The sequence below is a fragment of the Calidris pugnax genome, unplaced genomic scaffold (genome assembly GCF_001431845.1).
Source record: "Calidris pugnax isolate Ruff unplaced genomic scaffold, ASM143184v1 scaffold44, whole genome shotgun sequence".
In the NCBI taxonomy this organism is placed as follows: Eukaryota; Metazoa; Chordata; class Aves; order Charadriiformes; family Scolopacidae; genus Calidris; species Calidris pugnax.
In genome coordinates, this window is record NW_015094506.1 from 45,192,875 (window position 1) to 45,337,053 (window position 144,179).

General features: G+C 40.5%; 1 protein-coding gene across 4 annotated transcripts; it reads left to right on the forward strand.

The window, feature by feature from the left end:
• Positions 1-38,335: 38,335 nt before the first annotated feature.
• Positions 38,336-112,446, forward strand: ORC5 (origin recognition complex subunit 5). 4 transcript variants are annotated; one of them, XM_014963233.1, is made up of 15 exons: positions 38,336-38,352; positions 41,704-41,887; positions 43,420-43,512; positions 46,959-47,159; positions 50,683-50,757; positions 53,984-54,095; positions 54,457-54,587; positions 57,218-57,266; positions 57,814-57,904; positions 60,164-60,216; positions 62,423-62,535; positions 66,550-66,597; positions 73,231-73,341; positions 108,073-108,185; positions 111,894-112,446. In XM_014963233.1, the coding sequence occupies exons 2-15, from the start codon at positions 41,777-41,779 to the stop codon at positions 111,937-111,939; spliced, it is 1,347 nt and encodes a 448-aa protein (XP_014818719.1). In that variant the 5' UTR covers positions 38,336-38,352; positions 41,704-41,776; the 3' UTR covers positions 111,940-112,446. The 4 variants fall into 4 exon arrangements, with proteins under 4 accessions (XP_014818719.1, XP_014818718.1, XP_014818722.1 ...); XM_014963232.1 differs by lacking the exon at positions 38,336-38,352 and adding an exon at positions 38,797-38,849; XM_014963236.1 differs by lacking the exon at positions 38,336-38,352 and adding an exon at positions 40,978-41,100.
• The last annotated feature ends 31,733 nt before the right edge of the window (positions 112,447-144,179 follow it).

Genomic DNA, 144,179 nt, shown 5'->3' on the forward strand with positions numbered 1-144,179 from the left:
TTTGACCCGGTGCTGGTGCCTTCTCCACACCCCTTTCCTCAAACAAATGAATTACTTTCCCCTGTGGCTAGAAAACAGTAAAAAGAGCAGAGGTTCAATTTATTTTTATAAGGCATCGTGCATACAAAACCTTAGGAAGCACAATAATTGCAGCAAGGGAAAATGTTGTAAAATGTAGCAGTATAAAATCAGAGGAGATATGGGGCCATAAACCAGGCAATGCTTTGGTAGGAGTAAGGCACAGTGTGGGGCACAGCCTGCAAGGCTGCAAGCAAAATAGACTGGAGCGCTTTGGAGCTGTAATTTTCAAAGAGATGATGTGTCAATAAGGGAGGTATATAATAGCCTGCAAAACAATCATCTTCATAGCTGGTGTGACAGCAGCAATGAGCCCTGTGATGGGAAAGAAGGTCCAAGGTTGCAGCTCAGGCTGGTCTGAGGTCTAAGGAGAGACATGACATGGATGTCTGTAGAACTAAGTATAGCAGTATGCACAGATACCATCTATTAGCCCCATTAAGGGACTTTGGGATAATTAGGGTGTTTCTGAGGCAGATAGAAAGCCAGGAGAGGTCTTATGAGAGAGGAACACGGACCTGAAACTACACCAATAGGGCTTGCAATAGTCCAGGCAGAAAGTGAGTGCACGTGCAGATGTGCAACCAGGAACCAGCAGAAGTGGTTTATTCACAGGCAGATTAATGGGGAATTGTGTAAAATGCAGAGATCAGGAAGGTAAAGGCCAGTTTCTGGACAAGGATGACTTCAGAACAGTAGATTTTTCTTAATATGTGGGAAGAGATGATTTAGAAAGGTGATGCATGAGACAAGAGTGTGACTGTGGGGATTTCTCTTGCCAAAAGTAATATTCCTTTCTGGGTGCTCAAGTCAGGGAAATGAACCTGCCCCAGCTCATAGTGAGGTTAGTGTGGGAGAAGGAATAGATTTATCTGAAGATTTCAAATTGGCTAGTGTCAGCAAGTGGTAATAAGAAGTGGAGGTGATAATAGATACTATGAGAAGCAATCTGTCCAGGTAGAAGGAGATGAGAAAAAGACTTTCAGGTACAGACTAAATTTTCTGATCTACCACAGCCAATTTGTACCATGCTAATGCAAATGAAATGGAGAGTTAAACCTCCACTGGATGAAGCAGTCACTTTCAGAGAAGACCAAAAAGACAGAAGCAGATTTGAGTATGGCACCAGACCATTTTACTGTATAAATGATGAAAAATGGTGCACTTGTATCTGGAGCATCACATAGTGCCAGGAATGCCTGTTTTCTGGTGGAAATGCCCTTTGACCAGCCTGAGAAAAGTCTCACAGTGAAGTTCTTGTACCCAGAATAGGATGCATCAGGATGCAGCGCTACATCAGGAGGGATGTAACACTTCCACTGCTGTCCCGCAGGTGCAGGACAATTTACTTAGGATGCGGTGGTAACTTGAACTCCCCAGTGTGGTGGCTTGCTTGGAGATCGTGTTTTCACAGATGACCTCTTGATGCTCTTCTGTGTTTGGCAGGTAAACTGGTCCCTCATGCTTTGATACAGCGGAGGCAGGGCACACAGGCAAACTACAGTGTGATCTGCTAAGTGTCAACATGCTTCTGCAGATAGAGCCCGTGCTCCCGCTGCGATGCCCCTATCAGCCGATACCACCTGCTCCCACAGCCAAAGACCTCCCAGTGCCAGAAATCTTCAGTAGCATTCACTGAGCTTAACCACGCAGTTAAGCTTTTCCATCCGCTGTTAGTTGAAGCCTTTTGCTCAACTTTGGCAATTCCATTCCATCTTTTGCTTCAGAGAAGACTGCAAGTGGCCAAACCAAAAACCCATTCCAACAGTGAAACAAGTGACTATACGCTGTGTTGGAGCTGCAGACGGCAGGCTTATGTGCTACGCACTGCAGCTAGAACTGCAGCAAGGAGCTCCCTCTGAGCTGCCAATACTCTATGAAGTCAGAACCCACTGCAAAATGGAGAGATCTGGGGTTGTGTTCTGCTTCTGTGGACCCTGATTTTTATTCTGCATGCACATGCCACTTTGTACACAACGTGCACATTTGCTCGAGAGGCAGGTGCCACGGCAATTTCAAAATCGGATTTTCTTCTGAATTAAGGAGACATATGTGCTCCAACTTATGTGAGTGAAAGCTGGCAGGAATTCAAAGATACAGTCATTCATCCCGGGGGATTCCCTGTAAACACTTGTCTTGGTGAGCCGGGCTGCTGCAGCCGTTATCCCGGGAAGCGGCACTCCGGATGGATTACCTCTGCGGACGTCAGCAGTACAATTGGATTAGGTAAGCTGTCTGCACACCTGCTCATTTCACCAACCTGCTCCTGGCATTAAATGACCCCGACGTGTCCTAAAATGCTTTCCTTTACTATTAGAGCCAGGTGCGGACTGGCGTTTCCAAGCGGAGAGGGCAGTGTGACCTGCAGCCCAGGGCGCAGTGGTCAGCAGGAGCACAGAGCAGAGAGGACATGGGGACAGGAGGACAGGGCTATGGGGTCAGGCACAATCCCCGGCATTCAAAAGCAACACGCGTAGATTCTAGGTCAAGAACGGCATCCGAAATACTTAACACCCCTTTTCACAAGGAGAAATTGTTCCTGTAAACAATTAATTGAAGGATTTCAGTTCTTCTTACTGAAGACAAATAGGCCGATTCTTCTCCTTTGCTTCTCTTCTGTAGCTTTTCCCCTTTCTTCCATATTGTTTCTAAAAATGTTTAGGTTATAGAAAATCTGCAGCTCTCCTTTAATAGCAACTACATCTCTAACACAGATGGTGCCCCTGGTTTCTGGATTGCTTTTTTCTGCCACAAATGCTTCTGCCCCCCCCGCTTCCCTTTTTGGTATCAGACTTTCTGCAAACTTTATTGTGCTCTCTCTTTGTTGGGGGCAGATCTTTCTTCCTCCAGAAGGAAGATGTAGCAGGGTCTCTAATTTATCTTTTGTTCCACCAAACACTCTCTACCCACTTTTGCTACTTTTTTTTTCTCTTCCTGACCTCCATTTCTCTGTTAATTCTTCCTTCAACACCTAACTTCAGCCCTCTTCCAAACCAGCAAATGGACTCTCTGTTTTTAATTCCTTACTGTCTTATTTCTTCTCCTTTGTTCTCTTTCCTTCATTTCCATCTCCCTTCATTATCCATTAAGGGTAGTACTGGAAACACAGCAAAGACCATTATGTCCTTTTTAAAGTGCAAAATTGTGCCCATATGTTCGTATTGAGGAGAGCCCCTGCAGTGTGTGAGGTAATCATGGTGCTAGGAGCAAAGAGATGCTGCTAAAAACATTGTTAGCAACATTGATAAATTAGTAATATTAGTAATAAAATGGAATGTTAAAAGTTGGAAGGACTAACCCACTTACATCCAGACAGAGTCTATCTGCCGGTTGTGGAAAGACACGGGAATTAACAGTGTTCAATGGGGATTTTTGGATCAAACAGGCAGACAGCAGAGGTGTTGGCACCTTCTCAGAACTACCTCCCTGACCAGCAAGAAGCCCATACAGATCTGGGAAAGGACTTTTTCCATAGAGACATTAGAAGAATGATCAAGCCAGAATGGTGAGAGGTCACAAATAAGAGGTGTTTGCACCTGGACAAAATTAAGCAGAAAGTTAGTAGAAAAGGGCAAAGGTGGAATCCACAAGGAAGCTCAAGTGATGCTTGAGCTGGCATGGGGTTTCAGGAATTGTGGGTAGGAGGTGGAAGATGAGTCCAGAGCCTATCACAGGTCCTTCTAGAATTATCACATATGTTTATGATATTTGTTCTGTACCATAAATTTGAAATCAATCAGACTGGGCTGCCACTGACATTACGGTAAATGCATACAGTTTTAAAACCAAATATAAAATTAGAATGAATTTTACACTGAAAGGAGTGCTAACTGCCATATGAGACAGCAAGTTGTGATCATGATAGGGTTACTTGATGGTTTCATGCCTGTGAGTTAGCGAAACAGCCCAGGTGATGTTCTGGGTGAGATTCAGAGTCTTCCAGCATCGGACACTTGAAGTCTGAATTCAGCAAACTTGGAAACAAATTCAGATTCTCTGAAACCAAACACCTGCTAGAGCTTCCCCATGGGCTGTCATCACACTGCAGATACAGCAGGTAGATGGCACTGTTTGTGATGCCCTACTGGGAATACAAATGGTGCTAGAAGAGGACTTGCTTTTCTTCATCTTCATAAGCTGTGCCCAAATCAGCATGACTGTCGCTGCTGGGTCTCCTGCCAAGGCAGCTCTCTGTGACCAAGGTTGTGTCTCAGAGCCTGGGCTCGAGGTAGTGCTGCTTGCTCAGGTGGATCTGAAGTTACCTGCCCCACTCAGGAAAGAGGGAAGGCACAGCCCCACACACATGAGGGCTCGGCAGGTTCTGGCTGTGTGTGAGTGCTTGTGGCAGAGCAACCTGCACCCACCTCGCTGGCCCCAGCACCGGGGCACTGGAGTGCCTACAGCTTCAAAATCCAAACAGCTAGTGACAGTCCCTGTGTTTCCTGCTTTCAAGTCTGTAGGTTCAACAGCTTAATGCATTTGTGAAGCCTTTGAGAGAAAGCCAAAGCACACTAAATACCTGTTCCCAGTGGTCTTAAAAGGAAAAAAAGTTATTTTTACCAATTTGAATGCTTTCTGCTGCTACCAAGAAGTACTGTATCATTGACATCAATTGTAGTCTTTTTGTAAAAACTTTCCCCATGTCCCTGTCAAGAACCATCTAAAAATTTCCTGGATCTTCCCTGTGGGAAGTAACACGATTAGAATCAGCTCTTACTGTCTCCCTACAGCTAATTATGTGAAAAATTACTTCAGCATAAACAAAACTAATCAACTGTCCAAGTACTACACCTCAAGATTAGACACGGATATGGATTACCATGAAAAAGAGCTCTGAGGTTGATATGAATATTCTCCATAGTGGATGTCAAAATGTTTTATAAACCAAACTTGAGTAGTGCATCCAGAGCCACAGTGTCCCAAAGCACCCTCATTTTCTGATTCCGACTCTCACAATTCTTCCCAGCCTCCTGGCTGCATTAGGTAGAGCATCACCAGCAGCTCGAGGAGGTGATCATTCTCTGCTCAGCACTGGTGAGACACAGCTGGAGTGCTGGGTCCAGTTCCAGGCTCCCCAGTACAAGAGTGACATCAACATCCAGAGGCAAGTCCAGTGAAGGGATACAAAGATGATGAAGGAACTGGGACATCTCTCCTATGAGGAAAGGCTGAGAGAACTGGGACTTTTCAGCCTGGGGAAGAGAAGGTTAAAGGGGTTGTCATCAATGGGGGAAAGCAAAGAAGATGGAGCCAGGCTCTTTTCAGTGGTACCCAGTGACAGGACAAGAGGCAACAGGCACAGGAAATTACACATCAATACTGGAAAAACCCAACATACATTTTATACCGTGAAGGTGACAGAGCACTTGCACAGGTTGCCCAGAGAGGTTGTGGTGTCTCCTTCCTTGGAAATACTCAAAACCTGACCAGACACAGCCCTGACAGCTCTAGGCTGCCCTGCTTTGAAGAGGAGGTTGGAGTGGATGGCCTCCAGGGGTCCTTGCCAATCTCAACTATTTGGTGATTTGGTGACTCTTAAGATTCTGCAGCTCACAGATTTTTTTCTGCATTTTTAATAGTCTTAGTTAGAAAAAGAAAGGTATTATGTAAATGGCAGAAAAATACTGCAAATCCCTGGCAAAGGACAAAACCATGGTATTTTTAGAGACAAAATCATTTTGCCAGCTGCATTTGGCATTAAAAAGGGCTATGTTAGCTGGACAGCATCATTTCATGGTTCTTTCTCAAATGAACAGAAGTAATTCCAATCCAAGCCTCCATCTGGGAACCCGAGTCTTTACCCTATCTGAGTCCTGAATTTAAACTAATTTTAAAAAAACAGAACTTCAAGATAGGAAGACTATAAAAGAAATTTTTCAAGGCCAATTGATAAAATAATAATACTTAGTCAAACCTCTACCTAAGTGGATTGCAGTTTGAGTCTACTTTGAACCCCCTGAAGATGGCTGTGAGCAGCTTCCCGCTGCCTCTCTGCATCTCCTCTCAAGCAGCTCCAGGTGACATCTTCCTGACTCACTCATGGTGACAGCAGTGACTTTCTGACCCTCTGCAAATCCAAACCAGCAGATGCAGGGAAATCAGTCACAACAGTCATGGAGTTTGACACGTCTGGCGAGTGGTTTGCTTAGTCATTGCTCTGCACGTGCTTTGCCATGAGCTTTATGCATGCAGCCAACATGATGAACTTCTTTAGTAGGTAAGTGCTAGACATCTTCATAGAGAGTGGAAGCCATCCAAAATGTGTTAAGTGGCATTGACTGACATTTATTCATGTTTTAGAGCAGTGCTTCTTAGCCTGTTAAATGACCACCAGCTGAAAAGAATCCACAAACCACCCTGTACAGCATTGCCGAAATTGTATTAATTTGCAATCAGTGAAAAGTTGGTTGCATTTTGAATGCCCAGCCGTTGCTTTTCTTCTACACCATTCTGCTTGCTTCCTCTTAGATACACCGATTTTGTTGTAGACAAGTGGCTTTGTAAGTCCATCTTGTGTTTTTACTAACAGATAAAGAAAAGTACACTCTGCTGCAAAGAAAGTTGTTCTTGGGCTGATGGTTTCAATGACCCCTGCAATCAGGGAGGGACATCTGCTTATTGCATGGGAGCTCAATGCCACCTGAGCTCTACTTCAGGGTGACAAATGAAAGAGTCAGGATTCAGATTTTCACTCATGATCTGAAGTCATTAGTCAAAACTCCAAAATCAAGAAATAGGCCTTGAAAGCCATGAGATTTATCAATGAAGATTGTTTGTTTGATATTTTAATTATTCTTTGGCCACACATGCTCTGTGTGAAGCAACCAGCTTTTCCCACTCTCCTGAAATTGTCCAGAAAACTAAACAGACCTTTTACTGCTGCAGAAATTCCTGTCATTACACACACTTGCTACATCTTCCACTTTGGTGTCAAAATCCTGTTTTCAGCAGAAGTCTGTCATTTTACCAGCAGCCTGCCAGTTTTCAGGTACCTGGCATTGCAGGCAGCCAGCCATCTGGAAATCCTGGGTGAATCAACACTGAGTATGGAAGCCACCCTCAAGCTATCCTCCTGGCTGTGAGCACCAAACAGCTTCCGTAGCAGCTCTCATTGCCAGCTGCTCTCACCTAAAAAATGGGCATTTCAGGCATGAAGGGGACTTCTCCCCAGATCCACAGTCAATGCTTGTGAGAGGGTTGGTAATTATTTTTTCAAAGCTACGCTGGTTTCAGCTCCCACTAAAATTCATAGGATACAAAAGGGATTGCAAGAATTGTTTTGTTGTTCTTAAAATGTAGCAAGTCCTTGACTGTTCTTCTTCTGGAAGTCATGCTTTCTCTGCACCATTCAACAAGCTCTGTACAGCAATTTAATATGTGCATAATTTATTTCTATATGTGCATAACACATTTTTATTTATTTCTTCCAAAAAACAAAGTACCACTTAAGCCATCTCTACAGTAGCCCCTACCAACCAATTCCATATTTCTCATTGTTCATGTTTTATTTTGTGCAACAGCCCGTGCCATCTTTTCGTGGGCTGTGGATGCCACAGGTACTGTCACCACTGTGATGGATGTGAGCTATCTGTAGGCAAAGTGTGAGCATCGATTTGTGTGCAGATGAATGAGCTGTGCGTGGGGCGGTTGTTGGCACAGTGTCTGTACGCAGTGGAGAGACCTTCCCGTGACAGGTCTCTGCGTGCAGGGCATATACAGTAGCGTAGATTCCACCTAGAGAAAACTGCTAGGCAGGCCTGGTTGCAGCCTTCCATCCCAGGGGTAGTGAGGCAGTACCTCTTCTTCTTTTCCTTTCTTTGCCTCTTCATATTCCCATATTTGGGTGAAACCAGCTAACCAATGTGCTACATCACATCAAGATCCCACATTCCCAACGTACAAAATTCTAAATACAGTGTCAACTCTACATGCACACACAAAACCCAAACTTTCCTACTCTTTCTGGACACACCCGTACTCAGGCTTCACATCCCTCCTAGGTTTTATGTAGGTTTTGCTCACCAAACCCTTTCATACCAGCTTCAGGCTGACTGAGCCAATCCCTAATTAATCTGTCACCCAAAGATGCAACTGTGCCCTGCAAGGACAACCTCCCCACAGTGAGGCTTTCATGGAAATGCATTTGCATGGCTGGTGTTTGTTAAGGACCATCAGATCTAGTGCACTCCAACATCCCATAGTAAGTCCTTTTAGCAACAGTCCCGTTTGGTTTGTGGCATAGCACTGCAGAGCAACATTCTTCTGTTGAAAGCCTTAGTGGGTTCTGCAACAGGGGCAATTGCTTAATCATTCACCTGTGATGGGTTTAGGAGGGGCTGATTCCCATGGGCTGGGCTGCCTGTGCTCCTCTGATCACCTTCTGGCTTTGGTGTGTATTTGTGTCAGCAGTTAACTGATATCCTCACAGTGCTACCCGGGACTCATCACCTAACAAAAGTCCAAGCTTCCTGACCATCCTTAAAACTCTAAACTGTTAGTTCCTACTCTAGCCCAGGGCTGAAGAACGCCAGGCTTCACTGGCAGGAATATTCTGATGTGAGGACCAAAGTGGCCTCAACTCAGATCTTGACCCTCTCAGTAGCATGCACATTACCAACACTTGAATGCCTGAAGCTGCTCTCCCCTCTGTGCTTTGAAGATCTCTTAGCAGGACTTTTGATCTTGCATCTCTTTCTATTCCCTAAGGCCAAGCTGTTCCGCTAAAAGACAACCTCTCATTTCTGAGAAACCTTTTAGTGCAGTAATCAATGTTGCATGTTCAAGAGACCCCTCAAGCTGTAAGACCAGAGTTTTGGTCAATATCAATAAGTTTGCAAAATTGTATAATTATGGAGTTAGCTAAGAAGAGAGGTCACCATACCCAGGCAGAACAGCCAGGCAGTGCATCAGCAGAGCAAGGAAGGTTTGTGCTGACTAGCCAAGAACATAGCACTGGTAGGTGGAATGTCTGAAGACCAACTCAACATACTTAATCCCATCGGGGGCTTCCAAGAGCATCAGAAAACCCTGCCTGTTCAAACACACTGTCTACATAAGCAGATATAGTGGGACTGATGCTGTTGCCTTCAGAAAGACCCCAGAAAACATTTTCTGAAAACCCGAAGGAGTGTATTTGAATTACTGATCCAGGAAATCACGTTTGTCTCCTGGAATGCTGTTGTATGTAATGGCCAGAATTTGCTGTTGTCACTGACTTTTCCTTGTTCTTTGTTGAAGGGACAGTCAGCTGGATTCATGTAGACTGCATCTACATCTCAGCAAATGACCCTAGAGTCCCTTTACAGTCAATAGAAAGCTAGTCAATGGTGGATATAATGATTCATCTCATCCTGAAGTAGCTTACTTCTGGTCAGATTAATTACCCCCCTACATTAATTGCCACTGACTACACTGACTGCACTGCCATTGGCCCTATTGGGACCATAGACAATCAGCCGTACGTGAACACACATAAATCCAATGAGATCTTCATATTTTCATCACAGGTTTTAATTTGCCACACTGTCAAAGATGGCAGGAGAAAACCTCTATTTCACCTGCTTGTAATGCACAGTCTTTTCCCTTTCCATGACTTTCAGACCATCTTTCCTTCACAGCAGTTTGGCCTTCTGCCTACAGGGCTGGGCAGTCTTGAACATGGCAAAGCCCACCGTGGTAGGGTAAGACAAGGTCTGTTGCAGTTTGTGAACCATACACTCTTTCTGCTGCTTTCCTCAGCTCCAGCTGAGCTTTTTGCTTCCTTTCCATACTTGCAACCTCCAGCCTGACCCGACTCCTGTCTGAAGCGTGCTGCAGCTCCTGAAGACATTTCTGACCCAGCTGCATCTCTCAGTGTGTCTGTGTGTCAATACCTATATGCACATCTGTTTTCCATAATGCAAATTCTATATCCTTGCATATATTTTGCCAGGTTGACGTAAGTGTGGGGTTCAACACTGCAGCTTCAGCAGGGCCACAACTGCAGCTGAGAAACACGCGTGCAGTGCAGCATTCCTCCTTGTGTACTTCAGGCACCTCACTCCTGAGGCTGAGGGGTCTGTGAGGAGACTTCAGCCCATACCACTGGTTCCCAGTCAGTCATCTGCAAGCAGCAAGGCCATCCAAAGCAATCTGTAGCTCCCCTGGCGTCATGTCTCATTTGCTGTGTTTACAGCCAAGAACTCTGTAAGGATTCAGGCTCTCTGAATCTTTGAGAGTTAACACAGCAGCCTACGTTACACTCTTTGGGTACTATTACTTTACATTTATGCTGTTGACAAATATAGACCCATATATTTGGCTATAATGTAGAACAGTAAGGAATCAAGCAGAGAGCTCATTTTTCTCTCCTGGCCCTTTCATACCCATTTCTATTGACCCATCTTCTTCCGCTCTCCAGCAGGCATTCTTTGTCTTCTGACCATATTTGATCACTCTTTTTTCAATGCAGTTTCCCGTTTGATTTCCTTTTACAGAAACATGTGTACTCTGACATCGTAGATAACTACTGCAATCCCAGCTGTCTGAGCACTGATTTTTCTGCCTCTGAACTTGTGAACCATATTAAAAATTCAGGATTTATTGCAGTTGTTTCAAGAATTCCTGACAGACAGATGAGCATGATTTCAGAGGAAATAACTCCTCTGTAGTCAGCCTGTCCTGTATTCCCCTTGGCACTCCCTGGGCTTGAGAATATTAAAAGTGAAAGAAAAATGGCTCACAGTTAAAGGGGATTAATGAGACTGCATGTCTTTTTAGCATGCATGCAAACCACATGCAATTGAATACCAGTACCTTCTCATTAGCGCCAAGCAAATCTATTTTGAGATTATTCCTCTCGGAGGAACTACGTGAATTCCTCCCGTAACACCACAGACAGCCTCCTAAACCCACGACGGTCCTTCACTGCTTATTGCCTGCTTTCACAGCACCAGTGGACAGCTTTGCAATTACTGGGGATTGCCTCTGGAGAGTGTGGCAGAGGGGTGTAGGCATGTACCTAATGGCAAACTGTTTGTGACTGCTGTATTGGGTTGCAGACAGCTCCTCAGCCCAGGAAGGTGGCTGGGACTTCACTGAACGACTGTCACTTAGGAGTCTTTCAGCTGGTAAAGAGAAGACCGTTCTTTCTCCTCTATTGGCCTAGTCCTATGGGACACCACTTCGCCCTGTCTCGTGGAGAGGATCACATGTGCATCTCAGGATGGAAGCAGCAGCATCCCATCCCCAAGCTTGTGCTCCCTTCTTGCCAGGTGATGTGGGAGAGATCAAGTCCAACCAGCAAACTGAAGAAGCCCACCTAAGTGCCCAGGAGATAGATCTTGGATGCTGACATGAGGTTTTGAACTGGTTCTTTGATAGAACCCCTGCAAGAGCTCCAAACACACAAGCACCGTATGTACAGCCCACAAACAACAGACTGAGCACTCCAGCCACATGTGCTTGTATTGCCTTGTGGCAATTTGCCGAGATTAGGGCTTTTCTCAGGGAACGAACACACATTTTTAGGGCAATCCCAAATGAACAGCTTTGTGCTGCTCTCTCCTCTTGATGACTGAGGAATAAGGAGCTCTTTTCCTCAAGTATTTTCTACTGATGAGCCTAAATTAGCCCTCTCCGAGCCCTCTGCGGCTGTTACAGGACTGACAGAGCTAGCTCCAAGACTGGATCAAGCTTGATTTGACTGAAAAAAGGAGGAGCCCAACTGCACACTTATGCTGTGCTATGTGATACCTCACCTGACTGTGTGCTGTGAAGGGCTGTCCCATTAACTGCACAATCCTCTCTATCCCCGCTACTGCCGAGTTAAGGGGAACATTTCTGTGCCATATAGTCACCTCTGTGGCTGCAGCAGAGGCATTCCCTAGGTCTGACTGTGCCCATGAGACGATATTCAAACGCAAGGTTGGGTGGGATCTCTGTGGTACTTGGCACAGGAATTGCCAAGGGAATGCTCTTCAGTTTTGTCAACAAAAAAATTGGAGTTTACTGAAATGAATTTATTTCATCAAATTTGAAACAGTCATAAATAACCATTTTGATCAGAAAAATTATCATCAATCAAAGCTATGTCTAATTTCTATGTGCGGTTTGCACCAAGTGCTTGAAAAATGATTGCTTTTTAGCTGGAAATTAATTTGAGGCATGTGATATATTTGAAACGTTGATTAGCGCAAAGGTAGCAGGTGCCTCTTTGCCCTTGCTGTACACTGCTCCGTTAACGGCAACGGCTCAGGCTTTCTGCTGTTCCTGCAGACACAATTAATGCTGACTTATGCCACAGAGGCAGGATTTTCTGAAGGAGGGAGTGTGGAGAGAAGAAGCCATCCTGTGTTGCTCACGGTGGGGGTGGACACAGGAGCCTGCGGGAGGTGGGAATATGGTCAGTGCTGGGCAGATCTGGGGCTTCAATTTTTCATGCAAAGAGAAGAGGGTGTTTTGATCTCTCCCTTGCTGTTCCCTGTCCCACTCCATGTTCTGCTGACAGGTACATGAGGGAAAACAGTAGTGAGTTTGAATCCTCACTTTTTGACTATATTGGCACCATTCAGTACTATCAGTTAAATCTGTTTTGCTTGATGATTACAGCTGTGGATGCCTTACCAGTTTCTGTTTAAATTTACTTTTAATTATAATGGATATCTAGTCTGACAGGGGCCCAGTGGCTGTGGGTGGCACATTCGAGCTTTCTGTGTTAAAAGTAACAAAGAACAGAAATGAACATCAGGGAGACAAACCCAGGACAGGGCAAGAGAGACGCCAGCACCTGTATTAGGCCAAGCTGTGAGGAGACATAAGAGAAGAAAATCAGTCCTTGGACACAGCAATCACTGTTGAGTTGAATAAGACTCATGGAGGAGATATTCGCTGAATGCAATTGCCATCCTGGTATTCACCTCATCTTGCACTTTTAAATCCATCTCCCAGAGTTAAGCTTTCGTATCGTTGTCAGACTGATCAACAGATATGTGTGCATTGTATTACCAGGCCATCTTTGTGCTGCCTATGAAATATCAGCAGGCTGCGTCCCTTCCTAAGAGGAGAGGATTTTGAATTGGTTTGACTTCTCAGGGCTGGCTTATTGCAATTCTTTGTTTGCAGGATTTACCAACCGTGTTATCTCCTGAATGCAGCTGATACCGGATGCAGCAGCTCACAGTCTTTTGGGCACTCGGTTGTTTCAACATAATGTTCTCATTTTAAAGTCTCTGTGCTGGCTCCTGGTGAAATTTTGTGTCAAGTTCAAAGTCCTGCTACTAATATAGAATATGTTGGGTGTTATACTGGTTCCCTTTGCTGTCTGGTAGCTCAGCAAGATCCTAATTATTGTTGTAAGGGTACGTAGAAGCAGAGAGCGTCTGCTTCCTGAAGGGTAAATGGTCAAGGATCTTCTCGATACAAAAGGGGATAGTAAGAAAAGGAGGAAGCGACAACCAGGAGAGCACAGAGCCCCAAATCTAACCAACAACCAGCACGGGAAGCTGTGATGGGAGTCAGTCACACTGGTTGATTAGGATATGTGGATATAATAATGTTTATTTTGGTAAGATTATCTGATCCCATCTGCCAAATGGGATGATAAGGAAAAGGGGGAAGTCATAAACTAAATAGAGACCCAAACCTGGAGGAAAAATGCAATGGAGAAAAAGACAAGAAACCAGCCTTGATGTGAGCAGCCAGGAAGGCAGCCTGGTTAGATGGGGAAAATTACCACACAGAAGAAATTGTCTGCTGAAAAAATACTGGCAGAGAAAGGCCTGCCAGCCTGGAGCTGCAAGCCTGGAAACTAGAAGCAGCCTTGAAAAGTGCCACTGGCTTCTTGGAAGTGCAGCTAGGTTACCTACAAACTGGAGACCTGGGAAGAGGCAGACAAAATCATGGTCCCTCCTCCTGTCTGTGTGCTCTCTTATGTCCCCTGCACACTGTATCCATTTCATATGCTTGGTACTGACCTGATATCTAAAATTGCAACAGCTGAAGTGCTGGGGGGGTACTCATCCATCGCTGTCCCAAAATACCTCAGGATGTCTCAGCTTGCCCTTACTTTCTGTCCTTCCTCTGCTTCTTTTGTTTTGTTATTCTTTTTCCACTTTAATGATATCAAATATTATCAAAAGGTAACTCTGGAAGACACATTTAGAAAGGAAAGGTCAAAATTACTCTCCTGTCTTCCCCATCTCTATCAGCAATTAATTCAGCTTCTACAGTGTGCTGCCTGGTTTTGCCATAGCTCCTTCATTTGTGCCCCTGGTACCCAATGTTTATGCGCAATGACACAAGCCTGTGACATTTAGCTGCTGAAATCAGCCCAAATTGAATGCATTTAGTCAAGTGCAGTGGAGGCTGAGACCCTATGGAGAGCTCAGAATGATGTGCTCAGTGCAGTCAGTCAGACTTTGCCGTGCTTGAAATACCTTTTTATCAGAGACCTCCACCCCCCTGCCCAAACCCTATGAAAATACTCTCAAATATTGAAGCAAAACAATCCTCCCTTGCCTTCAGTACCACATAACAGATGAAATGGAAACAGCCTTTTCTTTCTAAATTACACCATTTTTTTCTAAATTACTTCCTTCTCTTTGTGGAGGGAAATATCAGTCATTTTGCATATTTGCAAATATTTCTAAGTAACATGGGGCAAAGGCTCTTCAGAGTGCTGAGGCCTGAAAGCTTGAACTGTTGTTACTGGAGCAACAGCAAGAAAGCTTGAGAATATCTGAGGATACACTGGGGCTGTGTCTTAAAACATGGGCATAGTGTCTTGCTGATGAACAAGCTATTTAATACTTCAGAAAGATGTTCCCCTTTTGAGTTACTCAGTTCTTCAGATTACTGTAGAAACACAAATAATCTTTTCAGAGGCTTAAAAGAGGAGAGAGAGAAGGGAAAGGACATCGATGAAGACATTGGGAAGAAAGAAAGCTGAATGCTATATATTGCCTTGAAAACTGGGCTATAGTTTTATTGTGTTTCAGAGTTATCTTAAGATGATTCTTAATGCCTAGCAAATTACTCTCTCCCGCTCCTAGAGAGATAGTTACTGACTTCTCTGCTGAGGTTGTCTGAAATAGATTGATTATGGATGTTTATTATATTTAAAAGTCATTTGGCTCGATGTCCTAGCCAGAACAGAAACCAGTATTCTACGCTTGAATGTGTATTGCTTGTATAAGAGGTAATATTAGAAGCAAAAAGGTGAAAAATAATGTCAATAGCCTGAGACACAAGAGTAGCTTATACCCTTGAATGCACTAAAACCAAAACAAACAAGTGGTGGCACTGCTTTCCTTTTCTTTTGGTTTTTTTTTTTGAACTGCCTGCTAAAAACTAGAAATTTGGGGTTGGACTCCTAATCCCAATGGAAATTAAATTCCAACCCCGTGCTGTAGAGGTGGCATAGCTGAGCGGGGCAGGCACTCTTCCCCCATCCCTGCACCCGTTGGACAAAACCATTCAGCCTCTCCAGTCCAGTTGTCAATCTCAGTCTATTCTTTCCAGAATCCCTCTTCTAATTCGTGTTACCAGAGACCTGAATTTATTTTTCTGTGAATTATAAACTGTGAACCAGGGCTGAAGGCCCTGCTAGAAGATAGGGTTTTGTGAAAGACAGCTAAGTCCAATGCCAGTAAACTTCTTTGGGTCAATTCTAGAGGGTGCAAGACTAGACCATTCAGCAGTTTCCTCTGCCTCCTCTGGATTTTTTCTCTTTCCCCATGCATCCTCAAGTCTTTCTTTAAGTATCCTGACCCACTTGCTAGGTACCCTCTTTCTGTTCTCTGCTGTTGCTTTACTGTCTCCTGCTTTCTCCCCTGAGGATATAAGGAAGAATTAAAAAGAAAGACTTTGAACTGTTTTCATTTGAATTTTAGTTGTATATTTATGCTTTTGCTAGATACAGTGATTTAGCTCATAAATTAGTGTTCCCCTTTAAATTTAGGGGAATTGCACTGTACTTTATATGCCTTAGAGATAATTTGCCAAATAACTTAGATGACATAATTACAAACACACACTGTTACCCAATTCAGCCACCACTATAACCAAAGGAGAAACTGTTTCTCACTTTATGGACACTTGTTCCATAACCTCTGAATATGAGGGCTGGAGACAACGCAGAACTGCCCTTGGAGCAGTAACAGCCCTCTGTCAGGTACAGAAATCAGAACCAAAAGCAGAGAGCAATGGGAAGCCACAGTGACCTCTAAACTAAACTTGTATCTATTTCTTAGGTCTTGCCAAAACTGGAATTCACAAGATGTTATCCACACTCACTTAGGTACAGCAATATGATCCTCTTCATGCAGAGATAGTTTCAATATCATGGGGGAAATAGCAATTCTGGCAGAATAGGCACCCACATATCCAGAATATGCATCAGTAGTAGGTTTCTAGTGACAAAACTGCATCAGTTTAAAAGAAAATCACACTGGTCCAGTCCTAAGTCTTTCTGATGTAATTGCTTTGGGAACTGAAAGCAATGGAAGACAAACTATACTCTAAATATTTTCTGACAGGAAAGGTTTCTAATCATTCAGGAGAAGAGACAGGCATCACCATCTCAGATTATGCAGTTTCCGAGTAATCACAACAACCCACCGGGGAAGAGAAGTCATTTCCCTGAGAAAGGCACCTGAACATCTTTTCATCGTTTAGTATGTACTGCTACATTTCCAGATTTATATGGTGAAGAATGCTAATGAACTTCCTGGACTACTTGTACCCTACAACTCTGACAACACTGGTTTTTAAATATTAAGTAATGTGGGATATTAATTAATAATTTCTATAGGATCACCCCAAAGAAGATCAGAGTTTAACTGTAAGAGCTGTTACAATAAGACGCTGGATGCAAAAACTCCTGTTCCATTCTCCCTATAGCCTAAAATGACGATGCAGATATGTGAGAGGAGATCTGTAGGCACAGGCACCTCTGTGTGTGCACTTGTGCAGGTAGATACAAACTTATTTCGGCTCCGAGCCCGGAGTCAGCCCTGCACTGTGCTAGCATGGCACGGAACCACAGAGGGTGCAACTCTCTCTTAGTGAGATGTGTGTGTGTGGGGTGAGCCTTACCCCAACTCTGGCTCTGCCGCTTCTGCTTCGACACAGATCAGCACATCCAGGCAGCGCTACAGGCTGGGGGAAGAATGGCTGGAGAGCTGCCTGGCAGAGAAGGACCTGGGGGTGTTGGTCGACTGTCGGCTGAACATGAGCCAGCAGTGTGTCCAGGTGGCCAAGAAGGCCAACAGCATCCTGGCCTGTATCAAGAACAGTGTGGTGAGTAGGGCCCGAGAGGTGATTGTCCCCCTGTACTCGGCACTAGTGAGGCCCCACCTCGAGTACTGTGTCCAGTTTTGGGCCCCCTACCACAAGAAAGACATTGAGGTGCTGGAGCGGGTCCAGAGAAGGTAACGAAGCTTGTGAGGGGTCTGGAGCACAAGTCTTATGAGGAGAGGCTGAGGGAGCTGGGGTTGTTCAGTCTGGGGAAGACTTTAGAGTAGGGTAGATGGTTGGACTTGATGATCCCGAGGGTCTCTTCCAGCCTAGATGATTCTGTGATTCTGTGATTCTATGATCCTGCATAATTCACACTCTCCTCACATGGCAAAAGCGCTGAGCAGCAGGCAAGGAACAGAGCCCGATTTCCTGACCTGCAGTCCATCCTCCAGCTGATAAACCCCACTGCTTCTTCTATAAGGACTGTGGTCACACTGAGAAAAATAATAAAAATACCTGGGTTTTATTGCATTGGTTGTAGAAGGACAGTTTGCTTTCATTCTGGGGTACATTATCCTTTAAGTAGTAAATATCTATAAGGAGGCAACCTGAGAATGGAGAAATGTGTTACTTTTTAAAGCTTTCCGAGACAATCAGACTCAAGACAGTAAGAAGAGTTCTGAGAAGAAAATCAACTTACAAATTATAGCAATTCCACATCAGAACAAGCAGGGAGAGATGATATTTATTACCGATAGAGACAAGGCTTGTGTGGAGAAGTTACCCCTCCATTTAACTGCCTGATGCAGCTGGAAACAGAGAAAAGCTTCCAGGCATGAAAGCTCTTCAGGTAAGATGAAAACCACACCCCTTTCCACCAACTTTTTGCTGGTTTAATAAGATGTTACCACCCTCTCAAAGGCATACCTTGCTTATATTTTAAACCATCACAGATATGACTCCTATTTAAACAATCCTTTTCTTGAACATTTTACATCAAAGTCTACTGAACCCAAGAGAGGCTTTCTTAAGCCTCAGACAATGGAGTCTCAGCTTCTCAGCAGTCTCAGAAACAAGCGGATTCATTCAGTAGCAGGTCTGAGGAAAGACTGAACAGCATTTTTTTCTTCTTCAGACAGAGCAAACAGCAGCTGTCACTTCTGAGTATTCCAGCCTGAGTTGCAGGGAAACTTTCGTATTTCATATTCTGGCCTACAATCCAAGACAGAATAAAAAGGGCCAAAAGGTCCTACTACTTTGACATCAGGGATACAAGGATGTTTTTCCCTTCCCGGCTGCTGGCTGTGCTCTGTGAGTGTGAAGCAGAGCTCTATCTGAATTGGAGCCACCAAGAGCTGTGCAAAACATGGGTGTGATGACATTGACTAGGCTGAAAGTTCAGTAGGGTGAAATACAACACAGAAAGTACTGAGTTTCTTGTTATGTCCTTCAGGGGAAAATTAAGGTGAAGCTCAAAATACCTAATTCCAGATGTCCCTTTAAGGTGAAGCTCAAAATACCTAATTCCAGAGTTTCTGAATCAACAACTGTAGGTTAAAATGCTATTGCATCAGATGCACAAATGAACCTGACTGCTGCAGCCCCGCTCCCAGCCAGCTGCTGTACAGCTCTAAGGCTCCTAAGATGAACTTTGTTAAAGCCTTTGTGTATATGTTGAAGATTTTACCAGTCAACATGCCTTTCCATAGGGTTGCAGTTAGTATATCATATTAGGCATTCTGCATACTGTTATTGCTCTCTTCAGATTACAATGAAGTGAAGTCAGCCTTTTCCTCAAATTACTATCCTTGTTCAGAGGCATTTCAGCTGCCTTTGGTCCTAACCCAAGATGCAAAAAGAAAGATTTGCGTAGCTGAAGCATACTTGGAACTTACATTAAAAATATGAATTACTTATGATTTGAGTATTATTTTGTTCTGTATTCCTCTGAAGATGAAATACAAATCATCTGCATAAACACACATGCAAAACTAAATTTTTTGACTCACATATACAAAATTCATCTGCAAGGTAGGATTGCAGTTACCTCCCTGGCAAAAAAGTCTCCAATACACATTAATACAAAAAACCAATGACAAGTCCTTTAGAAATGTTCAAAACTCTTCACAGTTAAATAGCAAATGATGAATATTTCCTTGGAGCTGCAGTATGTGTTACAGCTTTAAATTATTAAATGCGTGGCAGCAGTGATTGAAGGCCTCCTCCATCAATAACATCTAATGGACTGCTCTTAGGAACAAGGGGCTGCTGTGTCCCTGGCCATGTAGGCAGCATGGACTTGGTGGGTCTGCTGCCTCCTTGATGTATCAGAAATACAATGCACAGAAATATGGAAGGCCCAACTGCACTCTCCCATCTCACGTCATGTAGTTGCAAAAGCTTAGGGGCAGAAAGCGTTCTGATGTCTTCCCTGCTACTAGTGGGGACCTTGAATTCCTTAAGTGTTGCTTGATGTTTTCTGAAGGTTTCTTCAGAGTTTTTAGACTTTTTAAAATCTAAGTATGTCGGGGGCCACCCAGCAGTATTTAATGATGTACAGATGTTTAAACTTGTAGCATGAAATCTTTGCAAATTCAAATACAGTGGACTTAAAGTATTAAGGACTTAAAATAACTGTTAAAATATCCTCATTATACTCACCTGTTTCAATTGCTGTTCATGTTCTTGGTGCTCTTTGCTCTGTGCTGCTAGCAATCTATTCAAAAGACCAGGTTATTGCTGATTTGTGCCTGTTGCAGAGATCAGTGACTTATATGCTGCTGAGCACTGCGGGGCTTTTGTGAGGGTTTTTTTTTCTAGGAATAGAGTGGGAAGTGGTCATGGTTTTTGTTACAATCTGGGTAAGACAGTCCCTGTAAAATAATGCTGAAGATATTTACCTTATCCTTGCGGTGACAAGAAAGCATATCTGCTGTCAGGTTCACTTGCTTTTTTGGGCACCCAGAGAGAGCTTCCTGCAATTGCAGAGACGCGTGGGTGAAGACAGTTTCATTTTGGCTAAGTTGCCATAGGGATTCTGCAGCTGGAGCTGCAGGAGAGCAGGTTGTCACTTGCCATTAGCTTTGTTTTGATGCTGGAGGCCAGAATACATCTCAGACACCGCCTGGTTAACTCCTTTGCTGCTGACATGGACAAGGATGGTGGCTGAGGAAGACAGCCTGAGAGCTGGAATAGGTGCACTCCATTCCCACCTCCGCTGGAGCTCACCTGGCCATTGAGCCTTATCGAAGGCTCAAAGTAAGAAATGCTAAAGCTGTAATAAGGATTAGTCAGTCAGTGCACTTCTGGCTAGAAAGCCTATCTAGGAAGTACAGGATACTTCAATTATTTTATTTCCATTTCCATCTGATAGCAGGTCTTAGCAAGACACCCTTACACCGCTGTTGACTTCACAAGCTTTATATGGGAGAAAGCTATAGGAGAAATCCTCCCTCCTTCATCTTAGCAGAGGCACCTTTCAAGGGAACTTCCTCCATTTGAGTGTATCAAACATTTGGGCAGTTATTTAGCAGACAAGTCATGCTGTTGTATGCAGAAGCTCAGCTGAATTGCTGCATGTTGGCTGTTAGAATGCAGGAATGGAGGAAGCTGCAGGAAATCAGGAATCTGTTTCAGCCAGGCTATGGTGTCCCATGGCCAGGACCCACTCTTGTTTAATGCTATGTGGTGCACTAGAATAGTGTGTTCTTAGCAAAGAGACAAGGGGATGCTTAAAGAACCGTACTTGGTGTCCACAGGTTGTAAGGACGCCAGTGCCTCTTCATATTATTTTAATAACTGCCCATTCTTAAGGTAGACTTGAGGCCTTCCAGCATGTGAAGGGGGCTTACAAGAAAGCTGGAAAGGGACTTTTCATGAGGGCATATAGTTATAGGATGAGGGGTAATGGCTTCAAACTGGAAAAGGGTAGATTTAGATTAGATATCAGGAAAAAATTCTTTCCTGTGAGGGTGGCGAGACACTGGAACAGGTTGCCCGGAGAAGCTGTGGATGCCCCATCCCTGGAAGTGTTCAAGACCAGGCTGGATGGGCCTTTGAGCAACTTGCTCTAGTGTGAGGTGTCCTTGCCCATGGCAGGGGGGTTGGAACTAGATGACCTTTAAGATCCCTTCCAACCTAAACCATTCTATGATTCTATGAAAAATTTTGCTTCCAGGTATGCTCCAAGATATGTTTCCCTCTTCCATGCCTGGTGAGCAGTATCCCCACATGATCTAGGAGACAGGCATACAAGCTGCTGAAAGAAACATGGCATGTAATTAAATGAGAATGGTTGGACTTGCCTTTTACCTTACTCATTTTAGCTCTTTTTAATTGTGTCTGACGCTCAGTGCTTTGTGTGTTTCTCCAGAGACTGGAATGCATGTGCTGGCCATACCACGGACAACAAAACCTGGAACCAAAGAAATGGCTGTGTGGCAGAGAAATCCCAAAGAAGAGGGATAAAACTGCAAGTATTTTGTCATCAAACTAATGCTTTGATAATTACTCTGCTTGGACTCTTCCCAGTCCAAGTCTATGTGGATACATGAGTAAATCCAGAAAATGGCATGGAATTTTGGCACGTAGTGTACTGTTCTAAATGATAAAAACAACACAATTTTCAAAAATCCTTCTTATATTAATGCTAAACTGATATCTTGTGAAATAGGCATTGCAAAAGGAGGCAAAACAGGCAGGAGCCCTGAGCAGCCTCCAACCCAAACACAGAAGGATACGAGGAACCCAGTGCAGCTCCTCTGCTGAATGGGAGGAGAAGGTGCTGATGCTAACCAATGTTTTTAGTCTCTTGCAGAGTACATACAAAAAACCAAGGAGGATAGTTAATTCTTTTTAAAGACAGTTTTAACACTTAATGGAAACAATAAAACAAGCTCTGGTGGATTCAATGATCCAAAAAGGCAGTGTGAAACAGCCTATTTGTTTCTCCGCCCCAGAACAGGCTGCCCCCCACCTGCTCTCATTTCAACTGTAATGAAGACCTGCATTTCTAAGGAAGATGGGCTGGAATCCAAATTTAAGGCTCCTATTTTTGCCATCATTAAGGAGCTGTATGATCTTCTTTCAGAGCCCTTGCCTTTGCAGGAATGGCTGATATTAGTTACCATCTAAGTGATACAGTAGAAGCGTGAACATTAGTCTTTCTCGTACTGCACGTCCTTCATGCTGGCTTCCTTCACACAAGGTTTAGCAACTGATACAGTACATTAAAAAATCAGATGTTTTTCCCTGAGGCTATCACCTGCAGTAATTAAATCAAACACGCATAAGAGTTACACAGGGGGTTTGACAATGCATTTGAAACCACTGTGCTTCAAATACAGAGTGATGCACATCAGTTCAGGCTGATCATTTTTTTCCGGTAGAGGAAACCACTGCAGGTTGCTCAATTCTACACAGATTTAGGCATCCTGGTGGCACTTCAGCATATGCTTTAAGTATGTGAATAGTTCTAGTTCATCTGAGTGTAATACTCATTTACTTAAAACAAAGCATATCTGCTCACTTGCTAGTCTGTAGCCAGCTTTCCTAGGACGAGCCCTAGGACAAGGGAAAAGGAACAAGAAAGAGCTTTTATGCCCCAAGAACAGGCTGAGCAGCATTCAAGATGGAGGCAGACTTTTACCCTCTGCACTCAGCTGGAGCTCTGGTCAACAGAATGGGGACACTGGAAGCCAACGTAGCTGCAGTTTGAAGAAAGAGGATGCAGAGCATCCCAGAACCTGGAACAATCTGGGCTGAATCTGTTTTCTTCCCTTCATTAGTGTGACCTTACATTGGCTGAGCTGAGTTAAATGCTTGGGAACTGAGCGTGAGCGGGGCTTTGGTCATCACTAAACAACATGGCACGTGGCTTCCTCTCCTGTCTGGGTTTGTTAATGGGGACTACAGTGCAGGCCTGCAAATGCCAAATAGTTGCTAGGTGGGCTATCGAGAACCTGGTTGCAATGTAAATGATACAATAAAAACATTGGAGAGGTTATTTCCTCCCCCTGCATAAATGCAACTCAAGTGAAATATTACCACTCTAAAAACTGGCTTGCAAATATCTTTCTTCTTCAATATAATTCTTTGGAGGTGAATCATAGCTTCGGGGTAACAGTGGGAGCACCCAAACGAATTTAATACCAAAGCAATACATCTGAATTTTGTTTTAGAGATGCATTAAAAAGCAAAAGTGCTTTCTTGAATGAAAGCCTAGTTATGTGAGTTATTCATCTTTATTTAGGAGAACACCCTAACAAAGGCTGAGCAAACTTCCTTCACTTTTTCTGCGCCAGAGATGTAGATACAGGTTCCTTGTATTAGGAGTTGGGCTTGACAGAGTGACTATCCCACGCAGCCTGGAAGTTGTGGATTGTTCTTAAGGAGAAGCGGAAAGGAGAGGTGACCCAAAACTGACCAACAGGGTATTCCATCCCATGAGCATCATGCTCAGTATAAAAGCTGAGGAATCAAAGAGTTAGCCTCTTTCTTTGATGGCCAGCATCTGAGGAGGACCTTGTCTGAACATCTGCCTGTGATCCCGATCCATGCGTTCCTGAATCCAGATCCGGAATCCAGTTCCCAACTGTCACTGAGTCCAGTCTGGGACTTTCCCAGTGCCTGCCAGTGACATCATCCTGGGAGCTTGATACAGTTTTGTATATATTGTATATACTTCATTATTTTCTTATAAACATTATCTTTCTCATTATTATTTTATTATTAATATTTCATTAAAGTAGTTCAGTTTCTTTCCAGTTCCTAAGTCCCTCTCTCTCTTATTCGTCTCTCACTTGGGAGAGTGGTTAAAGAGAGCATCTGTCATTCATTTAGGGGCCGCCCCAGCCCAAACCAGGACACCACCACAGGAGAGTGGGAAAACAAGTTACAAACATGAGGAAATTTTATTTTCCTGTTCTGTGAGTGGTCTTTCCTGGTGGCTGTGAGTAATGTGTGTCTGTGGACCCTGAAATGAAGCTTAGCTGGGGGTGCTGCACAGGGAGGACAGGGTGTTCTTTAAACCTGTTGTGAATAACCCCATTTCCAGTCTCCACTGACACATTTTTGGCAGCTTGTAGGCACTGCCAAGCCCTGCAAACCACTGAAGTAAGGGTCAGCAGCAGGGGACTTATCTTTACTTAGCCATATAGATTCCCTAATTATTTCTGCTTGCTCCCCCATGGCTTCCTCAATGCTGTGGAGTTTCAGAGTAGAACTACTACCAAGAAATGGACTCTACTCGGACCAGCCACTGGCTAACAATTTCACTCCTACCTCCTGATCCATACTAATGTGTATTTTGGCCAGCAGCAGCAGGCACAAAGTAGAGCCTCTTTTTCTTTTTAACCTTCTCCTATCTTCTGGGAATATGCAGCTATTTATAATCGTGCCAGATGTTCCAAGGAGGTTTTCTTGCAGCATGTGTTCATCCTCCATCAATAACTTCGCATGCAGAGTGTGGGATCATCCCTGCAATCTGTAACAAGTTTTCTTATTTCCTGATTTATCTCTTACTGTCCTGGAGTCAAGTGCGTTCTTTTAAGCCAGCGTTGTTCATGCAGTGACTGTGAAGGACAGGAAAAGGCTCAGGCTCCCCAGGCCAGTCTCCCATGGAGCCAGGAGTCTAAGCAGCTTCATTTTCACGGCTGCAGCACCAGTCCAGCTCTATGTGAGGCTGCAACACAAGTAGGAACTTCCCTTTCCCATTACAGCATCATGTTCTCAGGCAGGAAGGACAAAAAGAGGCAGTTTCTGGACTCATCAGCTACTTTTAATACATTTGTTGCACTGCAGATGATGAAGCCAGGTAGCATTACGTGGCTGCAAGCACCTAATCTGTGCAGGCTTATGAAATTTCTGTACTTACAGTCTACGTGCTCTTTGTATTTAACACGGATTTCTCAGTGCTGTGAGATAAAGCTTTGTTTCAAAATCAGCTTTTGAAGACAATGGACTGATTGGTGTATTACTAGAGGCATCTGCATCTTGGTGCTTCCCAGAACGTCTCCCCAGTTATCCATTGCTTGGTGGAATGCCTCTGCACACAGTTTTGTAGTTCAACTCATACATAAGGCAGTTCTTTTTAAAAGATAAGAAACAGAGAAGTGGCTTTACTGATAAGCAAAATGTGCCAGGCATGCCTTTCAACTATTTTTAAATGTTGGGTTAAGATCAGAAGAGGCCACAAAAGATCAAACCACAATTCACATTTTGCATATATGGTCCAGTGGTATGAGATGATAAATTTCAGGGCTCCCAACGTGAAACTTTTAAGGGACCTGGTGAGTATTAAGACAGTTCTCAGCATTCAGTTCTTCTGGCATGTCGCAGGAAAGTGCCACAAATCCATTTTAATTTTTTTTTAATTCAGTGCTGATTATTTGGTGATACCAAAGCACACAGTAATTTAGCACAACTGAGTTTGTTTCTCCCCTCAATCAATGTAATGCACCAACATCACTGACACAGAAGATTAGCAAATTGCCACAGCATTCTTCTGAATTGTATTTTCATTAAACAAATGTAAATCTTGTATAACAAGATCAAAATTTAAGTTCACTCCTGTGTAGACAGACCACATTCTCTGGCAGGATTATGACCATGACTGTAATGCCACAGCACTAGCCATGAAGAAGCAAAGATTTTGAAGGACTATCAACAGAGAGGGGGGAGCAAACCTGAAAATAAGTTGCATGATAGAAACTTTTAAAACTCCATTAATCAAGTTAATTTATGTATAGCAAATATATTTGTATCGGAAATTATTTGTTGCTGATTCACACAAGACCTAAAGGAAGTGGTTATGAAAATCCAAGGTTTCTTCCGTATTTTGCTTTATTGCTTTTTTAAGAAGCCAGTGCTTGAAATCAAAGGTGCTGTATAAATAAGTGTAATGAGATGCAGAAAAAGGAATATTGTAAATTCTAATACAACCAAAATCATATAATTGACCATGTGATCAAGTCTCACTGGAGGCTAGAAAAAGCAATCGTATATGATTTGGTTATCATTAAATTTGCAAATCTATTCTTATAAATGCTACCATATGCGAGTATGCATTAGTTATATCAAACTGTCAACACAATTCACTAAATGTTTGAAGACAGCTCTCAAACCCTAAAAGGATTAATCGAAAATATAAAGTAACATTTTATTAAGTTACAGCTTTTTAGTTTACTCCTTAGATGGATGAGCTGGACTTACTCAGAAATTGAATTGATACTTATTGTGATGTAAATTTGAAAAATTAAAGCTTTGGCAAAATAATTACTGTGTATTTCATGTCCTATTGGCCTGATGATGTAACAGCATGAAAATGGGAAGCCCAGAAAGTGAGCTTTCTCCTGTGGGATGATGTATAAATGCTTTGGTAGCCAGCTTCTGGGGTGAGGGTTGAAACCTTGCAGATTCTCAGACATGGTAGCGCTCACCAAGCTCCAGAGATGCAAGCACTGGGCACGGATAAGAACCTGGGACGATTCTCTGTACTACCCTTGGGCTGGGGACATCAAGTCACTGGCCACATCTGACACTGCAGGGCATAAAGGTGATACAGATAGCCATTGCCCTGCTGTTATCCCCTTTCAGAAAGATATTACAGCTTTCTTCTGTGAAAATGACTGAGATGTTGCTCGTCAAATCTGTCTGAATCACACTTGCACCTCGTTTGATTATTCCAGATTTAATATTTTCTAGGTCAAGGCTATTTCACTGCCACTATCTGAGCTGTCACCAAAATGAATTATATCTTCAATTACAGAAACACATGGGATATCACACCTTTTCTTCATACTTGCTGTGGAAATGTTGTCAAGATTCCATTCTTACATGTTTCATTTCACCCTGAACTCCAGAAGAAAAATAGCATACTTCATCATATAATAACAGCATTTTGCTGGATGGTTTGCCACTCCTTTGCTCTAGAACCAGCATCCCTGTTTCTGAGAGATATTTTTGTTAAAGAGTGTTACAAGCTGTTTTACTAGATGTCAGGGATATATCCATACCTATCACAGCACCTCCTGCACACTCTTATTTCTTACTTGATGCTTGCTCCTCCAGGACTCTCCATCACAGCCCCGTTTCACTGCGCTCTGCTCAGCATTCACACTCCGTGAGCGCTCACTTTCTGCCTCAGAATATTCCTGTCTGCTACTCCCAAAGTCCCTCTAGTCGCCGCCTCCATGGCCCACTGCTGCCATACATGCTGTTCATCTCTGCGCCGTTGTGCCTTTCCTAATTCAGTCAGTCATTTGCATATTAGAATACATGTAGCAGGCTTAGCAGACCGTAGGATGCCTGCCACTGCTATACACCAGGAGGAGGAAGCAGCAAAGATATCTCTAATTACTAACTTCCACTGGAAGTAACAGAAACACACTAAGCAAGTGTGTGAAATACATTAAGGCTTCTGAAGTATCTTGTGAATATGTGACAATCCTCCAGGGCATACGTGAGGTCTGCAGCACTGGGCACTTCTTCCACGCCTGGATTCAAAAATCATTGATGCAGCTGGGTTTTATTCGCCATGGCAGTCTTGGTAACTGAACAGCTTTGACATATCAGTTTCTGAATTATGCTGGGCTGGAGTAGAGGTCAGTATTCCCTTTTGAGCCATAGCTGTATTTCAATCAAGACACATTCAATATCGTGACTTGATTCATAAATAATTGATGCAGCTGTTACATCATTTTGCCTTTGATCTTTTCAGAATGAAACAGAATTCAACACATGCGGTGTCTTGAGACATGTAAGCAAATAAAACTGAGGTATCAGCAGAATCCATATTGACACAAAGGCAGGGTTTGGCAGCTTCACTAGTTTCACAGAGAAAACAGTTATTGTAATCTGGAAGTTTGAGCTCATCAGTTGAAATGTCCTCAAATTAAAACTGTTTTTACTCATAGTTGAGAGGATTCCTCATGATAGCATAACAGCAGACACATTTTTCTTATAAATCTTCTCATCTTCTCTTCTGAACACAAATTTGGCTCTTACTTCTATTTTAGCCCAGCAACACTAACTCTTTCTCTCTTCAAGTCAGTCCTCTTTTGTACGAAAGCAATAATCACAGCCTTTCTCTCTCACATCAGTCCTCGGAGACTGAAAGTCATGCTGAGCTGAAAAGGTTTAAACCTGAGGTAAACCACCTCACACGCTTATCTCCTCACTACGTAACAGGAAATGTTGCCTGCATCTCTGATCAGCTCATGGTGTCAACCAACATTGTCCTTCCAGTCAACACCACCTACACTTAAAAATGTTTTTATACACCTTCTTAAGTACCTGCAGAGCTATTTGTTTCCAATTCCTTCCCTAGCACTGCCTTTTGTTACGATATATGCTAAGGAAAAGAAAAAAAATGGCAATAATTAGGCTTCTGCTATGCTATGATTATGGCTCATTCTGGTGATCAACCCGATCTGTCTCCAGTTTGTCTGCCTCCAGTCTTTTGGACTGCAACCTCATACATACAAATAGAAACAGAATATATAGTCATAATAATGAAGTATGTGATCATACCTTGGAAAGGAATAATATTAAATGAAGATCCTGGGGGACAGTCATCAAGACCAATCTGTTGAGATTGGTCATCAAGACCAAAGCTGTGAGGACCAAAGAGCTGCTGGACCTGCAGATGGGGAATACCAAACAGAAGCTTGAAGGTGGAATATGAGGGTCAGTGTACGATATCAGTGAAATACTGCATGTAGTTTCAGAACTGATTTTTAAATACTCAGTTTTAACTATTAAACCAATAACAATCAAAAAAGCCTGTTTGTATTTCACAAGCACAGGGTATATCTGACTATGAGACCATACTAGTAAGTAAAAAATAAGAAAAAATATTTCTAAGCACAGAAATTCTCAAAGGCAGCACCGACTTTTCTTCAGATAAAAGCTGAGTATAGGTTGTGTAGGTTAAGTGCTAGAATGCTTTGAGAAAAACTAAAGTTGTTATAAATATTGACAAAGTAGCTGAAAGACATGAAGAAGAAAGAGGTCAGCCCTACATGGTCATTTAGTGCTACCCAAAGGGTACTGTAAGGAAAAAATCATGTATCTACCAAGGTTTGTACAGCTTTTCTCCTCAAATCATGTATTATTTATCGTAGTTGTAAGAAACCGCAACATACTAGTGATAAATGCAATGAAAGATCTACTACCTAAAACTACCTTGCCTTCCTTTGCTTATCACTTACCAAACAGACACCTTTTTATTGATACAGTGAACTAGAAATGGGATATTATTGCATTATCCCCGCTAGTGTTAGTAAATTATTTCAGCTCAGTACAAACAGAAAATCAATTTTTTGCTTACTGCCATTAGCACTAATCAATAATTAATTAGGATTATTAAAAATTGTTAGCACAGAATTTTTCTCCTCTGCACTTATTTAAATGCCAAATTTATTTTGCTGAGATGTTGGCGTAAGACTGAAACAGCTGCAGGGCCATCAAAAATAAGCTGAAGGAAACCTTCAAGCTGAGAAGTAGATAGGATTTCTTATTAGTCTCAGTAAGCAGTCTATCTGCCCAGGGAGAAATTTAGCTGCTTTTTTACTTTTATAGATTAAAATTCTGATATTAAAGTTTAGTCCACGAATGTGATGACTCAGTTGCTGCTTCCTCCTGCAGCCTCGATACTAGTTGATTTTCTATTTAAAGATTAAATTCATTTTCAATTCTACATTGACAAAAATGCGTTGGGATCTGTCTCTCATAATTTACTGGAAGCTAGCAAATAAACCCCACAGGAATGAAGTTGAGCACGATATTGCTGTGACTATGGAACAGCAACCGACTCAACTGCTTTTAAAATAATACCAAGCCCAGATGAAAGAGAACTGGCTCACAATGAATGTCTCAGCAGTTCTATGCCCACTTCAAGGAAAGAAAAACTCTCCCAACAGATTATGCTCCCTGGGAATGTGAATCCTGCATCACAGATGATGTCATGGGAGAAAAAAAACCAAACCCCACACTTTAAACTTTCTAGGACATGATGTCCCAGCACAGAAGACTTGGTAACCAGGGTAAAGCTGTAAGACAAGGCTGTCAGCAGGCTCTGTTTAGGGTTCCTCAGGGTATAGGCAAAAGATAAATGCAGTGTGAGTTACTTCTTGGCACTATGGGGAGTTTAATATTAGTGAAAACAACTTCAGGTTTACTGTAATTTACACTGGGATCTAGGAAGCCCCTATACAAGCCTACAATTGAGGAATGTGGTTGAAGCAGAATTAATGATGGAATTAATCAAGATGTTAAGGGGTCTCTAACAAAGTGTTTCTGTAAACTGCCCGTGGTGGCACCCCACTTCAGCCACCCGATTCAGTCAATGTGGCTGCGCAGCCCCGACGTCGCCCCAGCGCAGCCACGTGCAGCTGCATTCAGTAACAACCAGGTGCCACAGTTTTGGTTCAGATGACTCATGAGAAACTCAGATTATGGATTTTTGCACATCAAAAACGTATAGAGAGTAACATAATTCATTAGCTACTCTCCCAACACGGTTCTGCATGTTTAGTTTTGGTTAATGTCTTGTTAATCAAGGCGCATTACCCTGCTGTCAGTGCACTGAATGGCCGCATCTTTTTCCGTGTAACATCTTAGGAGTGAGAAATGTCAATTCCTTTTTGAAACAAAACATTTTTACCAAATGTGTTTTTTAGAAGTGCCAGTATCCCATTTTAATACTCTGCATTATCAAAACATTAATGGGGAGAACTAATCCTTTCTAACACACTCCTAACACATATACATGTGCATATAGACTCACATATGTGCATATACTCATATGCTCATAGTGTAAATACAAGTAGCATAATAATTGCCTTTGATTAACATCTAAGACAGTGCTACATTGGGTTGAATGACAGGGAAAATGAAAACACTGGCCTACAACTGAAAAATATGTTTTCACTGTTAAAGTGCACATTCCTCAGCCTTAGGCCAATTCTTTGGCTGGGCTCAGGACCCCACCAAACAGCTTACAACCTGTAACACCCTTTGTACATAACCCTGGCATTGCTCCTGTTCCAGAAACAGTGATGTGAGCTGAGTTGCACCACACTGACTGGTTGCATCATCCCCTTTTTATGGCTACATCAAGCATATCCTCACAAGATACTCAGATTCCATCTCTGTCATCTGGTTCAGCTTTCACACATTAAATTTCTAGCAACTTCAGACATTAAAACAATGGGGGAAGCTACGTTAATCAGTTGTAAATGGGTAATCTTCCTCTACAACGATGTGATACCTTGTCAATAATTCCACTACCAGATTAGTAGGAGAACACGCATGGAGACATCTTGACTGTGTTTACAGAAACCTGGAAAAATGCATTTCATGGCAGAAACTTTGGAAATCCCATCAGTGAGCTATATAGACCAGAAAGGCTTGGAGATGCTGGTTACCACTGTAACTTCTACAAAAGAAAAGCAAAAAGTATTGCAGAATCATGAGGGGAACTACCTCCAAACACAGCATTCAGTTCAGATACAGTTTTGCCTTGAGGTTTCTCCAGTGCATGACGGGGTACAAACCCAAAGTCGAATGTTTCTTTCAGCTAGGGCATTCCTGCTTATTTTCAATAAACTTCTACAGAGCTAGTACCGCAGACACAGAAATTCTCCTCTAGACGTATCTGAAATTGGCAAGTGAGTACAAAAATGAAGTTGGCAGGAGTGTCTGGAGTGATGGAGACACTCACGCATGAACGCAACACAAAGCAGGATCATAAGGCGAGCTGTATGAGGAAATTGTATTACCAGTCTGTGGCCCCAAACTGCTGAGCAATGTGTCTCCACCTCTCATTTCACTGATGGGCACATTGCTAAGTGCCCTAGCACAGATTTTGTTGCAGTGATTTTCCCTGGGCAGTTGCATACTATGATATTTTAGGAAGTAAGAAAAGTAAGGCACTGTAAAAATAATGTAATGAAATGGAACATCCCTTTAATTTATGACTGGTTAATATGCAGAAGTATGCTTAGTCATTTGAAACTTTGCAATCAAAAACTGTAACAAAATAGAATGGGGGAAATATGAAAACAAGAAGACCGACTTCCATCTTCACAGGCTAGCAGAGACAAATATTTCCTTTTTTAAACTACAGATACTATATTTAGGTAGCCACATCATTGCTTAGTGCAGACACAGAATAACAAAGGTCTTTTCAGCTAACAGCGACTGCATTTTTTTCAATGCTTTCCTTCTGAGCCTCTCACTGTCCTATGATAAACCAAATAGCATTATTTTAAAATTCCACCCAGTCCTGACCCTATCTAGGCTCCTGCAGGGACAAGAAACACAGGTACAAGTAATTTCATTTTCACTTCGATTCCGGCAGAAAATGGTTTCATACTGAAATATATAAATAAAAGCTTGATTATTCTGAGAATTATTATTAAGAATACAAGATTTTTCTAACAGATAACCAGAGAAATCTCTAGATGATTGCTGGTGATTCACTTAAATTTTGCATGCCATAAAATCTATGCTTTTTACTGAATTCTGAAAGAGGATTGCTAAGTCACTATCACATCAGATGTAGTCTCACAAACAAAAGTTCAATTTTCTGCAGCGCACATACAAATGCCAGTTACAGAAAAACATTAAGTCCAAACTCAGATGCCCAATTAATTCAGCCTATGTTCAGGCATCTAGGCAAGTAGACCAAGAATTTCCAGGTAGAACTTTTTGCTAGAAGTGGCATCACTTTAGTATGACTTTCACAATCTGAATACATAATGATAAATAAAAGATTTGGTTATGTATGGATAGTGACATCCATCTCCCTTGGTCCTCCTGATTTATAAAGACTATAGTGCAACTTATAAAACCTCAGCAGTTTTGTATGCAAAAATTGTATGTTCTTGGCAAAGTGTTCTCTAGGAGGTATATGTCCATTACTGCAATCTGCTACATATCTACTTAGAGAAATACATCTACTAATTAATACAGTGATTTAACTGAGGATGTTGGTGCTAGAAAAATAAATTGGAAAATAAACAGTGCCTAGAATGAGTAGAAATGTAACTGAAAATTAAACTATCCCCAGTATGAACTGACTTTGTTTACTGGCAGTTTGAGAAAAAAATATTTATTTTCGCTCTTTCACCTTTAACTGACTATTCCCCTTGAAGCCTAAATTCTAAAAGTAAGCTGTTGTGATAGTATGCAACAGTCTGAGGAACCAGCTGAAATTTTAGCAGTATTTGGCTATGGTGATGTATTTATCAAATCTCATTTGGAGATCTCAAACTCTGGATGGTTCGTCATATATTTCTGTCTGCAAAATCCTCCGCATTAGATACTATGGGAGCATTTCATCCACAGAATTACTGTTTTTCATATTAATGAGTTATAAATGAGAGCTTAATTACTACTAATTGCTTGAAAATCCACTGTCGGTGATTATAATCACTAACGATTAGATTGTTAAACATTCATCTTTGTCTATCTTTAGCAAACTTAATGAGAAATTATGGATCAGATCCTCAGTTCCTGATTCTACTGCTAAGTGCCCGGGGAAGAGAACCTCTGCTCGCCCCTGGCACTGACACAGGGGCTGAGTAGGAGACAGCAAAAGATGTGAAGGGAATACTTTGCACTCCTGCAATCCACAGCCTGCAGAGCTGTCTCCAGGGGCTATTTCTCCTGAGCCCTTTGGTCCAAATCTTCTATTCACAAAGCCTAACCACCCCTGATCCTCCTTGTTTCAACATCAGAATGAGGAGGTGAGCTGATATCCTTCAGACACCAAATGACTTCTCGCGGTTACAAGTGCAATGTGGGCTTGCACAGAGATTTATCTGTCTCTGTACAACTTCAGTTGACAGCAAGTAATTACCATCAGGCTCCCAGTGGGCATTTAAAATGTGTTCAAAGCACTTCATTATGCACTTGACCACCTTTCTACAGCTGGGGCACAGAGCTACGTCTCCCAGAACGGCCCGCAACAGGGTAGGTGTACTTCAGACAGACCAACGTTGTCTGGTCGAACGTATTTTTGTCCTTCAAATGTTCTTTTAGTAAGTATTTAGTTATGCATTTTTTTAAATAACACACTTGCAAAACAATACCAATTGGAATAGCAGGTTTCCATCTGGATAAACACTAGCGAGTTTGCTTTTATTAGTGCATTTTACTGCATTTCATGTTCCTCCATATTGCAATATTACACTTGAAATACTTATTTGCCCTGTTACAACACTGTCCTTTAGCTTAAGCAGCTCTTCACCTCTTCGGTGTCTATTCTTCAACAAGGCTCAAACCCCATCCTTATTTAGGATGTCAGATAGCCATTAGCATATAATGCTGAAACCAATTTAGAAGTTATTCCAGGTGTCTTTTCTCCTTCATTATTTAAGGTTAGTTCTTCTACCACAGGGTGCACAATGAACCACTTGAAATCTCTTCATCCACTTTGAAGAAAAATCACCCAGTTTATACTTTAAGTAATGTCTACCTGGGAATTTAAGTTAAACGGATGGCTGGTGTAGAGGTAGATGATGACACCATCCTTTCCACTGGCTCGGCTGAGAGAGCTGTATCATCCAACAAGGCAGGAACCATGGCTGCAGCAATTTCTTAAACCACCTCAATGATGCTTTCAAGGGAACATCTTTCCAGAGCAATAATTTCTTATCTTCCTGCTCTTTGTCAGAGCCCTTTTCTGCACCTCTCTCAGCTTGAATTGACTTTTGAATAGGAAGAGAGTGCTCAGTAATAATCCAGATGCAGGCTCAATAGCATCCTGCACAATAACATCTCTGGTAAAACGTATCTTGGAAAAACTGAGAGAAAGAAAAAATTAAACACTGCACATATTCTATACAAAAAAAATTCTCTCTCTCTAGTTCTACATACATACAGAACCTACATAGAATATGCATGTGTTCTATACACAGTTCTCTATATATGTATATATAGAATTACATATATAAATTACAGAATCTAATCCTGTAATTCACTTGGGCATTGCAGTGATTTGAATCAAATGAGTGCATATTCTGTACTTAAAAGATTGTTGCTGAACTGGAGCTATGGATAAGAAAACTTAAATGAAAATTAATCACTGCTTGTACTGAAAATCAATTTGCCAAAAAAAAAAAGCATTAATATAAAATATCTGACCATAAACACAATGAGAAAGGACTCTCTCCTGCTCTGTTATGTGCAAGTTTCAAACTTCAGATTACTGTTTGCTTTCTCATATTTGATATGTAGGCAACTCAGAATCATAATAAGATAAAAAGACATGTGACAGCTTAGTATAAATTAAGAAATCATTTAAAGCTGTGCAAGAATGCATATTCAAGTAACATCACCAATGAAAGCTGTGGTTGATGAAAGATGTAAACCAAAACAAAATTATTATGCCACATGTAACCAGCTGGATACTTAGGCACGAATCCCAACTCCAGCAACTGCTACTTAAGAGTTTTGACCTCTTGAATGAAAAATCAAAAGTCACACTTACTAAATTTAAGCAGTTTTACAGGAAAGTTGAGAGTTACTGTAGGAATATACGGACACCGATAAGCCTGAGAAATTGGACAGAATTGTTCAACAGTCTTCTGTAACAGTTTTTCATCTGCAGGTTTAGGAGTCCAGGATTCTGTATCACTCACTTTAGGTCAGTCCTACAAAAACACAGCATTATAGTCCCACCATTTCAATCACTCCAGATATTCTTAATAACTTTTAAGTTGTAAAAGCTATGCAGATGTGTTTTTCTGGTTTTTACCTCATAATAATGGTGTCGCTTTGGATTAATAAACAGAATTATTACTGGGCATTTTTTTGAATTCCAGATTAGGAGCTAAATGAGTGGTGGTCCCGCTCAGTTAATAAGCAGGCTTTTGGAAGCAAGGCTGCAATTACTGGAGTAGCTATTTTTTTGTTTGGTTTAATTTCAGCTGGACCGGTTCCCTGAGCTAGCTCTCTTTGTAACCACCCAAATCCTAGGACCAGAAAAAGAGTGGAAGTGGGGGTGGAACGGGGAGACTCCCCTCTTTGAGGCAAGACAGTTTTACATTGTGCTGAAGTGATCCCAGGAGGGACTGCAGCCTGAATCATCAACACTCCTACAGAATCACTAAAGTGAAAACTACTTCTTTAAAGACAGACCTCTTTTAGGACTCTTTCTCAACTCAAAGCCTAATTTCAGATTTGCTCAGTACTAATCCTCAGAAGACGCAGAATATATTACTAAGAACTGCTTCCAAAGTATTTAATTTCAGCTCTATAGACTATACAAATGTGGACTTTCTGAGACTCTTTGCCGTTATTGCATTTGTTTTTTCTGAAACATGGCCTATCTGCATGCAGAGGAATCTGCCCCAACAGATTCCATAGTTTCAAAAGCTAAAAAAAGTATTTCACTCTGTTGGAAGCATAGGCATTGACACAACGCCCTAAAACGTACCTATTATTTCAAATTAAGATTTTTTTAACAAGAAAAAAGAAGTGGACTGAATTAGTAATACTACAGTGTTTGCCCACATATATGGAAACCCAATAACATTAATTTTGTATTACTATTATTATGCTTTGGCAAAACTGTGATAAATAACAGACCATATTAAAAAGATGACTGTACACAAATTGGTATATATAACCATAAATCAGATTCAGTTGCATCTTTTTCTGCTTCTCTTTTCCTAATTCTGCTCAGGATGGTTTTGGTCCATTAATTTACAATTTATAATTATAGATCTGAAATTCTGTTCAGGCCTAGCTATGATGATTGTGAATGCACACATATATATACAAAAACCTGACTGTTAAAAAGAAATCATGCTTGAGTCACATAAGCTTTATTTATTTAACATTTCACCCAGCTCAGACTGTGGAGGAAGGGTATCACTTTAGCTTTCATAAGCCACTATGCAGTTGTCATACTTATCTCCCTAATACAATGTGTAACGTCTGTGCATAAGATAACTTTAACTGTAATTTGAACATATTGTTGTGCATTTTTAGGGTGCCAGCTGCAAAGTTTGACTGCCGCAGACTCCACAGCCATGCCTTTAAGCTGTGTTCTGTACTAACGTGTGTAAGTTATATGCACAATTGCATGTCAATTTTCTTTAAGCTCTTCTCTATATCTAACGTTTGTTTTCCAGGTGTGAAGAGAGGATGGACATGGATACCTGAAGGGTGCCTATAGAAGAGCTGGAGAAGGACTCTTTGCCAGGAAGGGTAATGACAAGGGGAAACGGTTTTAAATTGGAAGAAAAAAGATTCAGATTAGATCTCAGGAAGAAATTTTTTACTATGAGGGTGGTGAGACCCTGGAACAGGTTGCCCAGGGAAGTTGTGGATGCCCCATCCCTGGAGGTGTTCAAGGCCAGGCTGGATGGGGCTTTGAGCAACCTGCTCTAGTGGGAGGTGTCCCTGCCCATGGCAGGGGGGTTGGAACTCGATGATCTTTGAGGTCCCTTCCAACCCCAACCATTCTATGATTCTATGATACCTCCAGACCCCTCCTGTGCCCCGTGCCACTGCCCCCTCACAGGATGCACCTTGAAGCTGACACTCAAACCCGCATCTCCAGCTACCCACACACTGTCCGTGTGCCTTTCAGGGAAATAGCTGGAGTTAAACTAGCGGATACCACAGCAGCAGCCACAACTTCCTTCTGACTCAACGCCCCGGGTCTAGGCCTGACCCCTCAACACCAACGCCGCTCCCCCTACCCACCCACCGCCCTCCTCTCCCTGAGGGAACTGCTGCCTCTGAGGCCTCTAACACACAGCTCCACAAACGCCTGTGCCCAGGGACGTGCGCTCTGCACCGCTCTCCCTGGGGTATAAGACATCGCCTCACACCGGGGAGCCCCGGACCGTCCGCCCACCACACGGCGGCTGAGCCTCCCGCCTCCCCTCAGCGCCTTCCCGCCCTTTCCCGCGCCGCCAGGCGCAGCCCGGCCTCACTTCGCCAGGGCGCATGCGCGCGGGCTCCGCACCTGCGCAGTGCTCGCGGAGGGCGCGGCGGGGGGGCCGTCTGCGCGTGTGCGGAGGGCGGCCGCGGCAGCCGGTACGCGGGCGGCGGGGGCGTGGGGAGCCGGGGTGAGGCGGCCGGGCGGAGCGGGGTGGCGGGGCCGGGCGGTTTGGGGTGCTTGGTGGTGGTGGAGAGAGAGAGGAGGGGAGTGAGGGGACGGGATGGGCCTGCTCCTGCTGCGTCCCGGGTGGGAATCGCCGCGGGGTCCCGGCTGCCCGGGTGAGGGCTGCCCGGGTGAGGGCTGCCCCCGGGGACGAGCCCCGCTCTCAGTCTCACGGACGCGTGGCTGAGGGGGCCCTTAGCCCGGGTTTCGTGGAGCCGTGCCGCGCTGCCGGGGGACCGTCCGCCCACCACACGGCGGCTGAGCCTCCCGCCTCCCCTCAGCGCCTTCCCGCCCTTTCCCGCGCCGCCAGGCGCAGCCCGGCCTCACTTCGCCAGGGCGCATGCGCGCGGGCTCCGCACCTGCGCAGTGCTCGCGGAGGGCGCGGCGGGGGGGCCGTCTGCGCGTGTGCGGAGGGCGGCCGCGGCAGCCGGTACGCGGGCGGCGGGGGCGTGGGGAGCCGGGGTGAGGCGGCCGGGCGGAGCGGGGTGGCGGGGCCGGGCGGTTTGTGGTGCTTGGTGGTGGTGGAGAGAGAGAGGAGGGGAGTGAGGGGACGGGATGGGCCTGCTCCTGCTGCGTCCCGGGTGGGAATCGCCGCGGGGTCCCGGCTGCCCGGGTGAGGGCTGCCCGGGTGAGGGCTGCCCCCGGGGACGAGCCCCGCTCTCAGTCTCACGGACGCGTGGCTGAGGGGGCCCTTAGCCCGGGTTTCGTGGAGCCGGTCCGCGCTGCCGGGGGCCGGGGGATGGTCGTTCCCCTCGGGGTGCCCTTGCGGGGCGAGGGGCTGAGGCAGAACGGCGTGAGCCTCTTCGGTTCTGTCAACTTTCGTGCTAAAGTGTAGAAAGCCATACCGAGTGTAGGTGTTTTAGGACGAATGAGCTGAGAGAAGTCCTCCTAAATCATCAGATCCAGCCATGAAATACAACTTACTGTGCTTTTGCTGTCCTTTCCTGGAGTCGGCTGGAAAGAAAGTGCCTTAGGCCCCTCCTGACCTGGCTGGAGTCACTCATACAACTGCTCAGGAGTATCCCAAATTCAGGCTTAGGCTGATACTAATCCTTGTGTCAGCATTGCCATCTAATCTAAATTAATTGTTTTGCAAACATGTTGCTCTAGACATCCTTTCTCATATCAGCTCTAGGATGGGATCCCGTTGAAGATTAAGACACCTACATATAGTCAGTGGAGATGCAGATTTTCACCCAGGGGCTTAAATGTGTTTATTGTAAGTTGAGATGTGCCGGGGTGTTAGAGAAGCAAAGTGGGCTGGCAGGTATGGTGTGATCAACAGGTGATCCGTGCCCTTCTGGAGCGCAGCACCAGGTGGAGGTGGAGAAGCTGAAGCACCTTTAGATATGTTTAGGACACTTAGTCAAACCCTGTCCTCATTTTACTCCACCCTTCAGTGGAGAAAAAAAAGCTGTCCTTTTTCTTAATTCCATGCAAACTTTCCAGCCTTTTCTAAAACTCGTTCCCTCTTTGTTTGTCTTCTGTTTTGGAGGCTATTGTCTACGTTTTCTTCTTCTCTTCCTTGATAGTCCTAGCTCATTTTTAGAGAGCAAACTTTATCAAGCTACTCAAATTTTTGTATCCATTTTGAATAGATACCTGAATAGCAGAGTGGGCAGGTGGGCTGACCTGTTCAAAGCTGATCTTGCTGATCTGATAAAATGAGCCAAGGATATTTGCATGGTTGTCTGTATGAGAAATAATTTGCCCGATACATATGATTATGTTTGGTTTTTTGATAGCTTCATTACTTTGATTTCTCATACTTATTATACTTCTGATTTGTTTATTTTTCAGGTTGCTTTGGACTTACAGTTTCTTGATGTCTAGCTGTAGTCCTTGTTAAGTGTGATATGATTACTTAAAAATATGTGTAATTTGAAGTGTTGGAGTTCATTATACTGGCATTACTTCCGTTATTTGGGGAATCCTTTTTTTTTTTCCTTATTAATTCCACTTCTTTTTCTGTTGGTGATTTCACAAATCCAGTTTTTACTTCAGAAAACACTGAAGGCGAAATGTGAAAATAAAAGAAAAAATAGTTACTCAAATGTATTTTTGGAAATACTTAATAGAGATTGGTCCCAAAACGAACTCTATTAGTATTTCCATAAATACATTTGTATTTATGAACTTCCTTGTAGCCCGATAGCTCCCCTGTCAGTGCAACCCAGTATTGCTTTTTTGCTTCAGAACAGTTTGCTTTTCATTTCCCACGCTATTTCTGATCTCCTTCTGCTAACCTAATCTTTTCTCATCTGGCATTGTACTTATGCCCAGCATAACACATTTGGCTGTAAATACTTATATTTAAATGTTCGGAGTGCTTTGTTGATTATCTTTGTCTTGATAACTTACAGATGTTCTTATGTGTGGATGAGATAACTTTATTGCCCTGCCTTAATTATTGCCGTGCCTTAACTTTCATTTTTGGGTGTCAAGGTACATTACATTTCACAAAGTCAGAATCCAGCTCATGAGGTCACTTCAGTTCTCTCTCTGCATGTCATCCTTATCATTACAGATAAATTACCATCTTTCCAGCAGTTTTAGAAGCTGCAGACAAAGTAGCATCTTTGACTGAGATGTTCTTCCATGTTCTGTCACTAAAATCCAGCCTTCCCAGTGTTTGGACAGTCAAGACCTTCAGTCTTCCTTGACTAGTCCTTACCTAAAAGGTAGACTGTAATTATTATTACAGCTTTATCTCACAGGTTTGGTCTTCTACTAACTTTAAGGAGTATTTCCAGTCTTACCATCAGCTGGGTTTTCTTCATAGTCCTCTGCTGCTTTTAAGCTGGGGTAGGCGTTCCTGTTAACATGTGGAGTGCTATTATTTTGTCATCCTGATCTTTCCTTATGCTCTACCTCTTCTCTGTTACTTGTAAATCCTAGTTTATTGGTTGTCCGGGGAAGTGATGATCTGTGGCTAATGCACTTTCCTCATTTTATTCCCTTGCTACTTTTAAATTTATATAAAACCAGAACTAAATATGTATTTCTCCAGTTAACTAAACTATGACAAATCTTTGTTACATTCATTTGCTCATACCTTGTATGCTTTTCCCTTTTTATTTGATTTTTTGGATTCAGTCTGGTGTGAAAATGTCTGTATAATGCCTTACATAGTAATGTTCGATTTTGATGAAGTCTCTTAAGTCTATCATAATTATACCATTAATGTGAGCTGGAATGTCTCTTTAGATTTATGTCAATTCCTGTTCATTTTCTTCCTGTATGTATATGACAGCAAACGATAATTAAAACATTTTATTTTCCAGATCACTTTATTTCTTGTCTCTGCACCTCAAATGGGACATGCATGTTTAGGTGACTAACTACAGGAACATCAAAATGCCTAACCTCGAACATCCAGCGTACCCAGCAGCTACACTGCTTCAGTTGGAAAGTTTGGTGCCTTGTCGAGAATCCCAAGTGTCCATGTTGCTGTCAATATTTGGAGAGGTAGAGCTTTTATATTATACATTTGAATAGAACAAAGAAGTTCTGCTGTCTCGGAGGGGAAAGCAGCAATTTAAGGGAGCTTTTGTGGTGTCATTATGAGCATACTTTGGTTGTCCCCCTTTTCTTCTTTTTTTTTTTTTTTGTTGCCCATCTTTAATGTGAGTATTTGGCAGATAGATTCTAGTAAGTTTGAAGGTTGAAAGCTGTTTTGCAGCGGAGAGGACCCAAACAAAGTTACAGCTATTTGTGTCTTGCTGTCTCTGAAGCCAGGCTTCTCCATGACTGTTTCATCTTTGCCACTTAGTACAGGGAAGTACGTCTGTCTTCTTTCCTGGTTTAAAGTTCTGGGGTATTTTTTTTCAGTGTGAGTGTAGAAATTTTGTTTGGTTTTGACCTGTTAATCTAATGTCTGCATGCCTGAATTCTAAGTACATGGAGTTGATTGGATTCTTGGTTCTGTTGCTGGCCATAAGATTTGGAAATCACTGGCTTATTAATTGATTCTGTTACTGTTTGGTAAATCTATGGTAAAAAGTAATGGAGGTTTTTATCTGCAAACTTAAAAGCAGTTGATGCATCAATTTATATTCAGTTAACAAAATGGAAATTAGTATCTGTTTCTGGTTCTGCCTTTAATTATAGATAATAATTACATCAAATTACAGCATTTAAGTTTTATGAATTTATTACAAGCATAATGGCAACAAGTCTTCTTTAAAAAAATAGATACTTAAATTCTTGTTAAATATGCAGGTTAGAGTCTCTGCACATCTTGCACAAGATTGCCTTCATCTTGGATTAATTGAATATCGTCACTTTTCATGAAAAGTGTTTGTCGGATTTAATTTCGCATTCACTGTTTAAATCAAGATTCTTATAAATGAGAAAAAAACCAAAAATAAATGCCTATTCAGAATGAAATAAAAATAACAAGTTAATTATTTTCATTGCATCTTAAAAAAAATAAACCCATGAGATATAAAGCATCAGTACCATTAAGTAAGTAGAAGGATTATATAAAATATTGCCCTGCGAGAGAAGAGCAAGCTCCTTTACCATCTCCTCCACCAAACTATTTAATTCTTTTCTGTTTGGTGCTGTTGGAAAGAAAACCAGTGTGTAGTGTTTGCAGAAGTTAGGACAGTATAAAGCTTGTGATTTGTGCTTGCCAAGGTGTTGTTTCAGTTAGTTAACTAATTTGGATTAAGAGTCCACTACTTTTTTCTCTTGGTGTGTGGAATCTTTTTGTTTGTTTATTTTTCCCATGAAAAATGTGTACTCATGTTAAAGCAGTTTCCCTGCTAGCTTTATGTGATACTTGATTCTTGGGACTTACTCTCCCAGCATTTCAGTGAAGATGAAACATAAAACTTGATCACATTGATTCCATAAAAACTGGTGTATTTTTTTTTAATACCTCAATTTAAAAGGTAGCTATTCTTTAAGAGGGTAACTTCATTGGTAAATCTGTTATCTGTTGAATGAAAAAGAAGGAGAATTAAAACAGCAACAACTTCTGGTTTTTTTCCTAGCGCCAGCAGTTTAGTTTTCCATCTATCTTCATCTACGGGCATACATCTAGTGGAAAGACCTATGTGATGCAAACTCTTCTAAAAACCTTACAGGTAAGAATGTTCACAATGGATATTGAATTTAGAATTTATTTGTAACAGATGGTCCCTCCACTAGCTGCTGTTTTCTCAAAATGGATTGTTTCCTCAGCTGTTTGTGTTTTCTTGATTCTTCTCCTCCACTTAGTGTGTGTTGAACACATCATTCTTCTCACTAGTGCACTTAGGATAAAGTGAAGTCATACATTCTGGGATATAATATAAATTATATAACCTTTCTAAGAAAGTTTAAAAAGAATAAAAGGAGACAAATTTTGTTAGCTCTCTAAAACGGACTTAACTCCAGTGACAAGTAAGTACTCATATGATGATTCCAGTTCAATCTCAGAGTCACTTACAGTATACCTTTTTTGAATCTTCTTGAAATTCTCCTTTAATTTTACTTGCGTGTGAAGAGAGTGAGAGTGTATATGAAGAGCAGTGAGAAAAGTTTACAGTAGTGGAATTTTGTTTTACTTGTTTTGTGTTAATAAGCTCATTTTAATTATATTCAGTTGGATGGGTGTCATGTATTTAAACTTAAGAGCTAAACAGCCTAAGAGCTTAAACTTACTAAAGTTATTAAAAGAATTCAAAGCAAACTTACAAGCTGTACGTGTTTGCTGAAATGTCTGAAATGGTGAAAATCACTGGGTGAATACCAGGCAACTGCTACTCTTCCTGGTATCGATAATTGGTTTTGTAGACTCTGGGGGAATGTTGTATTTGTTACAGCAAATTTGGTTAGTTCTAATCGCCCTCTTATAGAAGGAGGAAAATCCATCTTTCACTTGGAAAAAAGAATTAACACGTGAGTTCTAATATGTTGGAGCTATGTTGCATAGGAACAGTTTGTTTAATTCCTGACGATTATTCTTTTGCTTAATGAGTCTGCTCTAAATGGGAAAAAGTGTATTGACAGCCCTTTTTAGTATTATATTTTCAGAACCTGTTTGAAAACATGAATTTTATGCACTTTAATTTATTCTAGATTCTCTAAACACAGCTCAGTATGCATCATAAGTTAAAAAACCCAAGGAACAGGATGCCATTCACAGTTTCTAATGTAATAGAATTAATTCCCCAGGTGTGCTTGCATTTACTAAGCTTGGCATTGCCAGGTCTTTTTGCTGGCAGGATGGATCTTACTCTATCATGCCAGTACTGTTGCTGTTTCCTCCTGTATGAGTATAACTTTCATGAATATCAGGATTGTATATTCTTTTTCAGCTTCACCATCCAAGATAAACTTCCTTTGGATTTTTGCTCTTAGAAAGCAGTGTAGGAGTAAGTTAGAAGTAGGTCAAGGAGGACTGATAAGACAGATGTTGGAATATGTGAAGTGGAAACTACTGAGAAGTCATTGTACAGTTTTGAATTTGGAGCCTTACATTCCTAGGAAGCCAGGACTACAAACTCTCTTTCCCTAAGCTGTTATGGAAAAAACCCCTACTTTAATGCTGTTCACTGGGACGTGATGTATCCTTGATGGTTAATACTGGAGTTGCTATATGTTACTAACCTTAACTAGGAACTTTGTCAGGAATAGACTTACTTCAGACCACAGGCAGAGAAACCTCTCCTTTAAATATTGTGTGAGAATCTAAATTACATAGAAGTAGTGGGTCATTGTGGCTCAACGCATGTTTCTTCCAAAATAGTCTTGAAGAATGATGTAGAGAGGTATGGCCGTAAGTCCATTGCAGTACCTGACTGGTCAGTGCTGGCAGGAGACTTTTAGATACTATGTTCTTGCTACTTTTGTGGCCTGTCTTTTTTCTGCTATCAAATGTGTTTATTCATGATAGTTTTATTCCTTATTCTATTTTTTCCCAAAACAGGTTTTAAAGTCCTTCTAAGTTGAAGGGTATTGTCACAGAAATTTCCATCTAAACCTATTAGTGCCTATGTTTTTGTCAGTCACATACTTCAGGGATTTAAATCCAATGACAGGTGCCTACTTCACACCTAAACCATACATTTCCGCTTGTGCGTTCTCTGATACTTTAGGCAAGTCCAGAGTGCATTTGTGACATACCTGCAGGACTGGGTTTTACACAAAACACAGTGATCTTGTGCCTTTCATTAAAAATTCTGCAGAGATAGAAAGGTGGAAGGCAGTGGTCATGATCCTCTTTCGTGGCTTTTGTGCAATGTCCCTAACGTTGTGCTGCTTGCTTGCAACATACCTAAAGATGTGGGCAGGGCCTGGAAAGGAACAGGATTTAAGCAGCATCTCTTTCTGCAGAACTTCCTATTGACAAGGATGGGTGTCTCTTCTCCTACATAATGTGGTGGTGTGAATTGCATCCGAGACACCCAGCTTCTGCTGTGGATGTGCAGCATTTTGAATAGGTGCTTTTGGAGATGTAACCCCTTTCTTTTAATAGTGTTCAGAATCATAAGAAAGCTTTTTGTTACCTGTTGTTTGAGTGGATTGCCAGCGCATACTCATGCTTTCCCACATCGCTGAATCATATGCCATATATTGTATTTTAAGTAGCAAGACTTTAATGATGTACTTACATATTTTTTTTTTGTTATTGTTGTTATACACACACATTCCTGTATGAGAAGTTTAACTTTGCAAGTAATGCTTCTGTGTCCCAGTGACTAATCTTAATGTTTTGCAGAGGGTTTAATGTTCAGTGTAAGGCATATGCCTTACCAGACACTATGGAGTGATGCAAATTATCTGTTTCTTAAAAAGGTAGTTGCTAGAAAATTACCTTTTTTGCCTAATGTAGGTTTGCATACTGGTACTACTTTGTAGTCTCTAGTGTCTGTTATTTATAGACAAATAACCTTAACTTTTCAATATTACTAAATTAGTACTTACGAGTACATTTTATGGATGGCCATAAAATGTATGTTGTGCTCTTTTTTTTCCCCTTTCTCTTTACTCTGAAAAGATCTAAAAGATAAAAATGTTCTGCACAGGCTGATTACATGTGTCTGCCATAGAAGCTTGCACTTTATTATTTGTATGCAGTGAATGCCACAAATATTCAAGTAATTTTAGGGATTGTACTCCCAGGTTACTTTCTTTGTAATTTCTTTGAGAAGTTCATGTGATCCAGACACTGTAATTTGAAATGGACCATTTTATGACTCTGTAATGTGTTAGAATTGTCTAGCTTTTCTTTGATCTAAATGCTATTTAGTTTTCTTTTTGTGTATTGTTCACTATTTTTAAACATAGTTAGAAGATGCACTGTATGTTTCCTATGAGAATTCATCAGATCTCTGCTCGCTTTGTGGTATATGATATTTTGACTAGGTACATAAGTAATCAATCTTTTTTGCCAAGTGGTTTTTTTTTTTTTTTTTTGATTTGTGCTCTATATTCTGTTGGCAGAGTGTGGTTTCTTTCATTGTCTTATCTGGAAGGGAAAACTGATTTTGGAGTATTTACACTGAAAAAGCCAAATAGAGATGTATCTTTTTTTTGTCCTCTTCAGCTTCCTCATGTGTTTGTGAACTGTGTGGAATACTTTACTTCACGACTTCTTTTAGAAGAAATTCTCATCCAGTTGCAAAGAGATGCAACTTCTGAGACAAAACAGACTTCTCATGTGTCTTGTGATAATTTCAATGACTTTGTACGTCTGTTTAAACAAGCTGTTGCCAGTCAAGAGCTTCAAGATCAAACATTATATATAGTAAGTAACTTAATTTATTGTTCTAGTTTCATTTTGGTTAAGAAGGTATGAATAATTATCAATAATTTTTATGTGAAATGTGTGCATTATAGATCAGCTTTCACAAAATTTCCCTCTGGACCTGATTCAGAATCTGTTGATACTGGTTAGATTTTCTCCATTGGTTTACTGGCTTTAGATGGCATCCTGTATTCCTGATTTTAGAACTTTTTACACACAAAAACTATATAGCAAAACTAATAATGAACATAGATTATACTGCATAGTTAAATTAGGTATATAATAATATTACACAATCTCTGAATATAGAGAGCCTGTATTTGTTTTATAATTAGTAAGTCATGCTTATCTGTTTCTTTGTGAAGATAGCTTCACAAATGAGAAAGCAAAGGTAGGAAGGAGGGTAGAAGTGAATTATGGAGCATGCAAATGACAAGAATTGGTTGGCTAGAATAGGTTCAAGTTAGAAGTTGTATTAAGGAACTAAAATGCATAATTTGCTCTGTAAAAGTGCTGTTGAGATCTTACATCTTCAAATATACTTGTAGCCCTCAGAGACAACAAATGTAGTTTTAAAATTAAGATGGTAAAAAGACTGCAAGGAAAAACGTGATTATGTACTCAAGTGGGATAAACAGGCAGACCACAGGAAAAATAATCAGAATTTAAATCACAGAATTTAGATTGAATCAAGGTAGTACTAGAACACTAGGTTTTGTTGATTTGTTTGGGGTTTTTTTCTGTGAGAATCTTAACTACATAAAGGACTCAAGATTTGCAGCCATCTGTAACAGCACTTACCACGCCAAGAGATGAAGATAGAAACAAATTTCAGGCATACAAGAGGTCTGAGGAAAGGGCATAGACTTCTCAAAGCTACTTTTTTTTTTTCTAGCTCTTACTTGGCTGAAGGAAATCTCTTATCCTAAAAATAGTGAATGCCGTAGTATTAGTGATGTTTTACTGTATATACGCATTGTGGATCTGCCAAAGATGTACACTGAAATGTCAGCCCAGCAGTAGGAATTAAGGTGGTTTTTTTTTTTTTAAAACTAGGTCAAATTTATTATTTAAAATACATGAAAGTGGTTCAAGGTTGAAAGCTTAATGACCCTGAGTAATCACTCTGCATGTTTCTTACAGCAGTCAATGGGTAGACTGCTCTGTTTTTCTGCAGTCAAACAAGAAGTTCATAATTACACTGAACATTCTTCATTCTGTTTCACAAGTTATAGTCAAGTTTTATTTCCATTTAAAAATACCGAATCACTAAGTTAAATAGCTTCATATTATGTTTAGTGGAAACAGCACTATCTCACAATTACCTACAGCTCATAAGGTTAATAAATTTGACATACCACTTAAAAATTGAATGAAGAGAAAAATGTACCAGTACTTAAAACAGATAAGAAGTTATACTTAGATAATTCGTTTTAATTTACTATCACAAAAGTGGTATTGGCATCCTTCAACAATTCCATAAGTACAAAATTTAGCACTAAAATAACCTTTAGCGAATTTTACAAAATACTTTATATAGTAAAATTTTACTTCCAGATTAATATTTGAATTAAAAAGCTGTTCTACATCAGTAAAGAATGCTTCATGTGTTAAAGTATTAAATTAGTATTTTGGTTCTGTTCTGCATGGAAACAGACAGGAATGGGGGAAATCAATTCATGTATATTAACCTGCGTCATCTGGATTTATTGTAGAGTGGTTTAAATTGAGACTGATGGAAGACCAGCGTGCTGGTAACACAAATTGTCAATGCTAATTTATTCTACTTCATTTTGGTAGTAAATAATGTAATATTTCAGCCCAATTAACTCAGCAAATTAAGATAAATGTTTACTTTCAAGCAAAGGATTCTAAATATTTCTCTTAACCCAAGCACGGGTGCTGAATGCTTGTGATTACTTGTGAAAAATGAATTTATTCATTCTAATTACCTGAAAAATTGGAACTGATATAACTTGTGGTCATTCATACATTTACAATATTTACCACTTTACAGAAGTACCAAGATGCTGTTTTTAATATAAGTCAGCAGACAGTTCTAAAATGTATAGTTTTTAAAAAAAGCTGAAAGGTGATGAATCCATATGAAAACTAAAGAATAACGTGGATTTATAGGCCTGTGGGTAGGCTGTTTCTGTGAATGACTTGACATATTCCACAAGCCAGGGGCACAGTATGTTTTCTCTGCTGTAAGTAGAAACTCTGGTTTGTTCTGATTTAACTAAAAAGTAAGATATACTTAGGTCAAGACCTAGAAGCTTTGTGTTTGGTGCCTGCATGTCACTGGGTCTAATAAGCAGTATTTTATTGGTAAAAATATGTAGCCTCTATTTGGTCAGTAATGTAATGCAGCCTTCATCTCTGAAGTCATTTATTATATAAACCAAATGCAGATGTCAATATAAAATCGTATGTCCTCTTGTAGTTTTAAATAAATTCCCAAGAAGGGTGAGCTGTTATTGCAGAGATGTTGCTCTTTCAGGCTTTTTTTTCCTGTATGGTGTGATTTTGAAATATGGTTTTCATAAAATGTTTATTGCTTGTCCACATAAAATTCTTTTTCTTACTGTGGGCAACAGAAATGATAGATGTCTTGATGTCTTGGTGTGGGGAAGAAATGTAAAAGGATAGAAAAAACACAATTTTCTAGGGACCTATAGCTTCTCTTTCAACAGCAGTAATTCAAAAGAAGTAATGAAATTCAGAATTTAGATTTATATTACTAGTAGTAAATAAAACACAAAATAAATGTGTTTCTATTCTCTTTTTTCATTCCTGTCAAGATTTTAAGTGTACTGGGAGTATGATTTTTTTTTTTTTTTGGCCAAAGGATAGCCGTGCATGTTTTCATGCTCCTATTTTTTTTCCCTAGCTTCCAAAATGTTAGTTATTTCCTGTTTAAGCTATACCTATGCTACATATTTGTTAGTGCTGTGCCAGGTTTGCATACAATACACTAAACCCTGTAAATTTCTAGGCTGCAAACTATGGCTGTTATTTTGCTAAAAATTCACTTGTGTGAATTCTTGATAATAGCTAACTCTTTGAAAATGCCAGCTCTTATGTCTGAAAAATAATTTCATAGTGGGAAAGATAGCTCTCCTGCAATAAGCATGTTGCTATAGTGCTGTCGTACTACACATAATTTTTTAATCTAAGAAGAATTTTTGACAAAAATTAACTGTCAGTGGTTGTTAATGATATCATGGCTTTGTCAGTGCTATTCTTTCCTGGTGTACTTATGTTTTAATTCTTACTGCCATAAGGCATGAGGTGTTGCTTGCCTGGGGATTGTATCTATTTTTCTGGGCTTCCTGTAAGCACATGTAAATCAATTATCTCTCTAATTTTGTTTGTTTAAGGGGTCTTGATACTTAAGTGGTTTCTGCCGTCTAAGAGCCATTGGTGAAATGAGTTTCCAGCAGCTAAAAATTAATTTTAAGGCCATGTGAGAATGGAAGGTCACATTGTCTATATAATAAGATCATTGCTTTCTTAAAAGGTACTGGATAGAGCAGAGCAGCTGAGGGAAATGGAAGCAAATGTCCTGCCAGCTTTTCTTAGACTTCAAGAGTTGGTAAGTGGAAAAAAACCCTTATGTTTCCTGCATAGTGGAAGTAACTGAACCCATATGGCGTCTGTCCATCTAAGCTCACAGATCAAGATGAGTGATTAAAGAATCATCTAAAGAGATGAGAAAAGTTACACAATTAATTCCCCCTCCCCTTCCCCCCCAATAATTAACTGACAGTGTTCAAAACTAGAAACCAAACCAGAATTTAAACATTGCCAAAATGTAAACATTTTTCTTACACTCTTAATTTTTTAAAAATTCTGTTTAATAGTATCTTGTTTTGTGATATCTGATCTGTTGTAGATTATTTTGAGGCTTGTGTCAGATACACAGCTGTCTTTTCTAGAGTATTTTTGTTTTTAAGAAGAATGTGAAATTTTCCTACTCTTCATTTAAAGTTTTGTAATAATTGCAGGAAACAAAATTTTGGTCAGACTATAATCTCTATGGAGAAGCTTCAATAAAGCTCCTATTGGCTTGGTACAAATAAATAAATAAAACCCCTTTTAGAGTTTGTCAGATGTTTGTGTGGGAATCCAAAGTTTGCTTCTGAGTCTGCTGCTGATTCAGAGAGCTCGACCATGTTGAGTGAATTCAGCATTGGAAGCATGAATTCGTGACTCGGGGAAACATTTGTTATTTTTCCTCAAGCTTCTCCCATGTGGAGCTTTACAACCTTGGGTGGTGACTGGCTTGAGGATGGTCAGAAGACCACCAGCTATTTGTTTGTGGCTGGAGCTGCACAGCTCAGCAGCTGCCAGTGTGCTTTGTGATGGCAGGGAGTTTTTTACACGTCTGCCGGAATTGTGCCACAGTATGTTTCTGATCAGAGTAAACCACTGTATCCCTCCCTCTCCCACTTCTTGAAGTATCAAAGCTTATGCCTTCAAATAAGGAAAAATGGTCCATTCTCTGAAAAGAAACTGAAGACAAAACCAGAAGATGGTGGTACTTTGAAATGTCTGAACATTTAAATAGCTTAAATTACGCTTGTTATCTCAGGACTTTTGTGTGGTGCTCTTAATCTTCCGGTGACAGTGATTTCTCTATTTACTGAATGAAGACTGATTCACAGCTGTGTTCTTAATCCTGGCAGCTGATGCATTTTCTGCCTCTTTATGTCTGTTTTGCCCATGTTGTGGATTTTGCTACCCCTGAAGCAAAAACGACCTGTCTGGGAAGAGAGAAAGGAAGAAAACTTGATCCTGTGATTGCTGTTCAGGGACCAAAACACCATAGGCTAAGACTTAAATATGCTAAAGAAACACCCTCAAATTACAAAGTAACCTCCAAACAAGTTTGTCAGTTTTCCTAAAAGCTGAGAGTTGCTTAAATTCTGGACTGAGGCTTTGTAAAACGGTTGTGCAGCTGATGTTCAGAGTAATGTTATAGGAGCAAATCTACTGCATCACTTCCTTTGCTGGAGTGAAAGGAGACATGAAACTTCATTAGTGGTGAAAGATATCATGGGACTGGGAGATAGTTGGTGAAAATGGGTTATGGGATGCTTGATTTCTGTGAGGATTGTGGTGAGAAGTACTTAAGTTTTGCATATTGGAAGGTCTGTCAGGAACTGAACTGGAAATACCTTAGTACTTTTCTCAACTGAAATACTAGGAAATCTGGGAGTGGAACACAATTGAAAGAAATCTATAGAAAAATGCTCTCTCTTGTTAAAAGAAAAAAAAAAGTTACATAAAAATAGAGAAAGAAGAAACAGGAAAGAATATAGGTGTGTGCCACTGGTCAGAAGTGGGAAGAGTAAGTAAAAGAAGACTCTCCCTGAATTTCAGGGAAGGGGAATAGCATTTAAACTTTTCTTTCAAGTCATCCACAACTCATATTAAGCATTGACAGTTCAATCAGGTTACTTCCTTTTATTTTCTTGAGGTGCCTTGATAGTTTTGAAATGTATTTCTTGAAGAGCCATATTTAAAAGCATCTTTGGTTATGTAGAATTTTTAGTATGGTTGTAAAAGCCTTGCAAGAAGGAAGAATTATATTTTCACAAATAGCTTCATATTAAAAAACTGATATATTGAAGCACAGCCTTTATTGGTAACTAGTTAAACAGTCGGTAGAGTACACAGTTAACACTGTTTTTGTTTTGAAATGCTTTTTGGTTTTTTTAAAGACCAGCTTACCTTCAAAAATAAAGTACTATATAGCTTGGTTTTGGAAAGCACTGAGCTTTCTTTTACTTTTTAACTCTTCCTGTTTGTTCTGAAACTCTTGGTTTCATAGAATCACAGAATGGTTAGAGTTGGAAGGGACCTTAAAGATCATCAAGTTTCAACCCCCATGCCATGAGCAGGGACACCTCCCACTAGAGCAGTTACTCAAAGCCCCATCCAGCCAGGCCTTGAACACTTCCAGGGATGGGGCATCCACAACTTCCCTGGGCAACCTGTTCCAGTGTCTCACCACCCTCACTGTAAAGAATTTCTTTCTGGTATCTAATCTAAATCTCCACTCTTCCAATTTAAAACCGTTACTCCTTGTCCTGTCACTGCACTTCCTGACAAAGAGTCCCTCTCCAGCTCTCCTGTAGGCTCCCTTCAGGTATTGAAGGGCCGCTATAAGGTCTCCCCGGAGCCTTCTCTTCTCCAGGCTGAACAACCCCAGCTCTCTCAGCCTGTCCTCATAGGGGAGGTGCTCCATCCCTCTGACCATCTTTGTGGCCCTCTGCTGGACCAGTTCCAGCAGATCCATGTCCTTCCTGTGTTGAGGACTCCAAAGCTGGACACAGTACTCCAGGTGGGGTCTCAAGAGCGTAGAGTAGAGGGGCAGAATCACCTCCCATGACCTGCTGGCCACACTGCACACTGCAGCCCAGGATGTAGTTGGCTTTCTGGCTTGCTAGTGCACATTGCCGGCTCATGTTGAGTAATTTGGTTTAATTACCAAAGTAAAATGCTGTCTTAATTTTTGCAGTAAAGGATGGAATCTACTTGATAATGTGTAGTACCAGAGCTCTATCACACCACAAAGCACATCAGTGAAATGGCAAGGGGTGCAGAGAAATCTCATGTAGTTATGGAAATCTGCAATTGATGAGCTTCTTGATTAGGCCAGCTGAAGCTTTATTAAGCTTGTAATTTGTGTTAAACTTTGATGATTTTATGGAACAATAATAATTTTTCTCATTGATATTGTAACATGCAGTGTTAATTTTTTTCTCTGTCACTCTGTTTTTTTTCTTTTTTTTTTCTTTTCCTTCCCTGTGTAGACTGACAGAAATGTGACAGTTGTCCTGCTCAGTGAAATAGTATGGGAACTGTTCCGCCCAAGTACTGGATGCTTTGAACCATGCACTTTGTATTTTCCTGATTACAGCATAGGTAAACTAATTCTTTAATCTGCATTTCGGGGGTTGAGTAGTACTTTGTCAAACAACATCCAGAAGTTTTTTCCATGTTTGTCTGTACGCTTTTACAGAACACATAATATGTAATAGCTACTGGAATGTAAAAACTCTATATTCACACGACCTCTAAAAGACTTGCCTTTTTCCACTTGCCAAAATGTCTCAAAGCAACATTTTGGTTCCATTCTGTTTGCTGGTTCTTTTAATCAGTGTAGGTTTCAGTGGATTTTGGTTATTTAGTGAAGATTATAGTTTGTTTTTCCATTTGACTTGTAAAATGTGGTCAGTTTATTAAGTTACCTTTAGATAAGCAAAACTTATTTTTGTTTAAACAGGACACCTGCAGAAGATCTTGTCTCAGAATCATCCCCCAGAATATTCTGCGGATTTCTATGCTGCATATATCAATATTCTACTTGGTGTCTTCTACATGGTCTGTAGGGACTTGAAAGAACTTCAGCATCTGGTGAGATGGGCTCCTTTAGAGTTGTTTTGTTTTGTGGTGGTTTTTTGCCAAATAAGCTCTGAAAGTCTAGATATATTGTTGAAGATGGTGTTAAACCACAACATATGGACAAAGAGAAAATCATAGAAAAGTTTGAGTTGGAAGGGACTTTTAAAGGTCATTTAGTCCAGCCCCTCCTGTAATGGGCAGAGACAGGTTGCTCAGAGCCCTGTCCAACTGACCTCGAATGTTTCTAGGGATAGGAAAACACTGTTCCAGTGTGTCACCATTGTTAGCATAAACATTTTCTTCCTTATATGTAGTGTAAATCTGCCATCTTAAGAATGTGTTAGCTGAAAATACAATTTCCATAAAAATCCATAATAAAGATTGCAATTCTTTTGGTGGCTGTAAAGTTTTCCATTGCTATGTAGTTGTCTGGTCAAAGGCAACAAAAGCTGCACTAATGAGATGCCAGTCCGTGTGTGGTTCACCCAGCCTAGACCTTCTGTTGGGGTTTTTGAGCTCAAGCTGTTCCTAGATATCAGAGTGTGACTGAGAAGACTGGGCTGCCTATTTTCACCTGTTGGGATAAGGAGATAAGTGTGATGAAACCTTTTAAGCCTACTGATAAGTATAGTGGAAGCAATTGCTGCACCCGCAGCAGTTTTTGAGGGGCAACTCCATTACAGATTTGGTTAATGATCTTTTTGTTGTTGGTTGCTTGCAGTTCAGTCTGAGGAAGTAATAGTTATGATTTCACTCTTCCAGGCAATGGTAGGCCTCACTGTGCTTGTTTTCTCTTCAGGTTCTTTTTTTGTGTGGTTATGTGACTTTGCTCTCAATGCTACCTTCTTGCTCTCATGGATTTCTGTAATCCCTAAAAATAGCCTTCTGTTGTGTTTGTTTCCTGGACTGTGCAGTGGAGTGCCAGACAGTTGCTTTCAACATATGAAGGAATTAACTTCAATTACATGGTCTCAGCATGTCCAGCCTCGAGTTCTGCTGTTTCCTATATTTATTAAATGTAACTTGCCACCCAACATTCTTTAAACTTCAACTTCATGGGAAATTTCACTTAAAATTTGAAACATTTTCCTGTATTATTTGAGTGTAAAATTTTCACTTGATTTGCCTCCTAAAGAGGATTTTAAGGTAATCAAGCAGCTACAAGCCAGATCCATTGCACAGTTTTACAGAAACATAGCATATTAATTTGGCTCAAAGGCCTAGAGAAGTAAGAGTTGACATAAATATTTTCTTTGTATTTCTTTTGGAATTAAGAATACAATATGTAAGTCAAAGTTCCTGCAATGTAGTCATGCCTGAGGGAACAAAAATGCATTAAAGATACTTGAAAAAGAAGAGTTTTAACCATATATCAGTTGAAGAATGTGATAGCAAACAAACTAACAGAAGAAAAATAAAAATTACTTGACTGTGATCTTCGCATAAGAAAACTGAACAACAGTAACCGTTATTGCTCATCATATTATTATTTAAATAGCTGTACTGTGTACAAGGAAATTTTACAAGTTTGAAGTGATCAGTGTTATGGTCAGTGAAGAAATCGGTGTTGGTGAGATGATCCGAACGTCCTGCCTGCACATCCATCAGGAAAACATCGCTAAACTTCAGCTTAACTGATCTGTTCTTATATTTAAATGATACTGCTGAAATCTGGTGAAGACACAAATAGGAACTGGGGTCACTTGTTCTTCTAGACACAAGCTTGAGATGTTCTGCTTATCAGAATAATTTCATCAGCTTTAGATGCACTGTTTGTGTGTGTGAATTACCAACATTGTGGAAATATTTGCATAACTGGACCCTAAATTCTTTTTGTGTTTGACAAGTCTCTTCTGTAGAAGGTAATGACAGACACATAAAAATGCCTGTAGGCTTCTGAACAGCTCCACAGTGTCTAATATAGACTTTTAATGTGTATGTTATTATGCATGATCACTAATAAGACATTCTGGAATTATATTAGTTTTATATGTGGAAGTTACTGCATTGAGTTCTGTATAGTAGCATAGAGATTTAATAAGGTGCAGTAGGACAAAAGGAGAATGAAATGTGTTATTTTACAAAATTCTGTGAGATATTGATTTAACAATTTTAGAAAAAAATCTAGATTACAACCTTGTCAAAAATCTCACAATCTTACCTTAGGCAAAAGGAGTTTGAATATGGAATGTGTTAGCAGGGTTTGGTGGTTATTTTTTGTTTGTTTGTTTTAAATATTTTCTGCTTGTGTAAGTACATGTGGCCTACTTGTAAACATGCTGGACTGCTCCTGAAATGGAAAGTTTTATCTGTAAAAAAAGTTGATGAATACATTTTTTATTGCATTTATAATGTTTAATTACTATGTTGCTTAAAAAAAAATAATTAAACCCCTGGGTATAGTAAACAGATTTTGCTGAGATCAAAACAGTAACTGTGATAGATTACTTCTGTTTGTATTTTAATCTACAGAAATGTTGTGACATTTTACAGTACAATGTTTGGAAGCAAGCGATGTAATTATTGACTGAAAAATAATTCAGTGGTTTTTCAAAGTAATGAATTACGCTGCATGTTACATGCTGTAGCTAGATCAAATATATGGTACCTTTCTAATATGTTGTACTTTTTATTTTCTGTAGGCAGCGCTCAATTTTTCTAAATACTGTGAACCCGTGGTCAACGGAGAAGGTAGGCTTCTGCCTTTCATTTGAGCAGGTGTATGAGAGTGCAGGTGCCCTCCTGTAGGTTTTGTGGAGGACTTTGCTTTGATCCTCATTGTGTTGTGACCATTTCTGTGGTCACAACAGCATTGCTTATTCCAGTTGCACCCAGTAGGTAGCATTTCCTGCAGCAGCAGTAGCTGACACTTGGTGATGGTTTTTTATGGGAATGAGATGGAAATACCATGAAGACTTACTTCCTTCCTATAAACATTTCTCCTCACACAACCACCAGTACTAAGTAATGGGATAAGTCGTTTCTCTGTCAAGGCTAGGAAGAGAAAATGAGAGCAGAGGTTCTGCCAAACTGACCCAGAGTATCTCAGAATAACTACAGAGAAACAGCCTTGTGTGGTACCACGTGCTTGCAAATTGTAGATGGTGCATCATTCTAATACTGCATTTCAGAGTCAGGGTGTTAGACTTACTGTGTCATGGCTGTGGCTGTCCGAGATAAGAGTTTTAGTGTTGTGAGAGTTAAATGTTTAACAAAGATGATTTTTGTCTTGGTGCAGCAAATGAACGTGACACCCGCAAGCTCTGGAAAAATATTGAACCTCATTTGAAGAAGGCAATGCAGACTGTTTATCTCCGGGAGATATCCAGGTAATTTGAGGGGCGAGGACCTGTTTGTTTTGTCGATGCTGCTGTTTTTAACAAGCTTGCTTTTGAAATATTTACTCTTCCAATTATGATTCATGGCTAGTGTTTCTGTTTTGCTAGCTAGAATCTTTTTTCTTTAATGTGCATTTCTTTCTTGCCGTATAAGTTTAGAAATAGAGTATCTCAGGATGGAATTTTTAAATAAAATTGTATTTGTAGTATATAAAATGTTTAATAAGTAAAGCACTGGCAGCAGGTTGTGTCCTCTTTCTCGCTGGTGGTCATGCAGATAGATCAATTTTCTGTCATGTATGTAATGGCTAAGCATTGGAATCCATCACCAGAATATACAGGTACAAGTGTGCATTAAACTGTAAAGTTGACTTGTCAGATCTTCACTGTACTAAGGATGCATGCAAGCCTCAAGATTCTGATGTGACGTGACAGATTTTGAACCTCTGTGTTCCTTAGCTTTGTTTAGTAGGTCTAGGTTTGCACGTTTGCTGTGCTTTCTGACCCCTTGTTTTCTTGTCCAATGGCAAGGTTTTCCTTATATGGAATTACCATTTTGGACAGCGTTAGAAGCTGGTGTCTTGCTAATGGGTTGAGTTTTTCTTGCTATGGTTTTAGATTCCTTGTTTCTTTCTTAAGCTGCCAGACTGCTAGAAAAAAGATGATGGTGGTGTTCATTTTTAGTGGTAGTAATCTGCTCAGATTAATGTCTTCTCTGTCTTTAAGATGAGTGATTCTGATGTTACATGATGTGAAGAGAGATAACTCAGTAGTGTTTGATTTCTTTATCTTGATAAAAGCATAATGATTTCTTTCCTTTGAATGTCATTGATGCTATAGGGTATTCCGGTAACTGAACCTGGGTGTATAGCAGAAATCTTTAAATCTTTTGGAGAAATGATTGTTCCTTCAAAAAGGGAATTGATTTTGTTCTATATAAACTAGACTTCACTATACAATGAGATATTATTCTGTTTGCCTCAAATATGTATTTATATTCAATATTGATCTTCATTACGCAGTCTACATATTGTGTAATTGCCTATTATAATTAGGGTGTAATATAAAATTATGATATAAAATGGCTTATGGATTGTTTACAAATAACTAGTTTTCCCTCTTTACGGTTTTCTTTGATTATAAATTTGAGCTTTACTGGGTTTTTTTGTAATAAATTTCAGCTTTCTGCATAATAGCTCCAGGATTTCCCTCTGTATACCAGTAAATGCTTGAGGAATTAAAATGACTATATCATTTTTTCTGGCCACAGGACTGTAATTACTCTGGGGTTTTCTTCAAGTTGTAAGTTAAAGCAGTAGAACTTCGGTATTGGCTGTTACACTGCCTGAACTGAGATGAAAATGAAACTTTTTTCTACTTGTAAAATAGACATTGGATAAAAAATTTGCTGATTCATAATTTGATTAATCATTCATTAAAATTTGAGTATTTTATCAGTTCTCATTGAATTGTTTTCATAAGTTTTATGGCTTATGGCTGATAAACCCTAATCCATGATAAGTAAATCTCTGTATTTTAGTTGAGGGACTGTTCATAGAGAACTTTAACAAAAGATAAAATCACTGGTGCTTTAACAAAGCTGTGTTTTTATCCCCTTATGGTATATAAAATGATAATCTAAAATCATGACATCTCTAACAATGTCATTCCGTAAGGGAAGTTTTGAAGTCAGATTTTTTGCTATTGTTTAGGAAAACACCAGATTACTTGCAGACATTTTTCACTGACAAAATGTTCCATGTTTATGTCTTCAAAGGTTTTCATTTGAGTGAATATTGCTTTGTTTTTTATGTAGACTTCACAATTACATTATGAAGTAATTATAGGATTGTGCTCACTAGCATAAACAGTTATTAAGCAGATAAAAAAAATAATCAAAACTATCGGTGTTTTTACTTTTTATCCAATTCCGCATTGTTCTTGAAACTTAGAACACTATTGATATTTGCTTTACTGGTGGTAGTTGGATGGTAAGAAATTGGTATTTTACAATTAGCTTATGCTCACTTTTATACCTTACTATGACTACTTCCTACAGTTTTTTCAAGTATGCATAGTCTGCACATGACTGAAACTTGTGTGCAAAGTAGTAAGACTTGGTACTTTTGATTACTCTCTTACTGTATCCTAGTCAGTGTCATGAAATTTGTATATATACCAAACAGGTAGTTTTCTCTAAAAAGCTAACCAATACTTCATCTTTATATAGTTGCATTATCTGTCTTTTAGCTCACAGTGGGAGCGGTTACAGCGTGAGGATGGAGAACCTGGGCAGCTGAAAGGTATTGGATACAGTAACTCTGTAGAGGCTTGTGATGTGAAATGTGTACTTTCCAGATTGGCTTGGTCGCTGTTATCTGATAATGTGTGAATGAAATTAACGTAGATGAGGCTACCTATTAGCATTCAGGTACAGTTCAGGCTAATCATGTTTTTTGAGGTATTCTACGAAGGACTTTAGCTATTTTTTTCCCTAGCACATATCCTAGGAGTAATCTTTCCAAAGATCCCTTGTGGGTAAAAGCAGGTTTCTTTAAATCAGTATTTCTTACGTAAGAGTGGAGGAGGAACAGGCTGAGCCCTGATGGTCAAACCTCTATGTGCCAACTGGTAGAATTGTCTGAGAGGGGAGAAGGGAGTGTTATACCTGTCGCACTGTATTAGCACATTCCTACACAAAACAGGTGTCCTATGTCCTTATTTCTTGGTGAAGACCAATGTCAGAATGGCAAGAATTCTTTCTGTTCTTACATTGGAGGACTACAGCTTTGTCTTTTTTTTTTTTTTTTTGACTTTCAGTCTCATCTAAAGTATAATCTCAGTATTACTAGTCAGCATTCTTTTGCAATTTAGGAAGGATTACAAAAACATTTTCCTGGTGCTGTCAGTCGGTCATGGTCTTTTGACCAGTTTTTAGTTTGGGGACACTTTTTCCGTATTATCCATCATGAAAAATATTTTCTTCTTTAGGTAGTAGGTAAAATAGCCACGTTTTAGAGCGGTCTTAAAGTAACCCGACTCATCATATGGTTTCCTATATTTGCTGTATTATCAGTAATTTTTTAAAACATTGTTGACCAAAGGAGTTTGATTCAATGTGTTCTTATTGAGCTCCCTCCTTCTGTGCCCAGAGGACTATGAAATACTTTTGTACCTGACAACCCCAAAAAGGGGAACTTTATTTAAAAACACATTTTCTAGAATTTTCAGGAGTCTGTGGTAGGAAAAATTGTCTTGTTGGTAAACAGCATTTGATAATAACATGCCTAAAAAGCAATTATAAATTTTTATACTGTGGATGCAATTAAGCAAATGCATTGATTATGATTAAGCAATTGCATGATGCAATATTGGCAGACCAGAAGAATGGGATAGGAACAGATATTTCTGTTTTAAACTAAATTGTGTATACGTAAGAGTTTGCTTGGTGGCATTTTGTAATGAACATGCATTATGAAAGAGTTTCTTGATTGTCACTGAAAGCTAAAACTGCTGTCCTTTTGTGCCTAGGCGAGAGGAAATTATTACTAACTATCAGCTGGGATGTTTCTCATCACACTGGGAGCTCTGAATCTTAACTTTTAAGCATGTTTAATTCCTTGATCTTTATTTGCTGATACTTGTGGATGACAGCATAAGGGTACAGATATTTCACAGAACAAGAAACGGTTAAAGTGAAAACCTGTAAGCAAAGAAGGCACAAGAGGTGACCCTTTAGTGGTCTCCATAGTTAGACAACTAATGGAGTCAGGGGGTTTAATCATCCTATTCATATGCATAAGCTGTCCAAAAGAAGCAGCTATGGTGACAAGAGCAGGAGAATGTAAAGGGGAAAAATACAAAGCAAAATTAAAACGTGGGAAGGAAAATACTCAGTAGACTGTAATTCTTGAGCGTTTTAATGTGTGAGACTTTAATCTTAATGATGTATACATGTAGCAGGCTAGGTCAACTGGATCGAGTTTAAAATTTTGAAAACATTTTCTCTAGGAATAAAAGCGTGACTGAAAATTGTGAGATGCTGAACTGTTTCTCAGAAGTGCAGCACTGCTGCTTTCTGCACTATGCCAGCCCTGTTCCTGGCTGAGCTGTTTGGTTGGGTCTGGGAGAAACGCTTTGTAATGGTTTTTAACTAAATCTCTTCATCTGCCCTGTTTGCTGGAAAAACTACTGTCAGTGAAATTAGCCTGAAATTTTATTTTTTTGAAGGAGATCACTTCTCAGTGATTTATGAATTTCTGATGCTTCAGATACAATTTCTGAGATGAGTCCTTAAAGAGTTCAGAATGCTAGTTTTGTTTAGCTTTGTGCCGTTCCTTAGCCTTTCAGATTTTGTATCTGTGATAGTGGTATTGAAAGGAGCTGCACTCATTTAGTTATGGAGTGGAACAGGAGAAAAGAAAAAGAAGAATGTGAACAAGTACTTTGAAGTCTGTGGATGTTCAGAGTGGTTTCTGGTGACTCATAAAGTCTTTGTTTACTTTGTAGGACTTTCTGCACATACACATGTGGAACTCCCTTATTACTCCAAATTTCTCCTAATAGCTGCTTACCTTGCCTCCTACAATCCTGTGAGGACAGATAAGAGGTTCTTTCTTAAGGTAATGAAATTTTTTTCTCTTGGTGCTGCTTACTGGATTCCTGCACATTGAATTTCCTAGTTTAAAACTCTTCAACTATTGGAGTTCTGTTTCTGCTTGTGGTTCATTTGATTTGATTAGAAGTTTTTCTGTGTATCACATATTGTGGTTGGTAATGATCACCTAGTTATTATTAGTGTCTAATAAACCCAACTTCATGTCAAAACATGCATAACACTGTTAGAGCACCAGGATTGTGCTATGTTTTTATTAGGTGTTACAGCTCCGTTTTGTAAAGATTTTAGTGGAATTTCTGCAGTGTCTAAAGGTAGAAGCCAGACTTAAATTTCCAGAGTAAGATTTACCACAACAGTATATTTGGCTAAGTTGTCCCTTAGTGAGGGAAAATGACATAGTGCACTTTTAACTTATTTGTACAATTTCAAGCTTCTGAAACAGAAATCTACAAACAGTTGCTTTTGCAGAAGATGTGGTTCCATTACCTGGCACCTGTTGCGTTGAGGAGATGGCAATGCATGTTTTAGGATGAATGGGCCAAACATAATTTTCTTTTAGTTCTTGCTGTGGACATTGGACACATTGAATTTTGGTTTTCTTTTTCTTTTTTTTTTTTTTTTTTTCCTTTGGGCTATGTTATGATTGTGCTGCAAATGCTGCAGTACTGTAGTTTTTAGTCTGTCTCTTTCTTACCCAGGATATTCATGCTCCTCCAGCCTACCTAATTGCATTGCTTTTGAGGCCTTAATTTGACAAAATGTAGGGAGGAAGACAGATATCAGAAAAATGATTGGGCAATTGTGCTTTCTAGGGATTTTACTGACTTCAGAGTTTTCTACATTAATGTGTGTGTAATAATATATGCATGTGTGTATAAATTTATGGTATTCATGGTAGACAGGTGTGAACAACTAAAAAAAAATGAAAGCAAGACAAATTTGTAAAAATATGCTTGTTTTCTTCTTTCCTCTTGTTTTGAGAAGTTACTGCAGTTCCTAGTGATGATTTACTAGTACATTATTAGCTTAAATATGGGTTTCATGTTTCTGGTATGATCTTACATTGAAAGCTGTAGGTATTTTACCCTTCTGACTTGTGCTTTCTTGAGAAGTGTGGAGGATTACTTGTAGTAAGTGCAAATTGACAAGTTTTGTTTATGGACAACCTTTGTTCTTTTTCGCTTGGCCAAAACAATATCTTTGCAAGAGATTTATTTGCTGAAGCAGTGTTTTTTCCCAGGTTTTTTCCTATCAGTCTTGGAACTCAAAGAACCAGGAAAGCTTACAAGAGTCAATTCAGTAAAGCGTGTTACCAAAAAGTGCCACATCATTCTTGTTTGCGTTGACTGAACTTTTTTTCCTTTCTCCTTTTTTGGTATCTCTGATGTTATTTTCGTCTCTTGCACATGAACCCTACTGAACTTTTTTACAATAAACGTGAGCTTCTAAGGTTTTTGAAGCAAGGACGGTGAAGGTATTTCAATCAGTGATATTTAGGATTTTTTCCAAGAATTGGTGAAGCAGGAGAAGTTACCATTCTTGCTGTGCATATCATCTGATAGCACCTGATGCAGGGATAATTGCTAAGGTGAATTGCAGAAATAGCTGCATGTCAAAGCCCAACAAAACCAACACTTCTGGGAGAGTGCTCAAGTTGAAAGTTTTTATGAGTCATGTGGACTGTGAAAATAGAATATGGTTTTGGTGGGTTTGTAGTCAGATTCAGAGTAGATTACTGAGAAATATCTTCTGGAGTGATTTAACTAAGGGCTGCTAGAAAGCAAAAGGGATGCAAACAAAGAGGTGGTCGTTGAGCCGCTAATCTGAGGGCTATACTGCAGCTAAAGATAAAGTCACAGTTTGTGGGGACCTAGAATGCTAACAGCCTGATAAAGCAGGGAATTAATAATTGGCTGTGCTGCTTTTAGTTATGTGAAATGTCAAGAGCTGAAGGACATGGACCTGATGGAGCGGGTCTAGAGGAGGGTCACGAGGATGATCAGGGGATTGGAGCACCTCTGCTACGAGGACACGCTGAGGGAGCTGGGGTTGTTCAGCCTGAAGAAGAGGAGGCTCCGGGGAGACCTAATAGTGACCTTCCAGTACCTGAGGGGGGCCTACAGGAAGGCTGGGGAGAGCCTGTTTACAAAGGCCTGCAGTGACAGGATGAGGGGCAATGGCTTTAAGTTGGGAAAGGGCAGATTTAGATTGGATATTGGGAAAAAGCTCTTTACTATGAGGGTGGTGAAGCACTGGAACAGGTTGCCCAGGGAGGTGGTTGAGGCCCCTTCCCTGGAAATATTCAAGGTGAGGCTTGACAAGGCCCTGGGCAGCCTGGTCTAGTTGGGGGTGTCCCTGCTGACTGCGGGGAGGTGGGACTGGATGACCTTTGGAGGTCCCTTCCGGCCTGGACCATTCTATGATTCTATGATTAAGTGAAAAATAGATGTTGTTTTTGAAAGGTAGTCTTTAAAACAAAAAAAAGAATAGCAATCTATATGAAGTGTTCAATTTATCACTTTAATAGAAAACAGGAATAAAAAATAATTGAAAACCAGCTCTGAATTTCATTTGTTTTTTTGTGCTTGCACAGAAATAGAGCACCTGCTCGCTTGCTTTGAAACACTTTTGATATAACTTAAATATACCATATGGAGATCCCAGCTTAACCTTTAACATGCATGAGTGCAGTTGGTTGTCATCCATCACTAGCATGCTATGTAACCTCAGGCTTGATCCCCTTCCCCTCCAACAGCTGTCCTCCCTTTGAGGCATGATAAAAAGATTACTTTGCTGTCTCTTAAGTATGTGATACGTGTTAATTGAACAAACTAATTTACTTTATTCTGGCAAATTATTTAAAGGAAACTTACAGCTCTTTAGAAGTCAGTCAGGAAACGCCACAGTTACTGACACTGAGGTCTTGATGTGGCTGAGTACTGAGGTCCACAAATACTGAGAATAAGACTTTAAACATTAAAATGAAGAAAAAAGAATCCCTTCACTAGAGATATTTTTTCACTGATTGATTGAGCATGCTTATATGGTATACTTATTAATAAAGTATACCTCTCAAGGCTGTGGAAAAACTGATCAGGTGATATTTTGAGAAATAGCACTTAACTATATTTAAAGCACTTAACTATGTTAACTATCCACATCTCCACAAATGTTACATCACTTATGCGTGTCATCCTTCATGTCTCGCTTTGTTGGTTTGTTTTTAGCTTTTTCTACTCATTCATTCTTGTTTACTATATTTGTGTCCTTGTCTTGCCCTCACATATTCAGTTGAGATCCAAGAACACTTGATATTTTCTTTGGAGAGCCCTTCCTTTCTTAAGGCTGCTTTAAAACTTTGAAATTATGTTCTTTTTTTTTTTTTATTACTATTCTTTTTCTTTCCTCCTTTTCTCTTTGTCCTGTAGCTCCTGCACCTTGAGCTGTCTTTGTATTGTATTGATTTACTTCGTGGTTGTCATTCTGCCAACTTGCATGCCATCAGAATTCTAAAATGGAGTAGACAAATGATGAAAATTCAGATGGATTTTATGCATGGATACATTTTTAAAATGACGTGGCCATCATTTAAACTTCTCTGGAAAGAGAAAGAAATTAAGCATCTGTCTTTTTTCATTAGATGATGAGGGTAGAAGGAGGACGGTGGCATGAAGTCACATCAAAACCACATTTTTACTGCCTGTTCTCATCAGTGCCTAATTAGATCAGAAAAAATAATTAGGCACATCACCAAAAAATATTAGGGTGGGATATTTTGTGATTGCAGCACTTGGGACATAATGAAGGAAGAAGTAAGCAAATGTAATTTTAGGGATTCTAGTAAGAAGGATTGCTTGTAACACCAGAAGCAAATACTGGAGGTGTAGTAAAGAAGCAGACCGAGACTAGCGTACTACCAGATGTAGTGTATGATTCTCTGTTGACTGTTTTGATTCTGTCTTCGCTATAGGAGGAGCATAAAATAATTTAAATATTTGCTCTTATCTGTTGCTTACAGCATCATGGGAAAATTAGAAAGACCAACTTTAAGAAGAAACATGAAAAGGTATGTATTTTATCCTTCAAAGCTGAGCTTGGCAACAGATATTTTCTTTCTACTGTACTGCTGGTTTTGCCTCATTGTTTACTGTAGAAACAACAGAATTGCATAAATTACAATTATTACATTTATTTCATATGGTAGAAATTTTTGTATGATACACACATTTTTATTTCATTGAAATTTAACTGTAGCATAAATTTGTCTCTTAAAGCCATATTTTTGTGTAAAACAAAATGTGCATAATAAAGCTAGTTAAAGGACATCATACATGGAAGAGCCAGATAGCAGAATTTCTTTAAAAGATGGTAGAATAGTAGGTGCTTAGTAGTCTTGAAAGTCAAGTCACTTTAATTCCCAGTGATGCAGTGAGGTATAAGAGCTCAAGTTTTTGTGTTGAAGCTTGGGAAATTTGCACCCCTGTCTATCGTTTAGGATTCCATCAGACTATTAACTAACCTTTCCGTGGTTATAAATAGCTAAATATAATTTATTTCGGTGGAGGTGTACCAGTTTTTACTGACAGAGGCATGGTGTGTTAAGAAAAGCAAATACCTGTATTTGCTGTGTATTTATAACTGTAATGTAAAAAGATAATTCAAATTCTAACATTTGTAACTTGTGACTTATTTTTAAACAAATCTGTAAGTGAAGAGCAGTGCAGACAGCACTAAATCCCTGTTGAAACAATCATTATATGCTTTTCTTCTCTTTGCTAAAGGTAGTGTAAATAATATGAGAAAAAAATTGAATATGGTACTTAGCCTAACCTGCCTATAGCTTTTTCTCTAATTTTTCCCCTGCCCTCCCCAGGAGGACAGAGTCATTGACTATGCAAAGTCTTTTTCCAAGTTGTCTTATTTCTGTAGGGGCACGATTTTTGTATGTGAAAGTGTAAGTGAGCATAGTTGTGAGTTGTGAGAAGTGAGCTTCAACATTGCAATGTGTTGTACCACTAGGTCGCTATTTATTCACTTATAACAATTCTGAAATCTCTGAATGCATGTGTCATGTACATGTAAACCCCTTGTGTGTTTTGTCCCTGGCACCTGAACTCCTGAGAATTTCCAGACCATTTAATTATTTTCAGGACTGCTATATTCTTGAAATACTTCCATGTCTTAATTAGTTGATAAATAATTTTCAGGAGAAGGAATAATTATTGTGTCTTAGACCAAAATGTGCTTCTTTCCTTGCATCCTTGGCAGGATTCTTTCTTGGCAATAGATTTCCAACTTGATGAGATGGTAAAGCTAGAAACGTAAAAGAAATGGGAAACTAGTTGAGTCAGAAATACCCAGCTCATGATCACCTTAAATGTACCATAGAGTTGGTTTTCTTGTGTCATTGTTTGTTAAATGCACTTGTATCTGAGTTCACTAGAGTTTCAGAAGAGCCCGCATAATGATAAATTGTTTTTCATTTTGTAACTCTTTCTGCAGCAAACTGAATGCTATTGACTAGGTACAAAAACAACAGAAAGAGGTACTAATGAAAGAAGTGTATATGACAGTAACTCAAATGCAAACAAATGTAGTGTAAACAATTAATTAAAAAAATTAATAGTCAGAAAGATGAGTAGAAGTTCAGTTACTTTTTTAAATTTCATTAGATTAATTCTGATTTTGTAGACTTTACATTTACCCTACAACCTAAGCATTGAACTGATATTCTGAATGCATGGTTAGACGTGTGTGCAGTTGAAGAAGCTTGGTTTATTGTCCAGCTGTAACAAGGAACTTGCATAATGGGGAAAGACTTCTAAGACTGCAAATGATGTAATTCTTGCACCTCTTTGTTGTATTAAAAATTAGTGTCACTTTGAAGAGGTTTAGAACTTCGTAATCCCAGTAAACCAAGTATGGTTAACAGAAAATCTCTCTTGAGTTACCTGTGTTACACTAAACTCTGATTGCGTGCAAGAAACAGGAGTGTGTCTTGGGGATTAACAAATAGAACGGGAACTTTGTGGCATTTCAATACTACCTTTCACTTCTAGTTACAGAGCCCTGGTTCTCTGCTTATGTGTTGCTTTATAGTTTACAGGTAAGAACCCTTTTGCTCAAAGTATTGGTGCCAGAAACTGTAACTGCTTGTGGAGCACAGTCTGGTTTTGAAAGTTTTTGAGGCATGGTAGCTCTGAGAGTGGGGAATAGGACTGCAGGTCCAAAGGGGATCTTCCAGACCTGTGTTACTTTTGGTATACTCTGACCTTTATAAATATTTACACAGAGATACAGTCACCCAGATGTAAACTTGCATATTTTGGTACTATGATTTTGTAGTGAGGGATGCTGAAATATAGTGATAAAGGATTACATATATAGTGTTATAAGTAAAGGCTCATCTGCTTCAGTTGGTGTGATGGCTTCTATCAGTATACCTTCAGTTGGAGGAGCTTGTCTAATGACTGATTTACAGATCACATTCACTTAATTCCAAGTGGGTGCCTGGTAGTGTCTTTTTATAGAGAGTGCAGAGCTTGCTGATGCAGTCATTGAAGTGTGGGCTGTGATTCGTCTCATACTAAAGTAGGTTCTACGTTCAGTTGGATGAATTGCACCATAAACTGTATTGATTAGATTTCTACTGACTATAATGGGAACTTAGGAAACTAGTTTGGCTGTACATACCTCCTTGGCAGGAAGCTAACATTAGATGAAATAAATCCTTCCTTAAAAGTTTAGGTACAGCCAGGCTAAAAATCCCGTTCCTTGATTCTTAACAGTGTTCAGTCAGAGGCCATGGGGTTTTTTTAGAAAAAATAAATCTTGTGAACGAGGGGAAAAATTTACTTTATCGTTCTATTAATTGCCTTGTTGCTGATAACAGGAGAATTTGTTGGGTTTCTTTGCGTGGTTGCCCTGGAACACTGTTTTTCTAGTTTAGTGACAAGTGAGTTATTTTCCTGCTGAAACTGCTTTTGGAGGAGTATGCTTTTTCACACGTCAGTCTTTTGGAAGACCAGATGTGTTAGTGTCTCTTTTTTTTTATTGGAAAAGGGTTGGTCTAGTGGATCTGTTTCGGCTTCACTCTAGGATTTGTTTTATATCAGAATTTCTAGTTTACAACTGAAGATGCTTCGTTTGTATAGCAACCAGGCAAGTTCAGAAATGCTTTTTGCTAAAAAAAGTGAGAAGTATAGTTCTGTCTATAAGTATATGCTAAAAAAAAAATGAAACTTCAGCCAACTAAGACTAAGAACTTTCTCCCTTTTGTGCAAGTAATTTAGTTTACATAAAGGTTTTACTCTCTTTAAAGAACACTTCATTTTCACACTATTGTTCATGAAATTTTGGAATATGAATACTTGGCTTGCAGGTGTGGGATGGTGAAAGACTTGGGCCAGCTAAACAGTGGGAGCCTGGAACTCTGAGAATGTAGATGAAAAGCATGAGCATGGGTAGGGTCAGCTGGGGAAAATCTTTTTGAACTATTAGATGAGAGTATTGCCAAAGGTGGAAACAAGATAGAGAACACACAGAGTTAATTTGATAGGTATAAAACTTAAGAGTTTTTCTGAAGGTAGAAGGTTTCCATGTTTTGAAGGCAGGTGAGAGGTCCCTTGGATTTTGTAAACACTATCCTGTGTATTGTTTTGCCTTAGCTCCTTGCAGAAGATTTTTACAAATCTTGTTCTTTACTATGTTCTGTTTGGAGGAATTTCTAAACCATTCCTCTTCTTCCGGGAATTTATTTCTACTGAAGAAATAAAAATGAAATGCTGCTTCTCGAAGTTACACTCGTAGAATTAAATCTTTTGGCTTTTCCAGAAGAAAGCATTTCTCTCAAATAATTTCTAAATTCAGAACAGTATTCTGTCTAAGCAGAGAGCTGGTAATATTAAGAACAAGAAACTTGCATAGTAACTGTATACTGAACACAACTTCAGAGACTACAACATGCTAATTGTGCTCGCTAGCTACTTGGAGGGTACACATTTTAATTGCTGTCTGTTTGTTGACTTTTTCTGTTGATAATAAAGAACATGCTTCACAGAACAGGCATGTTTAGAAGCAGAATGGCAGAGTATTGTATACAAGTTATAAGTTCATAAGTTATACAATACCTGCATTCTGACTGAGGGTGCTGTGCTGAAGTTTTGACTTAATGTTCCAAATACTTTTTACGCTGCTTTCTTTGTTAGCCAAGAGGTAGCTTTGGGGACACCTCCTGGCTTTGAAAAGCTAAATCATGTATTGGAAATACCTTTTTGTTTTGCTGAAGGAATGAGTGGTTGTGTGTTGCTGATGACTAATGCCACAGAGGTGCTGCTGGTATGTAGAGATGTCCTTTCCCAGAAGCATTTTGAAGCAAACTTTCTTTTTAAATTCCTCTTTAGTCTTGACTGCTCTGCTAGTAAGAATAAATCAGTGTAATCTACAAATAAGAAAACTGGATGTCGAAGTAGAGAAAATGAAATACAAACTTAAAAGGAAACAAAAGGATCCTCACACTTAGCGCTCTTTGGGCTGCTTCTTGAGAACTCTGTCCATTTTTGCCCCCCTCCAGTACAGGACACACATCAATTAAACCAGAGCAAGTTCATCAGAGACATCAAAACAGTCAGGGGCTGGAGCACTTGCCCTGCAAGGAGAGGCTGAGGGAACTACAGTTGTTCAAACTGGAGAAGGGAGGTCTAAAACAGTCTGGCCTGTACATGCAAAGGACTATGTGATACACTGGTAGATGGTGAGAAACAAAGAGCATAAGCCTGAAATGAGATGTTTATACTGGGTATATGAGAAATCTTTTTTTCTCGTGAGCACAGCCAGGCACTGAGACTGATTTCCCAGAGAGATGGTGCAGTCTCTGTCCTTGGAGGTTTCCAAGACTGAACTGGTAAAGTTCTGAGCAACCTGGCCTGACCTCCTTGCTGATTCTGCTCTGAGCGGGAGAGGTTTGACTAGAGACCTCCTGAGGTCCCTTCCAGCTGGAATTATCCTATGATTGAGTGTATTTTAAGTAGAAATAAAATAGTAAAGGTGTTTCCTATGTAAAACAGTAAGTGGAAGTGTTGTCATTTCTAATTTCCTGATCAAAAATGTTTTCTTTGGTTTTGGTATCAAAATGGTAACATTTTCATTGTGGTATAAAGGAAGTAAAAGAGAAAATGAAAACCAAAAATATATCAGCCAGAAATATAAAAAACTCAATTTTGTTGAAAAAAATGAGCAGTTAATTACATTTTATTTCTCCAGAGATAGTTGATTGATTTTATTGGTTTTTTAAATTAACTTTTAGAAAGTAAATTTCACAGAAGAGCTGAGCAGACAAGGACCTCTGGTTTAGTCCAACCCCCCTGCTCAAGCAGGGTCATCTAGAGCAGGTTGCTCAGGACCATGCCCTGTTGAGTTTTGAATATCTCCAAGGCTGGAGACTCCACAACCTACCTAGGCAATAAGTTGCTGTATTTACCCTCAAGGCAAAAATGTTTGGTGGTTTGTTTGATTTTTTCCTATATTTAAATATAGCTTCACAATTTCCAATTTGTCCCTATTGCCTCTTGTCCTTTGACTGGGTACTGCTGAGAAGAGTCTGCCTCAATCATCTTCACATTCCCTATCAGGTATTTTGATGAAATTCCTCTGAGACGCCTTTTCTCAAGCTTAAACAATCCCAGTGCTCTCAGCCTCTCCTTGGATGAGGGATCTCCAATCCCTTAATCATCTTCATGGCCCTGTTGTGTTTGCAGGGTGAGACAGGTTAATGTAGGTGTCCAAGTACAGCAGCCAGCAAAGATCCTACGCTGTTCAGAGGTGACCTTCTCAGGCTGCTTAGAGTTATTTGCCACCTGGCTTCTGGGCATCTACCAGTGGATTCTTCTAGCTCCCTTGACTAGATCTCTATAGAGTGCAATGGGAATGTGTTACTGTGCTGACACTGTTTCTGAAGCCATTGATTTTGTTTAGTGTGGCATTTAAAATGAGGAATTCTTGTGACTTTGCACCTCTCGCCTCTGTGAGAGAAAGAGATGGGGCTTTGGCTAAAATGGTTCAAAGAAAGTGGATATATAGATACGTTAGCAGAATCTTCACTTCTTGTGCCTTTTTAAAATGTAAATGTTAGTAAAGTATTCGTCTTCAGTAAGCAAAACACACAAAAATAGTCTTAAAAGTTGTTTAATATATTTATAGATTTGTAAAAACTACCGTTATGTGCAGTTCTTCGTAAGTGGTTGTGGCTCATAGACTGTCTAGACGATAAAATAAATCTAAACCTTTAAATTTTCTTTTTTCAGTAGCTAGAAATTCTGTGTGCTTTTAAGAAGCCTAGCCTGTCTTACTGCTGATAAAATGTAGTCTTTCCTCTTTAATCCTTAGATTGGGCAAGGTAATTTGATAGGACAAGCAAATCTATAAATCTAGTGACAGGAAATTTGGCATCAGATCCTCTGCTATAGCTCAAAAATGTTCCTATTTATTGTGCAGTTTGAACTCTTGCCACGTTAAATAGAGCTCTGGTCTATATCTTGATCAATAGGCGTGTATTCAGTGTTTTCCATAATATATAAGTAGGCTGTATGAAAGTCTGCTGTGAATTACAGTGCCTCCCCAGAGACTAAAAAGAGGTGAGAGAAACATCTCGTGGTGCTCAAGGAAATGTCTATTGGATTGAAAAGTCTCGTTTCTGTTACAGACCAGCAATCACCTCCTTGGGCCAAAGCCATTTCCCCTGGACAGATTGTTAGCAATATTATACAGTATTGTGGACAACAGAGTCGCTCCAACTGCAAATATATTTTCCCAGGTAAGTGTGTACTTTGTTTGTTTCCTTTTTACTGCCTGGAATTTTTAAAAAGGTTTTACATTGTTTTTTGTAAGTCATCATTCTAAAGAAATGTAATCAGAAAACCACAATAGTAAATTTTAGTTGAAGTCTCAGAGTAATGTTTATCTGTATTACCAGCTATGAATTCAAGATAATATCTGTGTAATGGTCTGAAACCTTCTAATAGCTACCTTTTCCTAATCCCAGATTGTGCTCTTTTTTGGTTAGTTCCTTGGCTTCTCATTGAAGTCTGTTAGCTTGTCTGCATTTCAAGTTACGTGTATAAATGTTCACTGTCTTAGGGCCACAATTAGTCACCTTGTAACGCAGGTTACAAAAATATAGTGGTGAAGAAGGAGCAGAGGGAAGAATAAGATATTCGCAGGTAAAAGATATTTGCTGTGATACATGTATCTTGGGGATAATGGTTTTCATCTGGACAAACTTTTAAGTCTTGCAAAGGAGAGTCAGTATCCCATTTCACTAGATGGCAGCATAACTATGGAGTTGAGTGGAATTAAGTAAATCTAGAGTTTTCTCTAGAGCTCTGGTTTTGTCAAGTGTAAATACCTATTCTGTATAAATAAAGATAGTTTTCTGTTGATCAACTTGGTTGTTAGATCTTTCATGTCTGCTTTAGAAGGTCTCAATTTCTTTCCTGCTTTCAGTTGTGCTCAAGTTTTACTTACAGAAATATTTTCTGCCTTTCCTTGCTAGATCTCAAATTTAACCAAGGATTATTTAGATCTGATGTCTGCATTCTTGTGAAGTTCTAGGAAATTTATGCTCAAGATACCTAAATGATTTTGCTACTGCTTTAATCATCGCTGTTCAGTGTTCACACAAACGTTTTGCAGAATTCATCCCCCAAATTTGTAGAATAGCCAAACATAAATACACATATTGTCAAATCAGGCAATAGAAGAGCTCGAGAATTGAAGTCCTTTATTTAATCAGTATGTGAATATCTTTGTTAATAGCGGTGGGGACCAAGGTGCTTTACAGATACTGTAAGCAACTTACAGCTTCACATAATGTTTTCCCTCCTGTAGTTAAAGGTTATTGTATGATCTGAGGCATGATAAATTATTTGGCAACAACCTCAAAAATCTTTAAATGCAAGCATTTACTTTTATGTAATCAGATGAGTGATTTTTTCAGCTTACAGTCTGCACCCCCTTGAGTGGTCGTTGGATTAGCTTTCAGGGGTGTTCAGAAAGTGACTGAAAAAATCAAGTTTAGACATGGTTATGCATCCTGAACTTGTTTCTTGCTTTTCTTCTCTCAACTCATTCAGTGTGCTTTTAGAAGGAACCCTAACTCTGTGTGTATTTCAAAGCCATGTGAAGTTTCCTATTGACAAATGCCATATGAAGGGACACCACAGGTTGTTGAAGCAGGCACTTTCTGACCAGACTTTAGATGATGGCTGCAGCCTCGTAAGCTACTTACAGCAACTTTGGAGTTAAAAAACATGGGGACCTTAGTGTTCATAAAAATGCATAAATTTGGCCAGCTATATCTGCTCACCTCGTTGTTTTTTTTCTGGTTTTTGTCAGATGTAGCCTGAGAACTGCTTTTTTATGAATGTTACGTTGATTCTTTAATTCACTGTACTGGGAAGTCTGTCAGTCAAGGTATCAGTCACAGCGCTTGCCTTACAGGATGTTGGGTTTGTGCTTTGCTGTAGGTGGCGAGTATTTTGATTTAAGACACGAAGTGTTGAAGCTGAAACTCAGAATACTGAGGCAAATGGCAGTTGTCTTGTTTAACAATGTTAGTTTATCAACAATGATTAATCTAGGTTTAGTTCAGTAAGAAACTGAGTCTTATGAGACTTACAGAAACAAGAAGAAAACAAGATACAAAGTAGTGGTCAGGTTCATTTCACTTGTACTCTAAATCTGCTGCTGATCCACCACAAAAGTACTTAGTGTTATAAGCCTTTTTTTCTTTCTTTCTCTCTGCCTTTCTGTCTTCAAGCTTTTGAAGACACTGTTACTGTGACAATTTCAACAATTTTTTTTTTATTTTTTTTTTATGATGGAAAGAGTGCAACTTTTAAGGCATAAGATGAAAGAACGAGCAAAAAGCAAAACAATTGACTGTCCAAATGCAAGTGTGAAATTTAGAGCTTTGCCTGAACTTAAGTCAGTCTCAAGGAGCGAATTTCAGTGTAATTTATTCAAGTAATGTGAAAGGGAATGGTGATAAGACTTGGAGTACTACGTGGTAGAATTTGTAGGTAGGATGTTAGCTGTATATTCTCTTATTTTTGGCTATCAAAACCATCTTGGTATACTTAAGATGTGAATGTATTATATAACAGAAATTTACAGTGTCTTTTCAAAATTAATATGTCTGCATATTTAACATGCGTAAGACAAAAATGTCATTATTCCAACGCACAGTTAAGTAGTACTGAGCACATAGTGTGTACATGGAGGGTAATTCTCCCTTAGGCTAAATTGCAGACTGAAAAAATTCAAAGAAATGCTTCATTCTAATTTAGAGTGTACACTAGATGGCAGTGTTACCAAAGAATAGCTGTAATTATTTGTTTTTCTGAATATATGCCCATTAAGCAATAAAGATATAAAAAGATATATGGAGATTGTATTAAACCTTAATGGGGTTAGGGCAAAGAAGCTGAAATTAAAACTGGTTATACCAAAATAAAATTTTATAAAATTTAATTTCTTTTAATTATGAGAACAATTTTTATATTAAATTTTAATTAAAAATTATTGAAATGTCTTAATATAAAAGAACATTAAATGCAACAGGTTTTTTAAGTATTTTAAGCTATGCATAATATTGAATAGTTTTTTTTTTCTTGAATGCTTTAAAACAATACATATTCCACTGATATTTTTTTTGCCACTAGTTATTCTATAAATATATTTTTCAAATAAAGTAAATATTGTGGAGCTGGGTTATCCATAGCAGTATCAATACATTTTGCTGTTAGATACCACAAGCTTTTATTTTCTTGTTTGTGTGCGCAGCATGAAGATCTTTATTGAATTGTGCAGAAGTTTAAAATGTTTTAAATCAAATATTTGGCTTCTTAACAGATTCAACATTAATTTTATGGGCTCTTTAATTTGTAAACTGAAGGGCTGTACATGAACCAAATACTTATTAATTCTCCCCATGTACTGTCAGAAAATAGCATGCCTTGGCTTTAAAGTTGATCAACAATCTCAGTCAAGATTCAAGAAGGACGAGCAGCTGCTTTAAGATCTGTCATGTTGCTGATTTTGTGATATTTCTTATTGCTTCTTGTTTCTGTGCATAATTTCCATTCACATGAAAATTCTGGTTATTAGCTTTTCAAAAATGAAACTTCTGTGCTAATAAGCAGCAAAATTTCAATTTTCTGTTTAATGCTAGGGTTTATTGAAAACGTTTCATTTTTACTAAATGCAATTTCAAGTTAAAATTTGAATGTTAATCTAACTCTGCCTTTTAATGTTAATTAGTCCTGAAAATGGTCTCGTACTTTTTTCAAAAAAAAAGTTAATGTGTTCCTTTCAGAAGCGTGATCTTTGCAGTTTATATGAGACTGAGTTTTTCCTGGTGTAACTTCTTGCTGTAATTGGGTTACATGAGGGAAAATTGTGATTTTCTTCACTAACTAGTACAGCGGAGTAGCACCAGGGAATAAAATCAAACATGCAAATTTCTGCTTCTGCAAATGAAAAATGTTTCAGTTACCCCCTTAAAAGTTGAAATTTCTCTTAGTTTTGTGCCATTTTTAAATAAAATTTTCACACGCCTTGTGAGGATTGTTTGAGAGGAAGGTAAAGTAAGATTATTATTTTTTTATTATTTTAGACTGTTGATGTCACTACATACATGAGATATAGGTCTATATTCACTTGAGAGGTTTTGAGTGCTCCTTTTCCTCCAGAATATTTACTGCTTTTTTTAGTAGTTCTAATTTGTCATTATACTGTTTTTTTAACACATTGTGTGTTACTGTAACATGTCACTGAATTTGTTTGTTTGAATTTATTTGCTTGTTTTTTAAACTAAGAGAAAACAGATTAAAACACTGTTCATTTTTTTGCAACAATTTCAGAGGACGAGATCTTGAAATTTCATGCACTTTTATGTAATAATTCAACATATTGAAGATGATGTTGCCACCATCACTGGGTGGTTATGTTCTGTGCCTGGGGCATTTTGCAAAGGTTCTGAGAGTCTACTCAGTTCTGTTTTATAGAAGAGTAGTATTTCATTTTAGGTTTCCCACATTTAGACAGAAATGCAACATTACTCTCTTTATAAAAATGTGTCTTAGTATAGAACACATGAGAGAATTTATGTATGAAATGTAGTGCAAGAATTATCAACGCTGATTTAAATTAAATCAGCTCATTTTACATTGAAAGGGACAAGGGCTGTTAATTTCATATCACAACCAGTAAGGAAGTAGATATTTTTGTTGTTATGGGTTACAAGTCAAATTTTGCTGTTCGCTCTACCAAAATGATTTTTCAATTGCTTTTTCAAATCAGTTCAGTTCGCCTAACCATTTTTCATTTTCTAGATGTTTTCTCTTGCTTCTGCTTTCTTGTGAAACATGCTTTTCATAAAGAGGATTGACTAGATCTGCTTGCAGTTTTGAGCTATTATGTTATCTATATTAGGTAAATTGAATTAACCCCTTTGTCTTGCATATTTTGCATATAATATTATTGTTAATTCATCCCTGAGCGTTTGGAAATACATCTATGCAGAGAGGTGTGATAATTTCCTAGAGTATACTAATAGCTGAAAATTACTGAATACTATAACTGATCAGTAGCTTCCATTCTGTTTGCATTTTCACCCTTAATGCAGTAAAGTTAGACTGTTGGGTCATATTTTAAGTTTGGTCTCTATGTACATTCAGAATCAGGTTTGGTTTTACTGTTACTCATTATATTCAATAAATATTTTCAGGTAGTTGTATAGTTAGAATTAATTTCTTATTATATTACATCAGGGAAACATTTCTACAAAGGCTATCTCTGTGGATATATTGTGACACATCAGTTATCTTATATATCAGTCTACATTTCATTTATTAGGCATTATTATCTCTGTGATACTGGATCTCTGTAAGACAGGCATCTTAATTTCCCTAAGAGTGCCACAAATTCCTAAAACTAATGTAGTGATAAATGCGTAAGAATCTGGAATGAAGGTTAACAAACTTAACATTTTCCAATCTGGGAAAATGATAAACAGCATTGCAAATTGTTGGCCACAGAACAAGTGCTTTTTATCTGAAGTTAGAATAAGTCTGCAGATATGAGATTTAGAATAGTGTGTTAAGTGCCAGTATGATATGGGTCTATTAGAAATACACAAAAACACTGATGTACATAGCATGCTTCCAGCTGGAGGGAGCCAGAGGAGTGTAATTTCCTTTAATTAAAGGGGGAGGGAAAAGGTGCTCTTTCCTGAAGTGTAAAAATCTGAGAGGTTTGTTTGCTTTTTGTCTTGCTTTCTCGTCCGCCTTACATGGTAGATTAAGGAATAGCCAGTATTATATATGTGAACAGGAACGGGATGTGGAAACTTCCCTGAAAGATTTCTTGGTCCCTGTTGTGCTAGAAGCATACTTTGTCTTGCTTTTTTCAGATGAGATTTTGATATTTAAGCTGCCCCTTTTTTTGTATATTGACAACTGTGATAAAATTTTGATTGCAAGATTGGAAAGTTGCCTGGTTTTGTTACCTAGTTATTTGATGAAGGGTTTGCTTTTATTATTACCAGATCCCCACATCACGATTGTAGGACTACCTCTCTTAGTGCATTATGTTAGATCCCCCTGATGTAGCAACTTTGATAAAGAGGAATACTGTCAACTTCACAGTTTTTTAAGTGAAAACCACTGTGATTGCTTCTACAAGCCTAGATTGTGTTAATGTTTGAAAATACTAAGTTTTCTGTTCTACACTTGACAACTCTTGGCAGAATGAGAATTGCTCGTTTTTGCTGGATCAGCTGTTCCCGTGTTGTGTTCCAACTTTCCTTGCTGTTGTGGGGACTGCTCATAGGAACATTCTACAGCTGGCCCAACCAGAGTGTTTAACACTAATATAGAGTACTCTCCATTGAAAAGTGAGCAGGTAGCTGAATTTCCAGAGAAAAAGGTCTAGTTAAAAATGTGTATTGTGTTACGTTATTCTCTAAGAGGCCTTATTACGAAGCAAAAAGAAGATGAGTGGGAGCCATTTTTATTTTAGAGTATGTGAAAAACATAGAACATGCTCTTGTGCTGGTTATATGGGCATAAGTAGATTGCATTTTTTGTCATTAGTCTTCTTGAAAACACACAAAATGTTGGAAAAATGAAAGGTCCTACTGATCCCGCTTTTTTATTTTCTGAAACCACTTTTCTTTGCTTCCCCTTCACTGTAGAACTTCCAAAGTGTTGTGCTTGTCTTTTTTCTGGATAACCAGGTAGAGTCAGGGCTAAAATTTCACCTGATATAGTTGAGAAGTTGGTAGCAAACAAACTTAGTGAACAAAACAACTTGGCTGCGTAAGTTTGTAGGACGACTTCTTGGTAGAGTATATATATACAGAGAGTTCTGTCCTGTTCTCAGATGAGCTTAGCATTCAAAACTTCGTGATTTAAGTTTATATTGTGGTGAGATTTCTTGTTTTCTTGTCAAATGTTTGAAAAAAACCCTATGGTTTTTAATCTCATAGGTAATATTGCAAGCTGATTCAAGACATAATTACAATATCTCATGCATCTGAATTTGGAGTGTGTCTTGCTTTGCTTTCTACACCCATTAGGCAGCACTGAGCAGCAGTACCTCAGATTTAGGTAGAGATTTGAATAGTTGTATAAAAATGTTGATTTATTTGAATAATTATTTTATAAGTTGTTAAAATGTTGAATTACTGATTAAGTAGTGAACATTCAGAAGTGAGATGACTGTAAAAATGCCTCTTGGAGTTGTAGATTGCGATTGAAAATGTAGATTTAAAATGTAGATTTTCTTAAATTTTGTTTCTGAGATATAAACAAACATAATCTCATGTATTTCCCTATTTTTATAACTACTTGAGTTCTAGCCTTAACTTAGGAGAGGATGTCATCAGCCTCTGCTTCTTCCCTATTGATTTAATCTGCAAATGACTGTTTGCATTTTGCTGTCCTTCTCTTGCTTCAGAGGAAGGTCCATTACATGGCTTAAACCAGTCTGGCCATGGGAGTTGTCATCCCCAGAATAGTCTTGCTATAGTTTCTTGAAGGGGGAGCATTTGCTTTTAAAAAAAAAAAAAAGGAAGCTAGATGGAAAAGGTTTTAAAAGCTTCTTTTTTTCTTCTCTTTTCTTTTTTCTTCGTGGGAGCTATTAAGATTGATACCTCTCTATCTAGTCTGTCATAAGACCTTTGCTTCATAGGCTCCCAATGACAGAAATGATGGAATGTAAACCGTAGGCTGTGGGGTTATCTCATTCTCATTACTGGTCCAAATAAACTTCCCCTCCACTTTCTGAAGATAGACACATCTTGCAAGCACAGAATATTTGTTAGTCTTACACAATGTCATATACAACTTTCACGTGTAATTTGTAGATCTTTTGCATGTTTATTGCCCAAACAGGTTTGTAATGCACCTTTTTGATCTTATGACTCCAGTTACCCATACGAAAAAGATATTTTTTTTTTTAAATTGTTACAACAGCTTTTTTAGCAGTTAGCAAATTTGCAGCTGAATTTTTTCGACAAGTTTATACTGTTAATGCTGTATTTGATCCTAATGCCTGTATTCTTTTATAGGTGTATTAAGCATCAGACATGCTTTATTTTTCTGGATCTGTCTATTGATTAGAAAGCACACTAATCTATTGATCAGTACTCTTGCTAATTTTCAGTAGGTTTGGGAAGATGGTGATACGAGGTAATAATTAACTCCTATTTTCTCATTTCTGTTATTGGTCACTGGACTAATCTGGCAGAAATTCATGAGCTGAAATGGGAACTTAATGTGATGCACAGCATGGTGACATAGGTTAGCACTTCAGCACTAACTATGGCAGCTTGAAAGAGCCTGCTGTTAAGCAAAAGGAAAGGAGAAAACATTACTTACTTTTAACCAAATAGCTGACTGTAGGTTGGTTTACTTTTTTTAAGGCTCAGCATGGCTGTGAATAAAAATAAAAATATTCTTAGCTCAAGTAGTACTTTCAAATTAAAATTGTGAAGAAATGAATATGCTTGATTCCTTCTAGTTTTAGTTGATACAGAAAAGATCTTTCAGGAAAACTAATTATGTTTGAACTATGTTACGTTGTTTGACCTAGTTTGATCTTGTCTTTATTTTTGGGGTATACTGTTAATACAGTAATTGCAATCTCTTGGGAGGCTTTCTTAATCAAATTCTATTCTAATTCTTTTTTTTCAGTAATGTAAGGTAGAAAAGTTACCTTATTTCTGTGAAGAGCTTCTGTTAATAGTGCCCAATCTGGCACTTAATCTATGTCTTAAAAACACTTAATGTATTTAAGAAGACAAATCATTGTGAATTATTGAAAACCAGTTATATAGAAGAAATTTTGGTTATGACAAAGGAAAGGCTATTGAGAGGGAGGGAGGACTTCAGATGAGATATCAGGAAGATAGAGTGAATTCCTAAATTTGTTCTGTCTTCTATCTGGAAAAATTGACTCATTAAATAGCAAGATTTTTTTTAAATCTTAGGGTTTTTTTCAGTAGCATCTCCCTAAGAATTTGCAGACTCGTGTAAACCAGTAAGGAGCTACATTTTAAGGCTCCCTAAAATTGATTTATAATAAATTTGTACTTTTCAAATATAATCAAATAAAAGTGTGATTTTTGAGGCACAGTGGTGATGAAGAGTTTTGTATCCTCTGTGAGCCTGTTAATAACTTCCACAAACAATTCTTATGGCCCTGTAAATTTAACATTATAAATGCCTTTGTGCCCTTCAGATGTCTTGGATTGCATGCTGTGTAGCATAGGGAGTGTGTTCCATCAACTAGCAGTTTCTTTAACTTCTGTTCTCTAGGTGCATTATTTGTAAACAGTATTTGAAGCTTCAAATTTTAACTTATCTATGAAAATGTGTTACTGTATAAAATAAGTAAATATGAAAACATGAAAGATGAAACAGTTTCCCTCCTTCCAAACTCTGTCCTTTCCATCCCATCCCTTTCTTTACATGCTTATTTAGAAATTGGTTTCATGTGCTTAATGGAAGGAACATCATTTAATACTCCAGGAAGATATTCACACTGTGTTTACATCAAGCAGTTGCAGCTGAAGCTTGTTAGTGATTGCCTCACAGATTAAAAAAAAAATTCTTCACTGTGGTACATGAACTCCTATTGTTTGGAGATAAATAATCGGCTCATCCCCTCTTTAGGGAAGAACAAAGAACATAATAGTACATCTGGTTCATCTGTTAAGACAGCAAAGATTAATTAAGCAAGTATTGCACAACCTCTCTTGATAACATATATATCTAAATCCAGCCTGTATATGGTAAGTTTTTTTATCATTTTGCTTTAACTGTTTCATGTGTGCACATAATCTGTTCCAGAATCATCAGCTGTTCATAGAAGTAAGTTAGGACACAATACGAAGATAAGGTGAATTGAAGAATTATGGTAGAGTTTGATAGTTCTCCTGCAGATCTCTTGATTTAAGATTATATGACTAGGAAGATATGATGTAAGACTAAAAAGATGCCCTCAGGTGACGTCATTAGCACTCTTCATAAATTTTATCTGCCTCTTTCTAAAAAATAACCTGGCTGGATTCTGTGACAGTTTGGATCTCAGCGTCTTTGGGGGTATAACTATCTTTATTGAGCATTTGTATAGAACCTGGTTCAGTGAAATACAATTTCAAAACTAGAACTAACCCTTGTGGTCAGTTACATTGAGTGTCCCCATTTGTTCACTGCCCTGGTGACTAGAACTAATGGCTAATTCCAGTTTTAAGACTACTCAAGGCCAGTTTTACCTGCTTTACTTTTTGCTGCCATCGTCTTTTAGCCTAAATAGCTTTTTTTACTCCTTGGTGTTGACCTCAGCAGAGTTGTAAGGACACAGATATCCTGTCAAGATCTTAATTTTGCAAGCCTTCGCTTATAAATTATGTCTTTTACTTCCCTGCACATACAGTAATGAATATAATCGCAACTTCAGTTGCATGAAAGATGGTTCAGGTCACTGGTTGAAGAGTTGGCTATAATTTTATTTTCTTTCTACTGTTATGCTCCTTGGATGAGTTCTGATATGGTCCCTGTGTTCTCCCTGCCTAACACGCTCTTACATCCCCTGTCTACATCTACAGAACATCTTCACGATGTTCTCTTTAGGTATTTAGACCCCACCTGTCACTTCAATACAGATTATTTTACTTTACCACAGGTAAAATAAATTTGTAGCATTGTGTATGTACAAGGGACCCCTTCCAGTTTTTGATGAGGTTGGAAAGTACTGAGGCTGCCTACAGGTACGATGTTAGAGCCCAAGGTAGCAAAATGGTACATTAAAGAACATGTTGGATCACTATGGTGAATGCTTGTACTGTTTCTGCCCTGCCAGCAGCAGTCACTTCTAGCAACTGACTTTCTACTTGATGTTCCTCCTCCCCCAGATCCCCTCTGCTGCTTTCTGTGTTCATTTGATAGGGGGTAGTAGGGCTTGTCACGGTATCTTGGTCAAAACAAGCAGCTGCATTACAGTTAATTTGAAAAAGAGGATTTCCAAATATGAAGCTTGTTGACAAAAGAATGGCTCTTGATAGATGAAGGATAGTTGAGAACTGACATAATCTTTCTTCTCCATCTATGGAAATGAAAACAGGAAAATATTTGGGGGGGAGCAGTGTGGAAGACTGATAGCAGGGTATGAGTAAATCCCACTTATTAAAAGTTTTTTTTTCTTTGTAAACACTGCAAATACTGCTGCTTTGAAATACGAAGAGCAATAGAATAAGCTGAAACAAATCCTACAGCAACTCAGACTTGGAAAAGTTTGATTCAGAAAAGTATGTATTTAGGAAAAAATTCCTGTGATTTGGCTAATCAGCAGGTGAATCTGCCATGAAATTATTATTATTATTATTATTTTAAAGTCTGAAAATGGTGCTGAATATCTGAAGGTGCATTAGGTGCTGCACAAGGTCTCTGTCCTTACTACCTTCGTTAATTTTTCACATGAGGTGAAGGATGGCTAACAACAGAAGAAGTAATGTGATTATTTTGGCTGAGATTGATTCTACCTAGGTGTGTCTGCACAGTGAAAGTGTATCTGAGCTAGTCACTCAGTGTGCTTTTCCAGTTAATGGAGAGAAACAGGCATGCAGAGAACATCCTCCCATGCACCCTGACGTAGATGTGAGCATCTAAAACTACTCTGTTTATGAAAAGTTTTTAAATATATGTTATGTTATAATAAACCATGTCCTGATGCACTGATTTTGCTCCATCAACTAGGAATGGAGTCAAGACAACCTCAGATGAAATATTCACATTGTAGCTATCCAAAGCTATTCTACGCTGAAGGACCAAAAAGTGTTTTCTCAGTAATTATTCTGAATTGCTTGTAAAACAAACAGAAAAACCCACCATCAAATATCCCTTGGTGGATGTCATATTTCTTGTCAAAATGTTTGCAGAACAGGCCATGTAATGGATTTGTACTCCTTCCCACTCATTCCTGCTGCGGATTTAGCTGGCCGGTTCTGCTGCGTTGTGTACCTGGGAAGAGGATGCCCAGGGCTGCGCTGCGTGGCCAGCAAGCTGGTGTGAGCCTTCCCAGCCCTTTTGCTGGACTGCTGTTTTTGACTTATTCCTCAGAACAAGTGCTGAAACCCAGTCTTTTCAATGGCAAGGTTTTCCTGGTAGAAACTTATTTCGGAGAATTCTGTGATAATCTGTCATTTTACATCCTTGAAATGGCAACGTGAACCATACGTCTTGGAACAGTATTTCAATAACAGCAACTACAGAACAGCTCAGTGTCTTGTGGAAAACACTCAGGCAGTGAGCTTTTTCCACATGAGAAAGCCAAATGCATCAAGAAAGGTAGGATCTTCTACCTTTGTTGTTTTGAAATCTGAAGCAGCAACATATAAACTCTGTGAGTGGAATTAAAAAAAAAAAAAAGCCACTCGGTTATTTAGAAATCAGGCAGTGTCTTAGAGGTAAAATCTAAAAATACGACTTAGCTTATTCAGGGTGGATTTCTGGGCACAGTTGAACAACTGAAATTAAAATTGAAATATTTTAAGACAGATCTAGTTCAGATGAGCAGATGCTGATCTGTAAGTGTGTTTCATTAACATGTGATGGGGCAACTTTCACTTCATTCAGATGAACATTCATTACCCTGCTGTTATCCATGTAGAGAAAGGTCTTGCAAAAAAAAAAAAAACAACCAAACATATATATATATATATATGTGTATAGCTACAAAAAAATTCTGTTATTCTGAAATCTTAAATTTCAAATTATTGTCTTGTTTTCTAACTGATATTAATTTCTGAATAAAATTATAAATGTATATATGTGTTGCCATTTCTAACTGGACACGATGCTAGGTCTCCATAGCAATTCATGTAGAACATTGAAAGGTAACTTTCACTAGTCTGCAAGTTTTTACATACCTTTTTTTTCCCTGCCTGCTCACCTCCCATAAATGTTTCTTGAAATATAATACAAATGAAGAGTGGGACATTGATCATCCTTTTATGAAGATACTGTAACATTCCAGTATGAGGAGTAGGCAGACAGACAGAAAATCTGTGTCTTCTGAAAGGGTCTCAATTCAGACTCGGGTTACTGAGTTTAAAACAATTAGGAGTGGTGGTAGCTAGAGTGTTTATTAAAAGGCATAGATAGAGAAGATGAAGACCCAAGTGGATCTAGTTTAATAATTGAAGAGTGTTGGATATGTTGTAGACCATCTGTGACCTACATAAAATGAACAAGAGGACGTTCTATGTTCTAGGCAAAAAAATTGAAAGACAACATCAAAAGATGAACTAACAAATCATGTAAATAATAAAAATTTGCTATAGCTGATACAGAGAGTAAACAGATTGACTTAGGAGATTACCACACAGACATGAGAAGAAAACTGAAGATTGTTGTTACAAAATGATCTTTTCCAGCCTTTTTTATTTATTACTAACATATGGCCTAGGAAGACTTTTTGCAACAGATATTTTCTAGCCTGGAGTGGCCTCTAATGGATGTATAACACTGATGGTGTAGAGGAAAGCTTTTTAATAATTTGTGTGACTGTATTGCTTGTGAAAAATGCTAGGCTCACAGATGAGAAGACTGGGAGACTGAAGTAATCTGTTCTGATTCACTGAACAGGTATAGCAGGGGCATCAATAGCATAATCTCTATGTATTACTTTTTAATTGTATACTGAAAAATCTACCTTTTGTTTTTAGCTGACTGCCTATTAGTTAACAGTGACAGGGGATTGCCATGTAACTTCATCCTGGATACTTAGCTCTTACAAATGAGCTTTTGATATAGCTAAGCATTATGTTTAAATTGTCAGCTTCCATCATAAATTGCGATGGGCTACCAGTAGCAGTAGTGAAGGGGGAAGGGTGGCTAACTGGGAGCACGTGGTGACTGACTGACTGGAGCTGTTGCATGGTAGGCTGGTCTGCTGGTCAACACCTGCTTGGCCTGCCTTTTTCTGTCCCTCCTAGACAAAGCAAAAAGCATTGAGACCTCGCTGGTTTTAACCTCGTGGTAGGCGTTTTAAGAGACTAGGCTGTGGAGTGCTATTTGACCACTTAATTTGGCATGGTTTTTGTGCAGCCATGACCAGAACCAGCCCACTTCTTGATGGCTGGGAGAAACAAAGAGGTACAGGTGGAGAGTTAGCATGGCAATATCTCCTTTGATCACTTCTATGATTAGATTAACACCTACTCAAACCAATACCCTATACTTATCTCCCTTACCAAAAATAGCCCAAATTTTAATTCTACTTGGTGTCTGGAATTCACTGAGGAGAGCAAAGCTGTCTGTCTGGCTCAGGTGGGGTTTTTGTAACTTAACATGGTGCTCAGGAACTGGGGATAATTCGGTGCACGGGAGTGGTTAGGAAGAAAGGTAGCAAACGTAATAGGAATCATCAGTATAATAGGAGATAAAAAATAATGCTAGAAGTCTTGATTGAATTTTCTTCTTAGTGAAAGTGTTTATGCAGATAAAACAAAGACAAATACAAAGGAATAAGGTTAATTATCTGCACTCCGTGAGCTAAAGGTGTTTCGGACTGCCCAAAGTTGATGGTGCCTAAAACCTGGAAAAACAGATCCAAACGTAAAAATTAATAATATAAACAATTTGAATTTATTAGGTACTTATGCTTACCCTGTTTTTATTAAGCTAAAATGCTAGTCTCTAGTGCAGGTAATTTTATTTTTTTCTGTGGTTGGTTGACATGAATAGGAAAGAGATTCGAGATTGATATTTCATTAAAAAGCCAAACAAACAAAATAAAGAAAATCCCAAACAACAAAAACCTACGCACATTAGTGAAAAGTCAGGATGAAGTGTTAAATTCAAGTTAGTGTGCATAAATGGAAATGACCTAAAATAAAACTGTTTGGAGAAAGGAAAATAATTGCAAAGTAGTAACACTTAGAAGAAGATGTAGGCATATAGAGTGGCAAAAATTAAAGGCTAGAATGGAATGACTTGTGAAGAAAGATTAAAGGAAATGAACACGTGTAATTATTACTTATAGCTATCTGTGTGCTTGGTGATGTTCAGATGAAGAGAGATGATCCCTGCACTAATTTGGCTAAATAGCTACCAAGGGATGATGAAAATGTCTGGAAGTATTTATAGCCTTCAAGTGCCAAGAAAGGATTCATTTAGAGAAGTCCAAAGAGGTCTAAGTAGGAGTAATGAAATAAGATGAGGGGAATCTTAGCTTTGAATACCATAAAAACCCTTTCTGTTGGAGATGTTAAAGTGTTTAATAGTCTCCCCTGAAGTTTTAGTGGAAAGCTCCACTGCTTGAGGGATTGAAAATGACAGTGGACACAGCGTTCAAGAGTAAACTGGAGGAAGGAATTCTGCATTGGAGGGAGGAGAGAGAATCTGACTTAATAGATGTTTTCCATCTCTAATTTCTGTGATCTCACATGGTATAAATTGACAAAATAAGACTTATGGTACACTAGTGAATATAATTTATGTTAATTTGCTTTAGAATAGGCATTAACCTTGATCCTTGCTTCAATTCTGCATTAAGCCTTGCCTTTGATACAGTAATCTTAATTAAAACTGAATATTTCATGAGTTAACTCCCTCTGCCTCATGAACAGAACAATACTCTTATCTGTATTACCTTTAAAAGTGCTATCCGTATAAAGTATCTATTGCATCAGATGATAGGCTTGCTTAAGGTCATAATCATATGAATAAAAGTACTGAAACTCAAGGATTTAATTTGTTTAAAATTAACATACTCTTATTTTAGAACCAAATTTTTAAAAGCTAGTTAAACAACTTTTCCTGCATGTTGAATTAGGAAATGTATTAATAAATACTATATTCTTCTGGGAAAAAAAACCCACAAACTTGCATGAATGAGGAGAAAAGTAAGTATTGGCAGATGTGATGTGTGTCAAGTGTGTCATCATGTAACTGTCAATCACTGTCATCTTCATAATACTTTTAACTGGGTTTACTTAGGTAGTAAGAGAAAAGCTGAACATCAAAAAGAGCAATCATAACATGTTTTAAATAGGAAGAGGCAGGAATTGGAAACAAGGGGTGTAAAAGTTTGCCCATGTATACTTCATCTTCTTGGGGTTTTTTGTGTTGCTTTTTTTTTTAAAAAAAAAATGTTTATTTGTTTTGTAGCAATGTTAGAACAAACAAGCACTGTTTTGGAGTAATAGTGGAACTAGCCCTACGCTCCAGACGTGTTCTCAAGCACAAATGCCAGACTCTCCCTTAATATAGGGGTACTCTGTAGTTGAAGTCACTGATACAGCGTAGGCATCTTCAGATTGCCCACTGCTCATAAGTGGAGACATTTGGAAAACTATAGTTTCTAGCTTCTGAAAACATGTGCAGTTATTTGTTTGTCTTTTTTTTTAATTGTATTTTATATTGTTTAATGCGTAGTCATAGTTGAGCACCTTATATAAAATGACATGCAGGCATCAACCTGATCAATTTTATAGATGACTGATAGGTCAGGACACTTTAACTGTACTTGCCCATAGTGATTAAGGACATAGGTTCAAGGAAAGCAGATGTGTTATTAAGTGAGGATACTTAAAAATAAATAAAATAAAAAAATACAACTTAGTCTTAAACTGTAGAAGGCAAGGAAACATTTGATTATCCACTTGGAAAGCCATTTAATTTGAGTTAAAGTAGGCCATCTTTTTCTGAAGTTATTTAATTCTATATAGAAGTTAAGGTGACAAATTTAATGCTTTGGCTAAAAATCTGCTGTGATAAATTAGAATGTCTGGACTGCATCTTTATTAAGTAGCTGCCTTGAGATTAGTGATAGTATTGTGTCACTGGAATCTTTGCCTGTGTCAGGTACTTGGATGGCCCAATGTAAATCATCAGTGTTTTTCTTCTAAGTATAAGTCTAACCTCTTGGTTAATAAGATTTGTCAGTCACTTTTATCAGTGCTTGAGCTATTTCTCTTTCTTTGTCTCCGCTTCTTCTTTGTCAGATGTAAATACCAAGTTGCAGCTGTGATAAACTGGACATCCACAAACATAACATACATATTGCTATCTTTACTTCCCATGCTGGGGACATGAAACGTAGCAGTGTATATTTATTCTGAATAATGGTCGTAAAATTGAAATGGTAAAAAGCATATTTTTGGGCACAGCTGCCTTCCTGTCAGTGCATTACATTATTGGATTCTCCTCTTACAGAGAACCTGGGGAACAAAGTTAGGAGAAGTTAGGAAGGAGGTGGGAATGACCGGTGCTGTGTGCCTCCCTGGCACCAGAGGATGTGGCGTGGCTGGTTCCAGGGAGCCCGAAGGGTTAAATGCAGTTAAGCCTTTCCCCAGCTTTCTGGGAACCTGGCAGTGGCTTTCTTTCAGTTGCTTTGTAATGGGAGAAACAATACCTGAATTCAGCCCTGGGTTGTGCTGGAGAGGGGGAAGGATTCAGGTTATAGTGTCAGAGGCGGGGTTGCACTCGGGCAGTACCAGCAAGTGCTTCACCCTATGGCTGAAAAAAGTGGAATGTTAACAAGGCAAGTCTCAGACCATATGTATGTAGGGTTTTGTTGGTTTTTAATCCATTTCTCTCTGCTTGTGGTTTTCTTTTTACTTAAATTAATCATGCTGTTTTGAATAGTCTGCATTCTGCCGCTGGGAGCTGTAACTCCGGCTCTGGCTGGTGATGAGCCAGCCTCAAAGCAGGGAGACACCTATTTTTATTTTTGTGAATTGCGCTCAGACAGAAGAGAGGCTTCTCACTTCATGTGAATAAGCATTTAGAGACTAAAACCTCAGCCCTGACCTAGATAATGATGACCACCCTCTGAAAAATCTTACAGTGAGGTATCATTTCATTAGTCAACTGAACGGAAATTATGTTTCTGAATTAATAACTAACAGTTTGTGAGGCAGACGATCCTGCATACATTAATAGCTACTGACTGTATTTCATCCTTGATTTCTTCAACAAGCTACTACTATTAAAGACCACTAGAAAGGTTTGGTCAGAGGAGGCTGCATGGGAATCTCATGCTTGTTTCAGTTTCCTAGATTTTCTTCTTTCCTTTAAAGAAGGATTTGGGTTATGTCTTTTTAAACAAAAACAAACCAAAACCAATAAAAAAACCCACAAAAATACACAAAAAAACCTAACAAAACCAAAACAAAATCAAAACAACACAAAAACCCCTACCACAAAACAAACTTGATGAGCATGCCAGTGTTTAGTTACTGAGTTGTTGTTCATACATTCATCCACATCCAAACATTGTCTTGCCTGGAGCACTGAAGTACTTTATAAGTTGTTGAGAATAACTCTGATAAGGCTGCCCTGCCCAACTACTTGATATGCTTGAGTGCGGTGGTATTTAGCAGGTACTTTCTATTCACCATATCTGCTTTTCAGACTTCTTCGTTTCTTGAGTATCTTGTAGCTTGTTTCCCCAAGGAAACAGACTCAATTGTGTATCTGTCAGTTCTTTCACCCTGTTTATATCCTTTACACCTTTTTTGAGCAAGTTTCAAAGACTTTCAGTCTTACAAGTCTAATGACAGTTGGTGTCCGTGTTCATGCCCTCTATTCAGGAGACTCTTTAGCACGTGCACGGGTTTTTTTCTGTTTGACCTGATGCTGGCCATTTAGCAAGGACCTAACCAAGACCCAGGCACAGGATGTGGAGCGTCTTCTGCTGAGAGCAGAGCGGAGCAGGAGGAGCAGAAGGTCTATGGAGTGTAAAGGGATATAGTCAGGAACTAGAAGGAGTTGCTGCTCTACTCAGTACTGGTGAGTATCACTGTACTGAGCTGGAGTATTGTGTCAAGTTCTGGGCTCCCCAGACACAGACATACTGGAGAGAGTCCAGTGAAGGGCCATGAAGATGATAAAGGGGCTGGGGCATCTCTCTTATGAGGAGAGGCTTAGAGATCTGAGACACTTCAACCTGGAGAGGAGAAGGGAGGGTGCAGTAAGGACAGACCCAGGCTCTTGTCAGTGGTGCCCAGTGCCCAGGGACACGACCAGAGGCAACGGGCACAAACTGAAACTCGGGAGGTACCATCTGAATATCAGAAAGCACTTTCTTAATGTGAGTGTGACTGAGCACTGGAACGGGTTGCCCAGAGCAGTGGTGGAGTCTTCATCTTTGGAGATACTCAAAAGCTATTTAGACGTGGTCCTGGGCAGCCTGGTCTAGGTGGCCGTGCCTGGGGGTTGGACTGGATGACCTGCAGATGTCTCCCTGCCAGCTTCAGCTGTTCTGTGATTCTGAGTTCTGAGGGGGATAGAAGTGGCTGAGGTTTTAAGGGACATGGGCAGAGAGGTGTATGAAATTTTTGCCTTTGGAAAGGCTTATGGATAAAAGGCTTCCTCACAAAACAATTGTTTATTTAAGTCTATTTAAATATTAAATGTTTTATCACTTAAGTTTGATCATGTTAAGCATTTTTAATATTCTAAAAGTCCTGTACCCCAAAATGCACAGCTTTTCAACAAAGCAAAAGAAGGCTTTATAGAGTGCTTCTGGCCAGAGAGGGTACTATTTCAGTAGTCCCAGTCGATGATGTATATTTTTCGGCACATGCTAATGCTTTTATAAACTTGTTTTAATTCAAATTATAAGGCTTTCAGAACATACCACTGCAGAAAAATATTGCTTTATAGTTATATAGCAAAGTTTTTAGTTCTAATTATTATGAAGTAACAGCGTTATTATCCATTTCAGGCAAAAAGTGTCGTTACTGTTCTTCTCTTTGGGGATATGGTATTTGAATAGTCATTATTAATTTGAAATATAACAAGCTTTAAATAGAACTTTTCAACTAACACGTGAGTTAAACTTTCCTGTAAGCAAACAGCCAAGCCATGCATACACTGGAAAAATAAATTGCAATATGATGGCTTTTGTTGGGTGAATTTGTCCGTATTGTTTAGTTGCTTGTTAAACACTCAGCTAAATCCCAAGTGGTCCCTTTCTTTTCTTAAGAAAAATTAAAAGAAAGCTAAAGTCTGCTTCTGTGTGAATTATGCTTGAACTGGGAAAAAAAAAAGTGTCCGTATTAAAGGTGCTGTCAAATGCAAAACCTAAATTATTGTAAAACAAGACGTTACTTATATGTCTTCTACAGTTAGAACACTCTTGGGATTTAACTGTTCGACTGCTGTATGCAAAACATATGTCAGTGGTGGTTTTGTTTTAACGTTCCTTAAAATGTAAAGCAGCTAGTTTCTGTGTGCTTGTATTGGTTTTTGAGAGCTTTGCAGGAAGAGAGAGGGCATTCACCTGCAGCTAAGAGTAGCCTTTTTCATATGGAATTGTAAATTTTACCAGTTCAGCTACTGGAATTATATTTTCATTGTCTGTAAGAGCGTCGTAGGGAGGTATTAAATGTATTTAGTAGTGTGTGTGTGTGTATTTGTGAAGGACTTAACTATTACAGTATACATTTCACAATCAAGATAAGCTGTATACCAAACATATTGCTTTGCCTATCCTTTAACTGTGAACACAAGATTAAATTCAGTTGTTAACATTTTATATCAGACAGGCAGATCCACTGCAAATGAAGTAAAAGATCAAAAGTGGAGGTAAAATAGGAATAATTTATGCAACTAATATATACATGTGATTAGCTTTATCTCTCAGACTGCAGGATAATACTGTTATATTTGGTAAAATAGAGTTTTCTGGAAATCATTGCCTGCTTTGCTAGGAATGTGATTTCCTTGACAGTCACATAAGTATGTTTGTTGATATCTCTAAGTATCTACATGCAGTTTTATTTCTCTTTGAGAAAACTCAGTTTTGGATAATACATATTCACTACTTGAAAAACCTCCCCCACTGCTTCCAAAATGTCAAAGCCGAGCACAGGGATTTAGCCATACAACTTCTATTGAGATTAATTGGATTTGTATGGCTAAATCCATGCAGTTCTTCTGAAAATATCGTGGTCCCCTGTCTATAAAATATAACAGTATGTTCACAAACGTAGTATCACAAAGAATATTTGGACAGAATAGTAAAATCAGGTTTAGTTTATGTTTGGAGATGAATAACTTTTGGTTTACTATAAACGTAAGGGTTCCTGTTTAAGTATACTGAGTGAATACTAAGCATGGGCTGTGCTTGCCTTAGGGCTTCATTTTTTTTAAATGCGTGAAGCATTTACATAGGAGTCTTCTGTACTTAACTCAGGAGGGGGAAGAGCATTTCTGATTCATTAATCCCTTTTTCTTTTTGTAAGTAACTGGGTCCTTCACATCATGCACTCAAGAGGTGTAAAATATACAAAGAAGTGGGAGGGACAAGCAAAATGATGCCTGGCTTGCTATAATGTATAAATTCAAAATCTATTTCTCTTTGCAAGAGAAAAAAATAGCAAGGGGAAGAAGGGCAGCACTAAATTTACTGAATGTGCTTGCATGATATGCAGGTTTGGGATAATTATTTTCTCTCTTGTTCAATAAAGTGAGTTGTTACCATGGTAGCATTCATATTGCACAATTTCTCTGTTATAAAATAAATTGAGAACAGTTTTAGAGACAGAAAACTCTTTGTATGAACGTTTGTTCTGTTAAGGGGGTTTTTTTAAGTGCAAAATTGTGTCTTAGAAATGCAGTTCCTGAGGTTGGGGTCTTAAAATTATTCTTGAGAAGGGGAAGCCTAAGTACACTTCCCAGATAAAATGAGTCAGGTTTCAATGATAAGTAATGTTTCTGCATGACAAGATATGTGAGGGTAGAGTTAGTTTTGGGGATTTAGTTGTGAACACTGGTTAAGTTGGAGATCTGCACTGCTACTTTCAAGAATGTTACTACTGGTAGTAAAATTGAATACAGCAATTAAGAGGGTACAGGCTGCCAGGCACCTGAAAGAAATAGCCTGGTTGTCCTGATCTGGTAATTAACTCCTGGCAGTAGCCACCCAGCCTGTATTCTGCTTTTAACGTGTCTTCTTGGACAATGTGTTGAGAACCTCGTGCAAAGCAGGTCTGAGTCTTCAGTGGCAGAGGGGGAAATGCCTCCAGTGGAAGCATTTTCAAGCAGAGTGTAACCCAGGCAATGCTTTGGTCTGTGCTGCTTCAGTTTCTCATACTGAGGAACAGCAGATACCAACACTTCCTGATTGCTTGGTTCTTTGATAGTTTTTGTTGGGGTTCTTTTGGGACATTTACTGACTACGGTGCAGATTCTTGTATAGAGAGGTTAAAATGTATTTGAGAAATACTTTTGTCTCTCTTGACTGAAGAGATTTCAGAAGATAGCCTTGGGAACTCCGTACCTACTACATAAAGCTTATGTGAAGGACTCCAAGGAGGTGGAAGTGTGTTCAGGATATAGCACTGTCAATTGGAATGACAGGTCCCTTTTCATCAGTGTATTTGATAATTCATAACTGCAACTGCTTCCTCTCTGTTTCTGCAGTTTTGTTTTTCTCCTGCGTTTTCTCACTTCAGTAGGCAAATAGCCGTATTAGTAGGAAGGTGACTATCTTTCATCTGTGAGATCAAAAGGCTTTGTTGATTGCTTGATTCTTTCCTGCTTTTTTGCACCTTGATCTCTTTATATGGTTTTTTCAGAGTTTGGTGATCAATATAGTACTTTTGAGGGGATTAAGGCTTTTAATGGTGAATTAATTTTAACACTAAAACCCCCCCAGATTTATAAACACTGAATATTACAGAAAAGTCTTGACACAGTGATTATTCAAAGAATACTGTGGCAATCACAACCATCCACTGCAAAAATAAATATGTTAATTAGTCCTGGAAATTGTGTTTCTTGATTGCATTGTATTCCACTGAAACTAAAATAGGACACCTTGTGTTGGTTCTTTTGTGCTTTTGATCCATTCCTGAATTACATGGAAATTGCACATTACTATTTTAGACTCTTTTGCTCCATAAAAGATTTGTCGTGATACAGGAGCTGTATAGTCAGTGTTTACTAACTACGCAAATTTTAACTCTGTCCATACAGCAAGAAGTTCTTAAGAATCTGAGGGGGTGCTGTGTTTTGTGCTTCTGTCCATCTAAATGGTATCATCCTTGAATGCCGCAAAGGCAGAAGTCATAGTTGGCTCTGTACTGTTCCGAAGCAGTGCTTCCCTTTTGCAGGTATCCAAGTGGCACAGGTACATTGTCACTGCTTCGGGGAGTGAAACAGTCCCAGTAGGTTGCTTGAAGTGTAACAGCATTTGAAAAGGTTAGAAAAACGAAGTAATAGCAGTACAACCATAGAATTTCACAGTTGTGTTAAAGGGTGACGGAAATTGCATTAAAAAAGGCAAAAAAATGTTGTGTTTGAAGAACAGCGTTTTTTTCGTTCCAGTTAATTGCTGACAGATGATGTTTCATGCTCTTTATCTGATGAAACAAAGTATAACTGAATAAAAGACAGAAAACTGGTAGTTAGGACCACTTTGCAGGATCATCTATGCAGGAGGTATAAAGCTATTTATAGATATCTTTTGCAATTGCATGGAAGATGTATTTAATGGGTCATTGAACTTAAATTTTTAATATTTTATGACTTATCAATTCATGGATGACTGAAAGCTTTACTTTCTGCAGAATGGCTAATACGGATGGATGCTATAAATTTATAGCCTCTATTGTAGTGTACCTACACTGAAATTATAGTTATAGGTGTTTGGTTTTTTTTTTAATAAAACCAAAATTTCTCCCTAGGTTATTACAGCCATCAGCTTTGTGCCGTTACTGTGGGGTTTCATTGTTTTTTCAAGCAACTAGAGGGGTGAATTGACTTCCTCAGTGACAGTCTTCATCTTTCTCCTGCTCCTGGCAGGACCGAACTGCCAGATTTACTGAGCCAGAGCAGAACATTCTCCTTGAGGGCAAGTATTTGGTTTGCTGGAACACTCTTGAGAGGGCAGATTCCAATTATTTCCTACTGCTGAGAAGAGCAACTTTGCAGTGTCCTCTCTTCCCTTGTGCTGGGTGGTGACAGACGGCCAACCTGGAACTGGAAGTCGTGGTCCTCCTTGGTGTTTTCTCTGTTCTGTTAAGGGTACCTGTGAGCAAAGATAACACCAATATAAGCCTAAAGGCCCTCATTTTGTTAGGAAAGGTTTTGAACAGAAGAGTGACTGTTCCTCTCAATTGCTGTTGTATGAGGTTTGTTTGTAACCATAGGTTTGTCCAGGATCCAACATCACGTATGAAATCAAGTTCTAATTATGGTCTTATATGAACTACATACCTTAAAATCAGGTTCCTCTTTTTTTTTTTTAACTCCCCTGTTTGCTGGTGTAAAACCTACTGCGACGTAATGCCACACATGCAGCTCTTGCTGAGTGCTAGGAGTAGTTGTTTCTAACTTCTTGGTGTTTATGTGCAGCCTGGTAATACGCTTATCCTCCAATGTGTTGATTAGGTGCATTAATGACACAACTCAACAATGTGTTTAGCTCCAGTTTGACAATACAAGAACAACATGAACTGTCACATTTCAACAGGTCAGACCCATATGTGTCAACAATTTTATACCTAATTACCGAAGTCCCTGAAATGAAGTTTACTGAAGCCAGTTGTGTATATTAGGGCATTTCTTCTGTTTACAATTTTACTGTACTCTCTCCTAAGCATCTTCTGCCGGTCCTTTCAAGAGACAGCATGCTGGGCCAAGAGGAGTCTTTGTTTTGTGTGTGTGTGATGTAATTAATCAAGTGTGATGTACTTGTGTACTTCTAGTGGTTGATACAAGTTGTTTCTGTGGTATTTTTGTTACTATTTATTCCAGTTATGGTACCACTAAAATGTGCAGAGTTTTGTGTTGTCACAACGAATATAGTGTTGATTGCAGTCCTCTGCAGTACTTCTCGTGAGCAGTTGGGATGCAGCGTGGTACTGTGGAGAGTGTTCAAAGACTTGGCTTAGTAATCTCAAGATACAAAATAAATGTATCTTTAAATTGTCATTTTTCAGAGCAGACGCTCACTTCAGCCTACAGTGTATTTTACTATTTGTCTAACCTTGTGGTTAAAATGTCTGATTTTTGCGTTTCGGAAGTATTTGGGTCAAATCTTCCTGGAGTGGTTGTTTTAATTAAAAATTCTTAATATCTTATTTCTTTATACAAGATTTGGATCAATATCCTTTCAATACTTAATTATCATCCAAAAATAGACTGCAGTTAAGACACATTGAAAACCTTTTTCTTTTTTGCAAGGTAGTTTAGTCTCAGAAGATACTCCCAAACATCTGACTGTGAGAAGTCTTCTTTAATTTCATGATTTCTATTAGTAGCATATACAGAGTACTGATTGTTGTCCTCAGAACAGGTTAGAGATCCTAATTGCTCTAATTATTTTTTTTAATGCAAAATTATATTTGCAAAGATAAGTCCTTCGTATAGCAGTAGAAGGCTAGTTACTCAGTGTTTACACTTCTATGTTTTACTAAGATGGCATTAACAATTAGGGGCCTTCTGTAAATATCACAGATACTTGGAAGTATTTTTAAGGTTACTTTTTTCTGTTCTGATAGAACATACCTTGCAATACCTAGAAATGCTGCCATTGTGGGACAAAAGTGTTATAAATGAAAGACCAAAAAAAAACAGGTGAAAAATTTCTGGATTTGGGGATTTAAGCTTATATGCTTGGTTAGTTGCATGAAGGTTTACTTCTGGAAAACAGTCTTCGTGTCACATTCCTTGTCTTCTGAAAATGCTTGGAACCTGAGACCACTGATGCAGAAGTGAATCAGGGGGTGGCAGGAGGATACTTCTGTTGGCTGCCTATTGCCTCTGCCTTGAAAAATAGCCAGGCTTTGTCTGGTGTCCACTTTATGAAGCTACCTGACTTAAGTCATCAAATTAACTGTAAACATCATTCCCCAAGTGTTTCTTTGACCATCTGTTACCATCTTCGGTTGCTCTGATTTTGAAGTATGAAATAGAAAAGGCAAGTACTTTTGAATTATGTGTCTATGATTCATATCTATAGTCTTTCTGCTTAGGAGTGACTTTCCCAGGTTGTTACGGAGTAAATTAGATGCACACACCTCCCAACAGATTGTAAGTACATTCAGGCTTTGTTTTTTGCATGTTTTGGAAGATCAAAATAAACTCACCAATGCCAGAAGTCTTAAGAAATTTCTGAAAAGATTTCTAAATATATCTAAATATATCGTATGATCAATGCTAGAAGTCTTAAGAAATTTCTGAAAAGATTTCTAAATATATCCTCAGGTACAGAAAATAATTTGATTCTCTCAGAAAAATACCACATTAAGCAAATTTCTTGCATGCCTTTGAGGGCATTATGAAGTACTTTAATTGATCCTCAAAGTGAGTGAATGGACTCAGAAGTACTGATTTGTCCATCCATCACTCTGTAGAGGATTTTATACTTTTTTAAAAAATTTGATGAGCAGAGTGAGGCAAAGATTGTTGTGAATTGCCTTTTATTTTCCTTTTTCTCCTTAGGCAAATTGATTAATGCAAAAGTAAATGCGCTAAGAGAAAAAGGGGGCATTTTCCTAATATACAGTGAATAAAAATAATGAAGAGAAAGGAAATTCATTAATACTTTTGAAAGATTCCTTTAATAATAGTTTCAAAATGAATAAATTATTGAACTGCTTTTAAAAAGTGATGTTACTGTAAGAGTGAGTGGGCAGAGCTAATCTATGCAAATGCTTTTGAGGTACCAAGAAGTTTTCCAGAAGATGGTGGGGGAAGCTGGATTTTCATCTTTTTTTTTTTTTTTTTTTTTACTGCAGAGTATGCAGAGAGTACAGTAATTAATAGTGACAGAGCCCTTGCAGAGACCCAAGAGAAGGGTAAAGGGGAAACACAAGGTGGTAGGATGTAGAAGATGTAGATGATACATTTTACCTTTGGTGAATGCATTTTAACAGCTACAGTAAGTCAGACTAAAAGTGGGTTTACCCACTGTATTAGTTCTTACAAGACAGTAAAACTGTCTGACTACTTCCAATTAATGTTGGACATGCAAGAAAAATAATAGACCGGGAAGCAGAGGATGAGTGTAGCCTGGTATATGTTACAGCCTCTTATCATCTGTGGCTTAAATGGTTGCCACAGGGTTATGTTCTTTGCATTTAGCGGCCTCTGGTTCTGTTTCCTTCGATGAATGTGTCCAATTGCTTTCTTAAGTCCATCAAACCCTCTACCACCTCACTGAATTTTCAGTGGCAAAGTGTGTCATAGATTAACTAGAAATTTGGGTGAAGAAATACCTCCTTCTGGGTTTCTTGTTTGGTTTTATAAATTGCCTTTTTAGTTTCCTGGGGTGTTTCCTGGATCTTGTTTCAGTATCCCCATTTTAAAAAACTACAGGGTTTTTTTTGGAAAACAGTGATTTTTGGGAAGAGATGTGAGGATTAGAGATAATGAGACAGAGGAGAGATGAAAGGACGCTGATGAGTCAAGATTAGTAGCTAGTTAGTCACTGAGGAAAAAAAAAAAAAACTAGAAGAAAGACTTCTAATTGAAGACAGCGGATTCTAAAATATGAATATGAATTCTGGAGCAAGGTGAGGAAGTGTCTTCTCGAAGGAAGAAAATACATTTGCTTCACTTGAGATTGAAGGGAAAAGCCACAAGGAAGCCAATTGCAGGAGAAAGTGCTAGAAATAAGGCAGCTTCTGGTATGCAGAAAGGCGTTCTGTGGCCTGAACAGCAGGAGAGGGTGGGGTGGTGCAGAAAGGGAGGAGGGCAAAAGGCAAATAGCAAAAGATGCACATTTTTATCCCTTGAACAAGTCTGTGAAATTGGCAACACTTTCTATCAAATATTATTTAGTGTAAATGGGACAGAGAAAGTAAGATGGAGTGGAGTAAGACAGCAGTGGTGAACACTGATTCACCACTGAACACAGTGGGGAAAATAGTGTATGAGAATGACTCTAAGGATTTGTATAATAGAAACCAAAATAATTTTGTAGTTTAAAATTCAAGGTTGGTGTGCCTTGGGCTTAGTAAACTTTTCTGCTATGAAATCTTGAAGGTGGTATGATACAAACTGAGTGGGTTTAACAGCGTGAAATTCAAGGTCATGTACTTGAGGGTAAATAAACATTTATTCTGAAAACAGACAGATCATCTTTTAGAAACTGAAGGAAGAGGAGGAAGTTTTGGCTGTCTTAATAAATGACTGAGCGACCAATATGATGAAGCCTTGAAAAAGCCAAAAGGATTACTTTTTAAATCTGTACATCACATACATTTGCCTTAAGTGAACTGAAGTCTGAGGACACACTAAAGACAGATCAGAGTAACAAATGCAAAAAGATTTCACTAAAATATAAGAGCATATTCCAATCAATAGGTCTTGAATAAAATTACTTAGGAAACTGAAGCAGGGTTTCCTATCTTTGTATCTGGAAAAGTCTTCTATGGGAGTCATTGTGGTGTATCAATAAGATTCTGGAAAAGTCTTCTATGGGAGTCATTGTGTTGGAGGGAAAAAAATTGTTTTTATCATCATAGAGTTTAGTGCATTCGGGAAAAAGATGGCACGACATGATGGCTTCAGTGACACAGCCTGATCTCAATCCCGTAAATTCTCTATTGTACTCAGGACGGAAAGTAGGGATGTTGCACGATAATCCTTAGGGGAAAATGTGATACAAATCTCCTCCCCTGCCAGGCTGTCACGAGTGCTTCCTAGAAACAGCTAAACATCCCTAACATCATGATCCAACAAACATTTTTTAAATCCTTAAATGGGTATAAAAATAAAGAAAAGATGTTAGCCTAAGCAAAATCACTTTTGAAGGATAAGTGGTAGCAGTAGTAGTCAGTTGATTTCCTTCCCCATACCCCCCGCCCCATAGTAATTAAACATTTAGTGAATATAATGCTGTCACATCTGGAATTTGTCAACACATTTATGTCTTGAAAGTTTGCTTAAGTTAGTAATTAGTGTTAAATTCTGTTTGACCCAATCTGATTAAGTCTTCTGGTAAACTGTTGTCAACCCATTGATGAGAGATGCAGACATTACTTAAAAATTGGGAAGTGTGGTGTATACTACTGCATATATATATACTACTGCATGGAATAACACACAAGGTACTGGAAAGTCAACACAAAATAATGAAGTAACATTTATGTGGGAGAAATGCCCAAAATAGCCAATACAGGACAAAGACACCAAATACAAACATTCATGGAAGAAGGAGGCTTGCAAAGCAGACTGGGTCACTATTTGCCATGCACTGTACAGATTCTATACGGCCACCAATGTGATGTGTGTGGTACCAAAGTGAGGGGCATAGTGCTGTGTGGAGCACCCCTGTGGCTGGGGCACCTCTGTCTCTGGTGGCTCTCTTAATGTCAAAAACACTTTGGCTGCATTCGGAACATAGTTTAAGAGAGAATTGGATAAATTTAAGATGAGAAAAAGGTAAAATACATAGCAGAACTTACAGTAATGAACACTTTAACTGCACACTGGAAGGTCATAAGCAATTTGGAGGAGCGTAGAATAAGGCAAGAATGGCATGATATAATTAGTAGTATCAGAGTGCTACTAGAGGATGGAAAATTTGACCAAATACCAAAAAAAAAAAAAAAAAAAAAAAAAAAAAAAAAAAAAAAAGTTGTTTCAAAAGGGAGGTGATGAAATGTTTTCCCACTATAAGCGTTTAAGATCTGATTAAATGATAGGTCATATCACCCCATGCAGTCTCTTCTGTGTGTTTTTCATTAAAAGCCTTGCACAAAAAATAATTCAGAATCAAAACCTGTTTGTTAAAATCTAAGCATTCAGAAAAGTGTTGATTTATTTCAAATAATTTTTATAAATACGATTTTAATCAATTACTGGCTTAAATATATATAATTGTAATGTTCTACTGTTGCCTTTCTGTATGAGCTTTTCTAACAAGGCTGTCATACTGAGCATACTCCAGCTATAATTTTGATTTAAATTGTTTTGAGCAGGGTTTTTTTTATGCTTACATAATTTGTACTAGGGTCATTGAATTTAACTCCAGGAGACTATTTCGGCAGTCAATTTGACTGAAATGTGTTTTCTAAATGGCATCTGGTTTGCAAACTCTCTTGTTGCATAGCAGTGGTTTTAGCGTGTGCGTGAACGCAAGTCTTGGCAGTGGAGGGTTTCAAACAAGTGCAGAGAGCTGCGTGTTTGCTTTGAGAGCCGGGTGATGATGATGATGATGCAAAGCACTGGGCTGCGTATAAATTTTCATATGACCGTGAGAGAATATAGGACTGATGTCTGATGGTACTTAAGTAATGAAAGTTCTTAATTTCTTGATAGGTTTGAGGTTCAGAATCAAAAAAGAGATAAGGCTGTGGTTGAAAGCAAGCCAGACTGAAGACTTAGAATTAACATTGCATTTTGGGCAAGATAATTGACCATGGAGATGAAAAGTACATCTCTACCAGTTTGAGATAGCTCCTGCTGGTGTCTTTCATTAGTATTTTGTCTAGTCCAGTTTAAAATGTGATGCTTAGTGAGATTTCAATCACATCGTTAAGGCAACAACTTTTTCTTTGCCCAATAGCCAGCATCACTTTCTTTGTTTAGTTTTATCCTCTGGATTTGAGATGTGCCACACACTTTGCCCCAGCTCTTTCCTGGGATAATCAATCACTGCTTACCCAAACAAACCGCATGTTTCCCTGTATCTCGGGGTCCTAATTCTGCTCATGTTTTGCACCTCCGCAAATGTTTTCTGGGTTCTCATGGTGTCCTCGGGAAGAGCCTGGCCTTTCTCAGCAGACAGCCCTCACTTCTGGAATCCTTCTTGCTTCCACGGAGCCGTGTGCTGACAAAGCCAGTCTTTGTGACTGCTTGAGGAATGATGCAAGGCCCATCTGTTAGCTCAGGCTGATAGGAAAAAAGCAGCCTTTAAGGATGGCCTGTGGGTTGCTTTGTTTTTTCCAGAGCTTTCAACGTCCATATCTGACCAGTGAATCTCCAGAAACAATCTGAGTGGTCATTTCCTACTGGCAATGACTTTCTGCCATGCTTTTATTATTCTCACCTTGCATCCAAGCTTTCAGCAGCAGGTTTCTCACACAAATATATTTCAATGAAAGCTCGGTCATGGCTTATTTTTAAACATACCAGAGACACCTGTTCCTTCACATTTTTCAGATCAGTAACTTCAGATTTTCTTGTTATTCCTGTAGAAAATTCCATTTACTTATTAACTTTTGCTGGTATTAAATCAGTACCAGATCTAACTTTAGTTTTATGAATAGCTTTAGAATATTTCTTCCAACTGTAATTTCTTTTGTTCAAAAGATTCTCAATAAATATTCTTTCTTATGTCACCCACACAGTTTTTCTGGCTTGTCTCTAGTCTGTTCTTGCCAGATGTTTTTCCCCAAGCTTTTGTGATTAATGAAATGGAGCCACTGTACCCATGGTATTAGAAAGAAAAAAAAAGAAAAAAGAAAAAAGCTTTGAAAAGTTGGGGGTTTTTTTGTTGAGAAGTGCAATTAGTTTGACATTGCATTTGTATTTTTCCCAGCTGTGTTTCAAACTTTTCACATATCTTCATTTAAGAGCAGATTGCCTCCAAAGTTCTACAACGCCTGAACTTTTGAAATGGTAATGTTTTTTCAGTGCTTAAGTTATATGTGGCATTTGGCCCTTAAGAATTAAAAAATTGGTGATTTTTAAAATTTTGCTACAAATACTGTCTTAATCCCAGTTCATTCCACTCTATTCTGCTTTACCAGGTGGATGCCCATAGTAGGCACAGAGGGAGAGACTGTTTATATGATTGCTGATTTATGCAAAATAGCTCAGCTCCAGAAGCAGTTAGAATGAAAGGTAAATCTCATAATGATTTAACACCATACATATAACTTGTTCTTCATTCCACTGCCCCCACCCCAGTTAGCTTTTAGATCTTCAGTGAAGAGATGCTCAAACCTCTTGGGTCATGAGGGAATTGAACCTTCTGTGTCCTAGAAGGCTTCTTAACCATTTGATAAAGATAATCATCTTATTTTTGTTAATTGGGTCTAGAAAACTAGGTTCAATGCAAAATATTTGAAGAACTTAATAATTCCACATCTACCACAATTGAATCTTTTCTTCTGACAGAGCAAAGTTGCCCAATTCTGTGGCTGATTCATCTGCAGGAGAATCCTGCTATATTGTATAAAGCAGAAAAAATGAAGAAGTCATTGCTTCAGGGTGACAGAACTCTTGCTGTTTTCGATTCTGCCTGAACCAGTTGAAGAATCTCTGCAAAGAGAGCTCCAGGCTGCTCCCCCCTCAGCATGCAGGCTTGTGGGTTTGTTCTTTGGAGATCTCTGCCTTTCTCCTTGTACAGGCTGGACATCTGTAACTAGGTTTTTAGTTCTGCCCCAAAAACTCACAAGTTAGGTGTTCTAACATTTGGCTCTGTAGAGGAGCTGGTCCCTGTTTACTCCTCGTAGATACATGTTCTTTCTTTTTGTCTCTACTCAGCCTCTTTGGCGATAAAACCGTTTCTTACCTGCATGAATTGAAAATGGCAATTCTCTCTACTTCTATCTTTTTAAGCAATCTCAGGACCAGGACTCGTTGTTTAAGCACTCACTTCCCTGTGATGACGTTTTTATTAAGCTAAATAAATAGAGGATTTGTGAAAAAAACTATAAAAAGGCTGCAGTTTGCTAAGTAAGTTTGTGCTACTCTGATGATCAATAGCTTCATTTGTTTTATTGTATTGTATATCGAGTCTTTAGAGTTAACGTCTTGAGTCAAAAACATCAGTGAAACTTAATATCTAGTCCCATGCTATTTCAGATTTATTGAGTCAGCCTTTAGTAAGGAATTTTACGATGCCGACCTTACGTTACACACATAGCATGTGGTGCTGTTTGGATGGAAAAGAAAATGGTTGCAATTTGTTAAAATATTGCTGGAGCATTTAGTGCAGCAGCGAGGTCACTTTTACATCCCACATAAAACTGAGATGGATCCAGCTCCAAACTATCTAGGCTTTTGCTATGCTGGTTGGGAGCTTTTAGGAGCCTCCTGCCATTCCTTCGTTGGTGAATCCTGAATGTGAGACCAGCTCCAAGTATGTATTGCAAAAGGGATTCACTGGTAATGGTGCCCTGGAGTGTAAAATAATAATTGTTACAGCAGAAAACTCCAGAATGCATTGGTCAGGCATTGGAATAGGCTGCCCAAGGAGGGGGTTGAGTCACCATCCCTGGCTGTGTTTAAGAACTGTTTAGATGTGGTGTTGGGGGACATGGTGTAGGGGAGGACTTTAGAGTAGGGTAGATGGTTGGACTCGATGATCCCGAGGGTCTCTTCCAGCCTAGATGATTCTGTGATTCTGTGAATGCTTCTTCACTGACTGAATAAAGGCTTTGTTGAATGAAGGATCTAGAAAAATGTGCTCTCGATCTCATGAGTACTTTAAGACTATAAACACTTAATGAGTTTGAGGCTGATCCCAATTCAGTGATGATCCCAATTCATGGTGAACATATATAGTGTTCATAGTATGTAATGAACAGGAATTTGAACCGTTTACCATATAATGAGTTCAGTTTTCTTAAATGCTGTCAATGCTAACAAATTGTAAATCATGTGCTACTCTTTAATGTAATTTATAGACCTGAATTAAGTAAATGGAATGTGTCTTTGTGAATATGGTAGGTCCCTATTCCTTAACCAAACTCCAAAGACTTTGCAGACTGTTGGTATCCAAACTGTTGTTGTCTAATCCATATAAAAGAAAGTTAAGCACAAACTGTTATAAAAATTGCCTCATTCTTGGTGACCATAATTTTTTCTATTCTCCACAGATAGTAGTCTTTTTTTTAATATTATATCCACTTAAGGGAAAACTTTAAGAATTATTCCTACCTCCTGCAAGCACTGTCACAAATTTGAAGACTAGGTTCTCTGCCAGCAAGAGAGTGGGGTTATTATTGAGTTAGGATTTTTTTTTTTTTTGATTGATACTGGTAAGAACTTGCTGCTGCTTTTTATAGCGATGTGCTTCCTTGAAGGTTTGAACTGACGCTCTCTTTCCTGATATATTTATTCTTCAGAAATTCCTTACTATGCTATTATCATTACACAGAGGTAGGTCATGGCTGGCTGGTATTTTTGAAAAGTAGATCTGTGGTCAGATACCAGTTTTTTACAGAATGTAACCTTGTTGCTTTGAATTGTCAGTGGCATCTATAGCAAAAGCAGGGAAATTTGTTCTTGTTTTCTGCTTTTACCTCTTTCTTTCCCCTGGGAGCTGAGAGGAGGCAGTGGAATCACCACAGCATTTTTTTCCTAACGGAGGCAGAACAGAGTCATTGTACTCAGTGGTGACATCCCATGACTGGTGATGGGATAGTGATACTGCAGTCATCATTGGGAGGAACAAAGATAGTGAAAAATATGCTGGTACGTTGCTATTTTGGTAAAATAGTCAATGGATCCGTCAAGACACTTAATGTGTGTTTGTAGGCAAATTTTTCTTTTTTCAGGACTTTTTTTTAAGCACACAGTCTTCCAGCCTTTCCTTTCTAACCTTCAGATTCTTTTTGATCTGGAATAGAGCGATGCATCCATCTGTTCAAAATGTGGTATGAGCTGGCACAGGAAGGTCCAACTTTGAGTGTGAAAGTTCAAGAGGAGTCTTTGGGTATAAAGGAAATAGAATCAAAGTCTCTCCTGGTTGTCAGGCAGAGATTTGGAAAATGTTCAGCTAATGCCTATTATTCCCATTCCCCACACTGCCTTTCTCTCTTTGATCATAACTCCAGGGTAACCCTTGATAACGAAGGATGAAGGGTTTAGCCTGTGTCTTTCACTGTGCTGAAAATGTAACAGGTTTTCTGGCTGCAGAACTCTGAAAATCAGTGAGCAAGTCTGAGTGACTTGACAGGGAGAGATGGGAATGATGACAAACAAAAAAAAAAAAAGGCTACAGGCTACTCCTATATACATTAGCAAAACTGACTAACATTTCTGATGTCTCTTGTTCGTAGATCACCTCTCTTGTGACTCTCCAGCTGTTATCCATGGTTGGCCATAATGACCAGCTTGATGGACCACGGTATAAATGTACTGTATCTCTGGACTTCATCAGAGCTGTTGCCCGGTGAGCTTATTAGACATCATTTACAGTTGTATTTGCTGACTTGAAAGAGACTTCAAAACCAGTATTTGCTCAGTCATTAGCTCTTTGCAGACCAGAACAAAAATCTGTGGATGTTTGCTAAGAATGAGTGAATGAGTCTTATTTATGAGAAGCGTCAAACTTGAGATAAGTTTAGTCCAATTCTGTGTTGGAAAAAATTTTATCTTACAGTGGCAGTATGTGTTACAGTAACTGTCTTTGTGCTTAGTAAAGGTCAGGGGCTTCATGAGAAAATACTGCTCTAAAATGTCAGTCCTTTTCATTACCAAAAGGCATAATATGGTATTTGAAAATGAAATGGTATTTAGTTCTTAACAGTGTTTGTTGTACATACAATATAAAAACTACATAGGTTATAGAAATTCTTCCACATACTCTATCCTGTGTGGTCTGTAGTTGATACAAACTAATTCAACAAATGAATGTTGGTACCTCAATGGCTCTGTTAATTCAGAGCCTTCAGGTTTGGAGTTTGAGAACAGTTCCAGGTTCTTCAGGAGAGATGATGATAAATTACAGGCAGAAATGCATACAGTATATAGGCAACAATCAAACCTATGTCTCATTTGTATGCAATGCCAGCAGCATTACCTCACACCTGTTGCTGCAGCCAGCTTATTAGCAGGTCTTGGATGAGGAGTCTACAGCCAAAACAGAGCCCAGAAATGACATGTGGCGAAAACGAGGAGCAATATTCTCAAGGCCAACTCTTCTCTGTACTGTGGGACTTCAGAGGAACCCCTGTAGACTGCATCCCATAACCCAGTTGGACATGTTGCTCTCCTCAGCTATTAAGTGTCCAATAACCTTGTCAGCAAACTCCACAGACACACTTATTTCAATTTGCAGATGGACAGGCTGTAGAATGAAACCTCATCTGGTTACAGGATCTCCACAACTTCACTATGTCAATTTGCTATTCCCAGCAATAAAGTTGCTTGTGAAGGATGCCCTGAAAAAGCTCCCGTTGGTACCAAGTACAGCAGACCCTTTTCTCAGGAACATGGATTGATCACTGTGTGTACAGACGTCCGCAAGCTCTTGTCTCTGCTCTAACTCCAGTGGTGAATACAGAGACCAGTTCAGAAACTCTGTATGGACTATGAGGGTCCTTGAATTGAGACACAGGAAATTATTTCTCTGTCCTTGCAACTTTAACACCCTTAGAAGTTATATTCACTCCATTAAAGTTGCTGGAAGGTAGAGGGGGCCAGAACACAGGACCAAAAGGTGTGCTGTGCAGCTCATGGTTACCGGAGAAAGTAGTTGTTGGAGACACTGACACTTCAAACCTCAGTGTGTGGCACAGAGCTTTGGCTTGTTTTCCTTTAGGTCAGATTTGTGTGTGTGTATATATCCTGACTGACTTTTCCTGCATGTTATGAGGAAGAAAACTTTTTTTTTTCCCCAAAAAAAGTGCCTTGGAAGTGTTTCTGTGCTGCATACATAGGGCCATTTAGATGAGCTGACAGATTTTAAAGTTGGCCTGTTCTACTCTTCTTCTGTTCCCCCCCCTTTTTTTTTTTCCTTGCTTTGTTCCTTTGTTTCACTTTTTAAATTAAGTATATTTTCCAACCCACAGTCTTTGTTAATAAGGAGGATGATCCATAAAGATACAAGGTTTCATGAACCCATGATAAAAGGACTTCCCCCTTGTATCAGTGGGGCTAGCTACAGGGCATGATCTTCTGGGCTTTAAGAAATTTCATTTTCTAGCTGTGCCATAGTCTTGCAGCTGCCTGAAGTTTTTAACCACTCATGGGAGAGGTTATATTTGTTGTACAGAGGGAGCTACTTTACCATTACAACCAAAATACACATCAAGTAAGCAGCCCATTCCCTGATTCTTTTTTCTTTGTTACTGTAATAGTAATAAGATAAGTTTGTTAGGCACTAAAATCTTCAGATACCTCAGCATTGTTACTGTCTCAGCCTTGCTACTCTAGTGTACTTCCTAATGGAAGGCTGAAGAGTGCAAAGAGCAGGACAGAAAACCATGCTCTCCTCATGCCATTCAAGTTGTTCAGATTGTCATTTCATTTTCCTGTATTTTTTAAGCAGAAGTGAAATTTGCATTTAAAATAAAACAAAAGCCACCTGTTTGGCTTTGGGTTTTTTTAAAGAGTAGAAAACATAGAATCATAGAATCGTCTAGGTTGGAAGGGACCTTAAAGATCATCTAGTCCAGCCATCAACCTAACTCTGACCCAAAAAAAAAAAAAGAAACCACCAAAAAAACCCAAAACGTAATGGCTTTTCCTGGTGGCTTTTAACATTATAACCACTGGCCATGCCAAGTCTCTCTTTAGTATCACAGAACCTCATGTCTGGCTCTATTCTGTTGTGCACATTCAGTCTTTGCAGAGGTATTCCCATGCTTTTTACTACGTAGTGCTAATTGCAGATTTGGCTGAAGGTAAGGTTAGACATTTCTTTGTTAGAAATCTTTAGTTTCTGGTTTAGGAATTTCAGACCTAAGTCCATAAATTTTCTGTAGCTGAAGTAGGGATCTCTTAATGTTTGTTGAATGTAATGGATCTTTTCATATAGTCTCTAATGAACCCAGTTGTTATGACAGGACAATTGTGTTTCATTTAGTTGATAAGGTCAGCATTTGTTACCGTGTGATTTTGTTTCTGTGGAAAGCCTTGTAACTAAAGCACTTTTATTGAGTGACACAATGTCATGTGAGTCTAGCAGTGGCAGTTAATTTCTTTAATTTTGTTACTGGATTATTAAGTAGACTCAAACATGGTGTCTTGTTATGCATCTTGGGGATTTCTGAACTTTTCCTCACTCCAATATGAAGTTTTACAGAAACTTTTTGAAAAGTGGGTTATAGAATGATGTGTGAACAGAGAATATTAAATGATTGTAGTCTAACAAATAAGACATTCAGCCAGTTTAATCTCACTTAGCATTGTGAGTGGTTATTTTTGCATCATTGAATACTTTTTTAAAAAAACTTTTAATTTTATGCTTGTCATTATATGCAGTAATTTGCATTATTTATTCAAACAGTAAACCCCAAAGTCTGAGTGTTAGATTGTATAGCAGAATGAGTTTAGAGACAAAAAAAATAATTATATGTTTTAATCTACTGCTGTTTCGTTCTGCCTGCCATTAAAGTACAAAAGTATACATTAAAATCTTCTATCCTATTGAGTGGCATTCTTCAATTTTTCAAATTTAGCTATGAACATGGGTCAACTAGTGTCAAGACTGAAAGAACGCAGACTGCAAATGAGTGCAGATGAAGGAGTTACGTAGTACATGCTAAAACAGGTGGTTTGGAAGTTGAACAAAACATTCAATAGCATAAAAGATTGCTGCTTTGCATCACCAACTAGAGGATCATGTTTACCATATGAAAAATCTAATCTTATTAACTTTTATATGTTTTTACTGCTTAATGATTGAAATAATCTTCCAGTTTTTACTAGAAAGCTGCTTTATTTCTTTTTTAGAATCTTACAAATTTTAAATAATCAGAAGACAGGTAAATAACACTAGAAGTTCAACAATTCATTGATTCTTGATTGCATTTCTTTGGGGGTTATTGCTTGATTTTGACTGTGCAGGAAGTCCCGCGTGTGCTGTCTCCAAACAGGTTAAGGTCTTAGCACTGTTAAGATGATTTGCTCTAATATACTGTGTTTTTGTTTATAGGACCGTGAACTTCGACATAATAAAGTACTTGTATGATTTCTTGTGAAAACAAGCTTCACAGCCATATGGACACTGTGACAATGACTAAGGCAAGCTGTGTTCATCTCTCTACTTAGCTGGCCAGAAAGAAGAGTATTTTGGCTCTTTTGGATTTGTCCAAACAGGTGCTGGCCCAGCATGGAACCTGATGAAAATACTCTGATTGGTCTGGGTGGATCTGAGCAGAGGACTATTTACCAGGGACCCCGTAGTATTTGGAAGCAATGTGTTAATTATAAACAGCAGGGTTTGAGCACAATCTGTTCTACTCTTAATGATGTTATCTTAACACTGAAATTGCCTGAAACCCATTTACTTAGGACTGCATTTTGCTCTATGAACTCTCCCCAGTGCTTTGAACGTGGCAGCAGCCCTTGTTTGTATGCCCAGTCTTTTCACTTCCTCTCCGCAGGAATCTTTGCAGTTGCCTGCCAAAGCAGCTTTTCCCGAGGCCACCATTTTAGGAGAGTGGAGTAGCAAAATATAATAAACATAAGAACATATTTAAAATCAAGCTGGTATAAATCCTTCTTTCTCTTCAGTCATATGTAGGCAGACTGTTACGCTGTTATATGGAGATCACAATGATAGGAAACTCCCAATTAATCACCATACTGTCTTTTTGCGGACCGTTCATAAATGTTGACTATGAATTTATTTTTACAAAGCTTTATTTTAAAAACTCATTGATTGTTAAAAGTTAAAGTCAAACATGAAAGGTTTTATTTTTGTTTAAACATTTTACAGTCCTTTTATGCTTATCCACTATATGTAACGCTGTATGTTTGGAATGAATGCACGCTAAAGCAACACACTGTGTAATGGCTTTTGTAACAGTGTCTCTCCTGCAGAGGAGGACAGCACAGCTGCCTTTCCATCAGAAAGGGAGAAATTCAACAGGTGACAGAGTATTCCTGCAGCAGAGCCCCAAAAGAGTCGGAATAATGAATAATGAATGTGGTGCTATAACAGAACCTCAGTTTTGGACATACATGATGGAATACACTACAGTTGTATTTGTCTCCAGTTTACATGTAGAGGATTCCTAACTGCCACTACTTTTATGGGATCCCCTGATCCAGTTTGAGATTATTGTCTTCATGGATCTGAAGATTTCTGTCACCCCCTTGGAAACTCCAGGTCCCACAGCCTGTTTCTCAGATGTTTTACTCCTGAATACTGGTCTTTGACTGTTTGACAGTACAAGGCCATGTCCTGTGTTGACCATTATGGTTTTTTCCAAGGAAAAAACCATCATTCTTTCCCCACCTTGTTCTGATGTGGGAGATGGTCAAATACCCTGAACATGTGTAGCTTCTTCTTTTTTTCTTTTTTTTTTTTCTTTTTTTTTTTAGCCTGTTTCTCAGATGTTTTACTCCTGAACACTGGTCTTTGACTGTTTGACAGTACAAGGCCATGTCCTGTGTTGACCATTATGGTTTTTTCCAAGGAAAAAACCATCATTCTTTCCCCACCTTGTTCTGATGTGGGAGATGGTCAAATACCCTGAACATGTGTAGCTTCTTCTTTTTTTTTTTTTTTTTTTTCTTTTTTTTTTTATTTCCCCCCCCCCTCCAATTTTGGATGTGTAGACAGGCTTCTGGATTCAGACCCAAATGAAGGAGTTCCAGGTGAATCTGACAAAAGCGTCTTTCTGGCCAAGCTGTCTCTTCCCCCCTCAGGAGAGTGTGAAAGGGCAGCAATGACTCATCTCCGTGATCCCTTTTCCTTCCTACCGCTGAGCTGAACCAAACCCTGCACCTGTCCATGAGGTGGCAACATTTGTCACGCTTGCTGAAGTGCTTGGATGCAAATACATGACCTGTTTCAAAATGTTTACTACCTGCTTTTTGTTTTAATGAATAAAAATGTACATAAGGTGAGCTTGGTGCTAAACTTTACAGCGTCTTCCCCTTTTGGAGCTCGTGCTGAATTGTGCTGCTCTTGTGAATCTGCTGTATGACTGCCATGGGCTGAGGGGCAGAGAAGAAAGAAGGTTTGAGGTGTTCAGACATAAACTACTCCATGTAAATCAACAGCAATACGTCGTATATTTTTTGTGACATCTGATCTGGATTAGAATTTGATATATGAAGCATAATTTATGAAGTGCTACAATTCTTGAGTCACAAAATTTCCAAAACTCTGTAGCCAACCTTATTTACAGCTTTCAGCAAAGTGGGGCAGGGTGGTACTGCTGGGGAGGGACGGCTTTTGAAGCTCCCACAGCTCCTGACTTTGTGGTTGTCAGGATGGCTGAAAACCTTAGAACCAGCCAAGCAGAAGTAAGAAGCTCTTCTTTGGGAAGCTTTTCTACCCACAGCAAGTTGTGAATAATACCACACTTCCACTCAACCTTCATGAAAATATCACAAACAGTCAAAAATAGTTCCAGATATACACTAAGAGAATACAAGGGGAGTGTAGGAGACAGCTTTACAGATGTCCCTACATGAGTATATGGATGCATAATAAAATTTCTAAATGTTAGAGACATTTTCAGGTAACATATCTCACTTCCTGTGGGAAAGAAATTAACCAGTTGGCTTAGTACATGGCCCTTGCTGGAATATTTCTAATGCTGCTTATGATGGGGGTTGATGAGAGACAAGATGCAGATTCAAAGGTTTCAAACAGAAAAAGAAGAACCAAGCATGACTAGACCCTCAGAACTACCCAGCCCCAAATTTGATTTATAGAAGACATGGAATAAAGGTCACAGAAAATTAGCACTGACAAAATTTGGTGGTGCTGCTATTTTTTTCAATGTGCTTTCTTCCACACCAGCCTCACGATCATTTCAAATGTAAATCCGAAGGATGAGGATAAAAACTTTTGTGGAATATAGTTAATTTGACTGAAATTAGGTTAACTGGAGAAGGAGTAGTCACTGAGGATCCATTAGACAGAGCCACTGTCCTTACATTGAATGCACTTTTGCGACCTTTCTGAAAGACTCTGATCAGTGGTGGAAAATCTGAAGCTGAATCAGCAGAGTATGAGAATGAACAAGGTGACTGAAGTGCGGATGATTGATGTAGGCTATAACTATGCTGATGATGAATAGTAGGATTTATTCTGACAAACTAGAAATATTTCTATATATCCATGTCGATGAGTTTATAAATTACTGCTGAGTTTCTTACTAGCTACCCTAGCAATACCCTGCTGTCATCATGGATGAGGTCTCACCTCCTTCAGCCTCCCTGGGGCCAGGATTTCACCCCTTCTACAGGTGGTTTTAAGAACTGTGCAAAAGATGCAGAACAAGGCAGTTGTTCAACTAATCAGAAATCCCTCAGTAGTTTAGTGCAGTATGTATTTAAAAAATAACAGAGAATTTTTTCATAATTCCTGAGTCACAAAGTGTTATAGTACTGTAAAGATTACAGACTTACAGTGCCTGTCTCCAATGGCTGGTCCAAACATCAACGGGAGCTGGGGCTTGTTCTTACAAGAAGAAAGCAATGGAGAAAGAGACGCAGCTCATGTAGAGTTGCAAAGAAATTAGTGCCCATGAATAGCTCTGACTTCATCAACAGCTGCATTTTCATACATACAACATGGAGATTTTACAAAAAGGCTTGCAAGGGTGCATCCACATCTAATGCAGGAGAAAATTTATTCTTTTTTGGCAGTGATTTACCTTACTCAGGTTCTCCCAGAACCTTCTGCTTAGAATCATAGAATCATAGAATGGTTGGGGTTGGAAGGGTCCTCAAAGATCATCGAGTTCCAACCCCCCTGCCATGGGCAGGGACACCTCCCACTAGAGCAGGTTGCTCAAAGCCCCATCCAGCCTGGCCTTGAACACTGCCAGGGATGGGGCATCCACAATTTCCTGGGCAACCTGTTCCAGTGTCTTACCACCCTCATAGTGAGCTTCTACCACAATAATTCCCCTAGCTATTGTGTCTGGTTTTGTGCAAGTTGAAAGAAGTGTATTGACTGTTTGAGCACTTTCTAAGTTCTGGTGCTTCTGTCCACCATCGTTTACACAAGTGAGAATATATCTGTTTTTACCAGTGGTTAAATTTTTCCAGTACCCTGGAGTAACTAGTTTGGCCAGGACCATTCAGGTGCCTTCTGCTCCCTTCATAACTGGAGCAGCCAGCCATGCCAGGAGAATAGTGTGAAAGACAGGATTCCCAGCAGGAATGTAGGAGATATTGCATGTCTGTGACCTGTGAGCAAAATGCACACAGCTGAGTATCCCAGGATTAGATATTCCCTGTGCTCTTGTGTTGGCAGAGACGGCAGGGAAGAGTGAGAAACAGCAGGTTCTTGAGGGTTGCCTGGAGGTCGGCACACGGTGTGTTTTAGCCCACATGATTTTGAAACAGAAGATTTACTCCATCCAGGAGTAAATGCTACCTTGACAGTAACTTCTCCAGTTTTCTCAACAACAGAACGGCATAACTTACAAAAGAGCCTTAACATTGCTAGTAAATATGCATTGGGATAAACACACAACTTGATTAGCAAGTCTAATCGTATACAATACTAAATTTTTATGTGTTCCTAGATACCGGAATGGCTCCACTAGAATATTGGATGGGAGATTAATAGCAAAAAACTGCGTGTTTTTTATCTCAGCTTCCATGTGACATGTCTTGTACTCTGAACAGGCAGATTCATATAAACTGTACAATACACAGCAATAAACATGGGGTAAGTTCAACTTTACTTTTTGATTCTTCTGTGTGTTTATTAAAACCATTTAAAAAAACCATGAAAACAATAGAGAGGTAGTTCATGTATGCCAGCAAAGTTGAAATCACAGAAGTGCAACCGTTATCATGAAGATTGCCTGAAAACTATACATGCAGATGTCTTTAAAAAGCAACAGCTTAATGGCAGTGTTTGTGTTAGAACAGAAAGTTGAAAAACATCATACTGCTTGTTATTTGACATTAGCCTTACATTTGTATATGGCTATATTGAATATATTAGATAACCATGTATTTGTATATACAATATTGTATATATTGAATAACCATGGTTTTTAAGTATCTAGGCTTATCAAGAAGCTTAGAAGTACAGTATTAAAGTAAGACCAAGCCTGTTTGTCGAGCAGCCTGTGACCATCAGTGTTTCTATGCTGTTCTAGGTTGAACAGGTGAATAACCATCTGTAAGGTGGTCCTGGAGTGAGAACATGATGCACAAAGTACCATAGGTGGATTTAATGTTTGAAGTGTTGTATTGTACTTATAGTGCCTCCTCTATCAGTGACCAATGCCTCTCTTTTCCCTAGAATGGAGCAAGGGAAGAGCTTTCTTAGACCTGAACAGAGGGACCAAGGGAAGAGTGGAACAAAGAAATGGATATTCCACAGCAGCAGCAGTATCTCTAACTCTTTCTGTCATTTGGTTCAAACACTGGCTTTGAACAGACAGGTACTTCAGACAGGTACATCATTTGGTTAGAAAACATTGCTACTGGTGTTGCAGTTGCCAAGAAGGATTTGTCATAAAGCTCTTCCAAGGGACTTACCACCACCAGACAGAAAAGGGCTGAAAGAAAATCCATGTTCAGTGCTGTTTGGATACTGCTGTGTGACTTTGGTATGGAAAGGGACTGGACTTTCCTTTGAGGTGAAGTGGGGATGAACTTTGCTCTTTTGACACCTCTGATGTTTTGAGATACCCAGAACTCTACCAGGCTTCTGTATTCCCTTCTCTTTCTTCTTGTACCCTCCTATTACAATTCTGCAAATTTTTTGAAACGGCCCTTGCAGAGAGCTGCTCTATGAGCACAGCCAGCTCCAGGGGGTTACATCTTGGAAGGGATCCCCCAGGAGATAGCAGAGCAGGGAGGCTGCTGTGGGCTGTACGTCCCCCCGCCTTGGTGTAGGTGTGTGTTGTTCAAGTAACCTGTCTTCTGTCCTGCCAGCATTTGTTTGGGTATTTGGGAGGTGGGAGGGGGTCCGTTGGGTACATGAGGGCAGGTGTTCAGCTTCAGCAAGGTTCTTTTCCAAGTCCTGGTTAAATATGTTGGACCGTGAATGCTGTGTAGCCAGTCATCTTGTTTGTGGTGGGTGGTTGATTTTGGTGATCAGTGTCAGTGACAGACCCAGCCTAGTAGATGTGATTTTTCATAAGCAGCACAGCAAAGATGTAGTTTTGCCTAAATTCATCCAGCACATACATTCTGGTTTCCTGGCACAAACAGATTTTCTACAGAACAGGGTTTCTAACATGCAAATACTTTCCTTTCGGCATTCGCGTCTTGCTCAGGGAAATATGTGCTGCTTGTTATTTCATGTGATTTGTTCAGATATTTGAGTTCAGAGGAATAAAATAGGACTGGTAGGGCTGGGAAACAGAGCTTCACTAGCAGGCTTTTCAAAAGCCAATGCAGCTGAGCACTTCCTCTGTCTTCATGTAGGTAAAGAGGACTTTCACACAGGTACCTCCTAAATCCTGGGGGTTGGAGAATAGTTGGAAAGAGATGATAGCAAAGAGTAAGGTACATAACCTCTCATTAAGACATCCTTCCCAGATGAAGGAGCATGTTTCTAAAAAATTCAGCAAAAGAAAGAAGTACCCAAGAGACAGTGATGGAGAGGAGAGTTGTTTACCACCCTGGTGGCAAAAGCCTTGATTATATTCTTGCTGTTTTCACTGTTTCTCTTTAGTTAAAAGAATTTTGTGATGGTGCTGTTTCTCCCTCTCCCCCATTTCCATCACTACAATCCCCTTTTTCTTCCTACCCCATTGCACTCAGTGCACTGAAAATTCTCACCGGTACCAGGAATTTGTGTGGGGAAGGAAGGGCCCTGTGCTGCCTGTGGACAGACAGCTCTGCTGGATAACTTCAGCAGCAGAGAGCAGTTGTTTCACCTCGTGGGCTGTAGGATCTTCAGCAGCAACCCTGGAAAAGAAAGACGTGATGTGAATACGCAAAATGTCTACAAGGGGGCAAATGATGTTACTCGCATGCAATTGGAGCAGTTCCTGAATTCCAGCTGCGTGGATGAATACCCATCCCGTTTTCTTACGGTCACGTTTTCTGTGCCATTTTTGATTATTCCTTAAGGATGCAAATCATTAGAAACAACAAATAGCTGGGAGTCCTGCTAAAAATTCTGAGAGCAGTGTCATGTTGAGATTTGGGAATTTCAGGGAAAATGAGAAGAACAACCAAAGACAAGTACACGGTTTCTCCGACGATGTAAACAAACCTGTGGTTCCTGCTCCCGGGGAGGGGACCATCCTCTCGGATCAGCACGGGCTCTTTCGCTTGACTTAGCCTGGGCTTGGGGCATGTGCAGCAACCTCAAATAGCTTCTTCAATGCCACTCTTCACTCCAAGTGAGATAGAACATATCTGGAGCTATCGGTGGAGAGACATGTTCGTGTATCCTGAGCATGTTGTTTTCTAGTGGCTTTAGAAGCCTCTAAACAAAATCTCATCTAATTTCAAGAGTGGGATTTTTGGTGGATTATAGGGAAAGTAAATATGATGCTTGTGCAAATAGTCGCAGTTACTTTTGGCAAAGTTCTGTCCTCAGGAATACCTCTGTCAATCACCATTCACACTTGAAGCAGACTGGGTTTGGGGTTTTTTTTTTGGTTTTTATTCCTCTTTCCTTTGAGGGTGACAGAGCACTGGAACAATCTGCCCAGAGCGGTGGTGGAGTCTCCTTCTCTGGAGATATTCAAAACCCACCTGGATGTGTTCCTGTCCAGCCTGCTCTGGGTGAACCTGCTTTAGCAGGGGGGTTGGACTAGATGATCACTGAAGGTCCCTTCCAACCCCCACCATTTTGTGATTCTCTGACTGACTGTGTACATAACCTGGCTCTGAACTTGGTTCCTCTTTTCTTTTTACTCTTCCTGATCTAATGTTAAATAATTCCTGTAAAGCACAGAAGTAACAGAACTTTTCATTGAAACAATCACATTTTTAATGTCAACACCAGAAAAGAAACATTGGCTTTACAGTCAACCTGTTAAAGAGATTTTGCTAGAATTCCTTTACCCTCAAAATGGAAACAAGTAGCATGGACATACCCACTGTAGAAAAATTGAGCTGAAAATGTTAGTCTTTTGCAAAACTCTGAGTAGCTAAGTAGAGTTTTCACCATGAAAAAAATCGGTCTTCATGACAATCACTGATACTTACGCCAGTATAACTCTGAGTGGCAAGTATTTTAAACTGTTAACTTGCTTATCTAGGTACTCTTCTGTATAGTTGTTTTTCATCTAGAATAAATATCTTTGGTGGTAGTCTCTTAGTTTTCTCTGTGCACTGCTTTCTTTGAAAACCAGAGCCCTGAAGAGATTGAAGCTGATGCCTCCAATTAATTTGGAGCGTATTTGCAGAAATAAACTAATCTCTTCACTAAAATAAAAAGTGGGGATGCAGGAATATAGACTGGAAATTCAGACTGCTCTATGGTGAGTGGTCTGTGACGACTATAAGTTTTCTTCTGACTTCGAAGCCTTCACACTGAAAAAGCTGAAAGTCCTGATTTCAGAAAGGTACATAAATACGTGGCTGCTTTATATTTTCATAGTATGGCACAACTTCATGAATCCTTGGTGCAGAAGGCAATTAAGTGTGTGAGTATGGACAGCTGTTTTCCATCAGTAGCTAAAGAATAGCTCATCCATCAGAAAAGACAGCGCTATCTCTGCATGCTTACAGCCAAAAAGATGTGGAGATATTGGAATAAGTCAGGTGATACCGAGTTGGGTCTGCTGTTTCCTTCTCAATAGCCTTTCCTGGGAAAGAGAGGATGGTGACAGAGCACAGTAAGATCATGCAAATCAAATGATACTGTCCGTAAGGCATGGATCACCACGGGTTTCTGATGGTCCGAGGTCTGTGACTGCAGGCTGCCTTAGAGCAGTTGCAGCCTCTGTTGGGGGTGTCATCTTTGATACTGTCCAAAATATTGAACCAGTCAGAGGAGAGAGGGAGGATGCCTTTTCCTGCCCTCGTGCCAAGACGCTGCTGTTGTGCTTTCAGCTAAGAAGGACGAGAGGTCTGTGGAGCAGAAGACCTGGGCTTTACAGGTTCAGTCACGGGGATCCAGAATGCTTCCATGGATCACTGTGTGGAACGGATCTACTCCTCATTTAGCTTGTTTAAATCATGGGAGAGAACCGGTCTCAACAGGGATCGGACTAATCCTTTTTACTGTTTGTGTCAAACAGCCCTCGCTCATTAAAAACTGGAATTTCTTTTTGCATGAAACGAGTAAGTCAGTGTAGGCTGCTTACCCAGTTCCAACTCCGGCTGCTGAGAAAGTCATTCTTTTATTTTTAGTAGGTTAAGGAACATCATTTTTATGCTAACCTTTTTTTCTTTTGAATTCTTTTCTACAGATGCCTTCCAGAAATCTTTGGATGTTCGATATGTTACTATAGATATATAGTAAAATTTTGACAGCTTTCTTATTGCTCAAAACCTGCGGTTCCCTGCAGAGACCTTTTCTTCACTGTAGCCTTATTGCCAAGTTGTCAGAGCATTAATTAAACTAGAAGAATAAGGCATTGCATGTCATTTCCTATACTGGATGCCTTCATGTCAGGGACGTATCTCCATGGCAAGAACCTGTATATAAACAAAAAATAAGCCTGGCAACAGTACAAAAGCTCATGCAGGCTTTTAAGTGAAAAATGTAGCAAAGGAAAATATGGAATTTAAAGCAAAGTATTTCTAGAGAAAATGAAGAGTTCAGTGAATACTTCATTCCTTAAGCACAAATGTGATGATTTCATTTGGCTACTACATGTATTCCAGTGCTATTTTTAATCTCCATATCTTAGATATTTATTGGCTCAAACTTTAAAAGGTTTCTCATTCTAAAAACCCTCATTCATTATAGGTAGGCTGAATGTTCCTTAGTGGGATTACAGATTCTCTGTGCGAGCACATAAAAATGTGTGTAGTAAAACTTTATTCCATACAAACTGCTAATAATTTGCATACGTTTCATTTTGCTGCATGGATCAAAATGTCTTCTTTTCATATATTATACATCACATCTCAATTTTATGTACATTTACTCTGCTGTTTAGAAGTCAAAAAATACAACACACATGCTGATGCTTTTCCTGCAATAAAATGAATAGATGTTTAAACTCTAATTGCAATCCGCCGCTTGCTAACCCTGCAGGCAGAGCCACAGCGTTAGAGAAACACCAGTGTTTCTCATTCTTCCTCACATTTTCAGGGCCATGGTTCTTTTGTGACTTTTCACAAAACAAATTTGATCGTTCAATGCCAAGTTGAAAGAAAAAAAAAAAACTATTTTCAAGAGCTGAAAAGAAAAAATTGTGTTATGGGGGCTATAAGATGAAGAGGTGATATCTGGAAGATAAAAATGTCACGGGCACACAGGGGTCTTCCCTTTCTTCTTGCCATGAGCAGGAGCAGTGCCTGATGGATACAGAGACTCTCCATGAAGGAGGAATGCTTCAACTGGTTGTACCTGCTTGTGCCACCGAGGCTTGGGACAAGCAGAGGGACAGAGGGGCATCCGTCACTTACTGGCTTGGTCATGGCCCTGGCCAGAGCATGAGTCTAAGCTTCTGTGCTACCGAAAAGCAAAGTGACCTGGAGAGCACTGGTTGTAGCTTCCCCTTCAGCCAAACAGGGGAGCACCGGCAGCATCTCAACATGTCATTTGAAACGTTTGCCAGCTTAAAAGATCCTCGCTGTTGCAAGGAAGCTAGATTAACTCAATTCACGTGTTTCTGGGCTGGAACGGCATGGCTGCTCTCCACGAGCAACCTTCAGTCCTCCTCCAGGAGCTCCGTGCCCAAGGTGGATGTGGCCAGAGGTGTTGGCCTCTCCGGTGTGCCTGTTGAAGATGGGCAGATGCAATGGCTGTGCTGCCAGGAGCTGCCTGTGGCAGCACATGCAGCACCTTCCCCTTCTCTCCGTAGCTCAACTGGCTCTCGCCGGTGTTTGGGATGGATGTGCAGAGCACGGCGTGGGTGCCAGCCTCGGAGTTACACTTCAGCAGAGCAGCTTCACACTTGTGCTACTTCTGATCCCGCACAAACCCTTCCCTGAAGAACCCTGTAAGACAGTTCTCGTGGCACCCGGCTGGCTGTTTGCTGGGGGGTCGGTGCTCAGGCATTTTGCATCTCAGGTAGCCCCTGAGGCTGTACCTGGGGGCCAGCGGTGACTGGAGTGTGTCCCCAGGGCTTGGGGCTGTCCCTAAAGGTGTGGATGAGAGACCTCCTCCTTTGGCTCAAAGGGTCACCCCTTCAGACAATCTGGCGTAGTCAGGAGCTTGAGCAAGCGCTGGGCACCCCAGGTGAGGGAGGGAAAGTTAAAGTGCTGCTGTGCTTGGCCATGCTCACACCTCCTCTGAAGTGTCAGAGCAATGCCCTGAGCCTCCAGCTGAGAAGCAGCCACATTTTGAGCACAGCTTCTGCCACGGGACAGATTTTCCTGTGCCTGTGTGCAGTGCTGTGTCTGCCAGCAAGGTGCACAGGAGGCTCACAGCGTTTTGCCATGGAGAGCTTGCCTCTGCCTGGGGCAAGGGACGGCGCTGAGATGTCTCCCACCACCACGGAGAGGATCGGTGCCCTCCCCGGCTCCCTCCCTGCCATCCCCTCCGCTGAAGCATCCTCACCATTACTCAAGCAATTGGATTCCTCCTCTTTTTTTTTTTTTTTAAATGAAGTATCTAAAAATTATTCTTTAAAAATTTCTGATGAATAGCATTAATCCCCTAAGAGAGGAACACTCTAGATTGCTTAGCTGCAAACATCTTTTATTCATGAGCAGCATACGCCATACATTCACTCCCTCACTCCAGTCTCAGGCATTATTTCAGGCAGAAGAAAGCACATCTTCAGCATCGTAGGCTTTTGAACAATCAGAAAATGTATAATGAGGTGGCAACACCTCTCAGAGGCAATAACCTACTGAAATATTACAAGCCTTTATAGTCAGTGGGCATTTTAAAGCCTTAACTTGTAACCAGCAGAACTTTGTTATTAAACGATTACTTTTATGTACGCACTCAGATTTCTCTGTACTTTTCCAAAGGAGGATGAAGTGCCATTCTTATGTTTTAAATACCTTAGAACCTTTTTTCCTTCTCCCTACATGTATACAGTGAATCCTAAATTATAAACTCTGCCAGTCTGAGGGTTGCTTTTGCTCTCAAACTGCTTGGTTTTTAACTTAAAAGGCCCTTAGGATAATTTTCCCCGCTGCATTCAGTAACTCTCTTTCCCTTTGTTTGCTGGGAGTCCCAAGGAGAGGCACACACAAGTTTTTAAGTCTGCTGCAAGCTTATAACCTGCCCTTTTCCCTATTGGATCTATTTTTAAAAACACAGGTGAAATAGAAGGCCTGGGGGTGTGCAAAAGTTGGTTTCCTCAATTAATTTAACACATTTCTTTGTGAAGAAATGAAGAAGCAGCACAGGTGAAAAGTCAGTTGGAAAACCTGCTGCTTCAGCCTAACTTCCTGGAGTAGGCTACTAAGTGCATTTGGCCGTCAGGAGAATTAATTCATTGTTGCTGGAATTTTAACTTTGATTTCTCGTAATAAGTTTTTTAAATGCTGAGGATTAATAGCATTTGAGGGGCAAATCCAAAGACTCAGTCTGACTCCAGTAGGTTTTGGAGGGGGCTCTAGACACACGTGAGGTTAATGATCGGAGAGCCCACCTCTGCAGCTTGATCCCAGGAAATGGAATTGACCTTCTCACAGCTCAATTAGGGATAAGTTTATATGAATATATCTTAATGTTCGACCCCAATCTCCTTTACATGCCCTGGTTCAGTTGGCCTGCGAATAATACGGCCTCCTGTCAGCAAAAGGGGACAAGACACTTGTTCAAGTGTTCAGAGCCAGCAGCCCAGCAGAGATGGCTCCAGGCTCTAACTGGGGCAAACTGGAAAGCTGGGACTGGCTGCGCAAAGCCAAGCAAAGCTTTCTGCTTTTCACCTTTGGTATCAGGCTGCCACTACAACTTTTAACTTCTACAGTGTGTTTTTTGAAGGTGGTGTTTTTCTTCCAGCTCTAATTTCTCCATCAAGAGTTAGCCAACCATCTTGTGCCCAACAGACGTATTTTTCTCTCTTTCTGGTGCAGGAACACAAGAGAAGGGCTCAGGTGGACACTGTGCTGATAAATATGCAGTGCAGGGGGCAATACCAGCTCTTTTGAACTCAGCACTCCTGATTCTTGTGGGCTGTGCAAGGCTGGAGAGGAAAGCCCCAGCTGAGTGTCTCCAAACCTCCACCATTCCCCACCAGAACAAGGCTCAGTCCCTCAAGACTTGGTGAGTGATGTCCCCTTGCCAATGGATCCCCTCTACCTCCGGCTGTCTTGTGTTATGTGCTTCCACTGTAGCTTTGTGCCAGATCCGGAGCTGGTCACACCCCAATGTGAGCCAAACACTAACTCAGCCAAAACAAAGGGAGGGCTTTTGGCCATGCCTCTGGGATGGGCAGGGGAGTGGGGCAGGGAAGGGTGTGCTTTGGTAGCCACAAGCCATCAGGGTCAGCTCAGCTGCTCCTAAAACTGCACCTTAAATATGTGTGGCCCCTCCTGTTTCCCTCTAGACAGGTCTTCCTTGCATTTGGCCAGTGCCACAGCTTGTGCCCTTCTTGCCAGTGTCTATAGATGGAAATGCTGTTTAAGAAATACTGTTTAAAATGGATTATCCTCGTAGTCTTGCAGAAGAGGGACCCTGTAGTCAGGCTTGGCGTATCTTCTTAAGGAGGTTGTGGAGAAGCTTATGCTGTAGCTATACATATGACATTGCTAAACAGAAAACACCAAAGTTATTAAACCTGCCATTTTCATGAGCTTTAAATTCATTGGCAACATAGATTTTTGTAAAATCACGCTCTAATCTTTCAGAGAACAGAGCCTCTGCTTAGAGATGCTGTTCCAAGGAGAACCAGCCACCATATGAGGTGTCCTCTTGATTCATAGCTGCAGCAGCATGAATTTCATATAACATGATAATATCCTGTAAAGCCTCAGAGCTCTACACCGAGTCCTGCATAGATAACTGGTTGAGCAGTACGCAGAGTCAGGATGTGATAATAACGTTTTTCCTTCAGCATGAAACGATGCTATTTGGGATGCCAGGCTTCTTGGATGTGAGAGCAGTAATCCTATTATCAGTCATCAACAATAAACGACAGCGCTGTAGATACCCGTTTGCTAGAGCTGATACAGAGAAGCTATTAGGAAGCAGCCTAGCCAGCATGCTGAGGTTTCACCTCCTAGTTCTTTGCAGATTTACTCCGCAGATATCTGCCCATTTGCAGATTATTTTTTTTTTTTATCACTATAAATAAGAGGACATTTACCTCACGGTGACTTGGTTATTATTTCAAGCCACCAGTTGTACTTCAGCATTGATTCGGGTGGTGCCCTTCCATGTCTTGGGGCTGTCTCCTGGAGGGTCTGGTCCTCACAGGCGCAGAAGAGCAGGATGGTTTGTGTATCCATTAATGAGTGCACCCACGGGGGTGGGCTGCAAAGAATAGCGGCAGAATCTGCCATAAATTACCTGTGAGATCTCAGGAAAGGTAGACAAGTAACACCCAGCTGACAGTGCCACGCAAACAGATGAGTTTTCATCATCTTCACACCTTGCCCATCCTTTCCAGCTATGGCACGCTTTTTGATTACACTATGTTATTTTACAGCTAGTATGAAATATTTAGGGCTTTAAATTTACATAGTCATAAGAGACACCACTGTGCAGTACATCTTACAATTCAAATGCAGGAGCTGTATAATTACACACTTCCACAAAATTTTATTAGTGAGGGAAACGTAATTTTATTTTGGCACATTGTTGAAAATTATTCCTATAATGAAATCATGGGAAGAATTTCTTTAATTAAGTAGAACTGTAAACGAATGAATTGGGCTATCCCTCTTTAGATTTCATGTGCTGGGACTCCAGCTGTGCTTAGACTGGCCATTTGCCTTCCCGGGCTCTGAGCGTGTGTTAACCCAGCACAGCAAAGCAGACCGAGAGGGAAGATGTTGATGTTGCTGCTCTGCTCATCTATACCTTAGATATATCCATACTCACTCGCTTTGCTCTTTATTAGCAGCCTCAAGGAACTGCAGCTGACTGCTGAGATGCAGCTGGACATCACCCTCATGGCATTTCTTGACCAGCTACAGAACTCAACTGTCCATTGTCCAAGGCAGAGGTAAGCACTTCATAGACACAGAGTTGCCTTGGTAAGTAAGATAGTCACCAAAGTGTCCCGTCAATTTCTTTTTTTCTTGGTGATGAGTTATTACCCTGCAAGCATGAGCTTTCCCCATGACAGCCAGGCTGGTGCACCTCTGCAGGGAGGACCCTTCCCATCAGCTGATCTGCACCGCTGATTCTGGCTGCTTTTGACCCCTGTTTGCAGTCAGAGGTTCACCTGAATTCACATGGATTCAATTCTCCTGTATTTCCTTTCTTCCCTAATTTTGCTTGTTTTCCCTAAATTTCCTTGCCTTCATGCATGTATAAACATCAATCTCCAGCACCTAACTGCGGTCATGGGGTGATGTTTTGGGGATCATCGCCTGAGTGAGGTGCTTGCACCAATCCCATAAATGCCCACCTCTTTCACTGGGCACTTCAGTATCTTTCTCACACTTGAAGGGGTGTAGCAAAGGTAGGGGGACATTGCTTGGCCAGTATGAAGCTGACCTTGGAGAAGACCACAGGGGAAAGATGCTTAGACAGTCTTCCCACGACCAAAGGCAGAGATGAGAGAAAGAGAGGTCCTCCTGCTTTCTTAGCAATGTATGTTTTTATCCTTTTACGCATCCACGTTTCCCCTGGCCGGGGTCACCTTTTGTCACTAGTCAGTAGCACTGATGTGAGTGCATTGCTTTCTCCTCTGGGAGATGAACGTTTCACACTCCTCTTGGCTGGGGATCAGAGGAGGCCCTGCAGCTCCTCGCACAGCACCCCGCGCCGGCACCTTTTCTACGGGCCAGTTTCCTCTGCTAAACCTTGCACTGGACACCTAGTGTGTTGACACAATGAATTCCTATGGAGAATGGCTTTTCAAAATGACATTTCTGTAAAATCGGCCGTTGCCAATCGTTTAAAAATACACATGGGATCAAAGTTCCGTTTGCTCCAGGTTTAATAATTACCTTAGCGATGTGAAGCTGAGCCCAGTGACACAATAAACCTTCCTCTCCAGTTTGACAGCCTGTATGTTGAGGTGATGTTGACTCATGACTTCAGTCACTGTTTACAAATATTGGCCTGGGAGGTCGTTACAGATCAAAATAAATGATGTTATCTGGAAAGCAAAGATAGGGGAACCCTACAAAACTGACCCTAATCTTGTGAAAATATCCTCGAAATAAAACAGGTGATGGAGCTAAGCATCTCCTTCAGGCTTTTGCTTCTCTGTGATCTACCAAGGGAACGTTTTACATTTATCTCAGCATAAAGATTCATTACGGTACAGTTTTTAAATGCAACCTATAGAGCACTAACAAGAGGTGAAACCAGGGTCACTATTTAACTCACGGATCAATAAATCTTTTCCATCCTTGAACTGTAATGTCAAATGCCATTGCCTAAAAATTCCTCACCCAATACACCAAGGTATATCCGTTGCAGTTATATTCTTCTCTCAAGGTACAAATAACATGCACATACCCTCGACTACCCTTCACAGCCATATGTGCAGGTTCTTTCACTTGCAGGTAAAAGCAATTCTGATTTCAACATCTATAAATAGGTAAATACGTTCTGATTCATTTTAAACATCCATAAGTTTCACATCGCCAATACAGTAATTATACTCCAACTCTTCCATTTCTTAATCAAAATTAAATCTTTGCCTAAACTCCTTATTCACAGTGACAACACAATGTTAACATCTTTGTAATTCAGATAAGCGAGATCTTCTCTAAGAAATTCAGGGGGAAAATATGCAACCTGACAGAACAGCATGAAGCTCCCATATGAGAATCCTAGGAGGAAGTGTCTACATATTTCAGAGTAAAATCAAAGGAAGCCATTAAAAAGGAGCACGTTGTCTAAAATGTGTTGAAATGAGACATGTATTTATTCTCTCCCTGAGGTAAAAACCTGTACAACTTTGGGTTTACAACCCATAAATTATCAAGTCGTTTCTCACTTGTGGAATAAATAGCATCCGAGAGTGTCTGCATCCACACATCAGCTGAAGCTGGAGAGAGCTAAATTTACAAAACATTGAATCAGGAGGTACGTGAGACTTAGTAAACAGCACAAAAGCCAGTGCCTCCAACAAGGAATATTGCAGCTAATCAGCAGCTTTCCAACTTTTCAAGAAGTTTCTGCAGGAGTTCACGGGATGCTCAGGGTCCCTCTGCAAAGTTTTGTGGAAGAGTGAGTGCAGACCATGGAGGCAGATGCCTGTAAAGGAGGGAGAAGCCAAGGAGGCTGCCGAGACCCAGCCTGGGCAACAGCTCTCATTTTGGCCAAACTAAAAGGTGGTGTTTTGGGGCCATCGAGCAAAGACAGGAGCGTGATGGGTGGTCGAGGTTTTCTGAATTCCTGGCTGAGCTGTGCCTTTCCTCCCTGTTCCCCTCTCAAAACCCACCCATCCTGGCAGCTTCCCTGTGTGGATGTAGGCCAATATTCAGAAAAGATCATCAGAGCTGGAGTTCTACCACCCGCTCCACAGTTCGGTGCCTGCCTTCTGTAGAGTCATAGGCTTAAAAGACTTGACAGAAAAGCACAAACCAAAGGGTTTCAGTACAGGGTGTCTGGAAGCCTCAGCCCGCATCCCTTCCAGTTATTACCCCCTCATAGAACTTTTTGGGTACATTGCTCTTTGAGCAAGGATTTCTGCATTGGAATGAGCACCCCTGCCACCCAGCCTGAAGAGCGTGAAGGAAAGGGTTCCACAGTGCTGGGGTCCATATTCAAATGGCAGATCAGGTCCAAGAGCCAGCAGTGGTGAGAGCACCTCATGAGGGGCTTCTGGAGAAACTTGGCCCAGCTTGGTGGTGGTGCACAGCAATGCTTTGCCCTGGAGCAGGACTGGGATGCAGCCAGGATGGATCCCAGAGCTCTCTAACGCTGCAGTGAGGGACAGCTGGAACACTAGGTGTGGATCTGCCCTGAACTTCAGCTCTTACCAGCAATTACCTGTTGCCTTCTTGATTAATGAACTCTGGGTCTCATTGCCTATTTTTAAGGGCGGGTGTCCAGAGGCTGGATGACATGATGTGTCTTCCTCTGCCGAAGATGTGCCCTTGCTGGCAGGCTCTGGAGGAACCAGGAGGATTAAGCTGGACCTCGTCCCGTGGCATTGGCAGGGTCAGTGCTGGGCCTCCAGGGACACGCGGACCAGGCCAAGAGCATTAGCCCTAAAGGGAAGGATGAGCAAACAAACTGCAGGGGGAAAAAGAAACCGACAGAGATGAATGTGGCAGAGGAAATGTAACCAAGTGTGTTAACGCAGGGTCAGACAAAGATTTAAAAAATCTTGTACTCAGGATATTAAAATTGCACTCCCTGGTGTGTACCTACCTGCACCTCTTCTCTAAACATTATTTCTGCTACATTTGCCTTGAATTAAGAAAGAGGCTTTTCATCTTCGAAGCAGTCAGACCTGCAATTACACCGACCCAAGTTTTGCATGAAGTAATATTTTTTCCTGCCTTAAACACATTTTGTGCTCAAAATGAACTTGTTAAATAGTCTGTCATCTCGCGTTTCTTTCTCTAAAGATGCGGACAACACCTGAATAGTTAATGAGCTGCAGCGCAATTTAATCAGAGTGAGAAAAACACTATTTCGAACAAAGAACAAAGTCGTCCCCTCCAGTTTCTCCCACAGCCTCCAGCTTCCCGCACTGGTCACCGGGTCACCGGGTCACCCTGCACAGGGTGTCCTTTGAGCCAATCTGCCCGAGCCCCAAAGGCTGCACACACATTTTGGGGGGGGGCTGATGCTCCCCATCACCTTGCTTCACCAGCAGACATTTAGGCTGATGTGAAATGGGAAGGCAAAAGCAATGTGTTGCCCCAAGCGATGGCCCAACACGCCCGCTCCTGTCTCAGTGTTTCAGCCTACGTAGGGGCTTACAAGATGCTTTACCAGGATACGAGCCTGGTATGCCACAGCATACGAGACCATTGGTGTGTCTCCAGTTGCAGTCCTGAGGCCAGAAATTTCTCTCCGAGCAGTCGTCTCCTGCCCGCGGCAGCAAACAGCTTTGGAGCTGCACGTGGGAGTGCCTGGCACAGAGCTGTGCCAAATGTAACCTCATTAAAACAGCTTTTGTTCCGATACATCGAGCACACAGAAGAAAAATATGATCTATTGTCCGGGTTTTAAGTTCCCCTTTGTATAAAATATGAATAACATTTCTTACCTGTGTTTGCAAAATGCTTTGTCCCTGTACACAGCCGTGGCAGCGCCGTTATTTATTACTTTCCTTAAGGAAATGCTTTGTCCCTGGGTACGGAGCCTGTACACAGCCGCGGCAGCGCCGTTATTTATTACTTTCCTTAAGCACCTGGAGTTATGAAAGCCTACTTTTCACTTTGATCCTTCGCAGACCCAGCAGCCTGCAGGAAGGATGCCATTCATCACCGGTTTCGTTCCGTGTGTCGCTGTGAGGGCGGGCAGGAACGAGGCACAGCGCTCCGCCGCCGCCTGGGAGCACGCTCTGCCCAGCAGCGCGAAGGCGGACGGGTAACGTCCTCTCAGCGGGTGAAGTGTGCGAAAATGGGCAGGAATAAAGTGGTGATTGTGGCTGGGAAGTAGCCGTTAAGGGAATTTCACTCCGCTGGCTGTGGTGAGTAAAGATGCCATCAATAGTTCCCCGTACTGGCCAGCGAGTTATTGCAGATGGGATTTCCACAGCCCAGCTCCCTTAGCACATTGCAATGTTAAATCTGTTGTTGCTTTCATTGTTTTGTTTTTTTTTTTCCCCGAAGAATATGAGAAAGGTGAATTGCTGACTTTCCACTGCTTGCTCTGGCTGCAAATGGAGCTTCAGCTCCTCGGGGTTTTGACTCATGGGCAGTGAAGCAAACAGCCAGAGCGGCTGGAGATGGAGCTGTCTCCCACCTGCCTGCCAGAGGTTACTGCTGCTCTAATGGTGTCAGCCACAGAAAATATCTGCCCGACTCAGCTGGAGCTGAGGCACAGGGGTGGAGCAGCAAGGGTGTAGGTGCTGAATCAGCTCTGTTTTGGAGCTCAGAGGGACACTGACAGCAGTGCGAGGATGGGACATGGCAGGAGCCACCTGAGCTTCTCCTTCAGGTTCTGCTTAAACTGCTCTGCCAGAGCCTGCAGCCACTTTTTGCACTTCTTGCCCCAAGATTATGTTTTCTTGGCCAATAATCTTCAACCAAGTATTGTAACCTTTCTATTACCCACATGGAAGGCCAAATCTTTCTGAGCCTGATGTTAATTTCATTAGCGATGGGGCTGGGCTTTGGTAAATACAAACTAATACTAAATCAAACAGAGGCATTTTGCTAAAAAGCAGCTATTATACCCAAAAGAAATAAAATCACAAAACCTAAAAATAGCACAAGGAGCAACAAGGAGCAAACTGCAGTCCTTGGAGATCAGTCCTTGGAGATCTGTCCTTGCTGCATGTGTCAGGAATCATATACTAGACAGTCTGCATTTTTGGTGTGGGGGGAAGAAAATATAATAGACAATAGGGTGCCGCGGGATAGAATAACACAGCGGGCAGGGTCCCCATGACTCATGCCCAGAAGATCTTTCCTCAGGAGTGGGAGTCATAATAATCCACAACAAACTATTGTAACCCGCTGAATGTCGCAAGTGTCTCTGAAGCCGCCTTAACTTCCCGCAGCGACGTTTTTTCTAAATACGTGACATCACAAGTTATTTTGCTCTGTGACAAACACATTTAAAGGCACTACCTTGACTTCCCTTTCAGAGGTTCGTTTGAATAACTCGTTTCCCTTTATCTCTCCTCCGGCCCCCTCCCCAGGACTGGGTGACGCTCTCTTCACTTCCAGGAGAAATGACAGCAGCATTCTGCTGCTTGGAACAATGTTCTGGTTTATCTCCAGGAGACAACAGTAGGTGGTTCACTTTTTGGGATTTCTGTCTCTTTTTGTTACTTGTCTAGGCCATTTGCCAAAGGAAAAAAAAAAAAAAGAAAAAGAAAAAAGAAAAGAATATCATGCTTTGCATTTCTATATCTTCTTCCATTCAAGGCTCCTAGAAGATTCAACAAACATCCTTTGATTTTGAGCCAGGAGGCTGGCGGGTGGGCACAGCCGCTCCCCAGCCTGCTCCCCGGGTCACTGGGAGGTGGGACATGGGATGTTCAGCTGCAGGAGAGCAAAAGATGTGCCATGAGAGGGCAAAGGCAGAGGTGGCTACAGGCTGAGCTGCGTTTCCACCTCCTCCTGTGCTGCAGGGATCTCACACTTGATCATGACAGCGGTGGTACCTCTGGCAGCACCTTCTCTTTCAATAGAGATCCTGTTGGGAGTCACCAGGTTGGGTGGCTGTTGCTCTCTCACTCAGTGCTGGGTGCCATGGATGACCATCCAGCAAGGATAGCAAGGTGGATGGGCAGAGCTGGTCCTGGAGCAGAGCTCAGCATCATCCCCAGGGCAGGGCTGCTCACACAGCCCCACCTGCAGCAGCGTGGGAGCAGCGCCTGTGCCTGGAAACCCAGGATTTCCAGCTCCGTGGTGAGGAATTAAGTCTGTGTGTACAGCTAAGGAAGATAAGTCCTTTCCTCTTATCTCATTGGAAGGAGGAGCAAGGGGAAGGCCAAGAAATTAGCCAGATAATGTTGCCAGGAGCTGTGCCCGGAGCGCCCTGTGACGGCTGATAACGCTGTGTTGTGACCGTGGAGCAGCAAAGACAATGCCCTGATCCCAACCCCGCCTGAGAGCAGGAGGTGGAGGATATTTAAGTTACTAAGCTGCAAACTTGGGTCTCCCCAGGTCACTCTGGAGACATCACCCGCCTCCTCCCTAGGGACAGGAGCTGGTGGCATGTGCTCTTGGGGCACACCCCCTTCCAGAATGGACTTTGGAGAGAAAAAAAGTCCAAACCCCTGAGAATTTCTTCCAAATAGCTGAAATGTCCCAGGGAGAAGATCGTGGTACGGCAGCCACTGTGACGGTACAACCACGGGCCAGGAGCAGGACAGGGGCTTTGCTTCCACTGTCTCAAGCTCCCCCTTCCTAAGGGACAGGACGGGTGGGGTTTGAAGCACTGACATTTAGTGGGCAAAACAAAGTCAGGAGCAACTTCTCCACTCACCTCATGTGGGGGAACATCTGGGGTTCTCCTCCCATGGCCCTGCAGAACCCCAAGGGCAGTAGAAGACCTCCCAGAGCAGCAGGCACCCAGCAGCACCGTGGTTCTGTAAGGGACCAGGGGAGAGAGGCTTCCACTCACCAGTAGTGGTGGTGGTCATATTCTGGTGTCCTCCAGACAACTGGGTGTCTTCTGCTGCATCTTTTGGGGAAAAGTAGTGATTATGGATGTTTGTAGGCATTGTTTTGCCAGATATTCCCTTGCCAATGGACCATGTGCTGCAGAGATGAGCAGACACCCAGCCTGGTCATGTATTTTTATTGTAGAAGGAGCTACCATGGAAAAGGTGGTCCAGGGCTGGCTCATTGATTGGCAGAAGTTCCTATGTGGGTACGTGAGGCCGAGCAATGAAGTTGCACTGGAGCTACTGAGGTCCCCTGTGCGGGGCTGAGGCTTGAGAGGAACTTTGGGAAAACAGAGGAAATGCAAAGATGAGCAGGGATTTACAGGTACACCCAGGGATTCGTTCCAACTCTCTAAACACCCATCAGAAATCTTTAAACCTGTTACAAGTCAACACATGATGACCCGGCAGCATATTTTAAGACGCCAGTTTCACAGGTCCCTCCTCTCCCCTCCGTGGCAGCTCTCCAAGAGCCTGTTCATTTTTGTGAGCATGGTGTCTTTTCACACCATTGTGCATCACGTCATACAAGAAATGGGAGGACCCACGTGTGCCATGGATGTCACTCACTGGGGAGTGCTTCTTGAGGGGTTACCACCATGTGGAGGGCTGAGCAGGGAGCTCACTGAGACTTACAGAGGTTGATCTGCTCGGCTTATTGAAGAGATAGATAAGAGGAGACTTCTTCATAGCTGATCACCTTCACATGGCCTTCACCTTTGTCATGATTTGACTCTGATATCTAGCACTGGTGGAGCACGTCCAACATGGGGAGGGGAAGATAGTGGTATTAAAAATGAAAATATATGATATGGATCAAATAGTTTAAGAAACACCCTTGCATCATCCTGAAGAGAGAGCAATAGAGTTTCTGGCACTGGAAAACTTTAAGATCTTATAAAATAAGGCCATAGCCTGGCCAGAAAGCCCTGAACTGGTGCAAAGCTTCCCTGGTGGAGGCCTTTGATCTGCCTTTCCAGGCATTGATATGGTTTCACATTAAAATTGATGACACTGAGACACAGAGGGACAGATTTCCCTAAGAGAAGCCAGGGGCAGAGATGGGAGCCTGACAGTCTTTTCCCAATGACTGGATTGCTCCTTAGCTGTGTAACCATGATTCCTCTAGAGGATAAAACGCTATGGTCTCATTTATACTTTATATTATACAAGAGGTTCTCATTGACAACCACTCTGAGCAATTTCTCAGTGACCTTCTTCAAGGAAGCTGGGAAGAATATTTGACTTATAAGTGATGAATTTTAGACTTCTGGTGGAGGATTTGGAATAATGAGAAATATCTGCTTATTCTATAATATTCTGGCTTATCCTAATACTTTACTTTGCTGCTAATACGAATTAAGACTTTTTTTAAAATTAACTCATGAGTCTTATTTTCCAAGCAGTCCTATTTTGGTTGAAAAAGTCGTTTTGTGGGTCAAAAGTGGAGTGGAGGTACTGTTCCTAACTTCCTTACTGGATTCACTGTATGCTGGCCCTGTGTTTTATGGTCCTGACGTATTTCTTGGACAGGACCTGCTCTGAAAAACAACCAATTTGACAATTTCCAGGCAGATGAAGTTAAATAAAAGCAGTACGACTGTGCAGCTCTGGGGATGCAAGGCTCTGATGAGATATTTTCAATAAATGAAGAGTGTTGGGAAGGAGAAAGAAGTTACCACCAGTTTGTCTGTCCCTTCACACTCTTCACACTCCCAACCACACTGCAGGGCTGTGCGAGACACCCTTAACTTCATCCCCTGCATCCCTCTCTCTTGGTGCCCAACCAGTATCCACTGCTGGGCTGCTGTGGGGAGCCTGCTCGTGTCAAAAGCCAGAGCCAGGATCCCACTCCCCCTGCAAAAGGTGTTCTTTAATCACAAAAGAAAAAACAAAAAAGATATTTAGTTTCGTGCACAAATCACAGAATCACAGAATCTTCTAGGTTGGAAGGGACCTTAAAGATCATCTTGTCCAACCGTCAACCTAACTGACAAAAATAGACACCCGCACAACAAACAAGAAGCATCACCATCACTAAACCATACCTCCCAGCACTACATCAACCTGTCTTTTGAACACCTCCAGGGATGGTGCCTCAACCACCTCCCTGGGCAGCCCATTCCAATGTCTGATGACCCTTTCAGTGAAAAATTTTTTCCTAATATCCAGCCTGAACCTCCCCTGGTGTAACTTAAGGCCATTTCCTTTCGTCCTGTCGCCTGTGACTTAAGAGACCAACCCCCACCTCTCTACACCCTCCTTTCAGGGAGTTGTAGAGAGCAATAAGGTCTCCCCTCAGCCTCCTCTTCTCCAGGCTGAATAACCCCAGCTCCCTCAGCCTCTCCTCATAAGACTTGTGCTCCAGACCCCTCACCATCTTTGTCACCCTTCTCTGGACCCGCTCCAGCACCTCAATGTCTTTTTTTGGTAGGGGGCCCAAAACTGGACACAGTACTCGAGGTGGGGCCTCACCAGTGCCGAGCACAGGGGGACGATCACCTCTCGGGCCCTACACGCCATGCTGTTCCTGATACAGGCCAGGATGCCAAATACAGTGATTAAGTTAGTGAGGGCAGCCGGCACATTAACCCCTATGTCAATGGGCTGAAAACTGAACCTGGGCGTTTGGTGGCCCCGGTGACTGGGTCTCACATAAGTCATGAGCTTTGACACCCCCAGGCACGTCCCGCGCGGGGCCGGGGGTCAGGGAGCGTGGGGGCGGTGGGACGGACCCTGCAGCCCGGTGGCTGCCCGGGGACACCCTCCTCCCGCACACCCCAGCCCGACACCGGGGCTCCCGGCTTATCCCCAGGGTTTGCATCAATCGGTGGGTATTTAAGGAGCTTTGCTGTAAATACCGCTCAGCTTTTGCTGGGATCGTAGTTGCACCCTTGGCCTAGAAGGTTTTTGTGCTAGACAGGAGGCAAACAAAATACATCCTTGCAAAAGGCTTGTGGCCCTGTGGGCTGCATTTGTGTGCCTCAGGTAAGGGTGTTGAATCTTGGATCTCCACACACAGGTCCACTGACACTCAGTCACACAAATTGTATATTTTAGATACGTTTTAAATGCATTAAAAGTAAGAGAAAACCCTCAAAACCCACCATAAAATGTATTTCCAGATCTCTGCACGTTTAACAAATGTTAAATAAGCTGGAAGGAATATCTTTTGCAGGTCTCTGGAAGTTTAGTGATCATTAAATAAAACAGAAGGAATATCTTTTATAGACTTCCTCAGGATTTACATCCCATTTCACCCCATAAAGTAAACTGTTAAAACTGTCCTGGCCTGTTACCCCTGTGTACCTTGGGTCCTTGGGTTATTCAAGCTAGAATAGCGAAGTGGAGAGATAAATTAGGCTGTAAAATGGACTAAGAGTTTCTTTTGTGGCCACTGACATTTAAAAAATTCTTCAGATAAAGGCTACCCACAATAAATATTTGCAAGTTAATGAAAGCCTTGGGAACTGCAGCATGCAGATGTAACACGGGTAAATACCCAGCGTTTCTGCACAGAAATCCAGAGCAGCGAAGGGATAGTGGGAAACAATAGTCACAGGAATGAATATTTGTTGTGGGAGATGCCACTTTATATAAGACATGTTTATTTAAAGGGTGGTGAAAATCACATTTGCAAAATGACATCGAACATTAGAATTGTAAATAACCAGAAGCAAGTGGAATTTCCTTAAATATACTTAGGAACGCTCCTCACGCAGCGCTAATAAGGCACGGCAGAACAGTGCATTGGAAACAGAAAAAAAGATATGCCTGTGTTGCACGCAAAATTGTACATTAAAGGAAACGTCCAAATTAAGAATATATGAAAGCAAGACCCATAATGATTGTTGTGTATTTGTCTCCAGAAATGTAATGCATAATAGATATTCAGAATAATTTTAAGCTCCAAGTCCCTCTCAGTACCTTCTTTTCTAAACCTGAGCATAGTTTATTTGCTGTAAGAGAGTTAAATCTTTAAAGCGATTTCATAAAAATAAAACATATGAGGTGTTGAAGCATAAAAACTTGCTACCCTTTGAAAGTAGTCACTCTTAAATTCTGTTATTAAGCCAGACAATAGAAAGTTGTTAATACTTATTTCCTGATTTGAAATTTTTAAAAATCTTATATTCTTTTTTAATGGTCAGAAGATGAATAATAAGTTTAAGGGTTTAGGCTCACCTATTTGATAGCATCCACAGATTTTGTAAAGAAATGCTTTTCTGAAAAAGAAAAACCTTCTAATACTCTTTCATATTCATACCTCATCAACGTTAATAAGCAATAAAGAAATACAAGTTTAAACCATTTGAATTAAATGCAGTACAAGGGAGAGAAAAATGTGTACAGTCAAATACTCCGTTTTCAGAAGAAGCCATGAGATGTCAGTTTACAGAAGATGCATGTTGTGCCAGCCCACTGGAAAATGGAGCAACCAAACAGCTGCTATTGTTCCTACTCTAGGAAAATTAAAATCTCGTAATAACATAGGCATGGAAGTTGCCTATAATTTCACATTTAGGCCTTTGTTTAGAAATGACTAAGAGCAAAGTTCATGTAACTGGCAAGGCAAGACTGCATTATTATCTGACTGTAACAAGTCCTGTGCACAAAAAAGGGATTCATCCCAAAGGGTTATTTGGCATGGCCAAGGCAGCTCTGGAGCGCCAGGCCTCCCTGGTAAGTCCCTGCATAAATAGGAGAAGAAAACAAGAACGCTTCATGAACAGAAGACTTTGTTTTGGAAGAAGAGATGAGGTTGATTGATTGATGCTACTAATTACTTTTGACTTTCCTGTCCAGTGTTTGCAGGGCAGATGCTGCAACTCCACTGAAGCCAATCTTTATGGACACTGAAGCTTCAACTTCACTGATAGCCCCAAGAGACATGGGGTTCATCTCACTTTGGCGTGGTCAGATCCATCTTCCCCATTTATTTCCATGATTTGGATCATGAAAAGACCCCTAAACCTTGGGATGACTGAGGAAGGGCCTTCCAGCCAGCACTTGAAGTGCATCTACAGTGCTGATGTCCCTTCTGTTGAGGTGAGCAGAATAGGTCCACCTCAACAAGTTGTATTTTTTCTAGTCTACGTCTGGGACAAGAGCAGATGGGATGGGGTGGGGTGGGATGGGGTAGGACAGGACACTGGCACTGAGCAGTTCAGTACTGTAGTTTCAGTGCAAGTTACTTGCTGAATACGGTGCATTCCCCACCTCCAGAAGACCAGCTGCTCTGCAGTAAAACTCATCCCTTGTGCCTCAGGACAACAAGAACATGCCTGAGCTACAGTGCCTGCTGGGCCCAGGGGTACCAGTAATGTGGTGATGCTTCTTCAGGAGTGAAGTTTTTGTGGGCAATTCATCCCTTGTATCAGCTGCAAAGGTTGTTTCTTCTGCACGTCTGTCACATCATTCTCCTCTAGCAATGTCTTTCTTCAGCAAAACTTTCCAAGCAGCAAAAAGAGGATATTTGCTTTCTGTGTTTGTCTGGTGGTCAAGAGGAAACACATACAGAGAGAACACTGCGTGGATGAGTAGAAAATAAACACATTTGGTGGAAATATCTTGCTTTGGAAAGTCCATTTTATAGTCTTTATCACAGAATCATGGGGTTGTTAGGGACCTTTGGAGATCATCTAGTCCAACCCCACTGCCAAAGCAGGTTCATCTAGAGCAGGCTGGGCAGGAACGCATCCAGGTGAATTTTATTAGCATAAGAAAGTCAGCAGTGCTTCAACTTGCTGGCCTGTTTTCAGATGTTACGTACTTTACTGCAGTGAATAAATGGTACTTGCAACCTGGTCCTCTATAGCTCTTTTATTTGCAGCTGATTGTAGGCAGTCTAGGCAGCTTCCTTAATTTTTGTAACAGAAAGTTGTTAAAAGCTGGGGACAAGACATGCATGTCTCCACATGGTGACAGTGAGAAGAGTGTTTTTCTACGTTCTTCCATGGAAGCCTTTACCCAGACCCAGGGAGGTCGAATAAAGTTCCTTATTGCTCGGTGTTATTTAATAATTCTTCAGCCTACCCTGACCTATCATTGCGAAATGATGCGCTGTGTCTATATTAATAAGGCAGCTACTTGCCTGTTAACGTGCTTTTCAATTCTGCTTTTGGGGTGTGAGCTCTCTCCCTGAATGAAGTGAGCAGCTCCACTGCCTGAATAATCACTTCCATAAATTAATATGGACTGTAGCCACGTCCATCTGTGCTGTGATTTCCCCCCACCGCCCATGCTTGGAAGGGGCCTGTACCTCCTAAGTAATTATTTACATTCCACCTATTGCATTCTCCGTTGCAGACAGCAGTCTTTACTCATTTCTCATCTCGATTTACTCCCTGTTGTTTTCTGTGTTAAAAAAATACCGCATGAGGGGTGAAAGCCCATTGGAACCTCTGTCCTGCAGCATTAGGGGCTTCCTGCCTTTAACGGGGAACAGTTGTAACTCACATGAAGAATTTTGGATCAGAGGAGTGTGAAAATAGAGATTATTATGATTTTTCACAAGCTTTTATTTTGAATACAGATGGGTTGGACTTAGTCACTTTTCTTAAATCAGCTGTTTTATTGTTGTGAATAATAATATCTTAACCTTGCTGTCAATGGGAGATGGATGAATGAGAAATACTGGCCAAAGACGTTGTGTAAACCCCTCGTCTTCAGAAACCAGGTACCATATTTACCCAGAGCAGAGAAGGGATACAAAGCCAATGCAGAAACCCACCTGGGGACCAGCATGTGGCTGTGTGTGTGGCTGGTGGCACCCAGCAAGCCAGTGGGGACAGCCTGGTGGGAACAGCAGGAGGCTCCCTCCTTGCCCAGCCATGCTGGGGCTGGAGGGACAGTGGGTGAGCAGGGTGTGCTGGTGCTCCTGGTCAATAACAAAACCTTTCAGACCTGGTGAGGTTTGGGGTGAGTTATGGGTAAGTTGTGCTCATGTGAGTGAGATCGTGCTGGAGCTGGGACGGGGAAGAAATTTTCCTTCAGGCAACGACTGTCAGGGGCTGGAAGCTTCTTTTTCTTCCTTCTTTCTGATGTACAGGGTTTGGCCAGGGCCTTGGCTCCTTACAAACATACTCAGCAAATGTCTCCCTGCTATTGTAGGGACATGCAAAATTGTGAGTTTTGTGGTTTTCACAATAGACTGAATGCCCTTGTTTTGCTGATGGGCACCATTAACATGGCTCTTCTATGCAGAGATGAGCCTGAAATGTGCAGGACAGCTTTGGGAAGCACTTCTTGACCTCGATGGGTAGGACCAGGAAGGCAGGTACCTTGTCTGGACTAAATGTCTGTTATGCTCTTGCCAGTGGGTGCAGGAAATGGGGTTTGGGGTCCCAAATAGTCCTTTTGAGTCCTCCATCCCTGAATATTAGAGATCTGGGGTCTCTGCTGGATTCCCCCATCGACAGAGCCTGGATGAGACAGTGGGCTGTGACTGTGGGACTTCCCTGACTTGCCCTATGAAGAAGAGGTTAGAGGTCTTGTGGAAGAGTAAGAAACAAAGGAGAAAGGTGTGTGAGAGAGAGGGGCATAAGATAAAGAAACAGAGGAAGGAGGTGACTAAGGCGAGGCACGAGGCTTCCAATGGAGATGTTACCTTTTTTGCTTTCCTTTACTCAATGTCCCCTCATTGGTAAGTGGCACACAGAGCTTGTAGAGGAAAGGGGTGGGCAGGCTGCACTCACAGTCCTGGCTGCTCTGGATACTAAGCAGCTGGAAACAAAGAAAATTGCCTAAAATTCATCAGCCCAAATTCACTGCTGAATTCACCACCCTGTCCACATCCCAGCAACTTCAGGGAGCACTAGCCCGAGCCCTGAAATCCGAGGGCAGCTGAGCTACCCCCACACTCCCAAGCTTATGTAGGGAGTTATCTCTTGGAGACCAAAAAAAAAGAGAAGGCGTTGCTGGCAACTGGTGCGGCAGGACCCCAGCAGAGGCAGCCAGCATCCTCTGCTCCCACAGCAACGGCAGCCCCGCCACTCCCTTCCCTGCCACCTTCTTCTTTTATAAAATAAGAGAGTCAGCCATGTCTGGTGGCCCCCCCAAACCGACTGGCTGACTTTCCACAGACACTGGGCAGAAGAGGCATGAGCCAAGGTGCATTTGCTCAGCCAAAGCCCCTCTGGCACGGCCTGGCCTCGCTGGCAACCCCTGGGTGGAGGGAAGCGGGGGCACAGGAGGGAGAACACGTCCCGTTGGCAGCCGTTTCCCCAGCAAGCCCGCACAGCTTTGCCTGCATGAGATTTTGGCACAGGGAAATTATATTATTAGTCCTTAACTTTTACAAGCGTTGAAATTTATGGAGGAGGCACAGATGTTAAAAAAAAAACAAACCAAAAAAAACCAAACACCAAAACAAACAAATACCCGAAGCTGAAAACAAATAACCCAGCTAAAAGGGAAGCCAGCTACAAGAGCCAGACTGGCTCCTGGGTGGCTGCGGTGGAGCTCAGTCTCCACAGTAGTGCCCGGGACACCCGCCAGCCAGAGCAATGGTGGGAGCTGCCCCGTCCCCTGCACCACGCACCGCCGGTCCCTTTCGTCCTGACGGCAGGATGGTGTCACAGCGCGTTTCTCCACCCAAGCCAACGAGGGACGTGGCCTCCCTCCATCCCCAGGGAGATGCAACCCGGTGAGACGGGAAGAACCTGCAGCAAAGTTTTGCTGGTGGCAGCGAACTCAGGCTTGGGGCAAAGCCAGCAGAAAAGGCAGGTCGGGCAGATGGCGAGGAAGTCCCCCGGGCCACCACGCACGGGCTCTCCGTCAGCTGGGTGGGAGGTGGGCCAGCGGAGCAGCCTGCGCGGACCTGGGGCAGCTGCGTGGTGCCGTCCATGTGGCTCGCGCCTCCGCGGAGGGAACCTTTCCCTCTGGCACTGAAACCAATCCAGGAGGGAGCCCCTGGGCCCTGCCAGTTTTGTACTTCAGAAATGCTGGCAGGTAGGCTCTCCTTTCCGATTACATCATGTCACCACCGCTCACCCAGGCTGTCTCTGGGCATCAGTCAGGATCCAGCAGCAGCGTGTGGTGGATGCTGTAAACCCTGGTAGATTTGCTCCCCTCTCCTGACGCTGTGGTCCCTCTGCCAGCTCTGCTTTGTTAAAAATGTATGTTTTTATGAATTATTCTACTTGCCGGTGTTTCGTGTTCAACTGCTCATTTCCCTGGTGGTCCCCGCTGGGTTTGCTCCTCTCCCTGGGATGAGGGGTTGGGGCACACGCTCCTGGGGGCCTGAAGCCCCCTCCTGAGGACCTGCCCTCCCCAGGGACCCACACCCTGTCCTCCCTGAGCTGCAGGGCACAGCTCCAGGGGAGTTGTGTGCACGTGTGTAATTGTGAAGATGGTAGTGCATAAAGTTTAAGTAAAAATCTCACTTTTCTCCAGCAGTGGGTGCAGGTACAGCAGAGGGAGGGACGGGGGCAGAGGGCCAGGGGCAAAAGGAGAAGGGTTGGGGCAGGTGCACAGGGGCTGGGACAGAGGGACAAGGAGAGACGGACAGGGGAAAAGGACAGGGGCTGGAGCAGAGGGATAGAAGGATGGGTCAAAAGGATGGAGAGAGGGATAGAAGTAGAGAGACAAGGTTTGGGGCCGGGCGACAGGGGCACGGAAGGAAGGAGCGAGCAGGGGCAGAGACTCTGGTGTCAGGGCGGAGACGGGGGACAGGGACAGGGACCCAGGGGCAGAGAGGGGGGGCAGAAGCTGGGGCGGGGACGCGGGGACAGGGGCAGGGACAAGGCAGGGGCAGGGACCCGGAGGCAGACAAAGGGCGGGCAGCAGAGCCCGGCTCCCAGTCCGCGTCCCCGCAG

Bases quoted from the DNA above. Each gene is read 5' to 3' on its own strand.
- ORC5 (XM_014963233.1), top strand. From the start codon at position 41,777: ATGCCTAACCTCGAACATCCAGCGTACCCAGCAGCTACACTGCTTCAG. The intron at 54,096-54,456 runs GTAAACTAATTC...TTGTTTAAACAG, and splicing joins TTTTCCTGATTACAGCATAG to GACACCTGCAGAAGATCTTG. The intron at 57,905-60,163 runs GTAATTTGAGGG...TCTGTCTTTTAG, and splicing joins TATCTCCGGGAGATATCCAG to CTCACAGTGGGAGCGGTTAC.